The sequence below is a fragment of the Megalops cyprinoides genome, chromosome 1, assembly GCF_013368585.1.
Source record: "Megalops cyprinoides isolate fMegCyp1 chromosome 1, fMegCyp1.pri, whole genome shotgun sequence".
Lineage (NCBI taxonomy): Eukaryota > Metazoa > Chordata > Actinopteri > Elopiformes > Megalopidae > Megalops > Megalops cyprinoides.
The window spans coordinates 57,076,869-57,198,764 of record NC_050583.1 but is presented as its reverse complement, the minus strand read 5'-3'; the positions used below and the strand labels follow the sequence as shown (position 1 = coordinate 57,198,764).

The window sequence follows — 121,896 nt, the reverse complement described above, 5'->3', positions numbered from 1 at the left end:
GTACGTCTTGCTGCAAGATACTGGTTTGAGTGGAAAAAAGCCACCTAAAGAATGGTGAGAGTGTAGGTGCGAATATAATAGTTTCACGCAAGTGTTTCATGTTTCTGGCGTCAGTCTTGTTGCTAATGTGTGTTTTTTCTTTCTCAGTTTTTTCCCAGTTCCGGAGCCCTCCAGAGGCTGAGCATGTCAGCGAGCGTGAGGAGGGGCCAGACGGGGTTTCAGTGACAGCGCAGCAGTACAACTGGCCCGTCAGACCACACGTCGCATCGCTGATATGTGAAGTGAACGCCAATCTCAGGCAGTCCACTCAGGAAATTCTTCCCTCTCCACGGATTGCTGTCCTTCGCCTGATTTTCATAGCTGGGGAGATTGGCTGTTCTGATTGTTTGCGACCTGCCAAGAGCATGGCTGCTCCACTGGTCTCTCGTGGGAATCCGGCCTCTGGCCAGTCAAGGTAGATTCACGCCCGTTAATTTCTAAATGCTCTGTGATATGAATTTGCGCGAGGAGGGCCAGGAGGATCCCTCGGTCCTGTGCGTTGCCATGGCCCCCGAGGAGGGGGGCGGCTCTGCCACCGGAGCTGAGGGTCAGGGGATGGCGACATCTGCACCGTCAGCTGGGACCAGAAATAGCTTGGGCGCTCCTGACTGCAGCCCACCCCGTTGCCGGCGAGGCAGCCCCACGGCGGAACTCCACAGCTTGTACCCGCCCCCCGCAGACACAGACCCTCAGCGCTGCCAGGCCGTGGCCAGCGCCATGCCCCTTGACCCCGCCGCCGAAATATCCCTTGACCACAGCACGGGCGAGTCCGCGGACGCCGAACCCGAGCGACAGGGCTCCCCCGTCCACGTTGACAGCCGAGGTTGCCTGAGCTCGGTGCGCGGGGAGAGGGCAGGGAGACTCTATTGCAACCAGCTGTGTCCGACATGTGATCCAGTGGAAACGCGCGGCGGCTGCCAGGAGACTGCCTCCCCCCCTGCGGGCCGCCGGCGGGGAGCGGAGGCCCCGGCGCGTCACGTGAGCCTGTTTGCTGGAGGGCCGCCAGAGGTGAGCCGCTCGGACGGCTCCCCGGGCCAGCCAGGCGCCGGTGCCAGCGCGCGGAGGCACGAGACACTGTCCTGCCAGCGCGGCGTGAGGAGAGGCAGCCTGCCCGAAACGTCCCTGCCCGCCGCCGCCGGCGGCTTTGCCCGCAGCCTCATGGGGGACGCCGCGGCGAGCGTGGCTGACAACGCGCGCTGTGGCCGCTGCATCACGGACGGGTACTCGAGCCTGGAGCGGCCCGCCCGGCGGCACAAGGCGAAGAGCTCCGACGGCAGCTGCTGCCGCTGCCCCTCCCAAGGCGCAGCGGCTTTGAAAGCAGGCGCGGGCCCCCAAAGCGAGGGGAGCGGCGTCCCCCCGGAGGGCGAGTTCGTTCGCAACAAGAAAGAGCGCTCCACTCTGCTGGTGAGGAGGTACTACAAAAATAACAGGGAGGTGAAGAAGTCAGTCTGCACTGGAACCCGGGCGATCGTGAGAACCCTGCCCTCGGGTCACATCGGAGAGAAGGCATGGCAGGCTGTTTGCAGAAAAACCCACCATGTGTGCGAGAGGCACATTAGCCTGGCCAGGGGACACAGCGTACCGCTTCAGCAAGCCGCCCTGCGCGTCTGCAGACACCTCCTCGCCGCTCTTGGGGTCAGCCATGCAGAGGTAAGGCCATTTGTTTTTCACACGGAGGCTGCAGCCGGCATGAAAGCCGCTGCTGTTGTTGAACCGAGCTGTCGTCTCAAAGATTTTACAGCCCTCTTTTTTTTTTCTTTTCTGAATTTCACACCCCGCTGCTCAGTTCCAACAAAATGACTTATGACACTGTGCAAACAGTGTCATAATTCCAAATTCCTCCCATATTTTAAAATGACAAAAATTTATCTGACACAGGGTGTGATATTTGTGTCTGTTTTACTGTTTAGTTATAATTAAATTTAGGGGTTAAAACTGAGATGCTGAATTTGAGGGAATTTGAGTTCCTCATAGCTAGCACCTGACATGACCTTCCATGTTTGGGATAATGAGATACGCTGCCGTTACTGGAGCACTAACCCCACCAACCCCACCACACAGTTTGTATTTTGTTCTGTGTTGTACTGTGGCTCTGGTTACGTGTATGAACACTGGGGTCAATCCCTTCAGCTCAGTTTCCTTTGTGGTGAAACGCACAGAAAATGGGCAACGCTAGTGGCTGAGGTGGGGATTCCCATTGGAAAACATATTGCAACAATTTACCCAAACCACGTGAGTAACTCCAGCACCTCACTGCGCTGTGCTGTGTGCCTGAGAGAGGCGAAACCGAACCCTTTCGTCGCCGTTTCCCCGTCTTCTCTTACCACTTTCTCAAAGCACGAATACAGTTCTCATGGCACACTCGGCGAGACATGACAACATAGGATAATGATTCCAGTATCAGGCTCACTGAGGGCACCTAAGAAAGCTGTTTATTTTCGGGTTGAAATTCATTTAGCGTTAGATTCTCCAGACGTTTCAACAGATGGGGGGAAAGGTGTTTTTTTCTAAGATTAAAAGTCTGTAAACCTTTTAAAACAGTTCTTAAGAGTAAACACCTCACCAGAATGTATGTCGCTTTTGAGTTTCTTTGTTTTTTTTTTGTATTGTGTGTCATTTATTAACATCGATTTAAAGTAAATGTGAACTGATGGCTGTTTTCAAAGGCTCTGCATTGCAGTCTAGTTTTCCAGTTTGTGTGCCATTCGGCAGTCAAAGTGATGGATGCTGCCTGTTCCATTTTTGGCAAAACTGTACTTGGAAACGGCAGATCTCATAGATAAATCAGACACAACAAAGTACAGTTACTAGCACTGTCCAATCCGTGCTTTATGGATAATAGTGGTTTTCCACTATAAGTACATAAAATGTGAAATGGCAGTAAAAATCTAATTGGCTCATTAAAATATATTGGTTGGAGGTCTGTGATTTAATTGAAGCATTTTTATTAGATTTGAGTAAGCATGTCATGGGAAGCTGTCCCCTCTCTACATATATTTACCAGCAACATGTTTATGGCATCATGCTTATTACTAATTTGGGGAATTCTCTGGGAACCACAATCCCACTTAGACCTTTCCACAAAAAAGAATATCAATTTTCTGTCTTTTCTGGATCTCACGGTCCCCTTTATCTAGACACCTAAAGCAGTATATAGATGTGCAAATTCTAATATGTAGTTATTTTCATGGTATATATCATTAAAATTCTCTTTGGCAAAGCAGCCTGGAAAGCCAATCCCAAATTGTAGTTCTCTCTGTTCAAGGCACTAATTGAGACACAGTGCAGCCTTTGTGCCCCTGCTTTGATCTGTGGACAATGTCTGCAAGTAGTAATAAGGCGGGCTTGAGTTGCAAATGAACATCTGGTTGTGTGCCAGACTCAAAGGATGCCACAGCTTTGTGTGCCTTTGGAGAGAGGGGAGCCCAGTATTATGCATGTAGGCTGTGTGATACTTCTGGGGCTTCGGCACTCTTTTTTTTAAATGAGCTCCGGAGCCTTTAGGAATGACTAAGACGACATGCTGTATGCGGTCATTTTCTTTTATGCTCCGTCTCTTTTGTTGCTCCTTAAAAAGTGGTGACGGGCGAGCATCGTGCCGCTTGTACCACTCAGTGGGTGACGCTGTCACGTGCCAGCAGTGACTCACTGATTTGGCCTAATCAAAGGGTATTCGCTCTGCACAAGAACAAAGCGTTTTGATTGGTTTAGATCTGTGAATGTCTGACAGCATGTGACAGCTGAACACAGTAAGTGGTTTATGGAGGCGCACTGGCGCAGAGTAAATCGATTCTGCCTCTAAGCACTGTGTCTGGATCAGTTTCCCCCCTTTACACAAAAATGGTGAGAGTTGGGAGTATGGGCCAATAAACTGATCCTGGATTGGTTGCTGGAGTCAATGCATTCTTGTACTTGCTCATTAACATTTAATATCTCTGACTAATGCTGATGTGTACAGTGATGGTCTGTATTCTGTTTGTTTTAAATTCTTTCAAGTCAGCAATCCACAAGTCAGTAAAAACTGAAGGAAGTACCAAAACACATGAAGCAAGGTATTTATCGAATACATGAATCATTTTCAATTGAACAGGAGCTGTATTCAAAATAAAAGCTCTTTTATGTTGATGCTGGCCTTTGCAACAGGAAGAACAACATAGCTTTTGAATTCACGAGGAAATAACTGATGCTGAAAGTAAAAAAAAAAAAAAAAAAAGTCAAACCTCGCTCCATATTTGCGCCCTCCCCCTGAGGTGTTTTTCTTGAAAGCTTTTCACTAGATACAAAGGGAATGTGACTGATAGAACTCTGGATCCCTTTGTGTTTACATTAAAAACATCACTAGTGCTCTGGAGCTGTTTTCTGTCTACATGGCTTGCGATTTGAGAGAGGAAAGATGGAACCGCTGTAACACACTGTGCAAGATTCCACTACTTGCTGCAGGCACTGGAAAAATGATTTGCCCTCGTTCCGGTCCCAGTATGAAGCTGTGGTGGGGGGGGTTCATTCCCTCACCGTTATGGCGACCATGGAAGTTGGAAATGCGCACGGGCGCAGAGGTTTTCAGTCCGTGCTCCATGCTGCAGGTTCCCAGGGAAAAATGCTGAGCATGGGGTTTCTATTTTGCAGCGCAGGGGGAATCCATCATACGGCAGCGGGATGAATAACGGCTGAGAAAGAGCAGCCGTGTTGCTGGTGGCCCACTGGAATCACTGCTGCGGTGTATAACTCACTGGCGCGGGGGCCGCGCATTGCTCGCCACGACAGAATAAACCTCTGTTAGGAGCTAGCGGTATCGCTCGCCGCAGCGAGCCACAGGCGCTGGCTTTTATTGCCCCTTTGCGGTATGAAAATATGGCTCGTATCAACCCTAAGCCCGTGCCTTGGCTAATAATGAGTCCATTGAAAAGGTTAATAATCGGGACGCCTGTCAAAACAAGAATCTTTAGTGTTCATGTGCCGTTGCCGCAGAAACCAAATACACGCAACAGACGGGCACTGTGAGGCTTTTGTGCTTTCTTTTTCCCTTTTTCTTTTTTTTCCTTTTAGCAGCATTTCTCACTAAACTGCGATCATTAAAGGTGATCTTTTTTCCCCTCTTGACTCTGGGAGAGGAATTCCAGGGTGTCCAATGTACAGTATTTATTTGCAGAGCTGCCATAGTGGGCCAAAACACACAGGCCTGTGCGGTGGGGGGAGCCAGGGGAGCAGCCGGGGAAGGGGAGGGGGGCCGGCCCCGTACCCCTCCGATCAGCACTGCGACCCGAGGCAGGCGGGGCCTCCTGGGAGGACTCAGAGTCAGCAGCACTGGTGCGCAGGCCTCCATTCCTGCGTGACTTTAAGTGTGTGAGCAGGGAGAGGCCGCACGGGTCGGGCCCCAACAGTGGCAAACAGATCCAGCAGCTGCCTAATGACATTTGCAAGCAGCCCTCTTTGGAGCTGTAAGCCTCATCCTCAGAGGAGTGTTTGCTGTTTTTGCTGAATCACAGGAAGCCAGGAAAATTACTTGCATTTACTTAAAAGTAATGGGACAAAAACACTCTTATTTATGCCATAATATTTGGTATGAAAATGTTTCATAGAAATTCAGCACCATATTGTCAGACTTTTGTTGGTTGCTTTGAGGTAATTATGAAGAGAAGGTACTTGTCACAATCACAAACTAAGCCAGCTAATTAACATTATTTCACCACGTGGCCCTGCCTTGCCCTGCATCACCATATTAATAGGGTGACATGGCGTTTGTCTGTGAAGAGGATCGGGTGGATGTGCCTGTTTATTCAGGTAACCCCTGTAAATGTGCTCGCCTCGGAAATGAATGCGCACCTGCCCTCAAGTTGCCATGAGAACAGTGGCGAACGCATCCGTTTGTCCGGAAGCCCTACCAATTAGGACAGTGTGCTTCCCCGTGTTGACACTCTGCTAGCTTGCTCAGTTATCTCTCGGCAGGTTTGCACAGAGCTCTGCGCTTCCAGTAACTGGCCTTTTCATCTCACTCGAAAACAGATGTTAATAGCCAGACTGAATGAGCTGCCATGAAAAAAAGTTCACCAGTCTAAAGAGGTCCATTAAAAAAAAAAAACCCAAAGGAGACCTGTTAGAACGTGATGCTTTGAAATGAGCAATGTCTCAAGGAGGGAAGCCTAAGCCTTCACTGACCCCCCATAACGTGAGACGACGTATTGGGGGGGAAAACCAAAGTGGGGGGTTTCCTGGCCAGGGTGCAGTCATATTTTAGTCTAGATATGCTTGAATGCTGGCCCGGGGTCACAGAAGAAATAACACAAAGGGACCCTGGGGCTTGCTGAGGAAAGAGATAGCCCTTACCATGCTGTGAGCAGAATGACTCAGGCATGCCAGGGGAAATAACAGAGGAGTTAGAGCAGACCACACCATAGGAAGATTAGCAAGTCTAATGTGAAGGAGCAGTGCGATGCAGAAAGAGTCTTGGCACTGTAAAGAGACATATTGAGGATAGAGAGGGAATTTCCACTCAAGTTGTGACTAATGGAAGGAGAAATGTGAATTCTGTTGTGTAAAGGGAAGTTGAAGTCTTGCACTGGTGAGAGATTTCACCCAAAGGCATCACAGAACACAAAATTGGTAAAGGTGGAAGCCCTCAAAAAATATAACAAGGCAGGTAGACAGGACTTGTACCACCTTAAATAGTTTTTTATGGGTTAAGAGTGGGTTAAGGGAAAGATTTTGTGTGGAAAAAGATGGCAATTCTCTATGTTTCCATAAGGCAGGCACTGCAATTTCTTGTATTTGGTTTGTATGAATAATGTTGACTCAGATGGACTGGGTACCATGAGTTATAAAATGCATGCAGTGGAATTAATCAGAAAGTGTGACTATCATGCAGCTGCCCACAGAAACTGACCTTCCTCTATTTCATTTGCTTTCTACTCTGACATCACAGAAGCGTGGGCTGAGATGACAGTTACATGTGTTTCTGTCATGGAGTAACACAAGTTTTATGTGTGTGGTCATTTTGAGGATGTTTGCAGCCCACAATCCACCTCATGTGGTATTGCACCCTACTTTTAGTCTAATAAAACCACAGATAAAATTGTGTGAGAGTGGTGCTCAGAAATGATCATTTAATGGATGTAACATAACATCCAATGTATGCGGCATTACATACCTGAAAAATGTAGGAAGCCTGGCAAAATGGCTTGCTAACATGATCTAGTTAACATCTAACATCTTGCTAACAATTTAGCTAACTAGCTGCCTAACAGCCTTCCTGCTAAGCTAAGACAGGAACTTTGAATCAACAGCACAACTTGTTAACGTAAACCCACCCATGCCTGAGGGATGAAACCAGTTCTGCTCCACTCCTGTAGCCTCCTAATTATGGTTATCTAATGACACAGCCCAGACCCAAACACCAAATGTCTGGGGCTGTGTGTCGCAGCCAGCTCTCAGTGTGGACACCTTTACCGACAAAGCCGCTCAACCCCTTTATCTAACTAGCATCAAAATGCGCACTACAGGGAAACTAGCTTGCAATGGGTAACCAGTCTCCACCACTAACAGCTGAAGTCAACACATCCAGCTTAGTGGCGGAGGCGAATGTTGCGACCGTACTTTCAGAAACCTGCTTTCCAATGCCTTCCTCATATCAAAATTGTGTAACACAACCCGGTCTTTATCCTCCTGCACTTCCAACTCGGAAGCCTCCGCTGCCAAATTGCGGATGTATTCAGCTATGGAAATGCGGCTCATGATGAATATGGCTGGAAGGAGGGAGTTGTCCGTTTGTTGTTGTTACTGGCTTCATAGCTGCTGCTGATTGGTTACAGATTACTGGCAGACTCCACAGCCTCTCTTCTGTTACAGTGAGGGCCACAGGAGTGATTGTTAAGGATGTAGTGTTTAGAAGTGTAGACATTCATTTGAATGTGAATAAGGAGGAAATGCACATAGAATAAAGAGCTGTGTTTCCATGGCAAGGGCAGGAATGACACTCGAAAAGATGAGTCCACATTTTGCAGGGGTGTCAAATACCGGGAGGGTGGTGTGTTCGTCTTTTCTTCAACATCTTGTTAATTGCTTCTGCTTCATTTTTTATTTCTGTATTTGATGCGCTGTTCATTAATATTGTACTGGTGCCCTGTTCAACAAGTCTTTTAATGCAGTATGGGTTGGAAAATGTGCAGGTCTAAATGCATATGGCTGTTTTACCAAATTGACCAATTTTAGTCAAAGGAGGTGGATTGGAACAAAACATACATACAAATGACTGGATTTAAGACCTGATGGGAAATCCATAACTCCTGCTTTTTATCTGTTTTCATAAGTCTGGGTGGCATCTCCCTTGATTTTTGTTTGTGAAGAAACTCAGTCAAAATGCATAAATGTGCTCAAATGAGAAGAGAGAAAGAATATTATTAGTCTAGTCAGCTGTTGCTATCGTAACAACTATTCAATTATCCCTCTAAATGACATTTTCTGCTTATATGCTTATTACTCATATCAAAATGAAAAACTGAAGTCTGTGAATTCATGGCAGTATTGTTTTATGAACTACTCCAATTGACTCCTGCTGTATTTAGTTAAATTCCGACACCTCTGTCGAGGTGTTTCATTACCCTGTTCTCCTGCTACCACCTCCCCACCACCACAACCACAACCACAAAAAACAAATGCTTTTAACAGCCGGTGCTGGTTGTACGGCGGATCGGTTTCTGTCGCCATTGCAGTATCAGTCAACCAAAATATTGTATAGCCTAGTGAAGAAAAAGAGGCTTGCTGGCCAGTGGAAGCATCTCTGGGCACAATCCATTCAGGTGAAAAGCAGTGCCACAATAGATGCTCACATTTCTTATTCGCAGAATTCAACACGAAAAACATCCTCAAGGCCCCTACTTTGAATGGTTACTCTACGCACAAAATTGCTGTTATTAGGAGTAACAGTGGCAATTAAGGGTCTAAAATGCTAGTCAATAAATAAGATCACAACTCATTACAGACGTGCACACCACCACACCACACTTCCTGGGATATCGGCCAGCATCTTTGTTCAGCTATTAAGCATGGTCTGTTTTCAGCGAGGGAGGTGGAGTCCTTTTTATTGCCTCTGGTCTTGAGCCCAACTGTATGACAAGCTGAAAGTTTTATTAGTGTACACCCTTCATGCGAACATAGTACTGTGGTGGCTCCAAGTGCTCTGAAATTTGTGGTACAGGAGATGATGAAGATGGAGCAAATGCAGAAGGGAGCAAAGGTATCAAGTCGAAGGTTATCATCACCTCTGGAAGCTTTTAATCAAAGCTAAATGACTGAATGCTGAAATAACAATAGGCTATTTACACCAGCCCCACAAAAATACAGGATATTGCAGTACGGTCAGCCAAGGCCTAAATGGCGTTTTCATTCGGCTGGTGTGTCAGGAACTTGGCAAGTCACAGTCTTCCTCTTGTGTGAAAGCAATTATATTTCGACCTAGATCTGAGGAGCTCTGTTGCTTGACTGAACGGAGTCGTGAGATTGTTTTGTCTTCGTTTAGAGGTTGCTGGACACTTGCACTCTGTCCTTCATGGCAAACAATATCAGTGATTCATATGGCTTTCTTTATGCGCCTATCTTTCATTAGCACAAAGTTGCCTTGTTAAGTGTGTATCTGGGCGGTTTAAGAAGAGCAGCCCTTGAAGGGACCGCTGTTTTACATGGAAGGTACTTGTCCTTCAGGGTCAATTTATGTTTCTACACAGGAAGCTCATCTAGCAAACACTCCATCAGGGCTGAGTGCCGGACAGCGCCGAGCGGACGGAACAATCAACAAAGCGGCAGGTGCTGCTTGAGCGCGGTGACCGTGTGCTCAGGAAACGGCGCCTCGGGCTTCAGAAGCGCCCACTGGAAACGGGCCCATAACAGGCGCCCGGGTCGGTGACCTCATTGTTTGAGCTCCGCCTAAATGACCAGATACAGTGTAACAGATGCATATAAATCTTATGTCAGCGTGTTTATAGCTGAGTGTCCCTTGTGGTATTATCTCTTGAAAGAGCGTGCTGAATTGTCTCAATGCGAACACCAATACCTGCCTCTTCAGCGGTGAGGACAGTGATGGTATATTACATGTGTTTGTGTGAAGGAGCTAGTGGCTGGGGCACTATGCAAGGAGCAGTCTTGCAACAGAAACAGCCCCCATCCAAATTCTGATGCTTCCATTCTTTTCAACACATGTTTTTGTGAGGCTTGTAATTAGCTGTGTGGAAAGCTGGGCCCTCGGACTGGCGCGTAGAGGTCAGCGGGCCGGGTGGCAGGTGTTTCGGGCCATCTTTGCTCCAGAGGAGTTTTGCCATCGGGCAGGAATGCGCACACAGAGCCGTTCTCTCCCAGCGGGACAGTATAGCTCAAGTGCCGATTAGGGTGTTAATGCAACCCGTCTAACCAGATGGTCTCAACCTTAAGGGTGTCAAGAGAAACACAACATGTCTAAGCAGGGATTCGGTCAGAAAATGGGCCTTCTTTCATTCATGGAATGGTGTGTGTTTGTTTTTTAGGGAATGCAGCGGCCATGGTTATTAAAAATGAGATTCATTCTGGATTAACAGTGCCCCCGAAATAAATTTCCTCCAGCTTGTTGGAACCAGTGTCAGTGTACGCATTTGACACTGTTGTGGGTTTTGACCAAGGATGCTCCATTTCCTACTTTCCTGTTATTACATACACGATAATTTTTTTTTTCCCCAGAGACCATACATTTGATAAATATTCATTAAAAAATGCACGTCATTTTCAAACAAATAATGATGGACACCACTGTGTTTTTATGTAGAAATGTACTGAAATCCTTTCAGAACTTGTTTGATGTTTGATGTCCCAGTCCATATCTCTTTATGTTAAAATACATTATGTTTTGGAACATGAACTAAGCAGCCCAGCCCCCCCAGTGTCACGTCAACAGATGTTTTCGTGCTGGGATCTTGTGAGGAAAACTGTTTTGATTCTGTGGGAAAATTAAAAGTAAACAAGGTTGCATCTCCCCCGCGTGGTATTCTCTAGAGTACATTGGCTCGTAAGAGGTTGTGACACTGATATATGTTCTGTGTAGAGGAGAAATGGAGAAAGCAGTTACTAATGCCAAAATGCACATATTCTCCAGGAGTGGTGGGTTTATATGGGGTTAACATCCTTTCAACTTTTACACCCATTACCAAGTCAGTCTCCTATCTCCCAACGTCCACAGGGGCTTGGTTTTGTATATGCCTACTTTGCGCAAAGCGGACACTCTGTTCTTTGTAACCATGTGGCATTAATGTGAATAAGCAAAATTTGATATGCTTCATTTATTATGCTGATGTCATACTGGGAACAGTCTTGTGCATGCGGTTAACGACGCACTGGTGGTGTTGTCAGTTGGTTGCTCTTTATTGCCACCTAGTGACACAACTTTGTATTTTGTGTATGGGTTATAGGCTATTTGCATTTTTGAGTCCAATTTTAGTCAGTTAAGAACCACAGCCATATGTATATGTGTGTCGAACGTGTATGTGTAGAGGTTTAAATGAGGACGTAAAACACCAATGCCGCTAGTATATGGCTTGCTTAGCAATCGTTTGTTTATACTGTGGGTCACATTCTCTATGCAATTAACCGAACTGGTTCTATAGGAGCATGTTGACACAGATGCCTCCTGGGATGTGCTTTGACATGCTGCTGTATGGATCAAAACAGTCCTGTCACTAGTGTCATTGGGCTTTCTTTGGTAATTAGTTGCAGGTGGCATTCCTCTGTGCAGTTTCCCATTGAACTATTATTTTATACCTAAACACTCCACATCTGACCTAAGTACTACTCAGTTTCTGCATCTTTGCACTTAACCACTAACCCCACACCTGCTGTAACTATCTCATATCATATCTTTGTATGGGATTTAATATCATAAAGCATCTGTGTTTTTAGGGGCTATGTTCCCAGTTCTGTGTTAGTGTGACAGTATTTACAAAATAGTTGCAATGAATTCATCCACAAGACATTCATTGTGTTCAACTGCAGTATTTTTGGTTTCTGTGAATTAAGGTTATGCAGTTGCATAGTTTTGCCAGATGTTAGAAGAGCTTTTGATGCAAACATGCTAAGCTTTAAGTCTCCTCAGGGTTTGCATCGATAACACCTTGGTGTTTAAAAAGCTGAAATGGAGAACAGGGGTTTACTTTTGTTCAAGTGGTGTGTTTCTCCAGCTCTCACACTTTTAACAGTGATTTGTGCATTCAGCCTGATTTTAGTTAGCTATTTTGCCACCCAGGATGGTGTCTTTTTAGGTGACAGACATAAGTGAGCCAACGGCCGCCTCTTGACTTGACTGCAGACAGCCACTAGGAGGCAGTAGGGAATAAGGAAATGAAAGGAAGTGTTGCAGGAATCATAGCAACATGTCTGTTGCTGGAGGTGCCCCATCTGTGTGAGTTTTATCAGTGCTGACTAACATTGCCTGGCTGGAATAATTTACAAAAACACGGGGAGTTTCCTTATGGTTAGGCTAACACAATCCGGCTTTGTTTTAAATGTGTCATACAAATATGGGAGTATTTTTTAGTATGTAGGCTTTATCTTTTTGCTCAGTTTGTTTTGCATTGAGCTGACACATTTAATGGTACAGATGTTTTTATATGGGGGGAAAAAAAGAAAAGTATCAGGATGATCAGAAGACCTTGACATGTTTGTAAGTACAGTAACCTTGTAATCATTTTGATAAGATTCCTCCGGTAGCCGTACACAGAATAGTTCATTTTTTTCTGCTTGAATGGCTAAGTTGAACCAAGCTTCCATTCGATGAAAGCATCTGCATGCCACATGCCCTCAGGGGCAAGGTGTTTATGACAGTCAAACATCGGGAACATCCACGAAAATCGGAACTGGTTGCCTCAGGAACTTGGCAACCTGCAGTCTTCCTCTTGTGCGAAAGCATGTGTTGAATGAGTATTCCTTCCACAAAGACAAAACTATTCAGCTGTTACCTGATAACTCTGTGTTTTCAGTGTTGTGACAAACAGGAATGTTTTGTCCACACCGTTCTGTTTTGCGCAGTATGTACACATAAGCTTAGCCTATATTGCGTGCGTCAGCTCCAGCCGAAAGGAGAATACTTAAAGACCGTACTTAAGAGGTTCTCATGGCAACGGTGCCTGGAACTGGTTAACGAGCAGGATCAACTGCTCCTTCCAGGGTGAAATTTTCATCAGCACCCCCCCCCCCAATCACAAGGATAATGAGGTTATTACATAGATAGCCATTGCTGTCGACGAGAGGCGAATGGCCCACAAGCCCTTTTGGTCGACGAGCGCTAGATCACTGACTAAACGTCTGTCGGGTTTATGTGCTGAGTGATTAGATAAGATAATTAGGCCTTCGTTTGCACAGGATCTGTTGATGTTTTTCCAGTCTGCGGCTGTACAGTACGCTGGCCTGAGTGGGACACAGTGCTGTCTTATTTGATGTGAAGTGTTTTTATTCGCACTGGAGGTTAATGCAGGGGCCACCCAAGGCAACCCTGGTGTCTCCTCAAGGGGCACACTATTACAGCACCAATCAGGGCTATTGCTCTTCACGTTTGCTATCGGTGCAACGCAATTATACAAAAGAGCACTTTGAAAGTGAATTTCCTCTGCTTTTAATATTCAAGTGAAAACAATTGGTGTAGATATGAAATGATAATTTGTGTCCCTGTTATGCTCTGTGTATGTAAACACAGAGCATGATTCTCAGTATAATTTCTTAAAGTGAATTTCTTCTGCTTTTTAATATTCAGAAAGTGAAAAGGACTGATGTAAGTATTAAATGATAATTTGTGTCCCTTCTGTGCACTGTGTGTGTAAGCACGGAGTGTGATCCACGGTGTCATGTTTGAGCACCTTGTCATAAGGAGGTGTTGGTGGCGTTTCTTTATGGCAGCCCTGGACAGCTCTGTGAGTGATGATTGTTATTGTTCCCTGTCTGTCACACAGTTGTTGAAAGGGCAAATTGAAGGCAAATGCCCTGTGTATTTATCTCTGTCGCTGACGTGATTGAATCAGTAGATGTACATTGCTCTACTGTTTTGATGTGGACAGTGGGGTTAGTAGGGTTAACTGAATGATTGAGAGGGGGATGTTGACCCCTGCTGTCTATTGTTTCTATGTACATGTTACCGTTAAGTATATCTATGAAAAGAGCACCCTCACGTACTGAACGTCTGTGTGAATGAAACAAGCATGTGTTGACCTGTCTAAAAACTATTAAATGCTTTCTCATAAACACCTAGATTTATTTATTTAACGGGAAAGCAGATCCTTTCCTTTGAGCTTGTCAGCAGATTGAACCGCACTGGTACAAGCTTTGATGCTTGCTGATCTGTTTGCATTTCGCAACAAAAAGCAGGGGTGGATGATTAGCAACAAGCCAGTGGGACGCTTTGGCTAGACGGTCACACCCCCCCCCCCCCCGCAAAGGTTCCACAGTGCACAGATTGATTGGTGTTGAAGTCAGCTCCCCATGGCCCTGATAAATATGTATTTTTAAAACAAATGCTTCCAAATGAATTGTCTTGCTGTGGCGCTGTCTGGTCTGCGCGGTGCTTCTTGAGAACCGGAGAGAGAGAGTTGTCCTCAGTTCTTGGAGTGCTCTTTATGTCCGATAAGATCTCTTCCTTTGCGTCTCATTACCGTGGAGTTGTTGCCTCATGGCCAAATAAGGGGAGCCCTCCCAAAACTGTCCTTCAGATCCCGGACTCCCTCCTACCCCTTACCAGCTGTGTCCGCTCCTCTGCGGGGATCCCTGCACTCCTACTGGGAAGGATTTTAAAGGAATCATTAACTTGTTTTAAATTGCTTTCTGCTCTTCTCCAACCCTACTTGACAGTTGGCAAATGTTACAGTAAGTAGAGTCATTTTGGATTTTAGGTTATGTATTGGATGGTGTGTGTATCTGTGTGTGTCTGTGTCTGTGTCTGTATGTGTGTATGCTTGTATCCATCTATGTGTGCATTTTGTGTGTGTGTGTGTGTGTGTGTGTATACCAAGCTGTTTGAACTGGGGATCTTTCTTTCTTTTTCCTAGGTGCCAAGTGAATACATTAATTTATATAAAATATTCTGCTGTATAAGAGTGATATACATGCTTAGATGGGGTCTCTGACTCAGGTCTCTGTGTTTTGATGTTCCCTGTGTAGAGAGATTTGATCTGTTGATCTGTTGAAGATATTAAGTATACTACAAGGTTTCATTTTGTATGTGAGAACCTCTCCAAGATGGGAGTAATTCCAATTGGAAATCCTGTCAGCGCATATAAGTCTTATTGTAATGCACTCTTCAGCCTCATGTCATAATGGTATAGTTATTGTAATGTCAAAAACTGTAATGTAACAATTTTAATGTAAGTGTCCATTCTGACTAACTAGACTAAACATTAGTATCATGTTTATACAGCAGTTCATCCTGATGAATATACAGGCTACTTTTAGGATGCATTTTTAAAACTTTCTGTCAGGCAACGCAAGGTTTGCTTTGGTTTCTAGGAATTTTCTGAGGACATAAATAATGGGCAGGCCTCAGCTTGGCAACAGTAGTGCAAAATGCTGTAGTTGGAGAGCCGGCTACTTTTGGTGGGTCCCTCAGCTGAGCACGCTGTGTACGAACAAAGTCTGTTTTTACATTCATTTAGTAAAGTTCTTCAGCTGGAAAGTGGTCATTAGTTTGTTAGCGCGGCACCAGTCAAAGGTTTTGGCTATGTATTTGTCAGGTGGGAAGGAAACAAATCTGTTCATTTCCTACCCCCGTGACTTCAAAGCCCACCAAGATAAGTGCCTCAAGAAAAATGGGTGCTCGTGGCAAAACTGAGAACGCCTGCCTCAAAGAGGGGAGTATTTATTGATGATTACACAGGTGCAGAGCCCTGCCGAGCCAATGAAAAATGGACAGAAGAAAAATGGCCGTGACTCGCATTCAGGTGCAGCGACGTATTTTGACATTGGCCTTCTTTGGGCTGCGTGCTATCGCAGCTCATTACACTTGGCTACGTATTGGCCGAATCTGTAAAATTTAAAAAATACGGAGCTATGCGTGACATCACGACGGCTGTTGATGAGATAACGCTGTCACGCATGGAGCCCGCGCTGGGCTTCCTGTGTAATGGGTTGCAGCTTTCCCGTGGGGTGTTTTCGCAGGGGCCTACTGCTGCTCTCTCCGCTCTTGAGGTTTTTCATGATTAAAATGCAGTCTGAAAGATTCCATTATTACGCTCCCCTCAACCCATTTTGCTTTCCCATGGCCTTGGGATGGCAATAAAGGAAAAAAAAAAAGAAAAATATGATCAAACACAAGTGTGAACACACATGCACACAAACATGTACATGCATACGCAGATACAGGGCTCTCACTCACTCACACACACACACACACACACACACACACACACACACACACACACACACACACACACACACACACACACACACACACACACACGCAGGCGCACACACACCCGGGGAGAGCCAGCGCTGGGAGAAAGTGAAACGACTCCATGTGAAATTCAACAGGGGATTATGACCTGGCACAGAGTTCACCTCCCTACAGCTGGGGAGGCAGTCTGAGAACCGCAGCCTCCGTCTGGCCGTCCCGGGGAAAACGGTGAACCTGCGCTCTAGCTGTGCTCTGCTCTACCCTGCTGTCCTCTGCTGTGCTGCATGTGGGCTGGAGAGACACTGCTGCCACACAGGTAGGAATCTACTCCACCGATAGCCCTGCTCCAGACCGCTACTGCTATATTATTAGGAGCTGTTACAGGAGTGTTTTAAACCAGGCTCCATTTCCTCCATTCTTTCCTCTCTGTAAGCTTTTGGGATTTGGGGGCTTAAATTGGTGAACAAATGACTCACTTGTTTTTTCCGAGCGAATGAAATCCACTGTTTTGTTTGTCGATGCGCCGGTGAATGTGCACAGGTTCTGCGTTCAGTTTTTTCGTGAATTTGGGAGGGGTACTGAAATGCAGCGTCTGGAAGCTGTCAAGTGAGCTGCGGTCGTCAGACCTGAAGAGAACCCGTAGAAGGTGTGTGCGAAAGGAGCTCTAGAGCGTTTTATCTCCTGCCCTGGGCAGACCTGAAGTTTCTGCGCTGTTGCTGTAACATGTACTCTACCTCAGACAAACCTAAGTTTGAGAGGAAGAACAAGTTCTCTTGTCCCTTCTTTAAAAAAAACATACTTGATTGTCGGACTAGTCTCAGATTCACTGCCGTATTGTCATTTTTATGAGAACATTGTTCAAATGGCAGTTGCGGCAAATGATGCAGATATACATTCAGAAGGCTTCGTGTGTCGCAAGCTGATCAAGAGTCATCGGAGGGCAGTCATTGCGTGCAGGGCGTTCTATATTCAGCTGTTTAGTAGCCAGATTTTTCAAGTCATAAGGCTGGTTCTTAGTGTTTGTGATTCTTAGTTTGATTTTCACTATGTTTTCCCAAGTTTTTTTGTTATTCTGTGTATATGAGTTAGAGTGAAATGACGAAATGAACATCTCAATTGCGAATGACAAGATGCTGAAGTATATGCGGCCTGCCACTTAATCTAATCTAAACACAAATTCATGCCATTATTTGCATGTAACAAATACTCCTTAGATTACAGCAACAGCCTGGTCTTATGCGTGGTTGAGAATGGGAGCCTTTGTTTGGCACAGCAATAAAGACAATTCATTGGCTTGTGTTCCCTCTGATGACGGCCAAATTTAATTGGCACAATTTTGACAGACTTTCTTTCTGTTTTAGTTATGCAACTTAAGTGGTGAATCGTTGTTTGTTGGTATTAATCAAACATATTTGTTTAATGTTGTGCTTGTTTATCTGTGCGGCGCACCTAATGTAGTAACGCTTCTTTGTGTATGTCATGCCTTTCGAACTTCGCTGTTTATTTTTGTATTTCAGCCACATTACCCAAATAGTGGCGGTCCTTTTTGAGGCCTTTATTTACTTTTGGGTGGGAGGAAAAAGGGCTACCCAGATTGTCAGGAATCGCAGTAAGAAAGGCTGAGGAGTACCGATTTGGAATCCCCCGACGGGCCTCCGGCATTGTGGGAATGCTTCCCTCTGTTGTCCCTCTGTTTTACAGAGCGGGCCGTACAATGGCGCCGCCGTAGCGCGCTGCACCGCGGCTCTTCAGTGCTGTGTGACAGTGAGTGACAGTGTTGTGGTGGCTGGAAGGCCGCAGACACCCCGATGAGGTCGCTGCGCATTCACTGGGGATTAATGCGCGGCCGAGCAGAGCGACAGCCGAGACCCGTTCGGGGAATAAATACCAGCTGGACCGACAGGCGCTCTCTCCCCGCCGTCAGTTACCATAACCAGTGCTGAGTAGGGCTCTGAGGCGCGGCGTTTGGTTTCTCCCCTAGACATCCGAGACATATCAGCAGCCCTTTGAGGCCTTTCTCACCTCTGAAACAGCTGAAACCCATAGGCGTTCTTATCCCAGGCGCTAGTGCAACCAAAAGACAGCCTTGCTCCCAGGCCGGGATGCGTACGAAATGAGAGATTTTTATGCAGAGGTTACGCCCTAGGTGCCTGCGAGGGAGCTCTCTGCCAAGGGGACATTATGAGTGCGCTCAGAAAATCCCCTAAAATCCTCCTGAGGTTGCAGAAATGCTACAGTGCAGGGCAAGAGCCGGACGAACAAAAACACCACGCTGAATGCGTTGTGCTCTCATCACCCCAAAGTATGAAATCAGAGAATCCCTCCACAGTTAACTTTAACCATCTGTCGGTTCCTGCTTTCTGAAATGCACAGGAGAAGAACGCGTGTCTGTTCAATCTGCTTGTAACCTTGGCTAATCTTACTAATGGAGGAGGATCAACTGTGCTGAACTGATGTAATAAAAAAAAACCTTATTAAACATTCTGTGCATAGAAATGAGTTTTTTCATCATGCTGGCAATGTAGCCGAAGGTGCATGTTTCACTGTCAGGTTGAATGGAGATTAGGGAGCGAACTAAAAAAATGTGGAGTGGTGATTTTTAGGAGGAGTCTTTATTATCTGTAACTGTAGGGGGATGGACACAGCACACGGTTATGTAACAGAGAGGGGAATTGTATTGCATGTAGGAATATGACAGCAATGGAGCCTTGATTCATGAAAAAGGAAGACCGAAGACTAAGCAATCTTAAGCTGTGTGAGACACAAACTCAAAAGAAGAGATGAAATTGGGAAATGTCCTTGTTACATGTACAAAAGTGTAATCCATGACAGCTGACTTGACTTTTGCATATATTCCCAAATACCTCTGTAGACAGGAGGTACAATTCTTCCAGTACCTTTTTCAGCTGATAACAGGATATAATAGCATTGTTATTCCTCTCAAGAGATATAAAGGGTGCATTTTCTCGATTCCTTTGGAAAGCCTTTCTCATGCCCGGCTTTGTTTGGATAAGGTCTCGAGCAAGAGAAGTATTCAGGTATCAGCCTGTCTAAACAATATTAATTGATATTCGATAAGCTCGCGCCAGCCCTGTCTGGATAAGAGAACGAAGCTGGCTTGGATGCAAAACATTTCGTCAAACGTGAAAAACCCCAGACGTCCAAGCAAGCAAGAAAGTGCGCTTTGTGAAGCAAGAGTATCCAGCCAGCGTTTAGCAAGAGTTTTCTGACAAACAGAACTGACTGCATGTACGTCCTTATTCATGTACATTGCGGCAAGAAAATTAGAGGTGCGTGTACATTTGCCTGCTACTTACTTACTGACTTATGCATGAGTTTTGTGTGTTAATAATTTTTTGTGAAATCATACCCACTACACAAAACCTTGCATTGAAACTACAGCATACAACCATGCCTGCATGATTGATCCCTAAAGATTAAAAGCCAAGTTAAAAAAAAGTGCTCGTTTTTACTCTTAAGAGACATAAGACCTTAAGCAGCTGTGTGCATTGGCAAAGCCTGCAGTGGAAAACCGTCTCCTTGGTTTGAGTATTCTTATTCTAAGGTCACCTAGGGGTTATGAAAGAAAGTGTTTGATTGATGTTAATTTTAATCCCTCCTCCTGAAATATACTGCATCCCAGCCATAACGTAAGCCTTTTTCATAACTGATGAGTTGAGAACACGGTAACGTTGTGGTCCGAGGTGGACTGAATGAGCGCATGATTTTTCCATACTTTACAGGATCTGAATAGCTGGAGAGTGAAGAAATTAGGAACATTAGTCTTGAGCATGTATCCTGGGAGGGCCGATATTTCATGCCCCTAGACCTTGGGGGGCAGACCCGTGGGAGCCTCTTTACAGAGCAGCTTCCCTGAGTGTCTTTTCTGGGTTCTGGGTGGGGGCGTGCGGGGGTGGCTGGAGCCTCCGCCACTGACCCCGGAACTCTCGCAGGGGGGGCGCGGTCCCATTAGTAGTCCTGTAGCCATTCAGGAGTAATCAGTCTGCGTGAGTCCCTCTGTCGGCCTGGCTTTTATCAGGGAACACAGCGTGCATACGCAGGACTGCATCATGACCTTGGTGTATTGGCGCTTTTTTGCTTCACTGAATACCTAATTTACGGCAGCGGTCTGTGAGCAGGCCTCTCAGTCTCGCAAGCCAGCTACAGTAAGTAACGCACTTTTAACCACTTCAGAACCAGGCCACCTTAGGCAACAGGTGGGAATGCGGGATCTAGTGCATTGGTAATGTTTGGGATTTAGGATTAATAATCTTTTATGACGATATTTAGAATGTATTGACAGCTATATTTTTGATTTTCAACATAGTAATGAAACCCTTTTTTTTATTTAACTAAATGAAGGACAACAAAAAACAGCCAGAGTTTTGCAGTGATGCAAAATATAGATCACTGCTTTCTCTCCAAAACTCATTTGTATTGACGACAAGGGAATGATTTAAAAGCTGTGGCTGTGTTCTCTCTCCATGGAGATGTGAGAGGTGTGCATGAGATATAAGAATGGCAGGCTCATTCTGTCCATATAATAAGTACAGATTCCTTTGAGAATGTGAGAAACATTTTAATGTGCTGTTGGTTTTTTGCCTATTATTTTACAGTATCACCAATTTGTTAAAACACTGCTGACAAATTAGATATAATTGAAGATGTTAAAGCACTCCTGACAGATTACATATCCGGTACTCTGTAAATTTTAATCTGTGTTGAACATATTACACTGTATTAAATGGCTTAAACTGCAGATGCCAGTTCTACACTATCCATACCAGTTTGGTCATAGCAACCTCCAGTAATCCCTAATTCACATGGGATGTGGGATTTTGTGTGTGGCAAGCTTGTTTAATGAGGTTCTTTAGGAGAATACAATGGTGTTTTTGGACAGTGGTCACATTGTCTTATTCTTGTCTTATTAGGCTTCCTGTTCTCTTCATATTGGAGTGTAATATTTCTTATTATAATTGTATATTATATTCTATCATAAGTATTATAATTCTCTGTATATTAGAGTGTAATGTTCAATAGAGAACCCGAAACATTCTTCCCTTTTGGCTCAACAACCCTCAGACTGCCTATGGTGTCTGTGGTGTGGTCTGTTAACCTGCAAACTGTGTTTAGTGTACAGCAGGCTATAAGGACTATATGGAGAAACTGGGTATGATAATAGGACACCTGCATCTGATGAATTACTATCATGTGCTGAAGAAAATCCTGTTGAAATTAGTTAAGTCCCTTGTATGAGTGCGCTGAACTCTGTGCCCTCTCCAAACACTAGACCACCATGCTTGTGCCACTGTGCCACAAAAACATCCCAGCTCATATGCCAAGCACTTCATTATTGCGTGGCTGTGACAGCTGTGTGCTGTTTTGGTCACATGACCTGAGACCCGAGCCCCAGAATGCTAGAATGATCTGCAGGTCACTTCTAGAACCGCAGTGTACAGCACTGAGTCACCGCGTGAAGGGCTGCCCGCCTTAATTAGTGCCGGGAAAAGATGGTTGAAATGTTCATTGTCGGACAGCGAGGCGGACCATTATACTTTTGTGTCATTTGTTAATACACCGGCGCGGAGTTCACACGTACTGTTCCAGCTGACTGGCTCCAGGGTGGACAGGTGTTGTATAATTTGTCTGACAGGATAGTTATACAATTCTTCTCTCAGAGTGGGAGAGCAGCACACACCATAAAATAAAGAAATTACACTCATTTTTTGCGAAAAGTCAACTGATCCAGCTTCTTTTTAATCAGTGTTTTAGGGCACAGGACAGTTTGTCTCCACATCTGTGAAGCAAGGCTTGAAGGGTCAGCTTTATTGTAAAATGGCTGCTGTAGGGTTTTTTTCCACCAGATTAATCGTTTAATCTTATATATGTTTGTGTGTGTATTTACTGTGAAGTACTGTATTTTAACCTTTTCGAACATTTTTAAAAATATTCACTGTAGACTATTTGTATACAGGAGCATCCTGCATTTCATTTCAGATTGTGTTGTCTTAATCATATATGGGTAGTTATTCAGACTAATTGCATGACGTTTCTATGTACGTTGCTGTGAACTGTGCCTATGTGAAACAGAAATCCTCCCAGTGTAATTGGCATAGAATAAAGAGCATGGAAGTAGTGTGGACCAGTATGGAAAGATGCATTCAATTATGTTTATGTGGGCATTTGCGTGACCTGTTTGGAAACTGTTGCTGGGGACTTCTCTGGCTGTTCCTCCCGACGGCAGTATACACGTGATTTGTGTGTGCGCGGCACAGTAGGCAGCTGCTGCATGTATGTCAAACAGCGCATTCCCCGCACTCCAGCGCGTCTGCAGTCCTTGAGCCCAGGCGCGTCTCGCTAACGAGGCAACTTGAGTTTCAAAAGCACAAGAGAGCCGGGGTTCCTGCAAACCCGTATTTCCCCCGAGGTTTAGGGAAGTGCGCGAGATTGTCAAAGGGGCCAGCATCATCCCAGCGGCTGTCTCCACTGTCACTGTTCTTCGGTGTCCATGAGCATGTCCACATTGCGTAACCTATGTACCGCCCTTAATGTGTTCATTCTCCATGGACTTGTCATAACTGTAAATAAAGGACAACAGTCATGCTGTGTGGCTGCTTTCATCCAACAATGAGCAAAACACAAATAAGTGAAATGAACTGATACATCAGTAGTTGACATTTAAAGCCTAATAGATGGGCAAATATTTCCATCCATAACATGTAGCAGAATATTATGTTTCTGAGATGTTGATATTAATCTCATAAGTAGTCATTCAAGTGCATGGTATCATTCTACGATTTTTGCTTCATTTTGTACCGTCTATTCACTCTGCATTAACTGTATTTATATCAACTGCATATACTGTGTGTGTGTATATATATATATATATGTACTGTATATATATTGTATATACTGTATATTTTATACTTACTCTATATTTTATATATACAGTATATATACTGTGTACACACACAATGTATATTTATTCACAAGTGGACTTGTAAGATCACAGACTCTGATAGTGTGTTGCAGATCCAAGTCCACTCACTCATTTTATGCTTTCAAGTTCCCTTTAATCTTGATAGGATTGACCTGCCTGTGATTACTGGAACTGGGGCCAAAAGCACATTGAGTGCCTTGGTGCCAGACATGGTGAGCTGCTCCTGTCTTCGATTTCAATAACAGTTCGCATTCGCTGGCCGTCCCCCCCCCCGCCCTGCACTGTCGGTGCAGTGAAATTAGTGTCTGTTTATGGGTTGCGCGGTCTGTCTCCTGTCCTGCTCTGGTTCATCGCAGTTGGATTAAGCCCCATAAAAGCTCGGCTTAAATGTAATCAATAGAAGGGAGCAGTCTGGCGACCGAGCAGTCTGCCAAACACTAGGGCTGTCTTCAGATGTTTTTGGTCACCTGCCCCTGCAGTTAATTTGTTAGCTGTACGTACATATGTGTTTTTCACGGGACCACGGGAACACAAGGTTGTGGTTTTGTAACTGTTGGCTCAAGGAAAGGGTGTTTTCAGACGTGCCGTTGGGTCCGGCTTTAGTCCCTCGGGAGCAGTTTAAAATCTGACAACGACAGACTAAATTTGATCATTTTTAAAACAGGAAACCCATCCCATGAAAGGAGCAATTATCTCTGAACACGTGCCACAGAAAGGAGGGGGCTCTCACAGACTTTGTATAGAGTTTCTACTAGGATAAATTAGGGAAGGAAGAGATGCCTTTCATATTAACACACAAGCCTTTTTAAGCATTTTTTCTGTCTCTCTTATTTGGAAAAAAATGGTTGCTTCAGTCAGAAACACTACAGAGCTCTTAGGTCGATGTTAATGCTTGTTGAGATTAATGCAGGCTGTTCAATGAGCGTGCGTGGTCCCCAACCAGATAAAGAGAAGCTCTATGGTTGTATCAAATAGTTTTGTAGTAGTTAATAATAGCTTTATAGTTTTATTGACACCCCACACCTGTGGCACAGGATACCAAAAGAGATATGCACTTTGAAATTGAGCTTCAGGGAGAAACTAAATGGATGAAGGTGGTAGAATAACAGAAATTTCCTCATAGTTCAAACTGGTTCCAAATTTACAGTTATTGCCTTATAGACTCAGGTAGTCCATTTTAGCACCAGAGCCCCCACAAGGCATTCTCATTTTTTTTTTTTTCTCAGAGGAGGCCATGGCTGGTTAAGCACATGAAGGTTTGTCTCCTGGTCTCAACAAGGTGTGAGCTAGCTGCTTACCTCATGATGCAAAAAGGAAAGTCACACACTGTCTTGCACCCTTAAAACATGTGTCGCCTTAAAAATATCTTCAGGTTGAATACATTTTAATATGTGTTTTTTGGTATATGTTCAATTTTAAGTTGCAGTATTTATATTTATCTGCCCCCTGATTTTCAGGTGATCTGTCGAAAGCAGGAGTAGTGTCTTACAGTGCAAATCCTGTGTGGTCTTTGGACTCCTCATGTCATAGGGAAGATCAGGAAACCTAGCACTTAACTGTCCAAATGAACAGATGGGTCAGTTTGATGACCAAGAAGGATGTGGGACTTTTTAATTTGTAGGGCTATTTTTTGAAGGTCTTGCAGGAGGCAAAGTATGTTTATGAACCTTGAGCCAGCAAATTGGCGATTTCTTTTTCTCTGCCTACTGAATGTCAGCCCAGTCCCTGGAATTGTTCTTTTAATTTCCATGCAAACCACTTTATTCCCTAGCGCAGAGGCTAAAATGCAACTGTGATTTTCACCAGGTACTCTCAATACAGTGTGAAGGCTTACTGAGAATCCTTTATCACGGTTGCTGTGGCAATCATCTACATAATTCAGGCTACAAATACGCAAACCTCATCTGGCAGGCGAGGTGGAGGGCTCTTCCTTTGCTAATTGGAGACATGATACATCTGCAACTTCTACTACTATTGCTCAGTTTATCTTTTTTTTCATTTTGAAAGTAATATTTTAGCGAGACAAACAATTAGCTACTCTGCAAAAAAAATGATGATTTTAATCTTTCAGCGTACAATTTACTTACATACAAGCAACAATCTGAGCAGAGGAGTTGTGCGTTTCAGTTTATCTTGTGAAAGAATATTGTTCAGCTATCAAGATATCTTCTTTTAGGTCCCTTTGAGGAGGAGGTGCTGTTTGTACTGTGATAGTTATAAAACACCAAGTCCTCTAGATTGGTCACTCTGTCTCTAGCTCTTATCTATATTCCCCACTGATATTTAGCTGTGAGGAATGTGTTAAATTTGAATGCAGATTTGTTTCTCTCTCTTGTTTTTTGTTTTACAAAAGACAAAAAACAAAGCCAATGTCACTTGTAAATTTGTTATCAATTGGATGTATGGAGTTTATTTCCTGATAAGACTATGTATCAGTAGCTGTAATGCTCTGGGTTGCATGAGATAACTGATTCATATATCCCTTATGCAATTAGACTTCATTATTAAAAAGACATTTGGAGTTTAATTGTGACAGAACAATTATCTGTTTTCTGTCTGTGGGTGACAGTTAGCTCAGTTAGACAGACGAGCCCTCTCAAACTCCATTGGTTTGCTGCCATTTCTTTTTAGTCCAATATTTGTGTGATTATTTCAGCTGCACCTGTGCTGTCCCTTTAATAATTTTAAGAGGTCATTTTTACAGTTACATTTATTCATTTGGCAGACGCTTTTAGCGTAACTGTAACATAGGTTACAGTTCTTTACAATGTTATCCATTTATACAGCTGGATATTTACTGAGGCAATTCTGGGTTACGTACCTTGCCCAAGGGTACAGCAGCAGTGTCCCAGCGGGGATTGAACCGGCAACCTTTCGGTTACGAGTCCTGCTCCTTAACCACTATGCTACACTGCCATATTTTTTCAATTGGAGAAATGAGTGCTAAGGGATGTAAGTAGAGGATGTGGGTGTTTTAATTCTCACAACACATGCACAGTGGTGTTTGGCATGGGTGAAGAATCACAGAAAACCTGCTGTGACGGTGGACACGGGCTTCCAAGGCTTGAACCGGTGTCGGGCTGAACATCATCTGGGGTCAGCAAGAGCAGAGTAATTGCAGTGTCGAGTGGGATTCTGCTGTTCAAGGTGGGAAAGAAAGAAGTGGTTTGGGTTACTGTACACGAGGACAAGTTGACCCATAAAAAGCTTTTTCTCTCTTTGTTCTCTCTTTTTATTTTGCTCTCTCTTGAAATAGCTTTCAGATGTTGCTGGGGAGATTAGGGAGGCCACAGTTACTTGCGTGCTGAGCAGTCGTCCTTTTCATGTGACAGCAGTGTGTGAAATTTGTCCTCTCAGGTGTCAAACTCTTTGTTTTTAGGTGTACTAGTACTTATTTAGCTTAGTTTCTAAGCTTTACTAGTACCAGAATTTATTTTGCTTAATTTCACTCCTCACAGATGTGAATATAATTTTATTTCTCCAATTTTATGTTACTACAATTGTTGAATTTGAAAACGGGATCGGTTAATACATTTGAAAGTCTAACCGGCTGAATAACATAACATTAAGAGTTCTACATTTTCCTGTGAAATGTGTGATCCTGGATTGTGCTGTGGATTTCTGGATTTCACAGACTCCAATATGTGCCAGAGAATTAATACCTGTTTTCAGAATCATGCATTTAATAAGGTGAAGCTTTGATACATAATAGTTGATTAAGAAAAAAATAGACTCAAAATGAACTAAACAGTATTATTAAGTTTTGATTTTGAAAAGCTGTGAAGCTTTGATGAGCTGGCCAAACAATGACAATAAGCATGTTTCAGTGTGAAAAGGATTCATTCACACTTATGGCTCATGGTTCATTTGAACTTTGTTTTAATGCACTGTTGGTAGTTTAGTTTTAAGAGCTATTCTTTTCTCATTGTATGAAAAAAGTATGATGTAGTTTCTGTAAGGATTGATTGTCAGCCTTCTCAGACCATTCCATATATTTGGCCCCCTATCATTTCTTGTAAAATGTAGGCCCACATTTTTAGCAGTGGTACATGACAACACAGCGAAGCAATGGGTTCATCCAAAGATTCCCACAAATACTGTCTGTGCACCAGTTTGTGCATTGATTTAAACTTTCAGCTTTGAGAAATCACACAATGTTAGTAGCAGTTCGGAGTCAAGAAAATTCTGCTCAATCATGTGGTGCCTCCCGGTCACGGAATTCAGTTAACAACCTGGCTAGTTTAGGGAAATAGTAGACCTTTTCTTTGTCTAACTGTGATTAATGTTTATGTCCTAACCTTGAATCTCTCTGTGGTAGTAATCTGTAAGACCAGGTGTGCCACAAGGGAGTCTTCCCAGCGTGACCCATCCTTATGCTGGGTTGCGCGACCTGGATTTTAGGCCTAGGATTTTTGAGTCCTGTTTAGGAAAGGTCTGTTAGAAAGGTCGAGCTTGAAGACATAAGTGGTTCAGGGCCTCTCTGTGTCTGCTCCTGTGACTGTTAAAGAATAATCCAGACCCAGGAATTTCCCTCTACTTTAATGTACTGATGGTATATTCTTCTCACCAGCTGCCTTGCATCTGTGGTACAGTGAGTTTCTGGCAGCATTATACCTGTTAGTAAGCTTTCCAAATAAATGAATAGTTGATGGTGAGCTGGATGCTGAGAAACTGACCATGAAATGATTGCCCAAAGGTTTGGAAAAATATAGATATTGGAAAAATGGTTGCAGGCAGAGTAACCAGACTTTGGTACAGAAGCTTTATATATCACTGTCAGTAATAACAAATGGGTGTTCAATGTATTTATAGCCAAGGACACACAATGTGGATTCCAAGTTAAGAACAAAACAAAACTGACAAAAAGTGGTGCATGGGCACATGTTAAACCAGGACAACATCCCTGAAGTTTTTGGAACTAGAGATGCATCCAATTGCTATATTAAACATGATTTTCATCCCTTGGGAGTACTGTATTTTAGAATGTTATTTTAATGTTTTTGCAGTTTGAAACAATTTCTGCTTGGTAATAAAAAGCTTAATCCCTGGCATGCCTCTAAATCTGTTTATTTTCACTACTTGTATAGCAAGTAATTAAAGAGACTTATTCAAGAATTCAAGGATGCTTACCAGCATATCTTCAATCAAGGCTTGAATGTTTTGTAACACCTGATTTTTAAAATGTTTTAATTGGCTGAATCCTTCTGGCAGCTGTACACAGCCTCTGTAAGGTCTGAGAAAGCAAGGAAAGCTAAGCAGAGATGAACCTGCTGGTGGTGGTTAGCAGAATGCCAGAGGAAGCCAGTTTGCTTGTAGAGCTGGTGACACAGCATTGGACTGGGTTGAAAAGGAGGTTCCATATTTTGGGTGTAGCTTTATGCAGCCATTCTGATTCAAGCATTGCCAGTAGTCATTAAAGACCCCGTCATGAGCCAAGCTCTTTTTGTCTGGTCAACTATATGTCTGGTCTGGTCTGTATATGTCCACTTAGGCCACTCTTGTTGCAAGATACCTTGCTGCTGATGCCTTTGAAGACCAGCATTGCCCTTTTGATATCATGGAATCTACTTTTCTGCAACCAGAAAAACCATACCACAGCAGAGGACTTTGATGTCTCTTCCAGTGGATCTTTGGAAAGTCGATGGTTGACTGACCCTGGCTGGGGCCCTAATGCCATATAGGTTGATTGACTTCTGTGTCAAGAGTTCAGGCCCCTAATACCATGTGAACAGCTGCTCTGCTGTGTGCTATTTCTGTAATTGTTTTTTTTTTTTTCTTAGCAGTAATCATCTGCCATTGGGCCATTTACTGTACATGTGTGCTTACCATAGATGTTATATTCTACATTGTGTTTTAGACCCTATGAATTAGTAATTAGTCCCCATTAGTATTTTTCAGTGAAAAATCACTTCATTGATAAAAAATATTTTCTTTTTTTTCTGCAACTTGTTCTGTAACACATTTTTTCTTTTAGGGTCTTGATAATCTGGGAACTTGCTTTCTTAAAAGAAGTACTGTCTCTAACCCTTATAGATAAAAGTGTTCATGTAATTTATTACTTAAATAATTAGATAAATAATGAAGATATTATTAAAGATTATTAAAAAATAATAAAGAGTGATAAAGCAGGAGTGTATGTGTGGTAGACACTCACAGTAAAGTTAATCTAATTAGAAGGTTGGAGAAATCTGTGTAGTGGTGTCCCTACCCTGTCATTCTGTGTCATGTCTAGAACTGAAAAAATTATTTCCCTTCTTCCCAGATGTGTCTGATATTTATTTTGTAGAGCAGAAATGTGGTATGTAACAAAGAAAGCTTTGGTCAGAGACCTGGTGATTCTCTCTTTCCTGGGGCTTACTCTGGTGAGCCGTGGCTTGCTGTGATGAGATTTGAGTTTGGTATATCACAGTGGCTGACAGGCTGGACGCTTTGTGTGTGTGTGTGTGCGCGCGCAGGTCCACCATGCGCTGAGGGTTGAAGAGGCCCTGCTCCATCCCTCCAGGAAGCTCCTGGCCGCTGCCGCCACCGCCGCTGCCTCACCGGGAGGCAGCACACCGCGTTGCCGGGACGCGTGGCCATGCGCCTGCACCGCGTTGCCTAGCTACCGTGCCTCCTCGCAGAGAACCGCCGTCTCAGCACTCGTCAGCGGGGCACTCCTGGAGGCGACAGCGTCCCTCGGGGCCCGCAGCGGACTTCCCAGCGTCGCCGTGGGCTCCACGGGCAGGGCCATACTCAAAGGTGGGCCGCGTCACGACTGTCCTCTTGTGAAGCATGGCTTCATCTCTTACAGTGCCTCCTCACTGTGGCAATACCAAATCACTAAAGTCATGTCTGTTTAATATTTACCTAGTAATTTTTTGCAGTCTTCTTAATATTCGTCTTCTTGGTTTCTGTCCGGGTTTTTTTTTTTTTTTTTGTAGTTCTTCTGAGACATTTGTTTGGTCTGGTGTTGTGTCTGAGAAGCAGTGGATTATGTCAACTTGTTGACTCAGCTGTTTGCTGTTAGCTGCTGTGCAAACAGACACTCATTTCTTACAGTTTAGCGAGTTTCACACGCAGGTATGACAGGGCTACCTAACCAAAGTTTGGCTGCGACAGTTCCTACTAAAATTGCATTCCAGTAAGGGAATTTAGGGCAGGTGCATGGGCTGGGTCTCAAATAATAATGGATTTTGCCTTAGTATGGTATGTAGCAGGGAAAAGGTAACATGCCGATGTGGGTGGGGTAGAGAAAACACTATTTACTTCAGCAGAATGCAGTTTTAGTATTTCAGCACAGCAAAAATCAGCTGCTGGTGGCGAGCCCTGTAATGTTGATAATAAGCACAGAGATAAAGGCACTTTTTGTCAGACAACATCAGCAATCAAGACTGGCAATGAACAGAGAATTACTTGGCTGAAGGGATCAAATTATGCCCAGCTCCATTAAGTATCAGAATAAGTCTTTTTTGAGCCAAACTACTTTGGAGAATATTCCGACCACATAGAAGCACAATCGTATGATAGTTTGTCTTCTACTTTTTGTAGCCTGTAGGGCTATTTTGAAAATGGACCCCATATTTTACAATATAAATAGCTTTTTCCACGAGAAACCACTTTTCTGACCAGAGGCATTAATGAGTGAAAGCACAATTATGGTTGGGGAAGGGTCTGCAGTCCTGAAGGGTGAATCTAACTGCATTTTTAACATGGCATTTGACTTTCCAGTGAAACTAGAAATTTACACGATGTAATCTCAAAAGTTTACTTCTGCCCGAAGGGTCACTTGGATAAACTGTATTTCATACAATTCCTTACAATTTGAAAATATTTTTTCCAATGTTTTGCAGTTGATGCGGATAACAATCTCTCTCTGTCTGTAATAGGTCCTGTTTTTTAAAATGTTTCTCCCCTCAGGATATGTCATGATTGACGATGATAACATATGTCTACCTGTGTGGGCTTTATATTTTACAGACTGGAAGGTCAAGGCAGTTCTTCTTCCAGGCAGGCTTGGTATTTCTAACTGTGGTCAGTTCTAATATGGATACTGCAGTTAAGCAGTGGTTTGTGATAGGTTCTCATCAAAGTTTCTTGTCCCCAGTGGCTTCCGATGCCATTTTCCCACATGTCCAGTGCAGTTCCCATTGTGGTTTCTGTGAGAAGACGAGGCTTGTGGTTTTCATCTCCTCCCCGCCCGCCTCTCCCTCTTTCAGGGCAGTGGTCACATTTGTCTTTTATTCATAAGTGTGACAGTCATGTTTGTTAGCATTTCATTGAATTACTGCTGATCCTTCATCAAAGGCATCCATTGGTTGGCATAAAATAACAGCTGCTGGTTTCTGCCACAGGAAGACCAGTCTATTTATTTGGTTTTTATACACCTTTTTCTCCTTTTAAACTGAACTAAACCATGTTCACTCATTCACTGAAGTGTTATGGAGGGGCTATGTGTGAAGAAATGTTGAAAACAGAGATATCAGTAAGGAATACCAAAGAATGCACTCTGTGACTGTTGTCTGTGTTTTATCTCCATGGATTTGTCTAATAATACGACTAGATATATTCATATTCAGTATTACTCCTCCATCATCAGCTTCACTGTGGGTAGTTAGACCCTGATGAATAGGCAGAAAAATATGTGAAATTGTCTTTGCAAAAACACAGTTTCATTGTGGTAAATTCCTTTTCATAAATTCCTTTTCCATAGTATGGGCCGAGACTGTTTTGAACATGTGCGTTCTGCATTCCTTCCCGGTCCAGTCATTCCAGTCGTTATTTACATCACAGAACTTTTGATGTAAAGTGTGAAGACAGTCTTGGTGTCATACAATATTTTTTGTATGGTTATCAACTTGTTTTGCACCTCCTGTGTGAACAGCACATTGGAAGCTGTTTTTACTGTTTTTTTTTAATGTTCTCATGTACTTCCGGAATAAGCTTCATTCAGTGCCCATGTCACACACAGACATAAGGTCTGATTAGCCCTTTGAAGATCAAGGTGGTAGGCCTACATAAGAACTTGAGAAATTTATTGACCTAGAGAGCCCATCTCTGCTGCCTTCTAATGCTATTCGTTATAACTGTGGCCCTGTCTTGCCCCTCGCCCGGCATTTTAAGGCACAAGGAAATTCAAACGAGATATGCACTTCAAAGATGGCACTTGTCCTTTGATGAGCGCAAGTGCTCACTGCTTGTTTATCGTGCCACTAATTGGATTCTGGATGTGAAAGTTTCAGTGGTTGATTTCTCAGGCGCGACCTTGCCGCCCCCTCTGCACCATTTAGCATGACAATACGCCGGGCGTAAAACAATCCCGGTGTCTATTAAAAGTAATTTGGGCCGGGGCCAGGTGACGCGGCGTCTGCAGTGCGAGTTGACAAAGTGACTCACTGACCCAGCCGTCCCCAAAACCCAAATATTAGCAGAAGTCAGAGGTGAGGAGCATTCCTTCATTCCAGAAGGAAGGGAGGGCAGCCGCGTGCTCCGAGCCCCTTCCTCACCGCCTTCTCAGGGCTGGAAGTCTAATGGAGGTCTTATGTGTGCTGAGCGTACAGGCATCGGTGTGCAACGCCAGGTGGTAAAACGGTTTACGGCTCAAATATCGGAAGACGAACTGCTTTTGAGAAATGCACGCTACCTCAGATGGTTTTGCATCCCTGATAGAATTCAGGTTACATGCTCGTCTGCGTGAGCTGCCCTAAATAATTTACTGTGTTCTGTTTCGAGTTGTTTTTGCTTTCTCCGTTCTGTTTCGTGTTCTTACACGGCTGGTCCTAACATGCACGCCATGTTATTTTTCAGGTTACTTTCGGACTCCGATAGGTAATTTCACAGACCACTGCCAGCTGTAATCCAGGACTAGGGCACATACTCAACACAAGTGTCTCCTTGAAGTCTATAAAACATGGCTCAAATCTTGTATATATAGTGTAGGCGTATGCTTATGGTATGGCTGTCTTTGAAGTCGAAGGGGACACTACTGTACAAAGAGGACATCACTAAGATGTTTTCTCATCCTTGGTGCATCAAAGACATGCATTAATCCTCTGTGGATCGGGTCACTTCCATCCCAGAGATGGGCTTTTTGTGTTTTATGCCACTTGTGCCCCCCTATCCCACACACACACACACACACACACACACACACACACACACCTGCACACCCACGAACTAATCAAGAGCATCTGATACTGCTTTTGTTTTCATACCAAATGCATCGTTGCAAGGATGTAGCAACAACCGACACTTAGACAGCCACAGTTGTGATAGTGTAATATCAGTATCTTTTCTTTTTGTTTTACTAAATACTAAATCCTTATCTAAAACAATGAAGTGATTTATTTAGTAAAGTGGACTTACAACAGGAGTGATATTAGCCAAGAGTTCAAATGTCACCTTGGGGTGAGTGGCAGACTGGCACAAAAGATGAACTCTCAGTCTGGTTTAGCAAGAGAGGAGGATTTGAAGCGTAGGTCAATGCAGTGTGACTGAGGAGCAGATGCAAGCACCAGTTGGTTGCCAGTGGTTACCAAAAGTGCATCCTCCAGGCCTCAATAAAAGCGTATTGACGCTGCTTATTTGTTTTCGGTGGGAAAAATGTGTTGTCCAGACGCATGGGTACTTAGGGGGTAGGGGTCGGGAAATTACAACAGCTCCAGCATCAGGTACTCAAACGGTTGCTGTTGTTGGTGGAAAAAGCACAGAGATGAGGAGGCTTTAGAGTAAAAGGACTGGTACCTGCTATTGTGTAAAGAGAAGGTGCTACAAAGCTAAATACTGGTAGGTTAAATGGAGACGACACAGATGGCAGGGTCAAGGTGAAGTCTGCGTGCTGCACGTACCGTTTCGGGACCGAAATGTTTGCCGAGCTGGCAGAGAAAGAATGGCAATCATTTAACAAATTTGTTTTCTGGGAATATGTCAAACAGTGAGACTTACTGTTATGGGTCTCGGCACTGCGCAGGCTCAGGACGCTATTAATGTTTATGTTGCCTTTTGGCAACAGCCAAGGGTACTCCTAAAATACTGTCAGACAACTTGTGGCTTGTCTTGAGAAAGAGCATGTGCTGGCAGACAATAGCGTTGTTTTTGTCTTTGCTTAGTCATGTTGTAAAGATCCTGTAGGTTTTTTTTTTTGGTGGAGTGCCGGATTGGGGGGGTTTATGTGATGGGAATGAATTGTGCACTGTATTCACCATTTCCTCATTCTATTACAAGGCAGGTCTTCAGAGCGAGCAATGAAGTAATGTTTGTCGGATTCCTCCTAACACAGACTCTATGGATGGTAGATATTGTGCAGGCGGAACATTATTAAATTTTCATTGAGGCTGTACCCAGTTGAGTCAAACTTATTCGGATAGGAGATGAATGTTTCTGGCCCCATATTTACCCTGAGACTTCACGTGTTCATTGTTGCAGTTTGGAGCATGTTTTTCACTGTTTCTCATGAAGGTGTAAAGGTGTAAAAGAGTCATTTAACCTCTGTTGAATATGAAATCCAAAACAAAGTGCATTCAAGGTAAGAAATGCATTTAGAATTTTCTGGCCAAGTATTACACATTTTCACTTTGTAACGTCTTTAACCGTTTCTCTTCTTTCGGTGTTATTATTCGCAGGCATAAGACCACATGCACCAATTAACAGTTCAGCGATGTTCACCCGTGTACAGAATGCCTCATAACACAAATACTGGTAATGCTGGTGAAGGGAGGTGTTCCTCGCTTGCAGGCGCCGTGCAGAAAAGGTCATTTGCAAACCTGCCCGCACGGTAACAACCCCGCGCTCATTAGTCCGCCGGCCCGTCCCTTTCAACATTTGCTCGCTGCGAACTCCCGCCTGGGCCTTAAAAGGCCGGGAGGGAATGCTCGGACGCCTGATTTCCTCTCCAGAGCGGCGCTGTGTCTCTTTTCGCTTTTATCTGCGGGTAACCCGACCTCGCGGCAGCGCGGGAGGAAAGTGGCTGTGTGCGCCGCTCGCGCACGGCCGTCAGTTATGCAGCGCGTCAGCTCCAGAGAGCACAGAGCTCGGCAGCTGCCGCCGCCTGGCTGTTAACTGTGAACAAGTGCACCTCTCTGCTGTCGCCTGGAAGCCCGGATACCCACTCCTCCGCGCTTTCCCCCCATGAAACACTCTGAAAGGACGGACCGGCTGATCAGTAAGTGCGCACTTTTGCTTTCCCCCCGTTTGTGTGGCTTTGGGTATCATTTAAATTGGATTGTGTGTTTCTGTAGCAGACACTCCAGGGTATTGTCCAGGTTGAGGGGAAGAAGGCGCAGCCTTTTTTATTCTCCCTGGAAACAGTCTGTAACCCTATTTACATAGCTTTCTTTACAAGAATGATTAAGGCGAAGTACCTTTCTCGGTTTCTCACTGGTACAACCACAGCGCAACATGTGGGTTGGGGTTTTTAAAGGATTGGATGAAAAAGGATGGTCGGGTTTAGCATTGCATTTCGGTTAACATTATTGGATTTGGTACAGGATTATTAGATGGGTCTGTAATGCTTTTGAAAAAGATTCAGCGAAATGAAAAAGATTCATTTATAAAATGAGGTCCAAGAAAACACCAAGGCTATCAAATTCTGAGGTCATATTATTAGTCTCTGATTTGTTGTTACCTCTATTTAGAACTCTTTAGTTCTCAATGAGTTGTGGGTCACTGTTTATTTTTACACATCAAGTGTCTTGCATAACCTGATAGACTTGTAATTTACTTGAATTATGCATATTTCAATCAGAGTGAAATGTAAATGTTGATACTGATTTGGATGCTACGGGATCTTTTAAGGTCTTTTCAAGAGTACATGTAAATAATTTAATGAGACAGGATGTCTTGGTGCAGCTGATTTTCATTGCTTCTAAATGTCCAGTGAATAATTTGGCATTGGCAAATCGGCATTTCCATAATAATATACATTAATATTAGACATTTTTAGAACATTGGCGTTGTTGACATTTCCCCTAGAGATCTCTAATCACTTTCAGTTGCGGTCACAGACACACCACACACACATGCACACACGTACACACACACATGCACACACGTACACACACACACGCACACACATACACACCACACACACACGTACACACTTACACATGCTCAAGGTTCTCTGCTGAGCAGAAATAGAAAACTGATTCACAGCATGCTGCATGGCTGTTGAATGCCCTGCTGTTTTACATTGTGTGCCGGTGAGGGAAAACATTGCTCCTGCGCTGACCCTGACTTTGGCGTCAGCAGCTCCTTAATCCACACCTCCAAACAACGGAGCCCCCCCACTTCATTGAGAATTAGGAGAGTGACCACAGGGGTCACAGTTGTGACACTTGTTTTTACCGAGGCTCCAGCCAGACCAAAACAGCAGCTTGAATGTGGTGACAGGGGTCCATTGACAAGCAGTCAATCCAGCGAGTCACAAGGCCAGAATCCCCCCCCCCACACACACACACACACACACACACACACACACACACACTTTCATCTTAATCTCAGTTTCATGTAAAAAATCCTTGATTGTGCTGCTGCATATCTGGGGTCGGCAATGAGCCCTTTGAGAGAGGAAGTGTGTCTGAGGAGGCACTGTGATGCCCTAGAGGAAGTGTGGTCACACAGGTTCCTTAATGGGGGAGGCAGGATTTTCGGTGAAATTAGCAATGAAAATAAAATCGTGCAAAACCCTCTTCTCTTCTGTTTCATGCATTTTGAGTAGGAAATAAATAAAGATCAGATGGAATCCTATTTTTGGGCATAATGGTACATAATGAATTGCTTATTATTTTTTAGCCCATTTATTTGACATCAAAAGGTGCCACATAATAACATAGAAGCTTTCAGACCATCTGTTGGCAGCACATAATAAAGAGAGGTCGAGTTTTCTAATGAAAATATAATTTAGTTTAGCTTTTCGTCGTTTGATTTTTTTTTTTTTTTTTTACAAAGCTATTGAAATCTTTACAAAGGCCCTAGTCCCCTGTAAAGAGTGGCTGTGCAGCACAGTGGAAAGGATCAGGGCTTGTAACTGAAAGGTTGCAGGTTCGATTCCCTGCTAGAGCACTGCAGCTGTACCCTTGGGCAAGGTACTTAACCCAGAATTGCCTCAGTAAATATCCAGATGTATAAATGGGTAACGTAAAAAACTGTAACCTATGTAAGCCGCTCTGGATAAGAGCCACTGCTAAATGCCAGTGACTTAATGTAAAGGAGGAAACCAATAATTCCACAGTAATTTCAGGGTCTTATGCTGGGGTTGGATTCACCTCATTGTAAACATGGATCCTCAAGTTTCATATTACTAGAATCTCGAATACTAGAGATTAGAGATACTAGAATATCCCAGATAAAATTATAGAAAAACAATCAATATATACTTGATTCAGTGTGTCAGCCTGACTGTGTCTTATGCTTAAGCTTGTCCATTTTTGACGGACAAAGTTGTGGATACTATTTTGTTTTTAAGCGAAAGGTCAGATGGGTGGACTCCGCACCTCTGGTTCTTAATGGTCAGCAGTGTTGATGAACTTATTTTGCATTGATTTGTTTTCCTGGGAGAGTGGGGACAACCTGAGGATAAGTCTGATCATCCTTGGATAATTAATGCTAATTCTTCAAGTGGCACTTCCTGAATCTAGGCAATTAATTAAGGATTAGGTGACACTGGGAAATTCTGAGAAATTGGAGCTGTTCTTACCTTCATCTGGACCTCGCAGAATATACAGACATGTTGTGATGTTTACACATTAAATCTCCTTCTAAATGTCCATAGTTGCAAATAAAGATGGAGAACTTTACAGCACTGGATTACAGTGGAACTGGGGGAGGCTCGGGTAACGTCACAACTTAGCGTTACAGTGCTGCCATATTGTTACGTTTTTATCCTGAGCTGCAGGATACATCTAAGATACTCTGACAGATCATTTCATACAAGTCATCCTATCATCACATATCAGGAAACTGTGAAGGTTCTGGGGAACCTGCTGCTTCTGTCAAGAGTGTAGATTTGCTCTGGAGACTTTCTTTCTGAGACATGACACGTATTTGTCTGAACCACAGAGAAATATCTCAGATTGTTTGTCTAGTGTGTCTGGTGATGTCATCTATTTAGACGCCCTATCTGGAATCATTGATAATGACTTTTACCACTTTTAGGCACGGCTCAATCTGGTCACCTAGAGGATGTTTGTGTAGTGTTGGATAATATTTGATAAAGTTATTCTTTTATTTATTCAGTTGGTAGGTGCCTTTATTGGACTGACGTACCATGCTATGAATGTTACCATTTCTCCAGATGGGTCTTTAGTGGGGTAATCCAAGTAAATGACTTTGCCCAAGGGTACCACAGCGGTGTTCCACTTGGGATTGGCATCAAAGCCCAGCGCTATAAATGTCGCACAGTGCCCCACAATTCAGTTTAAATTTCCTGAATTTATGACAGTCTACTGACCAAGTGTTGCTCAAGGAGGAATTAATCAGTTTACAACAATCATGTAGGCTGTAAATGATGTAAAGAGTTCTGTGTCGTTCCTTGCTCACACATTATATTCCCAGCTGTAATGGTTGGTAGAGGAAACATAAATCATCCAATACAAATCCCTATGTCATTATATATATTTTTTTTTGCAGGGTATATTAGTAACCATGACTCCCTCCAGCACATCCGCAGGGGGGCTCGGAACATCCGAGTGTCTAGTTTGTTGGCTGACGATGTCCAGATTAGCGTCCAACATAACTCACTGTATTTATTGCGTCTGTCCGTTGCTCACCAGACCAGCGAAACAGCGCAGCTCCTACATGGCATGTTCCCCTCATGTGACCCAAGGGACAACCTCTGCGATCAGGACACGTAAACACTGCAGTTGTTTGGACAGGAGGAGTTCAAACACAAGTGTGACCAGTCCTCCGCTACTGACACTGGTGCTATGGTTAACTACTTTTAGAATTCCCACTCCTTTCTCTGAAATCTCAAGCCTCCAAAGCTGAACTCGGCTTGACTTGGTGCTCAAATCAACCTAACTTGGTGCTGAAGTCAGCCTGGTTTAGTGCTCAAATCGGCCTGAATTGGTACTTGAATTAGCCTGACTCGGTACCGAATCAGCCTGAGCTGGTATTCAAATCTGCCTGGTGTGGTACTCAAATCAGCCCTACCTGGTACTCGCAACTGCTTGACTCAACCCCAGCTCCGCTAACACGACTCCGCCATTTTCTCTGTTTACTCACAGAGCGCCAGCTGTGTGGCGCGATGGCCTCGTCCCCCACCCTGCCCGTCACCGTGACGGGCATCAGCAAGGAGCTGGCGGACCTGCAGCACCTCATCCAGTTCCCGGAGGAGATCGCCAGCATCTTGACGGAGCAGGAGCAGCAGCTGTACCGCCGTGTCTTTCCCCTCGACTACCTCTGCTTCCTCACCCGCGACCTGGGCACCCCGGAGTGCACCAAGCGCCACCCGCACCTGAAGGCCTCCCTGTCCGCCCCTGCCATGTCCTCCCAGAGTGGCAACCGCAACACCGTGGAGGACCTGGTCACGCGCTTCAATGAGGTGAGAGGTGACGCTGAGCGTGGAAGTGCACAAGGGCCGCACGCCACGCAGCCTGGCTTTGCATGCATTTTGAATAGCTTCTTGTTACGTGTGCAAAGCGATGTGTTTCAAATTCGGAGAGCCTTGACGCAAGTTGAAGCGTATGAGTACATATACGGTTAATCCTTGCACCCTGCTGTGTGAGAAGCTTTATGGTTGAGGGCCATTGTTGCTGAGCTTTCAGAGTGCTAAGTGCTGGTTTTGCCTGGTCGAATCTAAAGGTCAGGATGTCAGCCAGTGGAAAATAGCCACGCAAGGATGAGCTCCAGAAAAAAGGCTCTTAGGATTTAAAGAGAAATAAAACTGAGTCCTATCACAGCCTTGTCATGATGGTGAGTCAGAAGTTAAAAATAGTTATTCATTAAGTTCATGAAAATGATTTCCTCCAGTTATTCCAAACTGCGTTTCCCCTCATTCTCTGTCTCCCTTTCTCTCTCTCTCGATTTATTTCATTAATGTGATCTTTCCTACCATCTGTGATTCAGCTATAGTGCTTTTGACATATTGGACTTGTGCTTTTTTCTTTATAAATGAAATTTTGTCCTCTACAAAAGCCTAGAAATTACATCGAGACAAATGTACCCATCTGACTCTGAGATACCTGTTTTCACAAGGTGTCACTTTCATTAAAATTAAAATGTGCCTTGAGCTTTCAGTCCAGTAGCCCCTGTAACGATTTCATACGAAACCCTTTTTAGAGCCATCTCACTGTTTAAAAACTTTATGGGAAGAACTCGCCCAATAATGGGAGAAAATTTGACTATCATTTTGGAGCAGGACCTTTTTTCGGCTTTTAAACAGAATAGGTTCTCTTTCTGTAGTATATATGTCTGTGAGCTTCATCAGAGTACATTTTACAAAATACAAATGAGAATACTGTTTGCAAATTTTTCAGCAATCATTACGTAATCCACTCCCACAGCCACAGGGTAGCTTGCATGTAATTCTGCAAAATAATAATGTCACTAAAATCTGTAAATATTTCCAGTCGGGTTTAGGTTTAATAGTTCTATGACATGGTCAGGGTGTGTCACCTCCAACAAGGATTACTTACAAGTGGTTTTGCGGAACCTCCATTTTGCATATGAGATTACAGTTCTGTGGCTTGGAGCTTCTGTTGTCATATGCCTGCCTGCATATACATTATGTGGCAAGATGTGGGCAGGTTAACATGATTTCATTATGCTTGAGAGTCTCGTGCGGCTTTGGTTATTAATACGGAGTCTCATGTGGCTTTGCTTATTAGTATTTTTTTTCTTCATACACCATCTACAGACACAGTGCATTAATATGAATGATGATCAACCCACGATTCTGTTGGGTAAAATGTGATTTGTTACCTGGGATAACACTGTCTTAACTCTGAACAATACAACTGTTTCCTCACAGAGCATTATGGCCAAATGAAACAATATATGGGCAATTTTTGTGAAATGTCAGGTGGCAGCATCATTAATAAATTTGATAAACTGAAACAAATTCTCACTGTCACACTCAAACTCAATCTGAGTGTTAATCACTCATTGATTTGAAAATGTTAAGCGGTCCATTAATCTTCATTTTGATCCAAATGCCATTTCATTGTCTCCAGTCTCCAGGCATGGTAATTTGATAGCGATTACATAGGTTGCTGTTAGAGTCATCATTAATGCCTCTTGGCGTACGCTCCATCTTGTTCTCATTATCTTTGACTTAGATTGGAAGCTTTCGTTGGTTCGCTTACCTCAAGCTTTCACTGGAGTGCAGCCCGTGTTATCCCTCTGGAAGGTATTGTAGAGGGATGACAGAACGACTGGATTTTGTCAAAACCTCACTGACGAAGACACGACGGAAGAATGAATGTTTTCTGAAGAACAATTATCCTGCCTTGAGTAAATGCCCACTTGGATATATTTGGTCCGTCTTCAGCTGGCATGATGATTTGCACGCTCCGGGTCATTAGCATCGAGCGCTTCTCATTAAGCTGTCATTACTGTCATAAAATCGTCTGCTCTATTGGATGAGTGACCTTTAAGAATGAAGGAGAGATAAAAAGCGATTAACGGTACCCAAAAATAAGTGCGGGCTGCCTATGTTTGTTGTTCACAAAGGAGGTCAGACCAAAGAATCTGAGACACAAACAGCAGACAAGGGACCTGATGATGTCATGTTTAAGCTGCATGCCTTTATTTCAGCTGGTTTTCAGTAAGAGGGGGGGGAAAAGCGGATGTTTTTGAAATGCGCATTCTGGCCATGTTTGGAAATTCAGAAACAGGGTCTCACTCCACATAATGAACTGTCAGAGCCTGAACAACACGAAGCAGCGTCTGCCTAGGACTCACCGCTATTGTTCGCTTCTCGCTGGTTTTGCAGAAACTGGTAATGACAGCTCAGAATTAGGACATGCACTGGGTTTGAGCTGATATGCAGCTCCGCAGTCAGAATTCATTATATGCAACAGGTGTCTCAGGAGGTCAAGGTATTTCTGTATTTCAATGTAATCTGTATTTCTAAGAGCATTTTCATTACTTTTAAATTTACATCAGGGGCTGTGACCTACCCACATGGCAGTCCTTATACATACTTACTGTGTTTTCCTTTTTATGCAGCCCTGTTTTTTGGAACTGCCGACTGTATATCAAACTTCTCTCACTGCGGCAACACTGAAGCAAGATAAATACGATCGTCCAATACACCTACCTGCGGCCATTAGCTACTTTTCACACTATTTTTCACCCCACAGTGCACCACAGGGGAAAAGGCACAAATTGGCGCCACTCCACTGACGACGTACAAGCAACTTACAGGTGTCTGACAGATCTCAGGGTGTCTGAGAGTCGTGAGATGAGGAAACACTGACTGACCTGTCCGCTCCTATTCCTCACAGAATGAAGCCAGTTTGTTCTGCTGCTGCTGAATCCCAGAGATTGCAGGCAAATGATGTGTCTGGTCTCGAACACCTCGCCACACACTGAGCCACTTGTTATACGTTTGATTGTTTTACAGTTTGCATATTTGATTATTTGTATGCAGAGTTCCATGCAGACCCAGACAAACCTCAGAGGGGTGTCACACAGAGCAGTCGTGCTGAGCTGTAAAACGGGTCCAATTCATGTTGGTAGCCAGCCAATTCAGGTTTATAGGCAGCCAATTCAGTTTGATAGCCAGGTTGTTTCAGGGGCCATAGGAATTCACAGACATAGCAGTTTTATCATCTTCAGTAATACTTGGTTTATAAATAAAAGGAATGAAGTTGTAATTACATCATTTAGCTTACGTAATACATTTGCTTAGCAAACAGCTTTAGCCAGGTAGCCCTGAAATTTGGCCCCATACCTGTATAAATTCTGTAACTCATTTCTAAAGATGGATGCTTACTGGAGCACTTTGGTGAGGCTGCTGTAACAGTGTCTCATCTGGAAGGGTCTAAGATTCAGTGGTCTGTGACACCGCATGCTGCCCCAGTTGTTAATATCTGGAACCTAATTACTTGATTAGTAAAAAGACTGTTCCCATCGCTTCATTAAAAAAGCAGTCACTGAGCTGAAGAGAAGAGTAAAGGGTCTGATACATGGGACTTGTGGTGATTTACTGGTGTGTTCAAACAGGGCTCTGCGGCAAGCTATTTGTGATGTGAACAGAACAGACTCTCCTCAGCTGCATTGCGCAAAGATTTATGTCCATGGATGCCCTTTGAGAGGAACATCTATAAATAGCCCACAATTTCCAGTTTCATAATAAAATTACCTGGCGTATCATTTCTGTTTCAGCGCTGGGCAGTCGCCCTCATCTAATTCCTTCAAATTCCATTTCATTGCCTCTTTCTCTAGAATGGTTTCACCTCATGAAAAGCACCCAGGCAGCTGGTAAGCTATCTCCATACAAGGGGCCTGGGGGGCGGGAGGGGGGGCAGTTTTAACCCCTCCGCCTGCTATTTTATGAGTAAACCGGAGGCATACTGATGTAGTACTGTCACCAGGTTAATGAAGACCGGCGTTATTCAATCACAGAGTCAGATAGCAGACATCGATCCCCATCTCCTGGTCCTATTAATACCTTTGGCTCCTAAAGGGGAACGAGTATCTCTGGGCCAGGACTCGGAAGCTTCCATCCTTTGCCAAGTATGTACTCTAATCCACGCCAGATAATCCGCACCATCTACCATTGCATTTGTGCACAGCAAAGTAATGACAAGATGGGTACACCCGGGTGCCTTTTAATTGTTGTAAAAGGCTGCAAACGTGAGTGATAATCTGTGGATTGCTAAACCCTTCTGACATTTTTATCTTGGACTTGGCTCCATGTTTATAAGCGTAGGGAAGCAGCGTCTGGTAACCCCGCCACTTTGGATGTTGTTCATTTGGACGCGATGTGATGAATGCGTCCTCTGATGAGGGGGCTGCCGATGGTGGCCTTCCCCACAGCTCCCCATAATGAGAACGGAGGATGCCTGTTCCCCTTTTAAAAAGATTGCGTCATGTGAACCTCCTATGCACAGGCAGTACCGTATTGAAACCCTGGGTGCTTTTTCTGTTCCACATTTTCATTGGAAAAAAATATGTGAACATTTTTTTTCCCCTCTGTGTTTTGTATTTCTGTATTTCTGTCTTTGTCTAATGGAGGTTTGGCCCTCTTACATAACCTTGTAAGTTGATATCTGGGAAGGATTTTTTTCCCCCCCAGTGTGAGCCAGCTGACATGTCCTTCTCTGTGTAATCCTAGCACTGTGGGCTAGGCCGAAGAATGCCATAGAGATGACACGAGTTAGACTCACTCTTGGGATTCTGGGGAGCTCTTTACATAATCTAATTGTTTCTCTTTGGCATTATATCATTAGCTTTATCTGAGATGGATTGACACGTGTTCAGATAAGTTCTGTCCTGCACTGTACGTACTGTTTGTGTTGTGACTGCATTCGATGCACTTCTGTACCCGTGTTTTGTAAATGGCTGTGGATGAGGGCGTCTGCCAAATGACAGAATGTAAGATGGGGATATAATGTTGCGCTGCTGCATAACAGTGGGCAAATATTTGTTCCCGCTGTTGGCTGTCGTCTTTGTGTCTAATACTGTGAGTTAGTCGGGGACTCGTAGCTGGGCACAAGATCCATGTTGCGTTTAGGTACACCCTGAAAGTAATGAGTGGAAAAGGTCTGTTTCATCTCTTTAACAGTGGGAAGCAAAACATCAGCCTTTATTGATGCACCTTATTGTCCTCACAGAATCCATTTGATTGTTGGGTACGAATGTATTTTACATCGAGTGTAACTTGGTATGGGATTTTGCTGAAGACATAAATGTCTTTGTACTCTTAAAGCCACTGTTTTAAAGACAACAGGAATTACATACTGAAGCATTGGCAGTAATGTTTTATTGTGCTCCTTACCAAAGGCCCAGAAAATATCAGGCTTGCACCTGAGTGTTTTCTTCTCATTTCCATCCAGTTTACTTTTCAATGGCGTTGCATTATCTTTTTGGTTTTCTGTGCTCAATTACTCATTTCCTCTGAATCTTCAGTCTAAGAAGGTCTGTCTCCCATTCTGGAACTTGATATTTAAAACTTTTTTTTGCCAATGACTCAGTCTCAACAAGGGAGATAGATAAACTTTCACTGGCTACAGGGTAGTTATCAGAGAATGAAGATATTTGGAATTGCATTCCTCTTTATGGGAAAAAGTGGGCTAATTAATATACCTCACAGTGTTGTTCCAGACTGGATGTAGGTTAGGAGAACTGAGATTTTAGTTTGAGGTAGGAAATGCATTTGCTGGCATTATAATGTTATCCCCCAAGCCATACTTAAGAGCTGTCACATGAGAAATCAGTGAGTAACACTGAACTGCTAACCTCTGCGTTTCTGGAGCAGCAACAATAGAACAATTTAAACATTCATTTCACTTAGTTAATTTTAATGTGCTTGCCTTACACCATGCTAAACACACCCCACACCCCATGGTAGTGACAATACAAAATACACATTGCTTTTGATGTATAGTGTGTGTGTGTGTGTGTGTGTGTGACATAAGGACACATTCAACAGTATGATTTCAAACAGTGCACCCAAGGTCTCTTATCAGTAGCTGAAATAAATAGATGTTAAAGCTTGCAAATAATGTTTGTAGTAAGAAGACAACAAGAACAGAAATGTCTGGCGTGGCCTATGTTGTGAGATGTCTACTGTATAACTGGAAAAATGTGTACATGTGTTGAGCTTGAACAGAAGGACTAAGTCTATTTTTGTTTTACGAAATCAAACATTCAGCAGTCCTTTTAATGCTCAAGATTTCAAACTGGAAAATCATATTTTTTGTGCTGGGATTGTTTTTTGAAGTTCACACCTGTTTTATTCTTCATCTGAATCATTTATCTGATGTCAGCAGTTAAGCCAATGTGCAGTGTCCAGTATATGTGCGCTGACCCCGGCATTTCGACCTCCAGGTGAGCTCCTGGGTGACGTGGCTCATCCTGACGGCCGGCTCCATGGAGGAGAAGCGGGAGGTATTCTCCTACCTGGTCCACGTGGCTAAGTGCTGCTGGAACATGGGCAACTACAACGCCGTGATGGAGTTCCTGGCCGGGCTCAGGTAGGGATGAGCAAGGGGGCTCAGCATGGGAGCTCTCCGCTAGGCTCAGGGCGGCTACAGCGCCACAAGGGTCAGCCTGCGCTCGGCGGAGCCGTGGCTCTGCAGCCGGGGTTCGCGGCAGGGGCAGGCAGCGCTTGGGGAAGATGCGGCCCTCTGATGGAGTTCTTGGCAAGGTCAGGCGGCGCTCAGGGCATTCCACAGCTCCATTTAAGAGGGAACAGTAGGCCCTGCGGCAGATCACATTGCAGCACTGTGCATTAATACAGGGGCTTTGATCGCCGCCGCTCCTGGCACCGGGACAGTTGAGCCCGAATGTAATATTTTATGTACATCTGAATTATGGATCTGCGGTAATTACTGTGGAGAGGTGAGGTTTAAGGAAGCCATAAATCATATTTGAGTTTTCCAGTGGTCCAGCATATCCCCCCCCCCCCCACCTTACTTCATTCACACGACTGTTTCAGAGTAAACACCAGCCATGGTAACCTGGGAGAATTGCTGTGTTTATTCAATTTATTGCAAAGCGCACTTGCTAGAGGGGAAATGGAAGTCGACAGGCAGCACTTTGCTTAACTGCAACATTTATGTTTCCTTCTTGGAGATTGTACACATCTGCACATTGTATAATTCAATCTGTTTTAGTGAATTATTTGTCATGCAGAGGATATCTGTGATGGCATCTAGGTGCTCGGTAATGGATACACACTTTCCTCAGGGTTTGGTCTGTACCGGGACGTTTTATTTGTTCTGGTTTGAAATGAACGCTAAGCCAAATTTCAAACAGGTGGACAGTTAAAAATCAACCTTACCCTCAAGAACAACAGTGAACATGAAAACACTCTTGTTCTCAAACGGTAAGGTAGGGTGCACACATTCAAAGTATTGATTATGAAATCTATCAATATTGTAGTGAGTCCCACATTGAAAGTCTGGTGTTCAGGTACTGCATGATCCATGTTCTTGATCAAAGCTTGTGTCCATATCGCAACAAATCCAGATCATAACGTTGTGGTGTCACAATAGGGGCGGCGATGCAGCATGGTGGTAAGGTGCAGGGTTTGTAACCAAAAGGTTGCCGGTTTGATTCTCCACTGGGGCTCTGCTGCCGTACCCTTGGGCTGGGTATTTAACCCACAGTTACCTCTGTAAATGTCCAGCTGTATGAATGGATAACATGTTAAAATTGTAACATATGTAAGTTGCTCTGGATAAGAGTGTCTGCTAAATGACAATAATGTCATGTAATGTAATAATACACAGTATCACGATTGATTTTCTCACCCCAGCTAGTTGATAGATTGGGTTGGTCAGCAAGTAATGTGGGTTGGATCTGTGTGTCACCCAGGTCCCGTAAAGTGTTGAAGATGTGGCAGTTCATGGACCAATCGGACATCGAGACCATGCGCGGTCTGAAGGACGCCATGGCGCAGCACGAGTCCTCGTCCGAGTACAGGAAGGTGGTGAACCGCGCCCTCAACATCCCGGGGTGCAAGGTGGTGCCCTTCTGCGGCGTCTTCCTGAAGGAGCTGAGCGACGCCCTGGACGGAGCCTCCAGCCTGATCAGCCTGCGCCCCAAATTCGACTCCCGGGAGGACTCCATCGAGGTAAGGGGGCCACGCCCGCCCTCTCGCTCGTTCGCTCTCCGCGGCCCACCGAGGTGCTGTCCCAAAACTCGCGTGTGACGGAGACGACCCCCCTCTTGTCCCCGCAGTTTGTCGCGGACTACGACGGCCAGGACAACTTCCTGCAGAGGGCGGGGAAGGACGGCCTGAACAACCCCGAGAAGGAGGCCACGGTCAGCAACATCCTGCAGACCATCCGCAGCTGCAACCGCAGCCTAGAGTCCGAAGAGGGGGAGGAGAACGGGCGCGAGGGCTCCTCCTCCTCCTCCTCCCGCAAGAATTCCTTCAAGGACAGGAACAGGAACCAGTAAGTCCCCGCTCGCACCGACAGCTAGCAGGCCCTGCTTCTTTAGCCATGTGTCATTTTTCACATGCAATTTCGAAGCCACTTGAGCAGTGTTATTGCAAGCGTGCAAATTTTTTTATATCATTTGTATGTTTGTTTACATGTTAAAATATTTATACTGGAAGCTAGTGTTATATAATAGCTTTTTTAATTGGTCTGTTTTACTCCTCATTCGGTGCCATTTGTGCGAGCTTTTGTAGAAGTGATTAATGAAAACTTCTTGTAGCTTTATGCAAGCCATTAAAAATGGTACATTTAAACCAGCAGCAGGACTTCATCAATCTCGGAGATCTGGCCTGAGGTTTGTCCCTCCAGGGTGTACAGTGCAGTTAGGGGATTAAGGAACTGTCTCGTCCAGATGGTTTCACGTCGCACGGCAGCAAAATTTTTCATTCAGACCACCCTTCTGTCTCTATCCCTTGCTGCATTTCTCTTCCCAGTAAAACTGGGACTGCCCTGAAAAAGCTAATGACGCTATAAATAAGGACTTAAGTCGTGATACAGGCTGCACATGTGCTTTATATTCATCCATCGTAGGAAATCGGATCATGCTAACGCATGCTTATTTCAGTTAGAATATTGATGGAACAAGTGCTCTGAAATAGAGAAGGCAGCCAGTGCTTTTTTTGTCTGTAACAGGCGTTTGCGGTATGTTGCGTTTATACTTTATCAGCCATTGGATGCAGTGTGTGAAAATGGACTCCAGCCAGACAAACAGGTCCTGAGTCAGGTCATTACAAATTGCTCAAGGTGCACATTCATGTATGAACGATATCGCCTGTTCCTTTTTTCAGTCCAGGACTTTTAATTGAAAGTCACGTTGTCACCCAAACAAGAATCGAACACTGAATCAAGAACCTCTTAGATGAGATCTTCTTGCCTGTCTGCTGTGAGCTTTTTTGCCGTCCCTTTGCTGAATGAATAAGAGGCAAGATCAGGAAAGAGGTGTTTGGCTGCTTGCCAGGGCCCGGTCCACCTTCCAGATGAATATTGATCTGTGCAGAGTGTGTGTGACTCAGTTTGTGTTCCCGCTGAGGTCATTTTGCAGTGCTGGTTTCCTAATTCAGCTGTTGTTTTTTGTACGCCATTTCATAAAACTGGTCATATGTGCTAGTCAGTATCAAATCAAAGGGTCTACATTTTTACATGGTGACAGCAAAAATAATAGCTTTAGTAAAATAAGTTTGATACTGCTTGCCTGTGCAAAACAAATTGCACAGGAAATGTAAATGTATTTGGTTTTGTATGTATGTAAGTTGCGCTGCACCACAGATGTAGCATGTTACAACTGCAGATGACTTGTGGTAGTGTAACTGACTGCAGAATATTCTGTAAGTTCTTTCTGGCAATCTGCGAGATAGTTGGGTTGGTTTCACTATGTACTGTATTTTAATCATTTCAAATGCTATGTTCACTATGTTTCATATCTGAAAAAAATGTATATATACTTAATTTCAGAATAAACAAACGGAAGGAAAAAAATTTGTATTTTCCCACCACAATCAAGATGCTGTCATAGTCTATGGAATTTCCAATTACCCACAATTTCTTTATCAATCAATCAAACCCGATTCGGGATAGCACTCCTTGCCATAAAATTACAGCACAGAAAAAAAATGATTACGCAACACAACATAAACATTGAAAAAGGAGTATTAAAAACAGTATGAAATAATGGAAAATGAGTTTCTTCCAGAGCTTTTCCCTGCTTTCCAGAAAGCTGGAGAGAGAACTCTGTTTGTCGTCAGTGTTGAGACGCAAGTGATGTGTGGCGGGAGGTGTCCGGGAGCGTTAGTCATTTAGTGTCCGGCACTCTCTGGAACGTTTCAGCCTTTTTTGTTCCGTCACGGAAGTTAATCCTACGGGCCCGCGGCCTCCCGGAGAGGTTACCGCAGAGAGCGTGAACAGCCTTCATGGCGAGCCTTTTATGGCTGATTTGGTGCAGATCTTCCTGATGTCTCCCCCCGCCCCCCCCCACACACCTTCATGACCTTTCTTTCTGCCTCTTCCCTCTCACCGCCCCGGATCCTAGTTCTCTCCCTGTCGGGAACGCATCAGACTCAGACCACGTCTTGTAAGTGGTCCGATGCTCCTTGTTTGTTCGGCTTCACTGATTGATTGGGTGTCTTGAGGGAAACGGAATGCTCTAATCGTAGAACGACTCACCATGCTTCCTGCATGCCGCTTTCTGTCCCGGGTTTTTTCCAGCGTACTGCATACTAAATGTGTGTATTGAAATCGAATCGATTGGTTGCTTCTGGTGACACATCTTGCATTTGACAGCTCTTGGTAGCCTACCGGTTTAAATGTTAACGACTGAGGACAGTGCCCCTGAGTTACCAAAGGGCTCGCATGAGGGCATTGCTGTTGCCTTTTACCTGGACATGCACATGAATGGGATGTGGAATCATCACTCACTCAGTTGCATGCAGGAGCCTGTCTCTGTCACTGTGTGTTGACCCACAATCCTTCCTGGTTGGCTCTCCAGGTTCCTCGTTGGAGACCTCTCAGACTCAGAGGGAGATTTGTCAGAGCAGGCCAAGGAGGCTGAGTTCCAGGGTGTGGAGGAGACACAGAAGGCCTTCACCCATGGCACGGAGCTCATACCCTGGTACGTGCTGTCCATCCAGGCTGACGTCCACCAGTTCCTCCTGCAGGGGGCGACAGTCATCCACTACGACCAGGAATCTCACCTGACGGCCCGCTGCTTCCTGCGGCTGCAGCCCGACAACTGCTTCCTGACCTGGGCCAGGCCTCAGAGCAGCGGCATCTCCAACGGCAAGACCAAGAACACGCCACCAGGGGGCACAGCCGAGCAGGCCCACTGCAAGTCCCAGTACTTCGGCCAGGTTGCACTGAATGGACTGACGGACGGCTTCCTGGACATGTCCATCGTGAAGGCAGTCTTCATGGGCCACCCCGGGGTGGACGTCCACGCCGTGTGCCTCCAGAACAAGCTGTGCAACATGAACCTGGAGGAGAACGGCATCACCCTGCTCTACGGGCTCCACACCACTGACAACAAGCTACTGCACTTTGTGGCCCCCAAGTACACAGCCCGCATGCTGTATGACGGGCTGGCAGAGCTGGTCAACGCGGTCAGGAAAATGAAGAAGTTTCCCGACCAGAGGCTGCAGTGGCTGAGAAAGCAGTATGTCAGCCTGTATCAGGTATGCATTTTCATACAGACCGACACTGGTCCAGTCACATTCACCAATGAGGCATTCCTATTACCGTTAATTGTGGAAAGCTTCATGTAAATTCTCACCAAATGGCTGCTCTTCTTGGGGATTCACAATGCCTCTCTTTGAAGGAGGTGCATGTACGCCCCTGCTCTCCACAGACTCATGACACAGTGGTGTTGGTCCTTACAGGAGGACAGCAAGTACGAGGGGCCGACCCTGGCCCAGGCCATAGAGCTGTTTGGAGGCAGGCGCTGGAACATGGGGACGGCCAACGCCGAGAAGCCCAGCACTCAGAAGAACAGCCCCCTGGGTATCAACACGGCCAAGAAGAAGAAGAAGGTCCTCATGAGGGTTAGGAATGAGTGCAGTGCTCAGAGGTTTCCTTCTGCATGCGTCATTTTTGTGTCCCGATCCCGCTGACGGTGTTCTGTACGGTTTCCACAGGGGGACAGCGGGGATGCCACGGACGACGAGATGGTGGCGAGGAAGACGCGGAGCTGCAAGGAGTCCCTGGGCAGGAGCGGATCCGACCCCACGGACAGCGTGGATCAGGAGGAGCCGGGTAAGTCGTCTGGTCAATGTGTTCCAACTGTGCCGTCTGCAGCTGCGCTTTCTTTGTGATTTAGCTTTAAACTGGTGCAGTTTTTATTTTTTTAACTGCTGTTGGTAGCTTTTGCTGTTAGTAACATTTGTTTGCCTTTGCGAGAGACATAAACAAAATTGTAATGCATGTACTAGGATTGGAGTGAAATCTGTGCAAGGCATTCTAGTTAAAGAGAAAAATTCTCATTCCCAGGCGCACGAGTCTTGGGTTGTTTCTTCCTTTAACTGGACTCGTGTATGTCTGTCACATCAGCAGCTTACATTTTCCGAACGATTGTGGTGCAGTTGTCAAGGATTTTAAACAAACATTTAAACAAACTTTTCCACACTAGAGTACTGCATGAAATAGTTTCCCCAAATTGGTTCAGATGATCATAATCTGAAAGTGTGTCACATTATATTTAGTATTTATAAAGTTATTCATAAATTTAATTAAAATAAATTTAGTTAAATTTAATTTAACTGTTAAAATCCAAATTCCCACAACGGCGCCACTCAAAAATGGAAACTGTTCCCAGTGTTCTGTTCTTTGCTTGGTCTGGTCACATCTGTGTTTCTCTGTAGAAGATGGCAATTCCCTCGGGCTCTCAGGATCCCTCTCCTTGTCGGCCAGTAAATCCCAGTCCCCCAGTGCCTCCTCGTCTTCCTCCAGCATGTGCTCCTCCTGCCCTGCCCGGCCTCTCTCCTCCCCAGTCCTCTCCTCCAGCGCAAAGACCCCGGCAGGGTAAGCTACTGTAGCGTGTATGGTAGCATACCTGCCATACTGTTAGCAGGTCACGTGTGCATACTGTCACGCATGCTGTTCCTGTGCAGCGTTTCTTAAAAAAGATCCTGAGGTAAGGGAAATCAGCGCTAACCTTCAGCATCTTTGAATCACACAGAGAGGGTGAGAGCTGAGAGCAGAGAGCTCGAACTTGTATAAAGATGTCTGAATATCCGGCTGTGAGATATTTAAATTTGTGGTGTGGCTCATTTACATATCAGAATCCACCCTTTTCCTCTCGGGCGGGTGGGACTGGGGCTCTTCTTTCAAACAACATGAAGTGCGCTTTGGGAAAATTACTGTAGAAGCATTGTGGAAAACCCTTCAACCATGAGACTACCAGTACCAGCAGCCACTGACGAGTGGTATCAGGGCATGTGCCTCTTGTTGGGTTCTTCCTCTGTGTGTATGTGTGTATGATTGATGCTTTGGCTGTGTTCCTCTCCTCTTCCTAGTGCCTGGAACAGCCGGAGCTGGCATGGCCGAGGGAAGGGCTGCCTCAGGGGCTTTCAGAACTTCATGATGTCCGACAGCACCATGAGCTTCACTGAGTTTGTTGAGCTCTTCAAATCCTTCAGGTGGGACCGCCAGACCCTTCCTCTTCTTGCGACAGTTTACAGCTATGAACGGAATGAGGGACACCTTAACATTCATTCAACTAATGTTCACATTGTACAATTTAGTATATACAGTTAATATATACAGTATATGTAGCACTCAAGCACCAGTCATCTAAGGCGAATGAACTGAAATGGAACGTGGAACTGAAATGGCCACACTGTCTCTCCCTTGGGTGTGTATAGCATTCGAAGCCGGAAGGACCTCAAGGACCTCTTTGATGCATATGCCGTGCCCTGTAGTCGCACCTCCCAGGAGTCTGCCCCGCTCTACACCAACCTGAGGATTGATGACAAAATCACAGGACTGCAGCCTGACCTTGGTGCGTACCGGCCCCTGTCCTTGTATGTCCCCGCTTTCTTGTCTGGTTTGTTTATATTCAGAGCACTGGGGAAGAACTTCAACAGAGTTTGCTAACCTAACACGCTGTTAGCTCTTCCGATTCCTGACATTTTTTGCCTGTGACATTAGCCCCAATTGTACGGTGGCAGTGTAGCATGGTGGTAAGGTTGCTGGTTCGATTCCCCTCTGGGGCACTGCTGAGTAAGGTACTTAACTCACAGTTGCCTCAGTAATATCCAGCTGTGTAAATGGATGACATGGATGACAAAATTGCTACCTATGTAAGTCACTCTGGATAAGAGTGTCTACTAAATGACAGTAATGTTGTGTAGAGGGCTGATGGTGGACTTTGGTGCATATAGTGCGTTTTAAGGCTTATTTGGCTGAATGGTTTCGTTGACAGACCTTCTGACCCGCAATGGCTCAGACCTGGGCCTCTTCATCCGCACCCGGCAGCAGATGTCGGACAACCAGAAGCAGATCTCGGACGCCATCGCAGCGGCCAGCATCGTGACCAATGGCACGGGCGTGGAAAGCGCCTCCCTGGGGGTCCTGGGAATGGACATCCAGCAGCTCAACGACTTCCTGGTCAACTGCCAGAGGGAGCACCTCACATATGATGAGATCCTCAGTGTCATCCAGGTGAGAAGGAGAACTACAACTCCCAGCATGCCGCAGCCCGAGGCCACTCAGTGCATCTCTGCTGCCTGTTACCCCAGACCAACTCACGCACAACATGAGGCCCCTTCTTGTGACATGTTTTTTAAGCCATTGCTAATGTGCCCTGCTACTGTTATGATATGATATTCAGAGCCTGTGTTAATCATACCTTAGATGTGGTTTTCAGTTTTCTTAGAGTGGTTTGTGATAAAAATTCAGCGATCATTTGTTTCTCATTGATTTGATTGCATTTTCATTCCGTTGCAGAAATTTGAACCCTCCGTTAGCATGCGTCAGATGGGTTGGATGTCGTTCGAGGGCTTTGCCAGGTGCGTATAGTTTTTCCCCGGCACAGGGAAAGTGACAGGAGATGTGCAGCCTGTCAGCCGTTCGTGATGTAATGCTGGAGACTGTTAATGCCTTGAGAACACAGTGAGCTCTCTGTAACATGGACCGCTTCCAACATGAATCCCGACACCAAACCGCAGCTCTTCTAAAAATGTCCGCCTCCTCTCCCAGGTTTCTGATGGACAAGGACAACTTCGCCTCCAAGAGCGAGGAGTCCCAGGTGAACGGGGATGATCTCCAGTACCCGCTGTCCTACTATTACATCGCGTCCTCGCACAACACGTACCTCACCGGCCACCAGCTCAAGGGAGAGTCCTCCGTGGAGCTGTACAGCCAGGTGAGATCAGGCTGCTCGGCCGGGACAGGCCCTCTGTTCCGTGGGGGGGAGCGTGACTCCGTGACTCTGTGATTCCAGGCCTGTCGCTGGCCGCTGAGCTCCCAGTGAAGGCAGCATGTGGTCAGTAGCCTGCCAAAATCATGCTGCCTATTCCATTAACATCTGCCACAGCCGCTCCAAAAAAGCATTACTCACAGCACCGGAGATCGGATCGCGTTCCCCGACCTCTTTGGAGTGCGATTTCTCCCCTCCCGCTCCTAATGGTTTCGAATCTGCTCTGGCCCGTCTCTCACTCTAAACACAAGGCCCTTATGGCTTGACTGTCTCCCTGCATTTGAGGTTGGGCTGTTGAAGTGTGTTAGTAGAACGTAAGTGATATCTCACTGCTTCCTCTGAGTGTAGTGTTGGAGAGTAACAGGAGGTCTTGCCTCCCCAGGTGCTCCTACAGGGCTGCAGGAGTGTAGAGCTGGACTGCTGGGACGGTGATGACGGCATGCCTATTATTTACCACGGTCACACTCTGACCACCAAGATCCCCTTCAAGGTAGCTTTCCCTGCCGGCACAGTGACCTTTACTTTCATGCTATTTATCTAGAAGGACAAATGTGTGGCATATTAGCTGCTATTTTAATAGAATTGTTTGGAATACACCTCTGTGTGTTGTTTGCGTTCCACATTCGGTGTGTTTTGTCAGGATGTTGTGGAGGCAGTGAACCGCACGGCGTTTGTCAACTCGGAGATGCCCGTTATCCTCTCCATTGAGAATCACTGCTCCCTGCCCCAGCAGCGTAAGATGGCAGAAATCTTCAAGGTACTTCCCTTTGGCTCAGCTGGCAAAGTATTTGTGTCAGAATAGTTTTGTTTTTTTTTTTTCCCCTTTGATACAGTGTAATTGAAGAGATAAAGATCCTCCAGTTTGGCTCTCGTTTCTCTATGCCTACGGAGATTCCCATCATCGTTGCGGTTGCTTGTTTTGCTTTCTTCTTTGAAGACCGTGTTTGGGGACAAGCTTGTGACGAAGTTCCTGTTCGAGAGCGATTTCTCCGATGACCCCCTGCTCCCCTCCCCGCTGCAGCTGAGGGGAAAGATCCTTTTGAAGAACAAGAAGCTGAAAGCACACCAGGCCCCTGTGGATATTCTGAAACAGAAGGTGAGGCGCCCTTGCAGGAGGATGATTAATGATGATGAATGGTGAGGCATCATGATCTTGTCCTGGCATGTTGATCCGGCCGCGTGGCTAACATGCTGTCTGCAAGGGCGGCCATTCTGGCTCCTGTCAGCTCACTGTTTCCCGTCCTCGTAGGCGCATCAGCTGGCCCACATGCAGGCACAGGCCAGTAACGGCACAGCAGCAGGCAGCTCCCCAGGCAACCATGAGGATGAGGAGGAGGAGGAAGACGAGTACGACTATGACTACGAGTCGCTTTCTGACGGTGAGGGAAAATAACTGCCCTTTAGAAGCCAGTTGCACTACGTAATGTAAATTTATCCATCTTGCATCAAAACCTGGATTACGAAATGTAGCTGGATTACATGAAGCAATATCCTTCTTTATCCTTGCTGCCAGCGAACCAAATGCTGTTACTTGTTCTTTAGCAGTAGGCAAAGAACAGTATTTTATGTAGTTATACCAGGCTAATAGGAGATGCCTCTGTAATTCTCCGATGTTGGAAGTTGCTACTCTAGACTTCCAGGTCCCAAACTCACATTTCTCTGTATAAATTGCCAGCATAAAACGTAGGTATTCAGTTCATTAGGGTAATCAGATTATTATGTAACTGATCAAAAAAGGGGAGGAGGTGTCCTCCTGATAGCTGGGTTTGAGGTCACGGCGCCACCCGGCTTCCTCTCTGGCGAAGCCTTCATCCTTCCCGCTTTTTTCTCCTTACACCATGGAAGTAAACCCTCCGTTGGAGGCAGCTTTGCTTCAAGGTGCGCTGTATCTGAACCGCTGCACTCTCTTACTCCCTGTCTGACTGTTCCTCTGTAGCCGATGTCCTTACCGCTTCTACCGCCTCCTATGGCCAGGAAGGTAAAAAACAGCCCCCGTGTCAGCCGCATTCCTTGCATGGCTCCATTCGTGCAGTGGTTTCATTGTGGGTGTTTGATGTCAGCGTTAATATGTATTGCATGACTCAGTCTGTAATTTAAGGTTTGGTACATGCATATATTTATATATATTTTTTTAAGAGAAAGCTTGCTGTGGAAGTTGGCATGCGATCTCTCCAAAGAGAAAACGAACCTGTGCTCTTACATATTGTGAAGGCCTGAAATCAAGGACTTTGTATTACCTAGGTGAAGTGCAGTTTGGTACTGTTTGCCTTTTCCTCCTTTGGATCTGTTTTAGATACACACTGGGCAGTGTAGCGTAAACACACCACCCCCATCAGCGCTGTGTTTGAAAATGTCGTGACCTTGCTAGTGGCAATGGCTCATCAGGAAAAAACAAAGACATCTGGTTTCTCAGGCCCTGTGCTCCCTTTCAGCAATGAAATATTTCCCCCCCTTCTCCTGGGAACCAAACATCCACCCTATGTAACTAGAGCTTTGTGAGATATCAGAACAAAGGCTATAGACACAACTTGGATTGCACTTAGAACCAAGTCATTGAGAAATATTGTTACATTTGGTAAAAAAATATTAAATGAAAGGCATTTACACCAGTTTTGCTGCTGGGTGCAGTCATGTCAAAAAGCTCTTGTGATTCTGGTCAGCCACTGGCCTGTCTGAGAGTCTGCTCAGCAATGAGCCGAGAGAGCAAGGCCTGACTTCCACATGTTCTTGTCTTTTTGGGGCCATTGTGTTACTCCTCAGATTCAGGGAATAAAGGGGGGGAGGTTTTGCTTGCGGTGCTGTGCTCCTGGGGTGCATTCCCCAGCATGCACTCAAACTAAAATTGATTCATCTTCTGTTCATTTTGTGTCAACCAAAGACAACTACTACAGTTTGTTTGGCCAAATCCTTTAAACTCTCATTCCTGTTACAATATGCCTCTGTCTGTGACAAAAGACAGCAGGAGGCTGTAAGTGAGAAATACAACAGTGTAGAGCACCTGTTTCATTGACATAAAATGGCACCCATGGTTGTATATTGTGTGAACTGATTGATGTTTTTCCAGTGTTTGAAAATCACCCTAAAATGTTGTCCAGCCAAAAGCCCTTTCAATTAGTGTTTCTGAAATGATGTCATTTGTGCAAATGATGCCCGTCTGACAAAAATCACTGTTTTTGTTTAGATAATATCCTGGACGATCGACCAGAGGGGAAGTCGTCTGGTGACAAATTCCAGTACGAGTCCAACGACGAAATGCCCAAGAGGATAAAGAAAGCAGACAGCTCGACTCAGAGCAAAGGGAAGGTATGTACGACAGGACATGGACTCTAAATAATTCTCTGTGGAAATAATTCACTGTCATTTTCAGGACAGTGTTCTTCTTGAAAGCATAAACATCAGCTGCCTAATGCGTGGATCAGACTGTACTAATATTTTTTTTTCTCTTTCTTTCCTGTACAGATATTTGATATGGAGCTGGGGGAGGAGTTTTATCTTCCCCAGAACAAGAAGGAGAGCCGGCAGATAGCGCAGGAACTCTCTGATTTGATCATATACTGCCAAGCTGTCAAGTTCCCAGGTCTGTACCTCGTCTTCCCTGCCATTCGCTCGAGCATGTGCAGGCAGTATCATGTGCCTCGGCACTGCTGTAATTTTGTTTCTCTGAAACAATTAAGGCTCAAATGGTAGTACTTATGTGTTCTTATATAGCAGTGGACAGTGTGTTTTTATCGCTGTGAATTTTTAGAGGGGCAAAATTCAGTTTGCGGAGAAGCAGCTCTCGAATGTCAGGTGGCCAGCTGAAATGTGTCGAATTCCCAGGGAAAGAACTAAAAAAAACAACAGTAAGAGGCTAAGGATCGGAAAAAGAAGTTCCCTGGTACCATGGCCCTTTGCTCACGTCTGCGACTCTGTGCGTGCGTGTGTGTGTGTGCGTGTGCGTGTGTGTGTGTGTGTGTGTGTGTGTGTGTGTGTGTGTGTGTGTGTGTGTGTGGGAAACAGGCCTGTCCACCCTGACTCCGTCGGGCTCCGGCAGAGGGAAAGATCGCAAGAGCAGGAAGTCCATCTTTGGCAACAATCCTGGTAAAAGCAGCCCCGGGGAGCCCGTGACGCTGGTGCGCGCCCCAGGGAAAGGTAGAGTCACAGCAGCGCCCCCCACTCCCCTTAGCCTCTCACAGATGTGGGGGAGAGGGAACACCCACAGAGTCCTGACGGGAACATGTTCCCCCCGTCGCCCGGGCGATACACATATTCTGTGTTCTCTCTCTTACTTTCACTTTCAGAGCTTTTGCTCAGTGAACCAGACTGAATGGCCTTGCAGTGTTTTTAAAACACTTCGCTGTCTGAATTTTTACCGAAAGTATACAAAATGGAGGCTCGAAAATGTAATAGTTCCTTCAACTTTGCTGCATTAAGAACGTGGCAAAGTTTTAAGTTCAAACAAAGCCCTCTTATTGTGATGGCAGCTCTATATTGTATATGTATTTCATTTTCACTAATTAAGTCCCACAAGAGGTAATGGGTTTGGTCAATGAGCTTAGGTGACTGTTGCACTCCTATGCTGGGTGCTCTCTTCCCCCCCCCACCCACCCCCCCGTACTAACGTCAAAACGCCGCCCCCTACAGGAGCGTTGGAGGGCATGCGCCTGAGCTGGGAGGAGCAGACGTCGCCCCTGCTCAGCCCCAGCACGTCGCTGAGCGCCATCATCCGCACGCCCCGCTGCTACCACATCTCCTCCGTCAACGAGAACGCCGCCAAGCGCCTCTGCCGCCGCTACTCGCAGAAGCTGATCCAGCACACCACCTGCCAGCTGCTGCGCACCTACCCGGCCGCCACGCGCATCGACTCGGCCAACCCCAACCCCCTCACCTTCTGGCTGCACGGCATCCAGCTGGTGGCTCTCAACTACCAGACCGACGGTGAGGGGGCCGGCCCCGCCCCGCTGTTCTTCTGCGGCAGGGAACGGTTGCGCATTGCAGAGGACGTAGGGGATGCAAGGGACAGCGCAGCGTAAAGCACATATGAGTTTGGGCAGCAGTGTAGCATAGCAATGTAAAGGGAACTGTGGTTCGTAAAAACTTAAATTTATAGCACATTTACAGGAGTTTACATGTTGGCATCAGTTGTACATGAACCCTCGGAATGTTTTGCAGTGAAATTTTCACATTCGTAAAGCTTCAAAGCAGAAACGGCCATTTTGTGAGAGCCAATACAACATTCCCAAGAAAAATGAGACGTAGTAGACAGCATAACCAGAGAAATAATGATTTTGGGCTGGTCGTTCTGCAGCTCTTGTTCAGCTATGTCAGGGTGCCTGCTTGAGAGGGGGTTGTCAGGTGTCTGTTCTGTGTCAGATGCGCATGTTGACCTTTGGCATCACTCTCCCTGACTTTCCATTTAGTTTTGGGCTATCAGTTACAAGTCCATTGCATTTTACAGCATTGTCATAAACCACTCTTCACACTGAATGGGCCATAGAAGTACAATGTATGCTCAAGGACTTCACTTGGGTCATAACGCTAATCTCTCATTTTGTTGGCTCTACATTGGCTACTGAATAGCTTCATTCTCTCATGCGGTTTACATTTATTTATGGGCTGAAATATGTTTGCATTCCCTCTCCTAATGGGACTGTCAAGTACTGTGTACAAGACTGATACAGCCTTTGAGAATAATGCCTTTGCATTAGTGATGCAGGTGATGAGCGTGGCTTTCTGTAATAGCGCAGTTGCAGAAGACGTAGAGTGGCTTTCAAATTCCTGCTTGTCTTTTCCACAGACCTGCCGATGCAGCTGCACGCAGCCATGTTCGAGGCCAACGGGGGCTGCGGGTACGTGCTGAAGCCCCCCGTGCTCTGGGACAGGAGCTGCCCCCTCTACCAGCACTTCTGCCCCCTGGAGCGGGACGTGGACAGCATGAGTCCTGCACTCTTCGCCCTCACTGTGAGCGGAGCCGCCCGGTTGAACATTTACAAAGCCATAAAACAGAAGGACTCGTTCACGAGCTGCTTTGGCTATTATGAGCCTTAATGCGATTGTGTTATTTGTCTTTAATTGTCTCGAGTTGACAGATAAAAGCATGTGCCCAATAAAAGAGGCCAAAACTCTGAATGTTGAATAAGCGGGAGTCGTAAAGCTAGATGTGCATAAACAAAGAGACGTTTAAAGGTCATAAAAAGAGGGCCTGCAATGCAGAGGAGTCCCCTGTGGCAGATTGCTTTTATGGCGCAGTGCCTCTCGGTACATTTGTTTGGTATTTCCTTACTTTATTCTCAAGCCAGTGGCCTGTCCGTGAGTATGACATGCAGCAGAATTCTGCAGACTCAGAGGGAACTCTGTCTTACAGATTGTATCAGGCCAGAACGTGTGTCCCGGGAACACAGCGGGCAGCCCCTGCATCGAGGTGGACATCCTGGGCATGCCGGTGGACAGCTGCCACTTCCGCACCAAGCCCATCCACCGGAACACCCTCAACCCCATGTGGAGCGAGCAGTTCCTCTTCCAGGTGTACTTTGAGGACATGGCCTTCCTGCGCTTCGCGGTGGTGGAAAACAACAGCTCGCAGGTCACCGCCCAAAGGATCCTCCCACTCAAAGCCCTCAAAGCAGGTGAATGTCACAGACTTAGCCATCCACAGGGGTGGAGGAGTACAGTCAGAGCAGCACGGGAACACCCTGCTACCGGGTAGAGTGGTCAGCTGATGGTCAGTCATTGGTGAATAATGTGTTTCCACACCAACATAACACTTGGCCTGTGCATGGTTCTCTGAGCTGCATTGCACTGATGGGGACACTGTGCTGTCTGAGGTGCTAATAGAAAATGCAAACCCAGGCCATTTTCAGAATCGGAGTGTCCTAAACTTCCTGTTGAAGACTTTATAGTCTTTTGTTGGGTCCAGGAAATGTAATTTTCTAAATTTGAGACGTTGGATAGATGTAGCATCAATGGCTAAGAACTCGTTACTGTGAAATTCATTGATCATTTCATGTTGCTGCTGTTTCAGGTTACAGACACTTACAGCTGAGGAACCAGCACAACGAGGCCCTGGAGGTTTCCAGTCTGTTCATATACAGCCGGAGAACGGAGGAAAATCCTACGGGAAACTCCATACCTGCTTCTGTGGTGAGTGTCCTGTAATCATTCTCAGAAACCACTATCAGTGTGCTCTGTGCTGAGGTAATCAGTAGTTTCATGAAGATTACCAGGAAAGAGAGTGATGTCTTCAAGTGTAATCTTACTAATGTGGACATTTATTGACGAATTGAGAAGAATAGCTCTTAAATAAGTTTTCCCTAGTGCTCTCTTGAGTGCCGGTGTAGGCCTTGTGTATGTTCCATACCTAAGAAGCAAATGCTAGAAAAACACATCAATAAATGTTCACATTTGCACGATCAGTTACTGTATGTCCTTTTGGTTTTAGCTTGCCATTTTAAAGCAGCTGTTTTTTTCTGCAGCTGGCTTTTACTGTAATTATTTATTTAAAATGAATTTTAAGGACATACTTTGGCATTTGCCAGGTTTGATTATTCGGTTCACCAAATCTACAGTAACTTTAATTTTACAGTAATAACAACAATTGAGCACATTTTTCTTATCAGTCTAACATGCATGTGTAGCTTTATTAGCCACAAATTTCTGTACTTGGCCGAGGGAGCCGAAAACGTCAAGCTTCTGTTTGGACAATAATAAAACGCTGCCGCTCATTTGGCCACAAAGCAGCATAATGTCAGGAAGTGGTGAGCGTACAGAAACATTCCGGAATCCGTGGCATGTCGAGGAGGCCTAGTTCACAGACAGTAAGCGCAGGCAGAGAGATTCCTCCAGTTTCTTTTGCGTCCAAGTTCACGTTTCGCACGCGTCTCCGACTCCCCCCTCAGCTGTTCAGCACGGAGGAGCGCCGGGCGGTGGCTCAGCACAGGGTGACGGTGCATGGAGTCCCGGGCCCGGAGCCCTTCACCGTGCTGTCTGTGAGCGAGAAGACCACCGCCAGGCAGCTCCTGAGCACCGTGAGTCCCGGCTCACCCGACGTCCATCACTTTACACCAGGATGTAGTGGATCATAGCGGTTCACAGCATATCCATTATCTTACACTAGCTCTAACGCTTTACACCAGCTCACATAGTATAAACCGGATCGCAAAGTTTACACCAGCACACATCACATCTATCAGTTTACAACAGACCTAATGGTTTACGTCAGCTCACACCAGATCATGTAATTTAAACCAGATCACAGAATTTACACCAGCTCACACAAGCTCATTTTTAATTTGCCTTGCTGTCTCTTTACAAGCAATTTGTTCTGCTTTCTTTGTAAAATTTTCACCCATATTATGAATGCCATATGACTGAAGCTTTTGACTTGATTATTATTTAACTATTCCTTCACTTTCAATGGGTAGACTGATGGTGTTACCTGCCAATGAAGTGTGAGGATTGATTCAGGTTTCCTATCTTCAGTTGCTCCCCTCCTCGGCAAATGCCTCAGACTACTTCCTGTCAGAGGAGAAGGTATCCCTGTCAAAGGAGAGGAATGACAGCAAGAAACCACCTCAACAGCGCCCCCTGATGCCTGAAGAGGAGATTCTCGCAGCGGTCAACAGCTGGGTCCCGGAGGAGGGCTACGTGGGCAGGATCTGCCTCAAAACCAAGGAGGAGGTACGCACTGAGCAGCACTAAAACTCCTCACCTTCGGGCCTGAATAACTCTCTGGAAATGCATTGCACCGAGTTAGACTGTTGTCCCATTTCATTTCATTTCATGGCATGTGTTTCGGTGTACAAAGAGGCTGATATGTTCATGCTTAGTGCTACATGGGAGGAAGTTACTAGTCACAACATTCATGTATGTCACAACTCTACCTGAAATACAGTTTTATAGAAAATGACCCCTTTTCCACCTATGTACAAAATGTTTCCATTTAGCCTGTCAGCATTAATAGAGCGCACTCTGCTGGCTGATTTAAGCAGAGTCTCCTACAGTGCAAAATAGATTTTCCTCTCTGCCACCCATGTTTATAAATAATGAATTGAATTGTATTGACACACAGTATTGCAATGAAAAGCCACAACTGGATGAAAACAAGGAGATGTTTGCGTTCTCTCTGTTCCATTCACCCCAGGCTTGTCCAAGTTAAAATAAACAAAGTAAATGGAAACTGTTCTTTTTTTTTAATCAGTCACTGTTAACACAGCTAGATTACTGCATTCTAATGAAACCTACACTTCAGTGTGTGCAACTACTGTGAACAGTTCCACAAATCCAGCGGCTCACCAGCACTGGGCATCGGTCTACAGCAGTGTTTCTCAAACCTCTCCTGGAGTACCCCTTGTCCTGCATGTTTTACATCTCTCCCTGCTCCAACACAGCTGATTCAAATGATCAGTTTGTTATTAAGCAGCTTCAGGAGTTCATAACGAGTTGATCATTTGAATCAGCTGTGTTGGAGCAGGGAGAGATCTAAAACATGCAGGGCAAGGGGTACTCCAGGAGAGGTTTGAGAAACACTGGTCTACAGTGTGTATAGCAAACAGTAAGACGCAGGTTTTTGAATGTGTTGCGTTTGGGAGTAATACCCCTGTTTGTGTGTGCATGCTCGGACAGAACCTAAACGAAAGGAACTCTGTGCCGGAGGGCGTGGAGGAGGTGAGCAGTGGCACGGAGGATGACACCTTCTTCGTCCAGGTGCACGATGTCTCCCCCGAGCAGCCTCACACCGTCATCAAAGCCCCGCGCTACAGCACTGCCCAGGACATCATCCAGCAGGTGAGCGGCGCTGCTCCCTGTCCCGAAAATCACCTCGTCCTGCACAGCACGTCCTGTCCTGTGTGCAGCTTTTACTCTGTAAAGTCCAGCATTATCACTTGAGCCACATTTTGTTACTGTGCCTGAGAGTTTTATGGCAGGCTCAGCCATATTAATGGCATTGCTATTGGTCATTTTAATGGGCCTTCTTGAATCAGTGCAAATCTTATACTGCAGGCAATGTGTCAGACACAGGTGGGTAAGCAACCATGATGTTGTACACCGTTTCTCTCTGCCACCATGAGATAACTCTGCTTTGCAAAAATTGCATGTTGTTTTACTGGAATCACCTTCTTTGAAGGAGACATACTTACATACCGGGCTTGTTTTAGACATTTTCCAATTCTGCTGACGGTAGTGTAACAACAGGAAAATGTCCACCACTAAATCTGACCTGCTGCTTCGTTCCATTAAAGGTGATTTTCCTCCTGTCTTCCGCAGACCCTGAGCAAAGCCAAGTACTCTTGCAGTATCCTGAGCAACCCCAACCCCAGTGACTACGTCCTGATGGAGGAGGTGTCCAAGGAGCCCGCCAACAAGAAGGCGTCCACCGCCAAACCCCTCCAGCGTGTCCTCTTCGACCACGAGTGTGTGTACCAGGCCCAGAGCAAGTGGAAGGGGGCGGGGAAGTTCATCCTAAAGCTGAAAGAGCAGGTGCAGGTGAGGGATCAGCCGTGGGACACAATTGAAAATGTGTACATGTTTCTGTAACCCGCAAAGTCAGGGTGGGTGTGCATGGGCGCCCATAGTGGGGACATCTGAAAGAACAGCTTTGTCTCTTGAAGATTTTACTTGTGTATGTTTTAAAGGCATTGTGGTAAGAATAACTGTGATTCTGGGTGTATGGTGGCAAGTATTACATTTACATTTATTCATTTGACAGATGTTTTTATCCAAAGTGACTTACAGTGAGGCAACACTAGCAAAAAGCCATAAGAGTCCTCAACAATATTAGAAGCGCTGCATGACCAAGATTCAATAGTTGACCAGACAAGGTACAAGCTAGCTGGTAGAGATATGAGTGCATGAAACCACAGACTTGATTAAGACAAAAGAAGTTGCTTTAGGTTGTGGTGTTTCAGGTGTTCAGATGAGCACAGAAGAGCTGTGTCTTCAGATCTTATTTGATTTTAGATACAGTGAAAGGCGGGAAGACCAAACATCAAGCAGATGCAGTGTAGTGACAGTTATGCTTCACCCTGTTAGCAGTTCGATATTCCTCCTCTTTCTGGGTAAGCCACATGCAGCATACTTAGTGAAACCATACCGAATGGAAGTCCCCGTGAATGGGTGCACACACACTGGGCAGCAGTGTGGCATAGTGGTAATGGGGCAGGGCTTGTAACTGAAAGGTTGCAGGTTCGATTCCCCGCTCGAGCACCGCAGCTGTACCCTTGGGCAAGGTACTTAACCCACAACTGCCTCAGTAAATATCCAGCTGTATAAAAGGGTAACATGTAAAAGCTGTAACCTATGTAAGTCACTCTGGATAAGAGCATCTGCTAAATGACAACAATGTAATTTAATTTAAATAAAAGCAATGATAGCTGACAGTAAGATGAGCTGATGACAGACCTTCTCCTCTGTGCGTTTGACCCGGTGTGCCCCAGACGGCTCGCGAGGACAAGCGGAAGGGCATCTCCTTCGCCAGCGAGCTGAAGAAGCTGACGGGCCGGAGCCGCAGCGTGTCGGGCGGGGCGCACTCGGCGGCCGAGAGCGCGCACAGTAAGGACGACAGAGCTGCATGCGGCTTGCACTTGAGTGAGGCTTCCGACTGAGCTCGGGAGCGTGTTGCATGCGGCCCCTTACAGGTACGGCTCGCGCTCTCACCGTCCTCATTCTGCACTGGTGGGGGGGGTGGTGACCGGGTATTTCGCACTGTTGTTGTTCCACGGCGTCACGTCAACACTGTTGGCGGCGTTGAGGCTCCTCAAGGGCTTGTCAAGAGGTGAATGTTGTTTGTTTATTTTTTTTTTTGAGTTGAATTAACATCACTGAATCCCAGCTGAACTGCAATGAAATGGAGCATGAGTGGTAACAATTAACATGTGGTAAAGGGCTACCTAGCGCACAAGGTATTTGTTGTATTGGTCCGCACGTACTTGTTGCACTAATGGGTTTAGAGTGGTGAAGTGCAATTAACTGCTTGAGGGTGATGCTGCGGGTGAACAGAAGAGCACAGCCCAGCACTATTTCAGACTCATTTCAGAGTAATTTTGTTGTAATAAAGTACCTTATTCCCCATTTGAGCTGTGTATTTGATGTATTTATTGATTTTCCTCACTTACTGTGATGTTATTATTACATTATTAATAATATTACATTGTTAATATTAACATTTTATGTAATGTAGACTTCATCTAATGTTGCATCTTTCAGCTTTATGTCATCGTTAAATCTGAAGATGTGCACATATGTGTTTGTTGTGAGTGTATGCGTGTGTGCGTGTGTGTGAATGCATGCGTATCTGTGGGATTATGCGCATATTCAATCGTGTGTTTATGCTCATGTTTGTGGGTGTGCATGTGCACACTGGCTCTAGCCCTGTCCTCACACTGCACTGTCTTCGTCTCTCCACCCTCAGGAAGCTTCTCTGACGGACTGAAGGCCTTGGTGGTGGAGGGCAGGTTGGAGGCAGAGAGACTCATGGGAAATGACCCCGCACGACACAGGCCCCGCCCCACAGCCCCCTCCTCACTCCCCTGGCCCTTTCCTCTGCTGCGAAACTGGAAACTGCCCAAATGAGCCCCTAGCTCCACACATGGTTTGAATTTCACCTGAGAGGCAGGCCTAGTGAGGAGGAGGCTCACCCCCCGCTCACCTGCATTTCCCAGCGGCTACGAGTAGGCAGATTTTTGGGATGCGATGCGGGGCAAGGCAAGCGTCTTCACCCGGGTGCTGCTCCGGCCCCCACAGTGTGGTTGAGGGAGGTTGCGGTGAAGAAGGGAGTGGAACCTTCAGCGGCTCTCTTAAGGGTCAGCCTGTTTTTGCCCCTCCCATATAAGGGGCGTCTGGGAAATTTGGGAGCACTGGGAGGCTGTTTGTCTGCGCTCAGTCTGGCTGAGTGCATTGTGTGGGTCTGTCGGGCTCATTTGAAGGAGTGTCCATGGCTTTCCACGAGGACGAGGACAGTCCATCTCCGCTCTCTCTCCTAACAGTAACAAGGACGCTGAGAAGGTGGCCAACAAGCTGGCTTGTTTGAATCCCTTTGTGTCCCTGTTTTCAGAGTACTGTAAAAGATACGTTTGTGTATTTCTTTGTTTATTCTTAACGTTTGCACTTTGTCATTTGGGTATTGAACGTACAGTAGTCCTGTTGTTACAGCAACTGCTTGGGGCTTATTTTTCTAAGCTATCAGTGTTAACAGCTTTCCTCAAAAGGTTGACATGGGTTTCCACAGAATTCAAATTTGTGCATGGGTATGACATTATTCATTGGTAAAACCGTTTTTGAAAGAGATGCAGTATCACCATAAGGCATCAATATTTGTATTCTCCATAATAATGCTGCTCATTTGGACAGTGGATACATTAACTGTGAAAATGTCGGTTCAGTCCCCAGTCCATCTGAATGTATCAGATTTTTATATTGTTTTTTTTTTTGTTTTTTTTTTAATAAATATGAAAAGATGAGGCTAGCCAACAAAGCCTCTGTTCCCGTCAGGGCGTGTCTGCCACAGCAGGGTGTGGTGGCACCCTCATCTTTGAAAAGCCTTTTATCCTTAAATAGCTATCGATTAAAGTCACCAACAGAAACATGCATGGTTTGCAGTGAGTAAACAGCATTTCCCAATTTATTTTTGTTCAAGATTTGAAAAATGAATGAGACTGATCAATTTAAAGAATTCCTAGATAACATTTAATTTTGAAGACACCCCCCCCAGTTTCACTATGTGCATTTTGTTAATTGACTAATAGATGATTGATTGCTTAACGACTATTTAATTTGTTTTTCTCAATGACACATTGATTGAATTTTAGTCATTACCGTAATCTTGAGTTGGTGAAAAGAAATGCTACCTTAATTTTTTTTTCATTTCATTTTGTTTCATTTTTCACTTTTTTTAAAATGTACTTTTAATAGCTTTGCTTGCAATATATCTTAAGGAGAACTCTGGAAATTTAGTTTTATGAGTTGAGTGAAGTACTTATATGGATGATGGAGCATTCCGAACCACGACCTGTAAGCCTCCAAAAACGATCCTCTATTTTCAGAGATGGTGACGCAAACAACCAGACAGAGTTCTCCGCTAATGATGGCTAAACACTAATGGTCGGCAGTTCCAGTCCTGGAGGCCCACAGAGGTTGTGGGTTTTTTTTTTTTTGTTCTTAATTAATTGACGTATGTTTGAATGGGCAGTAAAGCTAGATGCTGGTTCAGGAGTAAATCACTTGCTAATTGAAAGGTACCTCTAAGACCCTCAGAATGCCAGGCCTCCAGGACCAGACTGCGGTTGTGGATCATAATTGCATGACTGGCACTCTTGGGGTCAGTCTGTTTCTCTCCACACCTTTGTTATTTTTCCTCGTTTTTAAAAGATGTGAAGGTCTGCAAAGCAGGCTCCATTTTAATCTCCCTTTTGATATGAATTGTTCTGCGTTATTGTTTTGTTGCCATCCACCTGTGCCCTAATTAGCCTGGCACATTTGAAACAACCTTTCAGGGGCATTATAGAATATCATGGGGTTCAACTCAAATGTAATAACATGAGAGAACTTTGTGTTCTGTTTTTCTTTTTTTTTTGTCTACCGCTCTACTTGATCTTTAGCACACTGCATCAGTTCAGATGCCCAGTTTTTTTTTATATATATATATTTTACTCCTATGGGTTCCAAGACTGTGTTTTCCACTATGAAACCATGTGGACAACACATTTGTGTCACATGTTGTACCATATTTTCCTGTAAACTGTTCTTTGGAAGTGGTTGTCCTGTTTTTATTTTCCAAAAACATGCACACCTCAGTTGTAAGATTACATTTATTTCTCAGCTTAGTCCCAACTAGGTTTTCTTCATATACTTCAATGCAATTTTTAATTTATTTGATGTTGTAGCCCTGGCTGGCTATGTATTCTATATAGTCAGATGTGTACATAGCTCTTTATAATGTTTAGTGTAACTGTAGAGAAACTATTTAAAAATTAATGAATGTATTTAATTTATTTGGGGTTGGATCCTCTTTCAACCTATTTGTTATCCTTCTGTCTTTTGTACAGTTCACATGTATAAGATTTTTCAATTGAACTTTATAGATGGTGAACTTCTTTTGTCAAGTGTTTGTAATAATAGGCAATATATTAATTTCATAGTGGTATTTTAGGATCTTATTTTATGATTCTTTATCTTTTGCATTTCACAATTCATCATTCTTGTCCAGTTTTTACTCCTTATCAACAGATTTTTTTTTTTTTTTAACATTTTTAGATTTAGAAATGTTATACTGTTACTCTTTCGTAAAGGAAATACATTTCAGTACGTTAATTTTATTTAGCATACATGCAGAGTAGTATGTTAGAAAAATGAAAAACCCACTTTTTATCTTTGATTAACTCTTAACCACTTTTTGTTTCTTTAAATGGACCATTAACATCTTGCTGAATGCAGTTCATGTGACAATATTTGACTACTTTGTTGACTTGAAAGATTTGAATTTATTGTGCCACATTATGGAAATAAATAGTACCAGTACTTTGTCTCAGAGAAGTCAATGGAGCATGCTGTCTAGTGTCTTTGGGAATAATGTCCTCTCTTTAATAAAGTATATTTAGTAATACAATTTCTGAATAAAGGTTGAGATGGTTAGAGGTTAGTGGGGGGAACTGGTACTGGATTCACCTGGGTGAAAAGTAATGTGAAGTATAGTATCCTCCCTGAATATATTTCATTTAGGAAGAAACCAAATTGCAATATATTGCTCCTTTTTGGTGATAATCACAGGAGTAGTGGAGAGTGGATGGATGGAGAGTGGACTGGACAGTGTGACATTAGTTACCATATTGGGTTCATTTTTTCCCTCCACAGTGAGACTGCTTGCTTATGGGTCATCTTTCTGAGAAAGTGTGGTGATCTCATGGGTTTGATGTCCCACTAGCGACCCCTAGAGGTGCACAACAATACTGAACAGATTTCCTGAGCAGTGGCAGCAGTCTCATGTTCATGTACCAGATCAGAAATTAAGGCCCCCAGAGTGTTGCATATATTCAGTGTTAAAATGGAAGCCGGTACCCGATTCAATTTTTGTGCAATGTTTTTGTTGCAAGACATAGATTGTGTAGGTCTGGAACTGCACTTAATTCTAATCAAAAGACTGTAAAAACTGCAAACATTATTTTAACCTTGCAATTTTACTTTTTTAAAATATGGCAAAATACATTTTGTGAGATGTTATCACTTTTGTTTTTAAGATGCACATATATACAGCTATTAATTTTCTTTACACTAAAGAATACAGGTACAACTACCTGTATGAGCTAATATCTGACATGAAACAAGCTGGACAAAAAAGATGACAACATTTGCACACAAAATCAGAAAAGACACTGAAAAGATAATAAACTGCACTTTATTGACATTGTTTATAAAAGGTAATGTTGGAGCAGCCTTCCCTCCAGTTATTGGTGTGAGGTTCCATTTTAAGTGTGAACTTCGCCTTTGTGCCTTAGATCTGTGGCAAAGTCCAACCCTGCGGGGGCGGCTTCTGTTTGGAGAATATCATCGATCTGTTTCCTCAACTTGTCATCCAATAACGCATGACCTGTCGTGAAGTGATCCTGACACACAAGACCACAGTGAAAGTCAGAAACAGGGGATGACAGTAGTTTTACAGTATCAAAAGAGGACGCCACTCTCTCCTGCCTGGGAAACCGTACCTTTTTCTTTGTGGAGGGTGCTGACACAGGAGGGTTGAATGTCATGTCCTTGGCACTGTAATCTTCAAACAAATCTACTGGGGACCTGAATTCAGAAAGATGATTACTACACTCATATTTACACCTTGGCATAAATTTATACATTTATACAATTTGCCCATCAACAATGGCTTTTCATGAAATGCCATTAAGCCTGCTGTATATGGCAAAACTGACAAATTTAGACAACCCACTTCAGATGTTATGCACTATTAATGTAATATTTAAAACAATGTTCAGCGCACTTTAACATAATGAACAGAATTCACATCATCTTGTCTGTGCATGTGCAGTGGTATTTTCATTAACAAGAAGACACTGCCATTAAAACTTTTACTGTGCAGTGAAAGTGGGGGAAAAAAGTTTTTTGACCCTCTCAACACAACTGCTCTTAGCCGTACATCTAGGTCAGCTGAGATACCAGAGGATATATTTTAAGGTGGTCATGCAAGTAGCTAGTGTGTCCTCACGGGTTCAGCTATGCACCACTAAGCCTCTTGAGTGTGTTGTCTTTGTTTTCTGTGAACTGATACCACGCAGCACTGGAACTGTACCACCATTACAACACTGCACGCTGTCTAACAGGGACTGAGCGCCCTAGCTACATCATTTCAAAACCTTCTACTTCACCCCTCCCTGTCATTTTTGTGTCTAAAAAGAAATTGCTGACCTCTCATTCCATAATTTTGGGAAGCTACTCTTGGCATTAATTTTTATTTTTTTTTTATTGTGCGAAATCTGTAATGAAAAAAACATACTGTAAATCTGAAAATGTTTAATATTCCTTATTCCTAATGTTTAGAAAAATGGCCGTTCATGGTAAACCGTATGCTTTGAGAGTTGTTAACATCTCCAGCTTTAAAAAAAGAACACAGCAACCTTTGTACCTACACAAACTGAACAAAAAAAGTACATGTATAATTACTGGGCTTTCTAAAATGACAGGGTTTCATATTATTGACCTCAATGCCAGTGTAAGGGAGCTAGTATGCTGACTGTTCTGTGGCGGCAGTCGGCAGAAGAGGTGTTTATTGATCCCGCCCCTCACCTCCTGCTGAGCTCTGTGTTGAGTGCACCAGAGCCTTCACTGGGAGCTCCTGCCATGAGGTGAAACGCAAACTTCCTCACCACGGGATGGTAGTGTCTCTGTAACACAAAGACACAAACACCACCGCATCGTTCAACTATTGCTCTTTTACAGAGAGGACATGCCAAATACTGAATGAAAGATCCAAACATGAGATGCAGAGGCTGGTGTACTGCCAATCACTTCTAAATTGTTAGTAGGAGAAAGTGAAGGGTGCAGAGGGTATGAAATATCCCGTGAGTTCCAGTCCACTTTGTAGGTGGGTTACATTCAGCCTGATCCCATGCATGTCTGTCCATTGTTTTGTGCATATATGCCTGTTCATTGTGCAGCATTTGCATTTTCCAGCAACTGCAAGTTTCCAATGTATGCATTTGTGCCAAATGTCATGCCAAGTGTGTGGCTATTGTTCAGTGTATGCATGTTCATATGTCCATTCAGCTTTGTCTATTAGAATGAACTAGAGGTCGACCGATTGATCGGCCGGCCGATTTTTGGCATTTTTTAAATAACTGGCATCGGCCAATTGTGCTGCATATTAAGCCGATTAATAGGCAGGCGCATACGCGGGCAGCTAAGCGTTGTTGTTGTGGAACACGTGAGACGCTGCCTCTTGTGGCAATCAGATCACCCCTGTGATGTTCCCCTCTACATGCAAACTTTTTGAAGAGAACTACCTGGTCACTTCCTAAGAAAACGATAAGACTTAAATTCTTACCTTTCGTTCTTAATCTAGCCCTATATATTTTATTGGTTAAATATGATATGTTACTTTTGAAGAGAGAATGCGAATAACATTAGGCTACTCTGGAACTGTATTGATAGCGAGCCTTCAACCAGCTGTAGTTTACAGGTAGGCACGGGTACCAAAACCTGGTAACGAGCCCTGTGGCTAAATTATTAAAGTAGCCTGCGTCGTATAGATAAGCTTCGACGTTATCAATTCCGTTTTTGTACCGAAGAATTTCTCTCCCTCGGAGGCTGCGTGTGAGGCGGAGCAGCTCTCACATGCTGCAGCAGTGCCTTGTTCAGACACAGAGCTTCTGCTCTTAGTAACGATGGCGGGGAAAACAGACCGTTTTGAAAGCTTGATTACATTGTAGCCAACTGTATGGAAGCCCGTTTCCGCCACTTAAAAGAAAAAAAAAAATCAGATCACAACTCGTTATTTAGAGATATCATCTCGTTATTTACAGACAGTATCATTATTTAGAGATAATATGTCGTTATTTTGAGATAGTATGTCATTATTTACAGATAGTATCTCATTATTTTGAGATAGTATGTCTTTATTTAGAGATACTATCTCGAAATATTGAGATAGTTATGTCTAAATATTGAGATAATATGTCAAAATAATGAGATACTATTTTAAGATCCTATCTAATCGTTTGGGGTTAGGCTACGCGCAACAGAGTTTAGTGTGAATGCCAGGCCCTTACTGTGTCTGATCTCTGGTGCCGCTTACGGTAAACAGCAGAGAAGGGTGCGAGACAGAGCCATCCAGAGATTCCGTTTGAATAAAACATAGCTGTCAATATCATTTATAGTCTCTCCGAACACTGAAATACCGAGATGACATACAGTACATTGACTATTGTCACGACAATGTCAGTGTGACTACCATAATGTCAGTGGATCTTGTAGCGTTCTTTCTAGGGTCGGAGGCTTATTTTCATACTACGTATGTCATCTAAAAGCCCTAGAATTTCACGATTTGTGAATCCACGTCTAAAATAGCTTTCAATGATTGAATCCATTATTGTTCTAGGCCAGGGGTCTCCAACCTTTAATGTATTTAACGTATACATTATTTTTATTTAAAAGTTTTATTTACAAGTGCAATGCAAAGCAGATGGAAAATGCAGATTGGAGAGGCAGGCCATAAGTGTTGTTCAATAAATGTTTAATTTAAGCAATTTTCTGTATCACTTCTAATTACTTAACTGTTATATTTTATCAGATGAAGGGAAAAAAAAAAAGAAAATCGGCCAAAAAAAATCGGCATCATGTATCGGTCATCGGCTGCCCTGATTTCTAAAGATCGGCATCGGCCAGAGAAAAGCGGTCGACCTCTAGAACGAACATTCATTCTCCTATGTGTGTGCGTGTGTGAGAGAGAGAGACAGAGAGAAAGTCCACTCTGCTCTGTGTGTGTGTGTGTGTGTGTGTGTATAGTATATATATATACATATATACATATATGTATTGTGTGTGTGTGTGTGTCCTGTCCAGTACAGCCCACCCTGACTGTGTGCAGCTCCCACAGTGCAGTGTTGTGAGGATTGCAGTACTCCGGCTCGTCCATTTCCGGCAGGTACACGCCACTGCCCTGGGCCTCGTTATCCAGCAGGATGTCACACTTGGGGAAGGTCTACAAAGAGAGCGAACGTTTCAGTGGTACAAAACAGTATGTCACGCTAAGGGAAGGTGGAGTTACATGTGATATCGCATATAAGGAAGAGAGAGGCTGCTGCGTTCAGGGAAGGTCTATAAAGACAGGAACTGCCTCAGAGTCACAAGCTCCATTCCATCCATTCCGTTCCAACTACCACCCACCACCACACGCCAGACACGTTCTGCAACACTTCAAAGACAGCTCCATAATTCACTGAGGACACATAAAGCGATAGTTCTTAAAAGCACATTTAAAGGCTGCTACCTTCAGGAATTAATCTTAACAGTTTACAGATATACCCCACAGCAGACATTTGTATGCTTACATGTGACGGCTGTGGTAGACTAAACTTCCCGTACGGGTGCCACTCACGTGCATCAGCGTCCTGTTGGACGCCAGGATGCCCACACTGGAGTTGGGCAGCACGTGCAGACTGAGCGTGCTCAGCCGCTTGACGAAGGCCAGCGCCCTCTGCAGGGTGACCTGCTTCCGCCGCTTCGCCAGCATGACGTCCAGGCACTGCAGCACGATGGCGACGTCCTCGTTCGACGCTCCTGCGGGGCCCAGGGACGCCACAGAGTTCATGTGTGAAGGGGCTCTTCAACCCCTCAACCACAGAAGGATCGGCTCTCAACAGCAGACACGCCGCAACGTCGGCTTATTGCTACATACTACAGACGCACTGGGCCTAGGTTTACATTTACATTTATTTACTTATTCATTGGGCAGAGGCTTTTATCCAAGGCGACTTACAAGTGAGGAGGATATAACCCAAGCAAAAAGCCATATATGGAATCAACGATATCAGAAGTGCTTGCTTGACCAGGTTTCAGTAGCTGGCCAGGCAAGGTACAAGCTAGCTGGTAGAGACACGAGTGCATTACACCACTAGATCTGTTTTAGGTATCACACAGCACGGCACGCTCTGAGTCAACCACATGTGACCAGGTACCTTACCTGCGTGCAGGAGGAAGAGCGTTTTGTACAAGTGGCTGTAGAACTTTAAGGGGTCGATGTTGAGGACATCGCCTGTTTACAGAGAGGAAGTTCATCAGCCGTCAAAGAGGCTCCACAGTACAAACAGCACAAGGCATGAAACCACTGCTGACAATGGACTAGTCCCTTGCACACTGTTAGAACTTCTATATTCGCATCTATTGAACGATGAAACACAATGTTTCAATCTACAGTCTTTCTGCTACTGACCTTGACCAGAGAGGATGGTGAAGGACGTCTGAATACAGTGGAGGCTCTCCCGGTAGGACAGATCCTTTACAGAGAAACCTCATCAGGCAAACATTCCCAATGCAGGAAATGCTATTGCAATGTTTTTATTCAAAGCCGATGATGAGTAGAAACTAAAGCATCTGAAAAAAAGTCTAGCTCCACTCACCCCTGATTCGATGAGGTTATGGAGCACCGTCAACAAATCGTCAAAGAACTCCAGATTTATGAGGTGGGCAAACCTTACAGAAAGGGAAGGTTGGTTATCGACATTGTTCAGAGCCATGAAGTGGATGGGTGACACCCAGCACATTACATTACATTACTGTCATTTACCAGATGCTCTTATCCAGAGCAATTTACATAAGCTGCTACATTTTTCTCCATTTATACAGCTGGATATTTACTGAGGCAATTGTAGGTACCTTGCCCAAGGGTACAGCAGCAGTATCCAGCAGGGAATCGAACCAGCAACCTTTAGGTTACAAGCCATATTTCTTACCACTACACCACACTACTGCTTACTGACGTCAGCATCTGACCCTGACGCTAAAAACTCCCTTACTTTGCAAGGCCCTCTAAGACAGAGGGAAGCAGAACGGACTTCTGGGCTTTCTTCAGTATCCTGAAGTATATGAGGAACACAATGTTCAGCGTCTCTGTGTGCTGTGGAGAAGACAAAATGCATTCAGGCTCGGTACATAAACACAAAATTTGGTTACACTGACATTGGAGGCGAGCGCTGCATTGAAGCACATGATCATTATCAGGTGAAGAGGAGCAGCAGGAAATACTGCTGATGTTTTTGCATAAAGTCGTGATGAGAAATGTACAGCTCGAGCACAGCGTGATTTTTCCATAGCCAACACACGCTGAAGCTGAGGGTCGCTCACCAGCTTCAGCTTCTTTTCTTTGCTTTCCGACGCCTCGGCCTCCAGGAGTTCCTTCTCCAGCTTCTCCTCTGCTTTCTTCCACTAGGAGCGGGAGAGAAAGGAGAGAGTCACTATCCAGAACTTTCTCCGCGATTGTCCACCTAAGGTGGAATGAACTTCCATCTGAAGACACAGCTCTTCCACACTCACCTGAACACCAGAAACACTACCGCCTACAGCAATCTTTTATATCTTACACTTTGTTCTCCTTATAAAAAATTCAAATCTATGGTTTCATGCACTCATACTGTATCTCCACCAGCTAGCTTGTACCTTGTCTGGCCAACTATTGAAACTTGGTCATGCAGCGCTTCTAATATTGTTGATTCCTTATTTGGCATTTTGCTAGTGGTGTACTCTGCCTCACTTGTAAGTCACTTTGGATAAAAGCATCTGCCAAATGAGTAAATGTAAATGTATGTATAGATTCATTCAATTGCACTGAAAAGCTCTGGTGATGGTTAAACTGCATGCCCCCTGCTTTCACTGTAAAGCACTTTGACCTCCCTAAGATGGACAAAATGCGTTACACAAATACACTTCATTACACTCCTTGTGTAAACAGGCAGAGGCAGTGGACAGACCTTCCTCTGCATTCTTGACAGGTTCTTCCTCTTCTCCTTAAAGGTCATGAATTTCTTTTTAGGGGCGATGTCCTCAGCATCTTTCTTCATTTCAACCTCCTTTATTCTCAAGCACAGAAGGGTTTTCAGAACCTGCCATGTGAGGGATAAGAAAGTCGTAATCTTCAGTTAAGACAACCTTCAAACAGTGTGGGCAATCAATTCAGCCAATCAGAGTGGGTGATGGTTACCAGTAAAAAAGTACAAAATTGTATCCAACAAATAGAAAGTCCAGCTTGAAGTATTTCTCTTTGTTATCTTCCTCCAAGTTAATACACAGACGAATGTGGTCCCTGGAGTCAAAAAGGGAACCTACCTCTGGCCTGACCTCGTAGTTCCTGCTCTTCACCAGGCCAGAGATGACCTTTACCATTCCTAAAGACGCGTGGCCCACTTTGTCCTGTCTAAGCAGCTTCCTCACAGCTTCGCAGCACATGTCAGACACCTGCAAAGCAAAGGAGCAAAGACACAAAGGATGTAAGGACCACAACGGCTAGATCAGGATTCCTCCTACTCATTCACTTCTTCAGTCAATTAATCTTACCATGAAAACTGTGTTTCCTGTGGCTATCAATTTATACTATTTCTCACGGACATTTGTACTGCTGGAAGCTGCGCATTCAAATGGCCTCTTGAATACACATGTCACTACAACAAAACCACTGGATTCTGCTGAACCTGACACAAGATGATCTGACATTGAAATCCTTTTTTAACATTTTTTGAACAATTGTCAGGTTTCAATGCACATTATGCTCAGCAACATCAATATAATCACTGAAATAATGTTCCATTTTTGTCATTTAGCTGACACTCTTATCCAGAGCAGCGTACATTAGTTACAATTTTTTTTACATGTTATCCATTTATACAGCTGGATATTTACTGAGGCAATTCTGGGTTGAGTACCTTGCCCAAGGGTACAGCAGCAGTGACCCAGCAGCGAACCGAACCAGCGACCTTTTGGTTACGAATTCTGCTCCTTGCCGCTATGCTACACAGCTGAAGATCATTACCACATCCTACACCCTGGACCAACGACCTTCTGGTAACACCGTTCTCACTGTTCACTGTTACTCCAGACGGCTGCCCCTCCTTTCTGTGTCAGATTTCCCTCACAAGCTTTCTCTCCTGGCATGCACGCTTCACAGGCTCACCTTCTTGGAGGGGTCGTTCATCAGGGGCACCACCATGACGATGATGTTGTTGTGGAAGTTAAAGTGCGGCAGCGCCACCAGAAGCTCGCAGGTGCACCTGATGGCCACCTCCGCCAGGCCCTTGTAGGCCTGCAGGGACACCGCCTCGCTCCTCTTCCTCTTCTTCTGTTTCCAATCTGCAGGGGGAAAGAGACAGTGTAGCAGTGTGCCAACGCATGGATCGTCCAAGATTCCACCAACTGTTTATCACCACGTGCAATACCTCAGACAAACAGGAGAACAACTGTCTGTCTGCTCACAGATCAGCAGAACGAATGACTCATTTCACACAATGTCATCGACAATGCCTGTCACACACAATTGATCCTGACAACAGTCCCTGCACAAAAGTAACACTTTCCCCGGGTTAGTGTTGGGCAGTTTGAATAAGGCGTCGTTCTTCAAGAGCTTCAACATTCACGTATTCTGATAAACAAAGTCCTCTTATTTGTCAGTGTGAAAAAGGTCTGTCATTTTATAAAGCCCTGAAGTCCCAGATTTGAGCATTTGTCAGCTGGGTGTGGAATCACAGAGAGACGCCTAAGCTAACATCTCACAACCTTTCACTGTTTGCTCCAGATTCTCCAGGTAGAATTTGTACTGGCTGACGAGGCCCTCTTCAAACTCACGCAGCTGCTGAGTGTCTTTTTTCACCTGGAAAAAAAACAATAAGTCCAATATGACTCCATACCAGAGGTTTACATGGACATAAACTCAAATGCCAGAGATGGAACATCAGCTGGTACCTTTGTAGCTTTTTCAGCCTCTGTTAATGGCCTGATTCTGTAGGAGGGAACAATGTCCTTGAAGACCTCCATCAGAGAGACCATGACCAGCTTTCTCACCGTCACAGCAACACAAGGGTCTGTTTCCATCAGCATAGAGCGCAGCTCCTTCAACCTCTTAATCTATCAAAGAGAAGCACAGGCCATATTTGTACCATAGAGCTTTGCTTCTCCATTCTAGGCCTGGAGGACTGAAATCCAGTATGGTCTGCAGCCGTCCTCAAGCCACAAACATTGTCAGAATCTGCAAAACCAGCTAAAACCTTAAATTCTACTGGAAACAACAGTTTATTGAAACTGTTATGTTCCAAGCACATTGCTAGTGCAGGGGACACTCAGTTAAATGAAGAAATCTCTGTCAGTCAATGAGGGATGTACACTACTGAATGTAGAGCTGCTTCCTGTGTACCAAAGGAGCTCAACGAGTGCTTCAGAAATGGAAGGGTCAATGTGCGGCCTCTTACGTTGCTGATGGGGTCTGACAGGATGGCTGAGCCCAACCCAGCGATGCGCAGCTTCCTGTCCTCCAGCCTTTGTCTACGCAGCTGCAGCTGTTGCTGAGGGCTCAGAGCAGACATTGCCTCAGTCTCGAGTACTGTGGACAGAAACACCCACAACACACTGTCAATATGGGTTACTTATCACAGTGAATACTGAGGACGTGAGCCACATCAGCATGCAGACAATTCATGTTGGGTTTGGAAATCTAGTAACAAATCAAACGAGCCTCAGATGAAAAATGTACACAACGTTTAACTGGAAATAATCGTACTGTAGGGCTGCTCTTAAACGATAACTTGTTACGACCTTTAAAGGAACAGAAGCATTTACAGGAAATGGAAATCACGCAATTACCGTACTGAGAACTGTCATCCTCTGCTGGCTCACCCTCTACCTCCTCCTCTTCCTCTGCTTTCCGCACAACTGAAAGAAGCAAAACACCATGTTGCACACATCACAGGACAGAAGTGAGCTGAATGAGCTGCCACTGTTCTGAAAGGAAATGCCACACCACACACTGTTTACATATGAACCAGGTAGTCAGCTCAGTGTGTCATACTGAAAACTGGTGGGCTTGTCACAAAATATGCTTGAAGGTGTGCGGTTTAAAACAGGACATCAAATATGGGAATGCACAGGAACACAGGCACCACTAGAACCTCCTGTTACCAACTGGAACCTCCAACACGCAGGAAGGAGGAGACGCAGGAGCTGAATGTCCGGTCATGACAGAAAATCCGGTCATCTCCCACTACGCCCTGTGGGGCGGGCTTTGCGTCCACACCTGGTTTCTCCATGGTCTGAGGGATAATGCCCGTCTTGTCCTTGATTGGCAGGAGGTGGATCACTTCCTTCTCCTCCTGCCTCTGCATCTTCCGTGGCATCTTCTCGTACGACTCCACGACGTTGTCCGACTTGCGTTTTTTTGCGTGCACTGGCTCGCTAAATTAAAATGGAACACACAAACAGCAGTCGGTCTTCATCACTTACAGAATTAGCATGTTACTCATCCTTCTGTTACCATGAAAATTAATTTGTTTTTATAAATCTTTACACATTTACATTACATGACATTGCATTCATTTAGCAGATACTCTTATCCAGGGCAACTTCCAGCACAAAAGAACAGAAGTACATCTATTCAAGTTGAATAAGCAATAGTGTCACACCAGCCTAACAACCCTCCCAGACCAGTATGAGCATAACACTATTCAAGACCTAAGTTAACTTGTGCAACCTGACTAGAGAAGGGAAGCCAAGTGTACTACCATACATCACAGTCACTAGATCTTTGTACACATCACAGGAAACAAGTTATTTGTAACAGTAACATTCAACTCATTTGAAACACATATGGCATATGGACATTTTCTCAAAAACATAAACGCCACAAGAAGCAAACTGAGAAGGTTATTTTACAGCTTGCATGACATACTGTGCTATTTCCCAAGTAATCGTACAGTAACATGGGGTCAAATCAAAAAAAGCAGCAGCAAGCACTTGACAGATTCTGGGTCAGCTGACCGAGGGGAACTCATACCAAGAAGAGAGGTCTCTGGTGAGGAAGGAGGCTTTCTGGGCCATGGCCTTCATCTGCTCCAGGTCATCCTCATCCATCATGTCAACTGGAAGGGACTCCTCAAACTCCTCCTCATCTTCTTCCTCCTCTGCACAGCACAGAGACATTGTCAGGATAACACAGCACGGTTTGCAAAGAAGCCTCTCACCTCCGTTTCATTTGCGATGCACTAGAACATAATAAGCAGTCCTAGCACTCTATGAAAGAACTATGGGCACGTCATACTGACACCAGATCAAGTAAGGTTCACAACGGTCTTGATGAGCAAATAAGGCGCATAAAAACCTGGCTTTTTCTTGTAGCGCTCCAGGGGCTCTGGGATTCTGCCGGACGCATCTTTCAGAGCTTGACGGAGTTTCTTCTGTTCCTTGCGGTACTTTTTGGCAGTGCTTTGCTGCTTGAACTGACGGTTCTTCAGTTTGTTTTCAAGCTTCACGTTGCTTGTTTTCAGCAACTTACGGAAGCTTGGCTTCCTCTTCTTGCTCCTCGGCTGTGGATAAAAGTACGACGTTAGAATGCCCGTGGCTAACGCCTGCACCGATAACGGTTCAGAATTTATTGAGACAAGCTCAGCTACTACCGGAAATAAAATATGGTAGCTATATCTCGCTATGCTCGGTAGATACTCTGATAACCTCAGTTAACTAGGTATGTGCAACTTCTGCAAAAGGTCAGTCAACTCGCCAGCCAGATACACAACTTAGCTATCTAACAAGCAGACTGATGTCAATACATGACAGATAACAGCAACAGTATGTGATCTGAAATTAACAAGGTATTGAAAATGCAGAATTGGTAACAGATAACTCTTCCTCAATGACAGCAGCTATAACTAAACATCACTTGACTTACTCGATTTCAGAAACATCTCGGTGTGTCTATATAAACATGCAATGTAGCTGCCTAGCAGCTATGAAAATATAGCTAGATGTTCATACAGCTGACTAGCTAGCTACTGCTAACGACCTAGCAAGCAAGCAAATGTTACATGCTGGTTAATGAAGAGGAACTTACCGGTCCCATTTTGAATAAACCGTCCCCAGAAACCAACCGATGATACTCTGCTTACAATATATGATTATTCATACGTTATAGCTTTATGCTATGTACTAACCAATATTATCAATACAGTTACCACCAAGACGCAGACTTAGTGCAGCAAGTAATGCCACACACGTGTTTCCTTCCGTCGAACCGGAAGTGGCGTATGATATTATGAGACCAGCGAAGAATCATAGCTTCAGGACCACGTACGTACAAGCACACCGCCGCTGTGTGGCTAGGATGACTCTTCTCCGTGATTTCAGAAACAGAAAGGCAGGGGTAACAAAGGTGACCCCGCAGGGCCAGCCCAAGCCTTTATGGGGCCCCAAACAGAATTTGATTTGGGGGCCCCCCACCGCCTTGGCACCGCCAGTATTATTGACTATTGTCAATGCTTGATCATTCGCTCTCCTACTGTACATCTAATATATCCATTATCAATTTTATTAGTTGTAGCTGTGTTGCTATCATACCTATGTCAGCCTGGCATGTTTTTAACCTTCTTTTAATCTTAAAAAGTAGCAAACTCACAAGAGATTTCTGGTGTTAATTTGAACTTTGAGATTCAAAGTGATACAGTACTAAGTGGCATACTGAACGTGGTGTACTGAGAAGTAAAAAAATAAACCAGCAGACAATACACTTACTGTAAACAAGTTAACCACGGCTCTTGGGGGCCCTCTGGTGGCCACGGGGGCCCTAAGCGGATGCTTATTTTCTGCGTCAGGCCGTCCCTGTGACCCCGTGTAACAGGCAGACTTTTCTGACGTCCTTGTCAAATGACCACAGAAATATTGGCTTCAGAATTTTAGAACCCAATTCATTTATCATACTGTAACCTATCAGGTGTTTTTTTTATTATTTACCATCACTTCTATTTTAAGTGTGGAAATATTAAAAAAAAAAAAAAAAAATTATGTGAAATTATTTTTCACACTACAAATTACACTTCAAATTAGAAATGATGGGATGGATATCTTGCTAACCATACACTACATTTAAACTGGGTTTGTGCGTGTGCTGAAATAAAAGGAATAACCTAAGTGACACCCTCATGTTTGTAAAAACATTTGCCCTTTTATAGGATGCAACAATGCATTTGTGATCATAGCTTTCATATGATTCATGATGATGTTTTTCTCCTCATTTCAGGGGCCACACAAGAAGCTCTAAACGGCCACAGGTGGTTCACCCCTGCACTAAAGGGGTGTCCTAGTTATCTTTATACCTACTCCAATATCTTTTAGGGTATTCTTCTTTCTTTGCTCTAAGGTGAATATGTCTGAACAAAAAGCAGCTGATACATTTTTATTTGATTATACATGTTTTTGGGACATGTCATGGCAAACTGAGAGCTGTGTTGATCTGTTGTACAATGGTGGGCAGGCAAACATATCCATGAATGCTTTTATATACTCTCGAGACATTTTCAAGCACAGAAACCAATAAACACAATGCTGCACCAGTTTCTGCATCTGAGATTTATTTACACATGGAAGTTGTCACTATTGGTCTTATATCAAGGAGATATTTCATTTATTTACAATTGATTTATTATACAGTACCTGTAGTCAGTATGAAAACTGTACAATAGAGAGCAAGAGTAGAAATAGAAAAAAATGCAGACTAAATGATTCAATGTACAAATTAAAATAAAGATACAAAGGAGAAGTATTGAAAAGCTAAATACAACTCTCCATAAAAAGAGAAAACATACCTTCCAACATGAATATGTATGTGGTCAAGTATGGTAAAATAAAGTACAAACAGATTAGACAAATACACCATGAATGTGTGCATATAAAGACTCTAGATGAGTGTTATATTGTTTAAAGATGAGGAAATCTTTAAAAAAAGTAATGCAGTACTGTTTACCATTTACCACACACTAAGCATAAAAATAATTTATACCGTGAATGCTGGAAATCTCTTGCACCTTTAACCATTTCCTAACCGGACTGTCAAAGCTGTATTGTGACATGTTCATAGTAGCAGACTTCCACTAAGCATAAACTGTGGTTTCTAGACTCAGAAAAGGAAAAACATAGACCTGTTTTAATATAGTTAAACACTGAAATCCCACATTCCACTCCAAGTTCTCTATTGCACTTCATAAAGATCTGTTTTTGTTTTTCATGGAATAATTCCACTTGCACTGACCAAGTTCAAAGGATACAGAGGAAAAAAAAATCATGTGCCAAATCATTATTGTGTTTCAGGTTAATGCATATCACAGTAAAAGGAGCTGCACCTTCAGTTACCTGCTTATCAGCTCATTCAACATCAAAAGCAGTTCATTTCATTACGCTTATCATTAATAGTGTTTACTGTAAGGGTAGCACACGGCCCTTTGTATGGGTTTCAAGTGCAGTGCAAGTAAATAAGCATATTTCATGTTACTATAAGCCATGGATATAGGGTAGATATACAACTGTGGTGCAATCGCAATACATATTCAAACATTTTAAAATAAGATTTAAATGCTCTTACTGGATTGGTCCATCAAAGTCTATGTATCTGCTGGTATGTAGAGTTATTGGAGGGACATTTTCCAGACAGGTTAGTTTATTTCATAAACAAAATCCACAGGAGTACTTTACATATATTTATCATCAGCACAAGCTGGAAGTCCTGTTCATTTAAAGCATACTTTGGGCTGGTGATATTCTGACACTTAGGCTCATATATCTCCATCTACAAGGACAGCTTCCTTTTCACAGCTCCAAACATCCATGTGTTACTTAACCCCGCAGAAAAGTCCCGCTTCGGTAATACTGGCAATGGTGATATAGGCTTCTGTCTTCAAGTATTGCTTCACAACCTTTTGGTGAAAATAATTTCGTCATTGCCTACTCTTAATCTTCCATTGCTGACGCCTCATCTTTCTCGTTGGAATTTTTAGAGGAATATCCTACAGAACAGTTACTGAACTGTAGGTGGTGTATCATGGCTACATCATTAACTTTTTAGTGCTGGGCTGTTATTCTTGTCCAGGTCCTTGTTATCCTTCATCAACGCAGAAAATACCTGCAAGATTAGAATAGCACATACTTTAAAAAAATTCCACATTCAAAGTAACTTCTTCCTATATTTAAATATTTACACGCAACTTCATAAAATGCATTTGAGGTGGAGCTCTAACTTCAGTTATAAATTAATCCTGTAGAGGGCGCAGTCTGGTCTTTCAATAACATATTGAATGTCTGTTCCTTCTCAAGTGAAGGAAAACATTTAAAGCGACATTCTTTAAACCACCTGGTAAAAATTAAAAATGAGCTTGAGAGGTGGTCTCAGTATTATATGTGTGACTGCATTTTCATACTGTTTTTCTAATTTTTCTTCCCCAACTGGCTTGCCACAAAAGCCCTTTGACAATTGACGTGGAAGGAGGTAATTAAATGGATTTTTGAGGAATTCTGAGAATATTTCAAAATTCACACAATGGACATCAGAAAAAAATTAAAGCTGAACCATGGAATGTTGACAGTCAACCGAAAATAATTAAAATTGTATGTGCTAACCTGAAAACAATTCTTGAAAGAATCTATCACATCATCTTAATGCATTCTTAGAGAATGATGTGAATCATCGCTGTAATGGTTAGAATTATTACATATTTAAGCTTTTTCCAACTTTCAAAACAGTATTACTTGGTTTTTGAAACTGCACAACCCCACTGCCAAGAAACTTGGGAAATAGCTCATAGCTCCAGACAATGTGTGGGATGGCAGTGTAGCATTGTCGTAGGGAGCAGGGCTTGTAACCAAAATGTTGCTGCTTCAGTTCTCCGCTGGGGCACTGCTGCTGTACCCTTGGGCAAGGTACTTAACCCACAATTGCCTCAGTCAATATCCAGTGATATAAACGAATAACATGCAAAAATTGTACCCTATGTAAGTCACTCTGAATAAGAGCGTTTGCTAAATGACAATAATGTAATGTAATATAATGTGTAACGCCTGGGCCCTCTGAGAAGAGGGGTCAGCTCACCTGTGTCCACTTCTTGTTGCTGCTGACCATCTGTATGGCGGCGATGCAGCTGAAGAGCCTCTCGCAGGCCATGTCCTCGGGCAGCCGGGTCAGGAACTGGGCGATGTGGATGAAGTCCATCTGCAGCAGCACCTCCTCGTACAGCCGAAGGATGCCCAGCCCCGTCCGGAACAGGTACTCCTCCCCGTCCCGACAGAAGACGTCCCACACGCGGCAGGCCAGGTCCAGGGGCAGGGACTTGCTGTACAGGGTGAAGATCCTACACACACACACAGGTGTGGGTCACATGCAGCAGACACACAGCCCACCCCAGCCCTGAGGCATGCGGCTTCCACAGCACAGAGGCCGCTTGTGTTTAACGCGGTGTGACTAACGCGCGTAACTCATGGTGCACGCTCTGACCCGGCTGCCCACGCCTCGTGTCGAAATTCTTCATCTGAACCAGCTTAAAATACCGGGGGTCAAACATTCGATCCTTCTTACGCTCCGCATTTACTCACCAGTCAATCAGATAGAGATCGGGGGTGAGGTTGTAACTCTGGAAATGATTAAACAGTCTGGGGAGGTTTTCTTCAAAGAACACTTCAAATGCGGCGAAGTATTTCAGCATCTGCCAGAGAACGAGAGATCGGTTACAGCGCTTTTCAATCCACTTACCACACAAACACAGGCGGGATATCGCGCTAATGCCTGCGAAGATGAAGTCCTGCAGGCCGACAGGAGCAGCTGAAGGGAGGAACGATGCACTCTGATGCACCATGACCTCTGTTTCAGCGGTTCAGATGCACGTTACCAAGTCGTGATCCACCCTGAAGAAGGCCATCTGACAAGGCTTGTTGAGGAGGTTGGCGAAGGCAATGAATGCGTCGGCTTCTTCCAGGTTGAGGATGAGAACAGCAGCAATGAAGGACATCCCTTGAACCTGGAGCATAGGAAATAGTTTGGTGTGCAACAGCCCACCTGAGGATCTGAGGACATCTCAAACAGTTGCCACTTTTAAAAAGAGTCTAAAAACATCCCATTTTAGTATAGGTATAACCTACGAACAGCTATCTTTATTTTGTGCTGTATGAAAAAGGTTAAATAAAACAATTAAAAATTGTATTCACAGCAGGGTGGGAGGGGAGATGGGTGGGATATGTGAGGAAGAGGAGGGGGAGATAGGAGTGGTGTGTGGGCTGCCTGAGTGGGGATGAAAGGATTGGAGGTGGCAGTAGAGGCGGTGCAGCATGTATCTGTCAGCGTTCTCTATACCCATAACCCTCTGAAAACCAACACAAATAAATTGACCAAACACCATATCAGTCTCACAAGCCCCTAGATCATTATTATCCCTTATCGTAGTTTCCACCATTCAGAGGCACATCATCCACCTCAAAAAGCTGTTAACGTGAAAACTAAACACTTGGAAAGTAAAAGGCTCGCTGCTTATCGTGTGACTTGACCCCTGACCTCCCCAGCGAGTGCATGAGGTACTCACGTATCCCACGTCAGGTCTGTAACAGGTGTAGGCCCCCAACACGCTGTGCAGGAGGTCGTGATAGGGCCCACCCTGGTGGGAGGGAGGGACAGAGAGTCAGACCAGGAAGCAGTGCGTTCATAACAGTTGACACCATCAGCCGAGGAGGAGGCGCGCAATACCTTCTGAAATATGAAGAGAGAGGGAAAAGTCCGAGATATATCCAGCTTGATCAAATCCAGACTTGACTCCCTGTCTGCAAGCGACGCTCCTGAATCTGAGGTTCAGAAACAGACAAGGGGGGGAAGGAAGAAAAAAAAACAGCTGTTGAGTATAAGACAGCGAAACCACAATAACAGAATTAGGCCATGTTAACAAGCGCAGCTTAGGCTGTCTATCGCCGTGGAGACACGCTCGGAGAGAGGATTTTAAATTATGAATGCAGTGATTCCCAGACGCAGTGCTTCACGGGGGTGTGTGGCGGGTTCTCCTCTGTCTGGTTGCCTGGTGCGTTGCATAGCAGTGGGTTGCCTGCATGGATCTCCCACGACGACTCCTCAGTTCAGCTTTCTGGGAGCCCTGTGCTGGTACTGCATTAAGCCTGCATAATCTTCAATGTGCGCTGAGGCAAGGCTATAGCTGGTCTTGAGGCCCACCTCAGAGTAGGTCTGCAGGGCCTTAAAGTCCTTTGAGCACTGGGAAAGCTTAACTGGGATTTATTTTAAATGAATGCATGCATACATGTGTGACCAGTTCTGTTGTCTGAATCAATTTCAACTTTTTTGTTGATGTTTCTGAAATGTTTACTCAGTGTGAGCATGTTTTTTTTTGAACTACACAGTTGTATCATTGTATCATACCCTCAACTAACAATTTAAATTTGTTACTCTCAGTAATGCACCGTCTATGTCCATACAGAGACACCCAGTGAATCTTTGTTCAGTTACATAATGTCCCATGGTTCGTGTTAATTGGCAAAAACAGTGTGTTTCAGATTAACTGCAGATGTTCAAGGAAGGAGTGAGTAATTACTGGCAACAGGCTGCGTGACTTTTTTCCACTACAGGCAGCCATTTTCAACTGATGTACGAAGCAGACCATTCAACGCTGAGCACATAAACAGACCCGAACACACATGTACCCGAAACACACTCGTGACATGTAAAGAGACCCTCTGCATTAAAGGCATCGCCGCCAACTACTGCGTCGGCTTGCTTCAGATACGCACGCCAAAGAGGAAATAACTGCTGTCCGATCCAGGAAGTGGAGAAAAGAAATGTGTGTGGAGGTATAAAAACCAGTCTGACGTGTGATGAACTGCAGTGGAATGCGTAGGAACCGCGCGGCGGCTTTGGAGCCTGGCTTTACGGCCGCTCCATTACATCCCTGGGGAATCTCTGCCTCCCCCCCACCCCGGCTGAACACCTACCCTCTGCTTCTGTCTCCGAGCTCGTCTCGCTCAGGCTCCTCCACCTCTCCTTGGCCCTAGAGAGGAAGATTTCGTACAGCTCTGCAGAGAGAAGAGAAGGCGCTCTTCATGAGTGTAATCCCCACGTTTTCTTAGCAGGGATTTCTCCTACTGCTTGCCCAAGTTGTATGAGGAAAAGTAAATCAAGTTCCTTCTGAAACACAGGCAGCAAAGCCAGTTCTGTTTGCATCATCGAAACAGGCGATTACTGCTATGCATACTTCACTATCAAAACATAACATTGAAGAGATAGTGAACATACAGGGAACTAACTGAAATTCACAGGACAGACACTTTTACACAGAGGAACAAAGGTACATCAGTGAATACAATAAGGCTACATGAACGGCAGTGCACACATCACTTCAAAAAAGTCTCCATATATCACGCAGTGCTACAATACAGGTGCTGTTTTGAAAATACAGACTAAAGTAAACTAAGAGCTGCAATAATCACAACTTCAAAAGCAACTTGTGTCAATGTGCACATTAGGGCAGTACTAATAACACCCCTGAAGTAGTGTTCAAAGAGGGCAAGACTTTAGTACTATAATAAACAGGTAAGGAGCCAAGATGCAAAGGGAACAGGTGAGTCCTCAGTCAGAGAATGACAGAACATGGTCGGCTTTTGTCTGTGATGTATGTCATTCTGTTCATATCATTCCATTCTTCTAGTTATTTCTCTGAATGGGAACAGAAACTGAAACCAAAATTGTTTATACTATTATACTATTAATTCTACAACTACTCTGACATAACGTTGACCTCCTGCTCATTGGTAAGGATGGAATGTTATATCAAGAGTGATGTGGAGCCTGTCATTAGCAAGACTGAAAGACTGCACTACGTGTGATGTTGATTTTGTTATTGGGAGGACTGAAATGCCGTACCGTGTGTGATGTTGAGTTTGTTATTGGGAGGACTGAAATGCCGTACCGTGTGTGATGCGAGTTTGTTATTGGGAGGACTGAAATGCCGTACCGTGTGTGATGTGAGTTTGTAATTGGGAGGACTGAAATGCTGTACTGTGTGTGGTGTGAGTTTGTTATTGGGAGGACTGAAATGCTGTACCGTGTGTGATGCGAGTTTGTTATTGGGAGGACTGAAATGCTGTACCGTGTGTGATTTGAGTTTGTTATTGGGAGGACTGAAATGCTGTACCGTGTGTGATGTGAGTTTGTTATTGGGAGGACTGAAATGCTGTACCGTGTGTGATGTGAGTTTGTTATTGGGAGGACTGAAATGCTGTACCGTGTGTGATGTGAGTTTGTAATTGGGAGGACTGAAATGCTGTACCGTGTGTGATGTGAGTTTGTTATTGGGAGGACTGAAATGCTGTACCGTGTGTGATGTGAGTTTGTTATTGGGAGGACTGAAATGCTGTACCGTGTGTGATGTGAGTTTGTTATTGGGAGGACTGAAATGCTGTACCATGTGTGACGTGAGTTTGTTATTGGGAGGACTGAAATGCTGTACCGTGTGTGATGTTGAGTTCATTTCCGATGGCCAGGCTCCACACTTTGCCACGTACACTGGGGGGCAGGCCTTGCCACCACAGATCCCTCACCCTGCGGGTGTTGCGCCTGTTGAGGGGGGCAACAGAGGCACATCAGTGGGACACTGTACGCGGGACTCCCATCCAATCTGTGGAGATTTGTCCCAGGGTGGGGGGGGTTACTCACATGCTCTCCCAGTTCGGGAGGATCTCTGTATTCCAGATCACCATGGCATTGGCGATGATCTCCTCTTGTTTAAACCTCTCCTTCATCTGCCTCTTCTTCCTCTGGGCCTCCTTCATCTCTGCAGCAGAGAACAAATAGCTGCTGGTTTCAGATGGCCTCGACTTTAATCTCCTTAATCTCAGTATGTGCTCTATTACGCACAATGTGTTTAGCGTTCTGTGTCATGGAATAATACTGCACTCTGCCAAAGGCAGGAAAACTGTTTATGTTACATGAAAATGTTCACATGAGCTAATCCTCTCAAGGGGTTTGGTTCAAATAAAGAAATAATTAAATGATAGTCAAAGTGTATTTACTATATCTTATTCCAAGTGTGTTTATTAACTCCAAGACTGCCATTATGTCTGTCACGGAGGGACAGCAGATCGCCCCCTAGAGGGCAGGAGTACTGCAGACGCAGACAGTGTGGTAGCTTGCAGATGTACAGGCAGTGTGCTAGACAGTGGTGTCACTGGGCCTTCCTGCTGGGAAGCCACTCCCTCTAATGTACCTCTCTTCTTGGCCTCTGCCACCATCTCGTCGTACTCCTGACGGTGACGTTGCGCCTCCTCTGCGGACTTTGCCGGAAGGTTTCTGCAGGGGGTGGGGACACAGGAAATATCCGTGAGAGGCCACCTGATTGGTGTTGACAAAATGGGCTGCCTTAAAACGCTTTAGTGCACCGGACAGAAAGTGCCACGCGGTGAAAGCTGATTCTTGGAAAACGCTGTATCGGGAGGTGAAAAAGGACCACGAGGGAGAGCCCTGCAGCTGCGGAGGATTCCGCGTGACTCCGCTCGGATGGCACGCTCACATTTCACTGTTTATTCATTTTTAATGAATTCTGAGGTCTGCCAGCGCAAAACAGCAGATGAAGCGGAGTCCCTGCCGCGGAACACAAAACGCTTCATCTCTGACGCTTTTATTTAGCCGTTCTTCCTTAAAAATACAACATGTCAGGGTATTCTCACCAAAAGGCACACTAGGTCATGGGCGTGTGTGGATTTAAAAAGTACTGAGAGTGGTTGGGAGCTGTGGCCTCCCCACGCCTGCCTCTTGGGGGCGCTGTTCCCTGCTCCCGCGGCTTGTGCGCTACTCACGCTGGCCGGTCCTCCAGAATGAGCGCCGTGGTGGAGAGGGGCTCGAACTCCAGGTTTTTGCGGCGCCCCTGCTGGGGAGGGGCGGCGGGGCTGGCCGTCTTCCCCATCCTCGCCTCGTACTCCTGCAAAGACAGCGAATCAGTGAGCCTCCCCGGTGGCCGGAACGCGTACGCGCCGCACGGCTGTGAATGACATTTGTGTGTTTGTGGTAGCGTTGTAGAAAGAATGCTTTTCTGAGACTCTTGTCTCCCCTTTGACAAATATGCAACAGCTGACGAGCCTGAGGGAGATCACAAGGCAATATAACCGGCAGCCTGGAATAAATATAGAACATGGAGTATTGTGTGCTTTATTCATGACCCTGCCTGCAGAAGAAAGAGCTCCCGAGAAAACAAGTCTCTGGAATCCTTTCCTTTGGGAGGGGGGGTTGCATAGTCGTCTCTATGTCCTTCTTTCTGAAATTTCCTTTCGAAGACAAAATGTCAGCAACTTGAGCTGAGGAAATCTTAAACCAACTGAATTTAGGATTAGGCCCGAGGATGGAAGATATTAAAAACTGCTTGTCTGTCAGTACAAAGACAAGGTTTCTGTACAGATTCGAAACATTCTCTTCAGCTTAAAAAAAAAAGAACCATAATCTCCCTGTAACAACAGTTCCGCTCAGTTCAAACTGTAAAATACGTGCTGAAATGGGAGTGTCAGATGTAATTCTACACGCAGTTGAGTGTCCTATTTTGCCATCACACACCTGTATGAAACTCCTCAGACCTGTAAACCTGACAGGACGCAACAGGTTGACTTGAACCATCAGGAGACTGAAGAGCTTGAGGCCAATTCATTAAGTGAATTCCCCAAAAGTCAAAAAAAAAGTTCTCAATGGCACATCCAATTATGTCTCTCCTTTCTTGCATGACTGCAAACACTTGGTTTGGGTCAGCAACAAAAGTACGGGGGGGGATCTGATTCTAATATGAATGTCTTCCCTTACTATTGAAACGCTAGGCAGCCCACCATCTCCTTTTTCAGAAAGTTGTCAAAAATGCCATAAAGACTCCGTAACTGGCCTTCACAAATCATTACTGGACAAGATTCACTTCACTGTAATCTACGTAGGGAGCCATGTAAATCACAGAGAGCCCCTACGCAGTGGACTGAGATCAGCTTCCTCGATGTAATTTTCACCTTAATCATACACTACAATAACGCAGGGCTGACCTTGGTCCACTGTTAATGGGCTTGCTCTACTCTCACTGTATAATCTGAAAGTGTTGCATTAGCATTAGCCAAAACAAACATCACGTGTGGCAGGTTACTAACGTGCCTCAATTAGCCAGCTGTATAACCTGAGAATCTGGACCTCAAAACCTCAAGTTTTCCAATTTAGGATATAATATCTGTCTCAGCAAAAGCCATGCATTCAAACTTTTTTTTGTTGTAATTCAGCATGATATGGTTATCCTAAAATCAATCACCGAGTCTTTGGTTTTCACACTGTTCATGAAAGTTTTTGGTTGCACTGTTTGGTGAACCTGGAAGAGTCATCTGTGAAACTGTCAGCATTTGCAAAATTGTCACCTTACAATATACTGGTGTGCAGGTACCAGTGTTTACAAAATGTACAATGCAGAAGAGTAAATGGGCTGTGGTGCTCTTACATTTGCGTGAAGAATAGAAAAGACCATGAAATCAAGTTTGACCTGCTGACTCCTCTGAATTACTAAGATATTGCTATAACATGAGCTTGGGGTTCACCTTGAAATGAATGCATTTGGCTATTTAGCACTGAAAGGAGAGAATTTCCTACACCTCTTTGGGGATGTACGCCAACTGGTACTTGAATGAAAGTAAAAAGACAGACCATTTTAATATCGTGAACACATTTACTTGCAGAATTTTCCAACTAATTTCAAATAATTGTAGAAATAAAATATGTTCTTACTGTTATTTGATGATTGATTAACATAGTTTTTGTTATTTTGTAAATGAAACACTGAGAACCTTGGGATGGCAGCCCCTGCGGGCTGCCGTCTGTCTTACATTGCCTAGTTTGTCTGGGGACTCGGGGGGGAAAAACCATGAACACATTTCCATCAATATGAAAGAATCACTTGTCCTTGTAGATTCCTGCCGTGAGTATACAATAGAGCATAAAAGATGACCGCGCTGACAAAATGGAACTGCAGTTCTCGTAAAAATGAGCAATGCTTAAGAGCAACTGCAGAACCGCCCTGAGAGCTGGTGGGCTGCATTAATCACTCCTACCCTACGGAGGTATTCGCTGTTCTGTGCAGTGTAGGAAACAAGTCCCTGTCCCAGGCCCATGTTGCTACTTTAAGAGTGAGAGAGCTTTGTGTCAGTTGTTGCTTTGAATGTGAAGAAATCCATTTGTCACTGGGGGGGGGGGGGGTCTACCACAGGACACAACGGTAACCTTTCACAACGCAAAACACTGGACACACTATGGCCATCAAAGGCCACATTGTACTGATGAGTGATACGGCGACATATTCATGGCTGTAGTTACATGTTCGGATGAGTGCAATCTGAAGTGGGATGAGGTGAGGGCGGGGAGGGTGGGTGGAGATATGAAGAGTAAGGATCTGTTTCCTCCGTCACTGTAAAAGAACAGACGTGCCATACGACGGACACACAGGCATGGGATGTGCATAGCCGCTCCTACAGCGAGGTCTTTGTGGGGAGAAAGAACCGCCGAAAGATTAGCCTCTGCTTCCGTGAGATATTTTCAGGCCTCTGTTCGCTCGAAGAATAATGAAATTTCAAGCGAAGCCCAAGGGACGCCTCAGAGTGGCGAACGCATCTATTACCAGCGACATCCTAACAGAAAGATTCCTTAAATAAGCAAACTTCCTGTTAAGCTCATCTGTGCTGCCATTTCCCTTGATAGTCCTTCACTAATAAACACTTCATGGAAAGGCTCCAGCTTTCTAACATAACTGTATGACGACTTCTGAGAGCAGATGCCCCAGCCAAATTAAAGTAAAGACTTAAACTTTAGTAATAATGATTCTGTATCATACCGTTTCACATTTGAACGAGGAACGAAAACGTAGTGAGAGTCTGCCAAATGTGAAAGTAGAGAATAGAGAAGTCTATTATATTTACTTTGAGACAAATTTCTATTCTATTCAAATATCTACTCAGTACAAAAACAGAGTCACAACCGCATTTTAAATATGAAAGCAAAAATTTGGAAAATCTGGTTGTCGCGGCATTCTGATTTGCTTTTAAATGTAAAATACACAAAGTCAGTCAATAAGATTGTCTCTAAAACGATTCCCCAAATTCTTCCAAAGAAGTCCATTGGGAAAAAAATAAATGTTTTGCCGTTTGTGTTGGAAAAGTCTGGTTTGCTTTGTTGTGCTTGAAAAGCATTTTCTGCTTTCACTGGCTTTAATCTGTCTCGACAAAAACGTCCGTTTAACAGATCACTGTTTAAGAAGCGTGGAACCATGTAAGGCCATTCACACTGATATCTTTACCTACACCTGTTATAATCCTTCGTTCGCTTTCAGTTCATCGTTTTCTAAGGTGGCACATTGTAGCATGAGAGAAACAGTGAGGAAGGGGTTAGTCATGACACGTAGATGTGCCCTTGCACAGAACGGCAGGGGACTCGACCCACATGACAAGTGTGATGCAACGGTGTGGACAGCGTGGCTTGCTGGAGTCACCCCCGGTGACCGTGTCTACCGTCATGCGTCGCACCTGGTGTGTTAGTGCTATGGCATTCTCTGAAGCGGGTATGAGCATGTGGGGTGCAGGCAGTCGGTGGGCTATGGAGATGAGCGCTAAGACAGGCCCATGCAGAGAGGAGGTTGGAGATTTGAAAAAGGTGACTGGAAAAAAATAACATTGAAATTTCCATACCCCTGTGCTTAAGAGATTTGGTGTGGATACAGACGTAAGATTGCCTGGGTTACTGTCCTGATGGGGGGAAAAAAAAAAAGAGACAAGCATGCACTCAGTCAGCGTTTGCCGAGACGAGCCTGGCTCAACACCGAGCGCTTGTTCTGAGCGCCGTCCTGAGAGAAAATTACAGTGGCATTACAATTATACAGCTTACACCTCGGAATACACCCACGCTTTGCCAACCCCTTGCCAGAATTTCATTTTTAACTCCCTGAGCACCAAAACACACAACAAGTCTTAAGTGGTATGTGCCTCAGTCATAAAACCCAGTGGATTAGAGCTGGAGCTTAGAGTCTGCAGTGGCAAATGAATTCCTGGTCCCCTGCAGGTAGTGCAGAGCTGAAGGCTGTTGTTTGCTCACCTCACCAATCTAGCTTCAGCTCTCCCATGGACCACGTCAGAGCACAGTACGACAGCGTACTGGAGGGGGCAGGGCAGAAGAGATCACTGCTGATAACAGTTTTCCAAACTTGGCACCTACAGGCCACGGTGATGAACAGTTACTGCATAAAGGGAGGACAGGTTGGATTCCAAAAAAAGTATCTACTGACAAGCTCTGAAACCAGCTGAGCGTGAGCGATGTGAGTCCAGCCATCCATAATAAACTGTGTTGCTTGGTAATTCTGGTGTGTGCTGTGAATGGGTTATTACGCTGGAAGGCAGTCTGCTTTCAGCTCCTGCCATTTGGGTGTACTAACCCTTCTGCAGAGGGAAACGGTATCATAAGCACGACTGTCTGTAAACGGCTGTAAATTTACATGTCTGTAAATAAATAAAACTCAGCGACGACTAACGGCTTTCAATCTGACGTGGATTTCTGTCAGGCCGCTCCAACCTCGGCGTCTCTCATTCAGGGAATGAAGACGGGTGCTAATAACTACCAGCTGTGGTGTGTGTGCGAGGCTGGGTCTGCACTCCATCTGCAGGGGAAAGCGGGGGGGTGGGGGTGAGCAGGAAGGAAGTGCTGCCGGCGGGATACGGGCTGGCCTCGGCGCGTCGGCGGCCGCGCGCTTCCTGCTGGGGTGGGGCCCTCTTCCAGCTGGAGGCCCGGAGCAGCGGACAGCTGCGGTGGCAGACGGGCCCGCCTGCGGCCCCTAGCTCCTGACCCCGTTCCCGCCTCCCTGACAGGGCTGCGACGGTGCGCACCGCACGCCTCTCTCTGCCGCGACAGATAATGTCGCCGCGCTGCTAAGAGCTTCAGCCGGAGGGGATTAAACGTCACTCAGAGAATTTGGCGATTCTCCTAGTCATTAAAGAGGCTTTTGCGGTCATTTCCTCCACGGGCGACATTGTGAGTGCGGCTGTGAGTGACGGCTGATGGCTCTCAGATGCACGTGGGTAAATGTGGACCATTATGGTGCGAACAGTGCTCAGCGCAAATGTGTCAGCGTCGGACAACATGTAAGTCCAAGTGCCTGGAAGCTCTCTTCAAATCAAACAGCCTTCTAGTGTTACCCACAGCTGTCCGTCTCAGTGAGTTATGGATGTGGTAAAGGCCTGAGACAGCTTGTGATTTCATCACAATTACGGTATTAAGGGCGGGTTAACAAATTAAGATGATTACTGAAGTTCCGGCACTTGCCGTTTGCCGGCTGTGCTCGGCACTGGGGGGTGTACTTTGGATGACTGATGCACATACCACCTCTGGTCGCAGCCCCCAGCTGACTCACACTGTAAGACTGCTTCCCAGGAACCAGGCCTTTTTTCGCCCTCAGCTGAAAGCTTGTTCACTGCAAAGTGCTTTTTTCACAAGACCAAAGAGTTACAAGGTGATCCAAAAGTCAGAAAATAAAAAAACCAGGCACGAGACAGGGGTTATATTAGATTTTAGGCACAATATGAAGCACTCCTGAACTGAGCAGCTGGAACCCGCGGTACACCCCTTGGCCTCCGACAACCAACCTGCTGGATGGTTTTGGAGTCTTTTGGCGGGTTCTCTCGGAGCGGCACTTTCCCAAACAGCTTCCACCCGGGCACGCTCTGGGACGGGGGCTTGGGGTCCTTGGACTTCCTGGAAAACAAGCTCCTGGTGAGATAAAAAAGAAGGAGAGAGAGAGAGAGAGAGAGAGAGAGAGTGCATGTGGGTGAGCTTTCACAGGGCAGTGTGGAGAAAGAGCGTTTCACACAGCTTGGGCTTTCCCTCTGTTTCTGCGCGGGGGAGGGCGGTGGTGTGTGGGGGAGGGCGTGAGAGGGCGAGGACGGTCAGCGCTACAGAAATGGTACACAAGGAGGGTATTTATTTTCCTGTCTGCTGGGCAGAACTGCGGTCAGGGCTCGGAAGCAGAAAATGAAAGAAGAAAACAACAACAAAAAAAGAACAGGCAAGATATTTTCCATGGTAATTCAAAAGGACCAGTCTGGGTCTAAGATGCAGTAAAAAGATCAAACACAGTCCTCAGGGCTTCTCCTTCCTTCAGTCTCGCAAACGCAGAGAGCAATGTGTCTGGGGTCTGTCAGTCTCAGTGACGTTCGGGTAACTCGTCGTCCCGGGCATCGATCTGCACTGCACTGCCTCAAAAAGTGTGCAAGGTGCCATTAAGCTGTCCCCAGGGATACAGTCCTCTACTGATTACAACTAACATTTACATTTACATTGACATTTATTTATTTAGCAGATGCTTTTGTCCAAAGCGACTTACAAAAGTGCATACAGCAGGTATAGCGACAGTACAGGGACAGGATATGCACAGTTCCACAATGAGACAGTTCTCAGCTGAGAGCAAGGTCTGTTTGAGGACACAGTACTATTAGAGTTTTACAATTACAGCCTATAGGGCAGCTAATACGATAACCACAGAGCCATGCACCTACAGGTTGCTCTTCGGAACAGATGGGATAAAGATAAGCATGTGAAGATTCAAGACAAGCAGCAGAGTTGCAGAGCAACAAAGATAACACTGTCAGCTTTTATAGACATCTTTAAACTGATGTCAGAGGAACAGCTTGATAGAATGAATTTAATTGATACAAAAATTCCAGACACCTACAAATGGATGTTGACAACTGCTTTGCACTTTAAACAGGCCCATAACTTGCCTTTGCTGCAAAATCCCTGACTGCACCTCATATTTATACAGACATGCCATTCCCTTCATTTCAGAGGTTTAAAAATGACTTCAACAATACAAGTCAGAGAAACCCATGGGAAGCTGCTCTGTGTACTATATTCTAAAATTCATGTCATTGTTACAAAGCCTGTGAGGTATTTAACACATTTACATTTTAACCTTACATGTTGTCACTTGGCATACACACTTTATCCAGTGTGACACATAAAAGGTACAAAAGTGCATCTAATTAAGCCACTGAAAAAAGACATACAGAACCCAAAAGACCACATTTGAACACGTCTCAACTAGACCACAGTTAGTAGTGTCATCGTAAATACAGAAGTGATAAATTCAATTTCATACTTTCTCGACATATAACAGCGTTAAAAACGAATGGCAACGAAATGCAAGTTCCTCTTTTTCACTGTCCACAGCAGAAATAAGTAACCAGTAAACACACCCTCCACCTGACTGTACAGAGGAATGAACTCCTGCAAACAGGGAAAAAGGAATGAGCTTAGATGGGAGATAAGTTGCCCACAATGCTGGGTTTTAAAGTTTCACTTCCTGAAAAATATTCTGCTGCACCAGGGCCCGCCAGCCTCCCGACGTGGCCGAAGCTGGAAGTCACACCAGTCATTCTGCGCCAACAACCAGTGGAGTACATGTCATCTTATTGTGACAACAATGGGAACTGAAGTCCGACTGAAAAACAAACTCAGTCCGTTTGAAAAGTATTCACATCGGTTGGCTCCAGTCCCAATGTGCCACGGCCTGTGATAAATATCTCATGAAGGAGAGGCCTACTTTCTTGCGTGTTACTCCTGCGGCTCTTGTTCTGGGAATTAAGACTAATGCCTATTTATTAATGCGGGCAGATGTAATTTTCACCCCAGATCGGTAGGCATGAAGAACGACCTAAATCAATGCTAAAGCAAAAAGAGGAGCAGAGAGCCCCCTGACTGCTCTAACTCTGTGGTTTTTACTCATCGCTCCTCTACGGCCGTATTATTATGCAGTGTGAATAATTAAAGATGCTTCCTCTCTGCACGGTCATATTTTCCATTGGATATCTTTGACCCACTTGCAGCCTGCCGATGAAAGTTGTGTGGAGGAACGAGGCCCGGTGAAAAGACCATCAAAACAGGCAGCAAATATTTGAAAAGGGCAGCACTGAAGTTCTGTGCTGGAAAAGGACTAAAACAACAATCAACGTCTAAAACATTCAGCTAGGAGTAGATGGCTGAAAAACAATCTTAAAATGCAGAATGTTGTTCCTTAGCATAACCATATCAAAAAGCTCCTTACATTTTAACAACTAGGAACACAGACGACTTCAACACTTTCTTTGGTTTTTTAACCTACATCAGGCAGCCAAACCTGCAAGCAAAACCCAGAACACACTGCTACACCTACGCTGTTCTGCAGCTCCTTAAACACAAACATTTAGTAAATTTAGTACATTTAGTATCTTACCATGGTTTGTCTCTTCCTAGGTGGAATCTGAATACATATTTTAACAGTGCACTAGCCTTGTGCTCTCAGATATAATTTTCAGTGTATCAGAATGGTGGTTAGTTGGTCTCAACTGAGAGAAAAAACTTCCCCTAAACATACTTACAAACTACATAAACATACAGACTTGAGAGAAATGTAAATATGAGTTATGATGAGTACTATGGGGTCACTGCCAGTGTCCTAGATCACAGTATTTGTCCCTCCATGTTGCTAAAATGAAATTAAGGGGAAATCCATGCTGAGTGGGTGTAGTCTCTATCAACAAATTAAATCGTTTTATTTTGGTTCCATTTGTTCTGTATTTGCATCCCTGGCCAGATTGACGTGCACATGCTGCTGTAGTAACCTCAAAAGCCTCCCACGTGAAGGTATTCTCTCTGATGAGTTATACTTTCATCCCTTTGGAGTGATGATTTCTAATATAGTACAACCCCATTTAGGAAGTAATACAGTCCCATTCATGGAAAAGGGGCTCTTCAAACATAAACAGCTGTACTTGAAGAAAAAGATCTCAAATTCTCAATTTTTTTATGGCAATTTAAATGAGGGTACTGACTCTGAAGCCCAGGTGAATTTTTTTTCCCCAACCATCAGTTCAAAGTTTAACAAATGATGGCCCCTATGAGTGAAAGACCATAAACATTTGAAACCCTTTAGAAAATACATATTCTCTCATAAAACATGCTTCATATGTTAAAATAGATTACTAAGAAAGGTAAACTGTCAACAAGCTTGGCGTTGCTGTGCCGGGCAATCTCCTCCCCATGCGAAGGCACTTTTTTCAAACTACTGAATTCGAACATCAGTCTCTAGACTAGAGTCAATCCAGTGCTGCAAAGTGTTTAAATATACTAAACATGTAGGCCCACATCTGACTTGATTTCACCACTTCAAGCTACCTGCATGTCAAGACAGGGAAAACTCAGATCATCCAAAGCAAAGGTCACTTTTTGTCACAGTTTTATCACCACATAATACCATTTTAAACCAGTATCAGGTGAGTATCCTGGTTTTTCATGCATGCTACCTCTTCATGAGTCTTCACTCAGCATGCGCAAGTGGCAATGTATCAATATTTGTGTGCAGAGCTGCACAGAGCAAGACACAAGCTTTAAGACAACCAATGAAACACACTGGCCTGCACTGTTACATCAGCCATACCTGCTCAGGTAGCTTGATTAAGAGAGCAGGCTTAGATCATTGTCTGACATGAGCACACCTGAATAATTCATCTAACTGCATCCAACTAACACTTCCTAAAACATCTGCGAGGCTACACAGCCTACAGGAGCGGAGGGCTTAAAGCACAACGGTTTTAACGGTCAACTCTTGATTTTCCGTGAAAAGGGCGGGAACAGGAGGTGTCACGGATGACACAAAATTTTTAATGATGCAAATTACATTCATTACATAAATGTGTTTATTTCAACACATACTATTTTGCATACAGAAGAGATCAGTTTCATGCCACAGAGCTCCACTAAGTTCAGTAAAGAATACGGAGACAACTTTAGTCATAAGGAAACATATTAAAAAAAAGTATATCGGCACCTACCTAACTGCAAATACAGCCACATCTAATTGACATTGTACATGCCAGATAGAACTGACTGATGGTGATTTTAGATTTGATAACATTACAAAAAAAACATGAGATTTGCTGTGATTTCTCTATGTCTGTGATTCCTTTTTTATACCCCATACTTGTATTTGACTTCAGAATACATTTTTTTAAATGATTCAGAACAACCACTAGTACATGCTTTGAAGGCTCATATGGAGATCGTAAAAAGCTTATTGCGGGGAGTCAGAAATCAAACGTGCACCCATTGCTCATGCAACGGAGAGGGAGAATGTTGAGCTCTGACATCAAAGCGTGATGGTCTTGTGAAAGCAAACAGAAATTTCTACCATGTGAAGCCACTCCCTTGTTTTGCCATACACACACACACACATGCGCGCACATACACACACACACACACACCTCCTTAACTGAGCTGATAAAAAGCACAGCAAATGTTTACTTTCCTACGAAGTAACCCATTTCAGTACACCTCCAGAGCTTAACCAGTGAAGCAACGGAAAGTTTTAATAGCACACACAGTGAGAGCGACCATGACCCTCCTATAAGGAAATGCTACCATCCGTCCAAATAAACGTTTCATTGCTTAAGTGACTAGCTCATTGTGATAAGCTGTGTCTCCGCTGGCCGTGGAGAACAACAGCGGTACGGACCCACCGAGCTTTGTCCCAGGAAAGATTTATGGCCGGAGACCCGAGTGTGCCAGGGGTCTGAGCACTCTTAACACATCTGGCCTGTGGCAGCTGCACGCTCGCGGACTGCGGCAGGTCCAACACAAACATTCCATTATGGGTTTCTGTCCAAACCACTCCACATTATATGACCCTAAAAAAGTACGCCACCAGGTGATGTGTTTTCGGTTTCTACTTTTTTTTTATACCAGAGATGTGTTTCTGATGGGCAGATGCCCCAGTCAGGAATTCATGTTCTGAATGTTTTTGAAACAGTATGTGCAGTATCCTGACAAAGGAAGCTCTCATCCTAACATTGCTCAACAATGAACCGTAGCCCTGAGAGACTAAGAGGAAGTGACCAGCAAAACCTAAAGAATCTGTACAACAAGACAGCACCAGCCATTTCCTCAGACAGTTTCAATTTCAGGGCACAGTGCGAGTTGTACCGTAGGCTCCTGCTAAAATGAAAAACAGTGAATTTTCCAGGCTCAGTTCTAAAAAAAGAAAAAAGAAAACAGAACCAAAGCATACATGACAAATTATAATACTTGGAACTTCATGTTTATCTTATTGCTGGAGTGAGATAAAGGAAAACTTGTGCAATACCTTTACAACAGCAAATATAACTAATGCTTCATAACTAACGTAAATTGGAGAGTGATAATACAAATCAAAAGCATGACATGTCTCATGACTCAGTCTAATGCTGACAGACCAGAAAAAGGTGGGCAGGACAGATGTTCGTCCCAACTCCGTGGGCTTCAGAATGTGCTAGGAGCAAAATGGTCCTGCAGTTAATCCCTTCCAGAAGTGCTGCATATTTGGTATTTCACCTCATGGAAACGGCAACACGTCCAGGCTAAACCAAGGCAGCGCCGACTGTGGCGTAACTCATGTGCAATTACGCGAACTGACAGGGAGATTCGTCAGCTATTATTCTGTCACAATGGTCACTTAACAATTTTGTAAGGCCCTCGAGCTATGAAATATGGAAAGAGGAGGTTTTGTGGCTATGAGAACTCAGCAAAAAGTGTCTTAAGTTTTGGTGAAATTTTTCTGCTGACTTACTGCCGAAGGAAGTGACAGACTCCAGCTGAACAGCTGCAGATCTCCTTGCAAAAAAAAAAAAAAAAAAAACATGCCTGCAAACCTCATTCAGCCTGCACTAAGGGATTCTGAATTGTTATCACAGGCAGGTCAACTGTAACATGTCAAAAGACAGTTTGTTGAAGATAGATAATAGCATACACCACGCCTAAAACTGAGGTTCGTAAGTAGAGTCAAAACCTGGGTTTGCAAACAGATCAACAGTTAAGATGATGAAACATGGCACAATCCTCTTGATTGGGGCCCTCACTTTAATCCACAAAAAAGACTGAAACATTCTATGAATACAAAGCAGTATCCTACTGTAGTCACTTTAAATTCACCAATACAAGGCTAGAAAACTTGCCTTGGCAGGAAAAGTGGTTCCATCAAAAACTGAAAACTAGACACCTTTCAGCAGCCAGACATCCTGTATCCTTCACACACCAACAGGACACAAACTTTAGTCACCCCCTGGTATTCTCCTCTGAGCCACCACAGAGAAAGTCATATTGATTTATGCACAGATTGGTTAATATCCAGAGAATATCACCTTTCAGTAAAATCTTGTTTATCTATGCAACCAAATATTCATTATCTTTATCATTCATCATCATCATTTTTCATTGTCATTATCTTGTTCCACCCTCCTGTATCAATGTCCAGAGGTGAATTAGTCTACAAACATAAAGTTTCATCTGTATTGTAACAGGTCTACTGAGCGTAAGATAAGACTGATGAACTTAATATTGGCGATCTTCACATGGGGATGATCTGAATGATTAAGTCCATTTAACAGCTCAGCTCCTGATATCACCTGTACTTCCTAACTCTGGATCCTGAACAGAAGCCGGTATGAATAGCTACCCACAGCTTGGATAAGTTTTACCAAAACGCACAACAAAACCAAATATATAAATTGTTATGACTTCCTCATTGTGCACTATAGACCCCGAAGCAACCTATTCATGGCACCACTGCTTAGGCTACATAAACATTTTGAATGAGACTAAATGATAAGTAATACAATGCCTGAGTAGACTTTATCAAGTTCTACCAAAAACATTTAACAAAAAACAAGCATCAACAACATAGCAACTTTTGCAACCTTGCATCATGAACACAAGGCATTCATATCTGGCAACTGTACCATTGGCACTGAGTCTGTGATTTTTGAAATCTATCCAAATTCTCCCAAAATCCAAAACTGAGACCATACAACTTGACATTTCACCTTTCACAGAATTTCAAATAGGCCTCTGCGATCCTGCCAGATAAAGGACAAAAGGTCTGCCTCTGACCTTTCGACCAAATCAACCAAAGGTGATTTATCATATTATCTTGTTCATTCATCATAATGCCAACTCGTGAGTCGTGCACACCGCCAGGTTATTAACATGATAAAACCACAAGACGGGTGTGAATGATTCAGTTTCTGGACCACACAAACAACTGTAACAGACCACAGCTTAGCCTTGAACCGTCTGGCCTTGTGGAACTGTGGACTTACTGTCCATTGAGTGCTACACTTAACAATTGTACTAAAATATCCCCCTGATGCATGACGACATTTTAATTGTCCTTCACGCCCCCCAATTACCAGATTTTTAAGTAACACAGTTTGCGTGCTGTGCTCTTGGGACAGGAATAAAGTGGATGAACTAATTAGTTTTACCTTCCGAAAAAATCGGAGATTCCTTGCTTTTTGGGTTTAAGACCCTGGTCACAGGTTTCAGAGTCACCAGTCGCATCCGGGATGTTGTCGGGAGCGCTCTGACGACGGCTGGCCTCGAAAGTGTTTCTGGAACTTAAGCTGACATCCATGAACCGGAGGTCATGGTGCCCTTCCGCCCCGAACATGTCCCCATCCTCCGGGCTAAGAGGAGTAGAGTCGCAGCTGAGAGAGACGGTGCTATTCGGGTGCGTCCTAAGAGTCAAGGGCCTTGAAGGGGCACCTTTGCTCTGATGCTCCTCATTCGAGCTGGATTCCGTTTCAGAACCGTGGCTTTTGCTGTCTTCGGGTTGTGGCGGGCTCGATGACGAATTCCTGGCACTTGGCTCAGAAGAAACACCGTCTGACACTAGTGTTGTGTGCTGGACTTCACCAGGTATAGGTTCCTCCCTGACGCGACAGGTCCCCTCTATGTCAGTATCACACGGGGCAGGTGAGGACGGGGTGTTTTTGATGTGTGGATTACACGTAACGGCGTCTGTGTCTGCGGGGCAGCAGTGTAAATTTGCATCGGCTCTGTTTACTATCAGCTCTCCTCCATTTGCAGCTTTCGCTTCCTTTTCAGAAGCGCCTGGTGCTTTGCAAGCAAATGAGGGTCGCTCTACAGTCTCTGACACAGAGTACTCGCTGCCGTAAGCACCTTGCTGAACACTGTCCATATCCCCATTAGAGAGCTTCACGGTTACAGGTGGAGAGGCCGTGCAAGTGCAGTTCTGCTCGTGTCTTCCATCACACGAAAGCGAAGGGAGCGCCGTGCACTGTAGCATCGTCTCCGGTTTTAAGCACCCCTTGTCTCGGCTGTCAGGGGTGGACTCTGCGCCCCCGGCCCTCTGTGATATCCCGTCTAGCAGCATCCCGTTCATTTCCTGCTGACCAGCGGTAACGCTGGCCGAGCAGGATGGAGTTCCCTCTCTTCCCCCTCCTCCAGCTTTTGATCCAACCATTAGCCCTCCCGATGACTCAGTAAATCCGTTTAGTGTGGCATCGCTACACAGCTCCGAAATGACACAGTTGTCTTTAATCCCGCCGGGAAGACAATCTGTAACGAAATCAAGCATCCTCCTATCCCCGGATCCCCCGCACCGGGACGGCAGCACATCCGCGTCTACGTTTACATTTCTCCTATTCACCACACAAACATACCCTTTCGCTATCTCACCCGACTTTCTATTATCCTCGGCGAAGGCTTGGTTCTTGTTGATTCTCAACAGATGAGTCGGCGCGGCCGTGCTGCAATCTGACAGTGCAGTGTGCGGCTTGTTTGTTTCCTCGTTTTCGTTGACATCGATAGACAAAGCCGGTTGTGAAGCTCCATTTTCTGCCTTTTCCATTTCATTCACAGTCCTCGCACAGCTCCACAACAAAAACGCTGCAGCTGTGCCACCTCGGATCGCTGGATTCTTCTCTCTCCTTGTTCGTATAATGCGTTAGTTAACATCTTACAGCGTCTGTTTTTACTTTATGTTATCAAAATACGAGTCAAGAACTAAACAGTCATCCGTAAAAGCGTAAAAGAAGAAAGACCCAGACGGATTTGCACAAGGTTTGTTGTTATTAAATCCACCGGCAGCCACCCCCACGTCTACCGTGAACGGGAGCCATTTTGAAATGTCGGTGACGTCTACATACTTGGTCATCGTCGAGTACGACTGAAAATATGAGTTAAAGTGACATCTGCTGCCCAACTGGAGCTATTACATTTAGAATAGAATTGTACATCGGTCCATCTTTTTTTTACCACGTAGATTTGATCCCCGCTTAAATTGTCTGATTAATGCTGTAGTTTGATTGATTTTTTTCTGTTTATCTCAGCTCTGGTAGGAACATGGGGATGTCTATATCTACTGAATACTGAGGAGTTTGGATTCACAACTTTATTATCAGTGCTAAGTTATTTATGCACATAAATTGGATATGCTTGATCCCAATATATTTCTGTATTCCACAGCCTTCAGTTCAAAAACATGCTGAAATATGAGATTTATTTTCACACAACGTATGAATGGCTGTTTACTGGATTAGAAGAGTTGCTCCTTTGCAAATGGAAAAAAATGAGCAGTTGCTTTCTCACACAATTTCTTTCTAATTATATAATGATTACCAATTACAACTACATTACAGTACATGTACACTATGTGTTAATGTAGAGCATTATTTAATTTGTAGTTGATATTTGTTCTTGTTGATTTCAGGACTTGTATTTTCAGGATGGAACTGGTTATTATAATACTGTGTGACCGACAGACCCATGTTCAGATTCTGTTCACTGTCCTGTTGTTCATATGATCTCACTACATGCACTCTTGTACCTTTGTACACGTACCTTCTTTGCAAGGCACTCTGGGTAAAAATGACAGCAAAGTAACTAAATGTAAATTTGTGCAGCATTGGTTAAAAAAGCATGCCCACAAACTACACTAATTTGAAATGCATGTAAGCGCCGAGCATTTCAGCCAGAAATGAAATCCTGTGCTGCTATAAGGGTCCTTGCTAATTCTTTTTGCCTAGATATAAAGAGGTTGTTAGATAGTGTCTGATCCTGTCCTTCCTAACATTAAATTTACCCATTAATGTCATATACCATAATGTTGCATTGAACCTTAGTCATAGCTTTATTGGTGGAGAATAGTAAGCCTTTTCATCCAGAAAATCTGCTAGAAGGCCACCATGGGAAGTATAGTGTACTGTTATATGTAAAGTACTTCTCATGCTTGTTTGCATGTGTACCCATTGTTTGCTTACTAAATTAGGTATGGGTATCTGAAGCCTGGGTTTACTCAATCATCTGTTCATTTTAAGGGAGTCTGGAAGCAATCATTAGATATCTGTGTACATTATACTAATGTTGGTGAGCTGTGCTGCTAGTAGATATACAGTTTGTTATTATGAACTGAACAATTCATTGTACTGGTTGCTAACTTTTTGTGCTCGGTTTTTTGTGACCATTATACAAAAATATGGTTTGTGATCTGTGGTAGAAAACTAACCCCAGCCTGGGTCAGATTGGCTGAGGGTTCCCTCCACACTTGTGCAGCAATTCACCAAAGGATAAGTTACGTAATTTGTATATACCTTTTTTGTAATAATTACAGAAAGTGCCCCAACAAAGGACAAGTATCCTCAGAGTCTGATGTAATTAGGTTTATTGCATGTGTTTCAAATCACATACAGTAAACCGGGTTGGTCCGTATGTCCTTTTACTGCCTGCCCACTTACCCGTTTCCCACCTAACTCGCCTTGGGCTAACAATAAGACGCTGTCGTGGGTTTAGTAACAGTCTTTCCCGTCGTTGAATAGCAAACCCTTCCGGTATTTGCAGGAAAGATGCAAGTGGCACAGTCGGCCCAATATTACTCCCGTTTTCGCAAAAACGGTACCCACTGTATGTCTGGAAAATCTGTTTGAACCCGCTCCGAATTAACCCACTTAGTAATTTGCCAAAGGTTTAGGTTGATCAACTGCATATCTTGGTATTGTCCAGCCCCCTCTGAATCTATGTAGGTACGTTCCAGCCAAAAGTGCGTCCTAATCCCCTGAGATTAATTATCCATCTAATGACTGCTATCCACAGCACCACAAATGAGACAGTCCAGATGACCAAAACTATCTGTACACCCCTATATGTGTGTTTTCTAATTATTACTTCCTCTGAACAAACCTCTTCTGAGCTAACCGGCCACTCAAGGAGAGCACGCATCTGTTACAATCCCACCACCACACCTCCAACTTTAGTTGACAATGCAGGCACGCTTCCCTTGCTGATGGTCCTCAACACTCCCTTTGAGTGTTCCTATATGGCTCAAATGGTGATTGGGGTATACTATCTATTTCAAAGGAGAAGTTCCTGGGGTAGCCTAACTTCAGTAGAATCAATTCTCTTTCTGCTTCTTTCCCATGAGTTTTCCAAATTACGCAGTTTCCCACCCAAATTCTTATCACCTCTATGACTTTCCCAACTTCACGTCTCCTCCTGTCTGCCCCCCCCTTGCGGCACTCTCAGCACCGCTTCCAAATCTAGATTAAATTCAACGCTTGCTCTTGTTATTAAAATAATATTCCCTGAATGAAAATATTCCCTTGCACGCTGTTATTTTTGTATTGTGCCTCCAAATCCACGTTGTCACCTTTTCCCATCTTACTTTTTCAAATACCCAATTACTCAGCTGATTCAACACATAAGACTCGCAATTCGGGCAATTCATACAATTGTCGCTGTCCTTAGCGACTTTTAGGTTGCCATCCTGTAGACCCCTTAGGAACCTCTTAGTTTGCCCACATGGCCTCGAACCCAGGTCTACGGGGCACCGAACCTGCAGCTTTGACTACAACAGCAAAGAACCACTGCCCTCCCATATTTCCACATTTCACACAACTAATACATAAAGAAAAAAAAAGACTGATCACCCACTTTAACCTAACTGACATCTACTGGAAGTGCTTATGAATTACACATGAACTACATATGGATGTATTACATGTCATATTTTTACACCACCTTTTGGATATATGACTTGTGATGTTTTTACACCACAGATCCTTACAAGGAAGTTGTGCGTATACTGTGTGTTATTGCTGAGTATGTATACGGTATCATGTTCCCTGTATACTGACATCTGAACATGAATAAGTCATTCGCTCAAAATGTGTCAACAGTTATAAAGTAGATAATGTTTTATTTGCATTCATTGGCTTGGTACTTTGCTGGTCTGTGCAACCTGCCCCATTCACGGCACTGTATGTATCCTTTGGTCCTTCCATACTAAGACATTTAACAGGTCATAGTCCAGACTTCATTGTGAACCCAGAGATGGTGGTAGTATATTAAAATACAGATCGCATCAAAGTATCACATGACATTAAAATACATGTTCGATACAAAAACTTTTTTTCTTGGCTCGTTTCCAGCTGTTACAATTCTTAAAACAAAAGATACTTTTCTATTTTTCAAGCCTTCGTAAAAACATTTTCCTCTAAAATGCACACAGTGGTGAAGTGACACGTGAAGAAATAAATGGACTAGGCAATAAGGGATGGCGCTGTTCATGTCACACTCCCAATTCAATAGACGAGACGTTCAGTTAAGACCAAATAATAAAGAATATACCAAAAGTGTCCACTAGGGGACATACTACTCCCTGGATAAATAAATAGATAGATAGATAGATAGATAGATATTGGAGCTTATATGTCGTCAATTCAAAGTAAAATTGGAAAAGATCTTACGCTCACATTCAAAAAAAGGAATGCAACATGAGCCATTAACAGAGAAACTCATTCTTATCTTATCTCTCTTTTAACTTATACAGTCGTCAATTATTTTTGAGAGGCCTGTGAATAATATTCAGACGACAACGGGCTTTTTTCAAAAGGAATATGTATTTATTAATGAATAAAAAACAAAATAAAACTCTGATATTAAATTCAGTTAAATTTCAAGACAGTGACAAACTGAAGTCTGATTGCTTTATTACGATCTACATTTGTCAAAATCATTTCCCAAAAGGCCATTCTCCATACTTCCTCGTTTTTCAGATATGCAGTGCACACCGCGAGAAGCATTGTGAGAATTATGGTTCACCACTTAACTTCAACATGAGATAAGACAAGTTTCAACCAAAAACGTAAGATGCTTCATTGTAATTGCATACGTTGATGACAAGGGCATTATACATAGGCTATTACTACCCATAAGACCTGTTGAATAAAAGACAGTGAATGCTTCAACTTACAATCGACGCAGTTATTGCTAACTGAAACAGCATATCTCTAAATGGATATGAAGTACAAAAGAAATCAAACTATTTAATTGTACAGAACACTGCGTCTGATCTATATTAACAACGGGCTGTGCTATAAAAGGATAATTAAAGCGATAAGACAGTAAAGCATTAGGCTACCTTTTACTTCTGCCAGGTAACACCCTCGTTCATTGCTTTTTTCCAAGTGTCAGATTCTACAATGTTCAGAGGTTACAATGTTCTAAGAGTATGTTTAATGCATTAAATTCCATTTAATTACGTTACTCAAAAAAAGGGAAAACGATTGCTTGTTTACTTTAAAGCGCTCTAGAATTATGATAACGGTAAAAGGAACCGTGATAACGAACGCAGATAACAATCGGAATTAGTCCCTTTTACAAAAACTTAAAACATAAGACTACATTCTTTGCTTTTCTGCTTTTGCACGACCTGGCACCGAGAGCCGCTATTCGGCGGAATTCTGGATTATTGAAAAATGGAAACCAATCATGCGCCTCTATCTTCTCAAAAGGGAGGATTGGCACCTTCAGTGCATTGTCGCAGCGACTGCATGCCCAAATAGCTGAAGATAACGGCACATTTTAAAACATGATACGGAGAAGAACCCAGACCTTGCCATTATTTGCTGTCTTTCTTACACCAGTGTGTATCCGTGGACTGTCTGGTGAAAACAAATTCGATAAGAAACTGTTTATTTTAAAATCTGTGTGGGGGCGATAAGTAACATGTATGATAGAAAAACCCCAATCTACAGGTTATTGGGGCATCGAAAGCATAAAGACAACGTCATGGATTGAACGGATTAAATGTAAAAGCCATGTAAACGCCTGATTCAAGGATTTCTAAAATTTATACACATGGAAAACTTTACGAACGAGACTCAAGTTTTAGCGGAAGGTGCTGAAGCGGACAGCACCGGACTCAGTATCCGCGCGCTAACCGGGTGCGTTCTCTTTCTCTTGATTGTTTCTACATTATTAGGAAATACGCTGGTGTGCGCTGCTGTTATCAAATTCAGGCACCTGAGGTCCAAAGTAACCAACTTTTTTGTCATTTCTTTGGCCGTGTCTGACCTGTTTGTGGCGGTTCTTGTGATGCCTTGGAAAGCTGTCTCAGAGGTGGCTGGGTATTGGCTCTTCGGCAGATTTTGTGAGACCTGGATAGCTTTTGACATCATGTGCTCCACTGCATCTATTCTAAATCTTTGTATAATCAGCGTAGACCGATACTGGGCAATTGCAAGCCCCTTTAGATACGAACGTAAAATGACACAAAGAGTCGCTTTTATCATGATCGGTGTAGCATGGACTTTATCGATACTTATCTCCTTCATACCCGTGCAGCTGAACTGGCATAAGGCGGAGGAGGACTACACAGATGCCAACTCCAGCAACCATACCGAGGACTGCAACGCAAGTTTGAATAGCACCTATGCGATATCGTCGTCGCTGATAAGCTTTTACATTCCGGTTGTCATAATGATTGGCACATACACGAGGATTTACAGAATAGCGCAAACTCAAATAAGAAGAATATCCTCTTTAGAAAGAGCCGTGGAGCAAGCACAGAGTCACCAACACCCCAGTGACTGTGCCAACGAGAACTCTCTTAAAACAACATTTAAAAAGGAAACCAAAGTATTGAAGACTCTTTCCATAATCATGGGTGTGTTCGTGTTTTGCTGGCTGCCTTTTTTCGTACTGAATTGCATGGTGCCCTTCTGTGACATAGGGGAACTTGGGGACCCTCCCTGCGTAAGTGACACCACTTTTAACATCTTTGTGTGGTTTGGGTGGGCCAATTCGTCCCTAAATCCAGTAATATACGCCTTTAATGCAGATTTCAGAAAAGCCTTTTCAACCATACTGGGCTGCAACAGGTTTTGCTCCAGCGCTCCTGTCGAGGCTGTTAATTTTAGTAACGAGCTGGTTTCCTACCACCACGACACAACATTGCAGAAAGACGCGCCTATTGTCTTCACTACCGCTCAGCTTCCTTCGGTTGTACCCAACAACGGGGACGATGTGGACCTACCCTTCGATAAAGTTTCTGTCATCTCAAATACATCCCGTAATCACAGGAACCTTCTCCTACCCGCAATCGTCCAGTTCGAGTGTGAGGCAGAAATTTCACTGGATATGATGCCATTTACTTCCACGGGACCCAACGAATGTTATGCAATCCCCGGGCAAATAGGGGAGTAGTACATTTTCTACTTTATTAACATGGTCATGTTAAACTGAACGGTTTTATTAGGACATATTTCTATGACAGCATGTAGGTAGTTTTGGATACTATTGGATAAAATCCAAATGGGTGATACACACCGCTCCCGGTCTTTGACAAAGGCATATCTGATTGATCTAATAATACTATAACGCTGAATTAAGTTGACCATTTCCATTCATTTGGTTATATAATATTATACAATTAGATCTTTAACAGGTTTGCGAAGGACACCGTTTGCTTGAGAGTTGAGAGTCTCTCAAGTCCCTCTAGATCAACAATTAAGATGTAAAACAACTATTACGCATGCATAATAGGAATTTCTGATTAAAACTGTGAGTCGACTGCTTCACTGATTTCGCCTATGTATTAATTACAAAGTACAGCAGCTTTATCGTTTTCATGGGTATTTCATACAATTTAAGTAAGAATAACTTCCAGTTAGTGTCAATACATTGTGGAAGTGCTGGTGTAGTTAGTACCAGTTGTTAGTTTGTTTCACCCCAGATTGTTTGAAATGCGTTATTTGAATTCCTGAAAACAGGTCCAGTGTAAATCCATATAATTGAGCAAGATAACATCAAACTTAAGATACATGCCAAACCATCTAGAGTTAATGCTGTATTTATACTAAGTTAGCTGAACAATAGTTTACTAGTTTCCAAAAATGACTAAATATGAATGTTATATGTTTGTCTAAGTGACAGATATGTCGCTATATTGTATTTATCCTTTTCATAATGTATTTTTTGAAAAGTCATTACTTTTTGTCCCTTTGACCAATTGGAAAGTTTATAAATTTGTATGTTTATTTATTTCGATTACTTGCGGAGACACATTGAGTGGATATGGATGTATTATATTTGTATGAAAAGGTTTTTAAGAATCAAAGTCCGACAAATGGTATATAAATGTAGGCATTGAAGATGGCAGCCCGCCGTGTTTTGTTGTTGGACATTGAAGTAAACATTTTATTTACATTGGCCTAGCAACTTCTGCTGTTTCTGATAACAGTAAAACTCGATTTGGATAAGTATGTCGTGTATGCTTTCATCACACAAATAAAATCAAATACATTTTTCACGCGTCTGTCAACGCTTTGTTCTGAAAATATTGCAGAGAGACAATGCTACTCATAAAGAAATTAATAAAAGATGACATGTTCCTACTGAAGCATTTACTTTGAAGGCATGAAGAGTGTATTTTTATGTTCTTATGATCATGAACTATGATATTTCATATTTTATATAGGAGATGGTAACGGGTGTAATAATTTTTGGAGAAAATTAAAATCTCTTTGAAGTTCAAGTGGATATGAAGTATCCATAATATACCATAATTACCACAATTCACGAGCAGAAGAAAATAAAAGTACAAGGACAATATGTCTCTTTTTACAACATGATTTGAATAAAAATTTTCACTTTTCCCTTGTAAGGGTTACCGCCTGAGTAATGCATGGCACTTCACTGTTGATTTCCTTGTTTGCTAACGAATTAGCTGTCAAGGATGATGCCTTGATAAGGCCACATTTACTGACAGGAGCAGAACAAGTTGAATATCTGGCTAATTTGCATGCTGCTAGGTAAGTAACGTGTTTGCTCTGGATATTCCGCTGTTGCAGGATTTATGCTAATTTGTACTTTTGTGTTATTTTTGACTGCAAGAGCTGAGAGATAAAAGAGCCAATTCAGTGCAGCTCCAAAACACTGGGACTTAACTATGAAATGGAAGGTTAAGAGTTATATTTTGTCTTGCACTGAATTTTAGTTTCATGCAGAGGTAATGAAAAGCACTGTGTGACAGAGAGTAAGGTATAATTTCTTGTTTAAAGCTCGGGCCAAAGTGCTAAGCAAGATGTAGATGAGCTAAGATTTAAGGAGATAGCACATGGCATTACTGGCCATGACATAACCCCATGTAATGGGGGTGGAGGGCGTGTGGGGGGAAGAGAGGGGGGTAACATACCAGGTAACATTTGCATTTACTCCTGCGATTCTGACAATGGAGTCACAGCAGGCCTTGCTATGCATGCAGTATGTAGTGTATTCATAAACCTTCAAAAAACGAAGATGTCTGCAGTACACGACCAGTTAACTTCAGTCTAATTCCAGTCAATTTTTGCATGAGGTGGTGTCTTACATGATGCATGCACTTCAGTTTTGTAGCTGAACGCTACGTGATTCTACGAGAAATGATCAAATAGTAGTTGGCATTTTAATTGGTGAGTTAACATAACTGAGGGGAACAGTGAATAAGAACATTACATTTACACTGAAATACTCAGATAGAGGCAATGGGGTATTGAATTGAACTGAACTCCAAAATACAGTATTGCTAACTACATTATACTCTAACAGTTGTGTCTCTTGAGATAACTCTGTCACCCCTGTAGAAGTAACCTTCTGGAAAAGAATGAATTCACTCCGTGACTATACCACACAGTGAGTACAGTACCACACAGTGAGGGGCAAACAGTGAAGGACAGAGACTAATGGAAAACCACCCACACTGAAGAAACTAAGTCCCACATGCATTATTTGGCGGTTGGAGCTCACACAAAGGAGTGGAAACAGACAATGGAACCTGCCTGAGAGTAAAACTGTAAAGTATTTATGGAAAAAGCCAGTGAAGTTTTATATTGTCCCCTATGGCCAGTACATTTTTAGTCAAAGTAGTGAATGTGCTATGCAATCAGCCTTTACATTTAAGCAAAAAATTGGTTACTTCCACAGAATCTCTGAACGCGACAGAAAATTATATTTCTTATCAATGTGTTCCTTTACTAAGCATATTCAGATCACACAATAAGATAAATTCATTTTCTGGCATGGGTGCATTATTCTCATGTAATCATTTCTTTGGCAGCTTGTCAATGCACGTGCAGGAATACCCCTGGGCACAGTGTGCCAGTGTCTGCCTGTTGGCAACCAGAGTGCCCCACACAGAGCTTATTCCAAACGCATGACCTGACGGGGGTCATTACAAAGGGTCTCAGTTGTGTCAATCATGAGGTGACAATTTACCCGCGCTATGTGAACCGAAGTCATTTGCATTCACCAGCATAAATTCTGAGACGCGAATGGAAGTGCACAGGTGGCACATGGAGGAAGGATCAGCTTATGGATTGAAATGTGGGTTGGATATGACTACTACATGAAAAGTAAGCCCCAGTTGTGGCTGCATCTCTTGTTCTATTTAAAGTTACCGATGGGAAGTCATCCTGACGTGTGGAATGATAAAGCCATGCACCTGTGCGATATCAAGCCATGCTGTCTCTCACAGCTACTGAAGAATTCCCCAGGAGTGGATGTTGCGGGAACAACGGTGAATCAGGAAACCTCTTTCAAAAAAGATTATGTTGCCAGTCCAAGATTCCAGGTGCTATTTTCGGGCAAAATGTGAAGACATTTCAAATAGGCTCTCAAAGGCGATTTTCTCCCTCTGTTTGTTCTGAGCTGCCATGAAACGCAGTTATCTTTCTCTGATGAAATTGTGTCCAGTATTTCTGAATTAGTGGCTTTCAGCCAAGCATACTTTAAATTCTATTTCTTTTCTCTGTTCCGCAAGAGTGTGTCACCAGAGGCCAGATGTCTCAAATTTAGGGCTTTGGGGCTTTGAATGTAGAACACAAAGCACAAGCTTCACTCATTCAAACATGACTGGTACAGGCCTTTCTGATTCCATACATACACAATAAGAGCAACTGAGTTGAAATAATACATCTGAGAACAAAAGAGGGTATCTGGCTTCTTCTATGGTATTCTGTTTCAACTGTGCAAAGTAGTATAGGTCTACACATTCTTAGCTGAGTGAATAAGAAAATTATGACCGGAAACATTTCGGGATTTGGCTTGCGTATCATTCAGCACCAGAGTACCCCATCTTTGCAAACGTGAACCATGGACCCTGGTGTGCAAGTGACATGACTGCACGTTAACATAGACCGTTTGTTCACTAGTATTGCGTGATACCAGAAGAAACTGAAAGACAAAAGCGTCACACAGGACTCACGTGGAGCCTTTCATGTCTGAATGGCTGAACTGAAATAGTCTAATTAGGGATAATTGCTGGCATAATTGCAGCAACAATTAAGAGCGGGCCTTATGTGGGGATACAGGTGCCAGCCCTCATTCCCAGCTTGCAGCACACTACAGGCAGCGATGCCAGTTGGGAAGAGCAGCCAGCGTGGATCAGCACACAAATAGGTAAACAAATAAATAAAGGGAACCAATGAGAAGAGTGCAGTACGCAGTGCGCTCTGGATCCTTGCAGTTCTGATCTATGTAAATATCTTGGAGGTTGATAGGTAACAAATTCACCAGGGTCCTGGTCACTGAAGGCCTCAAAATCATTGGAGGAAAGGAGATATGGCATGTAGCTAGTCTACAGAAATAAATGTATTTTCCTCCAGAGGCTATCAAAAGATGATGGTACTGCAATGTTCCAGATAATGTCTGTCTGACCAGTTAATTATAGAACACTCCAAATTACTTCATAATTCATGTGCATGCTCAGTATGTCTTAACAGCACACTGTGTAATACTATGTGCAACTTTCAACACAGCTGCAGGAACATCAAAATGATATTCTTTCAGTGTATCAATGTATGTTAATGTATTGCATAGCATTTATTAATGCAATCAGTTTTTGCGAGTCTGCTTGGCATCCTCCAACAGAAAAAGAGGATTGGATTCTAGGCTTGTGGAACACAGCTTGCAATGCTGTGGTATACCTTCTACTGTCCACAGAGTAAATACTAAAGAGCAGTAACCGTAACTCAAAATATTGTTGGTTCAATTTCCATGTGGGCCACTGCTGTTGTACTCGCAGGCAAGGTAGTTAACCCAAATTGCCACCTAACAGCTTAACCTGAATTAATCTGTCTAAATTGCTCTTGACAAAAGCATCAGCTAACATAATGTAACTTTTTGACTGATCTGCATTTCCTTTGAATATCAGGCCTCTGAGAGTGGGTGTACTATAAATACACCAGACTGGAGGCGATGCAATGGAACGTCTTTATTCTTCCCACGAGGGGCAGCTTCATGGTGGGCCAGAAGAGAGAATTCATACACAATCACACTTTTATATAGTCTGTAATAACACCCACTTAAATATACAACATGTAATTTACAGTACATGATCACACTAATGTTAGTGATATAGAAATATGGAAAAATATGATGGAAATGTCACAGGGCGATTATTACTTTGAAAACACTCATCAGAGATCAGATATACCCCCCTATATAAAATACATTCCTTTTCCACCTCTGCCTTCAGCTGCCAAACTCAAGGACAAGGACAAAAAAGTCACATTGCCTGTTTTGTTTTAAGAACACATAAATAAAAAAGCAAGGGTAAAGGTAATCCCTATGCATGATGAGATTTGTCCTCATCATCTTGTAATCACTATCATCACCAATGAAGCTAGTAGCTCATCAGTCTGTGCACTGTGAAGCAATTATCCTGACATCTCCTATATTTTTTCTGTACTATAAAATTCAGTGTTTTTTGACCAATGGTTTTTGACATTTCACAAAGCCTTCAGGTCTTTAACCCTCTTACTATGTAACCAACATGACATTTTCTTACTATAATCCAAAGGATTTTTGTAAAATGTGTATTATGTGGAATTATATAACTAACTTTTACTTTAAGAATGAAATAAAGCACAGCCTCACAGCCTCATCACTTAAATGATTGAACAGTTAAAGACATAAGTAAATATTCATTTAAATGTTATGATTTTTCACATGGACATATGTGTAGATCTTACAATGTGCCGATGATGTGCAAGTGTATGACCACAGGAAATTTCCCAACCCTTGCACCATCAGCAATCACATCGGATTCTCACAACTGATTCTGTACTGTTCTCGTCTTCCTGTACTACATGAGCCATGGTCTTCTGCTTCCCTGCCTCCTCCAATACTCACCTCCTGATTTCTTTCAGCTGATCTCACATACTGGAGCCCAAACATCCAGATACTTGAATGCTTGAACCCTCTGTTGAATGGGAGGGGGCCCGTGGCGTCGTTAGATCCAATCATTCAGGGCTATAACCCCAAATATTTTAAGCCTAGCCCCGAATATTTTCGCACTGAAAAAGGAGGTGTTTATAGCAAAGCAACAGACAGACTGTAACAGAGTGGAACTTGACTTGCAGCATCTGAAGGTGTGATAATATTTATGTATTATAAAGGTAGATATAACCTCCTCAGGCCTACAGATGCTGATCTCCCTTCAAAAAAAAAAAAGACAAGCCCCAGGCAAACTTGACTTAGCCCCGGATCTTTTCAATAGCTAGAAACGTCCCTGGAGGGGGACAATCACAGCTCCACTTGGCAGCAGTGCACAGTTTGCCCATCTGATTGGACCTCCAGCCAAAGTTTACCACAAATCTGCCAGTAAATCATATAAATAAATTCAGGCACAACATCTTTTATTTATTTATTGTCTTGTGTATTTATTCAGTTGATTGAATGTAGCACCATGGTTCCCAGGGAACCGTTATTTTATCCCTACTGTATACTGCATACGGATGGGCTGACAATAAAATCTCTCTGACTCTGACTCTGACTTTTGTGTAAAAGAATGTCCTTATAGGTTGTATGTCTCGTATATTCAGCTCAGAAGGTACAATCAGGCACATGAATTTAACTCATTGTTTCTTTTTGTTTTATTTTCTTTGGGTGGGTGCATGGGGGGGTGGGGGTGTCAAGCTGGTGGTATTGCATTGCAGTGGCTACACTTTGTCCAAAATGCAGCAACCAGACTGTGTGCTTGTACACTACACTCACAGCACATCACTGCTGTTCTGAAATTTCTGCATTATCTCCTTGTTCATCTTACCAATTTTAGGGTGGAATATAAGTTTACCTACTGCTTGCAGAAGCCCCTCATGGACTTGCTACCAGCGGGATCTGATTGAACCCTATGCTCCCATCAATCTCTCAGCAAGTGCTCAGCAAGTACTGAGATATTGGGAATCCCTTGCAATCACCTAAAAAAGCAGGAGAGAGGGCTTTTAGCTGCTCTGCACCTTATCTTTGGAGTTCAATCCCAATCCATATCGGAGAGGAAGCTCTAACTGACATTTTAAAACAGGAACCTAACTTGTCTATTTTCACTGTCCTGTTTACCTTATTTGGGCCTTGGGCTGATTT

At 44.1% G+C, this 121,896-nt stretch overlaps 4 protein-coding genes across 6 annotated transcripts; 2 read left to right on the top strand and 2 right to left on the bottom strand.

The window, feature by feature from the left end:
• The first annotated feature begins 492 nt into the window (after positions 1-492).
• Positions 493-68,193, top strand: plce1 (phospholipase C, epsilon 1). The gene is made up of 34 exons (XM_036549585.1): positions 493-1,689; positions 29,816-30,098; positions 39,557-39,873; positions 46,329-46,474; positions 47,820-48,078; positions 48,186-48,403; positions 50,475-50,516; positions 50,931-51,612; positions 51,817-51,978; positions 52,072-52,189; positions 52,795-52,954; positions 53,449-53,571; positions 53,797-53,933; positions 54,357-54,595; positions 54,881-54,942; positions 55,133-55,298; positions 55,735-55,842; positions 55,993-56,109; positions 56,290-56,448; positions 56,602-56,731; positions 57,289-57,330; positions 58,534-58,655; positions 58,812-58,929; positions 59,352-59,483; positions 59,976-60,269; positions 61,129-61,292; positions 61,696-61,957; positions 62,353-62,471; positions 63,227-63,355; positions 63,810-64,007; positions 64,953-65,114; positions 65,595-65,813; positions 66,764-66,878; positions 67,738-68,193. The coding sequence occupies exons 1-34, from the start codon at positions 493-495 to the stop codon at positions 67,896-67,898; spliced, it is 7,062 nt and encodes a 2,353-aa protein (XP_036405478.1). The 3' UTR covers positions 67,899-68,193.
• Positions 68,194-71,757: 3,564 nt separating this feature from the next.
• noc3l (NOC3-like DNA replication regulator) lies at positions 71,758-83,565 on the bottom strand. The gene is made up of 21 exons (XM_036532853.1): positions 83,401-83,565; positions 82,672-82,876; positions 82,348-82,474; positions 81,592-81,749; positions 81,162-81,230; positions 80,771-80,901; positions 80,268-80,429; positions 80,082-80,175; positions 79,483-79,658; positions 78,642-78,770; positions 78,287-78,418; positions 77,664-77,744; positions 77,336-77,436; positions 76,940-77,012; positions 76,753-76,816; positions 76,504-76,575; positions 75,919-76,100; positions 75,394-75,522; positions 73,110-73,207; positions 72,023-72,107; positions 71,758-71,923 (listed from the first exon to the last, which is right to left on the bottom strand). Exons 1-21 carry the CDS (start codon positions 83,407-83,409, stop codon positions 71,786-71,788), a joined length of 2,415 nt encoding a protein of 804 aa, XP_036388746.1. The 5' UTR covers positions 83,410-83,565; the 3' UTR covers positions 71,758-71,785.
• Positions 83,566-85,230: 1,665 nt separating this feature from the next.
• tbc1d12b (TBC1 domain family, member 12b) lies at positions 85,231-108,327 on the bottom strand. 3 transcript variants are annotated; one of them, XM_036528674.1, is made up of 14 exons: positions 106,683-108,327; positions 99,000-99,123; positions 97,056-97,112; positions 93,168-93,289; positions 92,579-92,661; positions 92,029-92,146; positions 91,823-91,929; positions 90,309-90,389; positions 89,062-89,156; positions 88,901-88,972; positions 88,214-88,342; positions 87,921-88,030; positions 87,421-87,679; positions 85,231-86,457 (listed from the first exon to the last, which is right to left on the bottom strand). In XM_036528674.1, the coding sequence occupies exons 1-14, from the start codon at positions 108,068-108,070 to the stop codon at positions 86,389-86,391; spliced, it is 2,814 nt and encodes a 937-aa protein (XP_036384567.1). In that variant the 5' UTR covers positions 108,071-108,327; the 3' UTR covers positions 85,231-86,388. The 3 variants fall into 3 exon arrangements, with proteins under 3 accessions (XP_036384567.1, XP_036384576.1, XP_036384583.1); XM_036528683.1 differs by having other exon boundaries at positions 99,000-99,108; XM_036528690.1 differs by lacking the exon at positions 97,056-97,112.
• Positions 108,328-113,355: 5,028 nt separating this feature from the next.
• LOC118789138 (D(5)-like dopamine receptor) lies at positions 113,356-114,702 on the top strand. The gene has a single exon (XM_036545466.1). It carries the CDS (start codon positions 113,356-113,358, stop codon positions 114,700-114,702), a length of 1,347 nt encoding a protein of 448 aa, XP_036401359.1.
• Positions 114,703-121,896: the final 7,194 nt, after the last annotated feature.

Coding starts and splice junctions, on each gene's coding strand:
- plce1 (XM_036549585.1), top strand. CDS start 493: ATGAATTTGCGCGAGGAGGGCCAGGAGGATCCCTCGGTCCTGTGCGTT. Junction 54,943..55,132: donor TCGTTCGAGGGCTTTGCCAG/GTGCGTATAGTT, acceptor CTCCTCTCCCAG/GTTTCTGATGGACAAGGACA. Junction 55,843..55,992: donor CCACCAAGATCCCCTTCAAG/GTAGCTTTCCCT, acceptor GTGTTTTGTCAG/GATGTTGTGGAGGCAGTGAA.
- noc3l (XM_036532853.1), bottom strand. Junction 79,659..80,081: donor TCTGGAGCAAACAGTGAAAG/GTTGTGAGATGT, acceptor TTCCCCCTGCAG/ATTGGAAACAGAAGAAGAGG. Junction 78,419..78,641: donor ACTACGAGGTCAGGCCAGAG/GTAGGTTCCCTT, acceptor CTCACATGGCAG/GTTCTGAAAACCCTTCTGTG.
- tbc1d12b (XM_036528674.1), bottom strand. CDS start 108,070: ATGGAAAAGGCAGAAAATGGAGCTTCACAACCGGCTTTGTCTATCGAT. Junction 93,290..97,055: donor CAAATCTCTTAAGCACAGGG/GTATGGAAATTT, acceptor CTGTCTTTGCAG/GAGTACGAGGCGAGGATGGG. Junction 90,390..91,822: donor TGAACTCAACATCACACACG/GTACAGCATTTC, acceptor TTCTCTCTGCAG/AGCTGTACGAAATCTTCCTC.
- LOC118789138 (XM_036545466.1), top strand. CDS start 113,356: ATGGAAAACTTTACGAACGAGACTCAAGTTTTAGCGGAAGGTGCTGAA.